The sequence below is a fragment of the Sciurus carolinensis genome, chromosome 15 (assembly GCF_902686445.1).
Source record: "Sciurus carolinensis chromosome 15, mSciCar1.2, whole genome shotgun sequence".
Classification (NCBI taxonomy): Eukaryota; Metazoa; Chordata; class Mammalia; order Rodentia; family Sciuridae; genus Sciurus; species Sciurus carolinensis.
The window spans coordinates 6,577,733-6,721,911 of record NC_062227.1 but is presented as its reverse complement, the minus strand read 5'-3'; the positions used below and the strand labels follow the sequence as shown (position 1 = coordinate 6,721,911).

The following is a 144,179-nucleotide window of genomic DNA, read 5'->3' as shown; positions in this document are numbered from 1 at the left end:
AGTAATATGGATTGGCACGATTAATATCAGCAAAAATGACCAGTTGATGGGATGAATAACATTTGGACCACATTAATAGGAGTTAGTGGACTGGGGAGATAGCTCAGCTGGTAGAGTGCTTGCCTCGAAAGCACAAGGCCCTGAGTTCGATCCCCAGTACCGCAAAAAAAAAAAAAAAAAAAAAAAAAAAAAAACAAATAGGAGTTAGTGTTGACTCCTTGGTTTTTATATCCCCACTCATGGGCAAATTCCTGAAAGAAAACTTCTTCAGAAATAGAGCCAATGGACTCTATGTATTTTATTATTAGTTTACTACTCCATATTTCTATATAGCAAACATTTTTTTGTAAGATACATGGGCATGGAAGGAAACTCCTGGGAATTTATAAACTAAATTTTTAACATTTTATATTTTTCTAAAATTTTTGTTTGATTGCTATTATCTTGATTGTGCACTTTTCTACAGATTTTTTTTATTTGTGTGTGGAAAATAGAGTTAATTTACTTGACAAACATGAACTGTACAAACAGGATATATTTATATGACTTAAGTTTTATAATAGCATTGTTCTTAGTGTGTACATCGTAATTTGACTTTATTTTAAAATAATCTTTTAAAAAGCAGATACTCAGTCTTTATTCTACCAAATTATGTGATTTGAAAGCATTACTCAAGGAAATCATTCAATTTTATTGTTTTTGTTTTCTTTGATAATTTCAATAAGAATTAAAATACTTTTATTAGCCTAATTAATTAATAAAAATGCTTTATGAGATATTACTGAAAGTTCCAAGAAACCCCTGTTTTAAAGGTTAAGACACTTTCAGAGATCAAGGTGGTCCCTATTATGACTACTGTCAGAAACCACAGTGAATCTTTTATGTTATTCTAATTCTTTCATGCCTTGAAATTATAGGCAAAAAGACTGAAAAAAAAAAAAAAAACTACTGCAGGTTCAGAGACTTGGATTTTACAACAAATAACTTGGGTGCTAAAGCAATAAAAATGAAATGTTAGTTCAAATACTTTTGTAAAGAAATTAATGCAAAATGTTTCTCAATTTAAATTTACTTCTCTTGCACCCATAGGATTCTCTGTCATTTAGACAAACTGTTAGATATGAATTTTCAGTAAAGGATTCTTTCTTTATATTAAGGTGAAAATAATGCAAACAGAATAATTTTAATGTAACCTAGTTAAGACTGTTGGGTTTGGTACCTGTACTGACAACAGACATGTCCTGGTATCTGATGACAACATAAATAAGTATATCTAAGCCAGTTTAATATAATTATTTACTTTCAGAATTTTGCTTTGGAGTATCACATTTTATTCACATTTTTAATGTCACTGAACTTTTTTGATCAGATCAGTTTTTAATCAGAATGCTTATTACCACGTCAGCAGGTCACAGTTTCTTGGAGTTGGTACATGGACCTATCTAGCACTAAATAAGAAAAAAGCATTCTACTTTTTATGATATAAAATTCATAACAATCTAAATTTGATAGGTGGCTAAAATGTGAGGAAAAGCATCACAGGAAGACAGCATGTAAATTTTGAAATTAATTTATAGGAAAAATTGCTCACATTTTTGTTCCTTTTGTAACATTTATATTCATTTTTAAAGCTAAACTTTTTCTATATTTTTAATATTCATCTGATTTGAGTAAAGATGCATTTTTAAAATTTTTATCCTACCAATGTTTACTATAGAACATAGTAACTGCTGACTCCATTTCATAAAAATGAAAATGATTTTGAAAGGCCCCAGCTCTTTGTCTTAAACCCATGACCTAGGACACTCTACCAAACCCCCACCCCTGGGAAGGTTGCACGGCCTACCTGGAGGTTGTTAAACTGATAACTAGGTTAAGAAAGAATAGGGCGGTTGGGAAAGCATAGATCATCGGGTCCCAGGGAGTGCCTGAACAATCAGGAACTGATAAGCGGGAACCAGGAACCATAAAAATACCAAGAATACCAAGTGATAATTGTGGATTTTTTGGGATATGATAACCTTACCCTTCAAGTAACCTATGTGCTGTGTACGTGCTGGATTCAAAATAACCAATAGGAAACCTGTTGCTTACCGCGCGCGCGAAACCTGCCCCTTTACCCTATAAAAAACCTGTACCCCAAAGCCCGGTGTGCCACATAACCGAAGCTCCGGCTGAGGTTTTGCTGCGCACCCGCAGGCGCCTGTGTAACCAATAAACTGCCTCTTGCTTTTGCAGCCAGTGATTACGTGAGTTCTTCCTTGGACAGGGGGGCTTAGGGTCTTTCATTTGGAGGTTCCACCGAGATTTCCCCTCGACACCCCGAACCCCTGCCCGAGGAACGGCCAAATACTCTGGGAGGTGAGTTAAGCTGGCCAGCAGGGGGTTATTGTCTGTCTTTGTCTGTCTTGTGTAGCTGCTTTGTCTTGTTAGTTCTGAAGCGCAGCGATTGTACTTTGTAGGGCACGCGTGTTCCATTTGTAGTTTGGGCAGTCTGAGAAGGAGTTGACGAACTCTGACTTCTCTCCTGCTACCCTGGGAGACGTCCTAGGGGTTTTGGTGCCCGATCCGTCGGGACTTGTTTGGTGCCCGATCCGTTGGGACTTGTTTGGTGCCCGATCCGTCGGGACTTGTTTGGTGCCCGATCCGTCGGGACTTGTTTGGTGCTCGATTCGTCGAGACTTGTTTTTGGCCGGAGGGGCTTGCACTCTCCGACCAAGATGCGCAGCGCTTGTAATCTGTTGTCTGGTCTATGTTTTCTTGTGTGCCTGTTTCTTAAATTCCTTTTTTTACCAGCAAGACTGAAATGGGGCAATCCATGGTGACCCCTCTGAGTCTCACCCTCGATCCTACAGACCTAGGTTAATGATTTTTGATCAGTTCTTTTTATCCAACTCGAGTTATTTTTAAACATCTGCTACATTGCAATGGAGATGAATATTACAAGGCCTTTAGTTTTGTGTTAAATATAAGCGCGCATAAAAATTAAATTTTTTAAAATGGATCCAAATACTTTAATTCACGTGATTTAAAGGTTCAATTCAAATTGGGTAAACTAATGAAAGTAAAATGTCTTTGAAAATAACTCACAAGTCTCTAGGTGGTCAAGCAAATAAAATATTGATGTTAATAAAATGTCTAGTATCAATTGTTCCTAGGACTTTTCTTCAACAGGAAAGAGACAGCAAATACTGTTCAGGACACTTGCCTGCTTTCTTGGTTTTTACAGAATAAGTGAATTAGAGTTAACATGTATGGGATTACTCAAATGTGTTTGTTGGTGACATCTGATTAATTTGCAAGATTAAAATGCTCATTGTTAAATAACATCAGGTACTCTTAACTCCTCAAATTCCATGGGGTATCATACTTAAACCTTATTGGTGTTTTCATAGGTTGGTAAATAAAAGGGTTTAAACTTGCTTTGTGTCATCACTAAACTAAAAACAAAGTTACTAAGAGTTATGTCCTAACAAGTGGAATTCTATATACAAAGGGTCCCAAAAGTTTCAACTGTGTTTCAATTAGAGTACTATAAACAACAAACTATTTAATCTTATTAAAATAGAGCAATTTATCTAAATTCAGAAATTTCATAAGAGTTGTTTCAGAATGGGAACAAAAAGGGGTCAACAAATAGGAGAAAGAGAAAAAAGGTTCTGGGTATGGAAATATATTTAGTAAAAGGAAAAAGGAAATGTTTCTGGGTAAGAAAGTGCTTGTATGATGAAATACATGAGGGTCTAAGTAAGTGCTAAGAAAGTCTGTGTATGTAAAGGGCAAGTTTCAACAAGTTTGCGTGTAACTAAGTTGGTTGTATGTATGTGAGACAGCTAAAGCTATTTAAGGTTTTTCCTAAGGTGAAATACTAATGTTCTGATATAAACCAAAGTTTAATCTATATGGTAAAATAACAAGGATTTCTTAGAAACACTAATTTACTCTTAACTTTGTGTCTATTAAGTTTTATTCTTTAGAACAATTAGTCTTAAAAATTGGGGTGTATACAATTATGGTTAAACAACTGTTAAAGTATTGTACTGTGTTACAGAGTCTAAATTTTTCTTAAAAAACTAAATTTGGTAAGAAAAAAAGTGTCAAGGTAATTGTAAAATGGTTTCTAGTTGTATATTAAATGTGTTCATATTTTTCAGGTATACAAGTTTTTAAAGCAGGAAATTTATCGAGCTGCTATTCTCCAGATAAACTTGTCTGTAATGGTAATTTTAAGCTTATAAAGAGTAAATTTTATTGGGGATCAATTTCTATCATTTAATGTTCTATTATAGGACCTGCTATCAATGGGGTACGTGTAAAATTTGTTACTTTTTACACTGAGATAAAGAACTTCAAATTTAAATGTAAATGTATATCTAAGAGTTACTGACAGCCTGATTTGTTTAAAGGTTCATATTATAGAAGGTAAAAGCATTTTGCTACACAAAAGAAAAGTTAAAAGCTCTCTCAGCCTTTCTTTGATTGATTCCTGTTTTGGATATAATGTTAGACTGTGTTAACTAATGTTCATATGGACTCAGAAATCAATATATATAAACTTCTTAAATGACAATTTAAGAAAGAGTATAATGCATTATAGCAAAAATGGGACAACAATGACTGAGATTGGGGTCCCTGACTTCATGACTGTAGCATGCCTGGTGCCTGGAAGTGTTCCTGTGTAGGAGCACAAGATGCCTAACTGCTGTGGCAGTAACCTCCCTGGGGAGGCTCTGTACAGGAGTCCTATCAGCTCTTACATTGATATCAGGCACACAGCTCTTGGGCAGAAGAAATTGTTTTGCTAGATAACCAGTGTTTCATCAGTTCCCTTCTCTAGTTCCTGCCCACCTTACAGTAACTTTGGACAGTGGACTTATTTGAGAGCTACACAGAGTTCCTAACATTGCACTTTGCAGTTGTGGGAAAAAGTTGCATAGATGGTCTAGTCTCTGTAACTCTCCTAAAAACAAAGAATAATGCTTACATAGTCTTTAACTTAATAATAAGACATGTATAAAGATTGCTAACATAACTCTTTAGATCTACATTTCCATCAGAGAATAGAGCTCCATCTGATCTCAGCTTAATCTTCAAAATCTGTGTTTATAAACCTTTATTTTCTAATACTCCTTTGACCCTCACTGAACTTGAAAATTTGGTCATGCTGGTCATGGCAAAAGGGGCAAAAATTAGTTGTAGGATTAGAACACTTAAGGTCTGTAAAGAGCCATGCCTTACCTGAGATAAGGCTCTGCCTCCCACCTTACTGCATGTTAGAGTGACTCCAGCTTATTTATTTGTAAGTCAGACTTCAGCTTATTTAAAGTTATAATCAAAAGATTGGTTTTTTTTGTAAAATTACCATGATCTCAAATAGGAAATATAATGTGGTTCTCAGTCAAAATTCAAGATAGCTATTATACAAGCAGAATATATTTTTACTCTTGCTAATTTCATTTTGTAAAACTGTTACCTATTAATGTTTTGCAGAAGTAGCTGCTTCAAGAACACGCAACCTAGGTAACTTATGATAATAAGCCATCACCTAACAGATAGTGGTAACAGATATCAGAACAGATAGTGGTAACTTCCAGAACTAATGCAGACTCCAGTTAGATAAAGGGTAAATAACTGTAAAGTTATGGACATTAAAGTTAAAGCCCAGTACTCTTACTTTATGACTGGTGAAACTGGCTTGCTGGATGATTAAGATCAAACTTAGAGATTGGAATTAAATACAGAAGGCAAGATAGACCAGTATTTGGATCTTTTGCCCTCAGTCAGCCTGAACCCAGGGAATAAGAGAACTTCTCTAAGGAGCTTTGCAACTCTGGGTCACACAACCTCCTGATCAAGGAGATTGTTGAGACTAGAGGATGAAAAAATCACTCAGTGCATCTGCTGCAGAGGAGGGTCATGGAAAAAGGGAGACATCCCTTAATGCTTCCAAAGGAAGTCACCTCATCAAGGAGACCCTACCTAACCAATGGCACTGGTGGAGCTAAGAAGCTGCCCTTAAGTTCTCTACAAGTGGCCCCTGTGGGAACTCAGCTGACTCTTTAACAAGACAGGAACCAGGTCAATTTGACCAACTTGATGTTAGACACCCAGCAAAACAGTTAAAACCAAAATATAACCATTCTTGGGCATTTAAGAGAAATAACAGTTAAATGTAACTTAAGATGTACACTTGTGTTAGTCCACTAGAATAAAAACTGGAAGCTACAAATGAAAGAAAGATTCTTCAGCAAATGTGCCTGATAACTATCAAGAGAAACTGCCAGAGTCAGAAGTTTTTAGTCAGTTTAAGGCCTGCAGACCTTCCTAAGCTATACAGGTGGACTTGATCTATGTTTGCTTGTATGATTACCTAGCCCTAAGTAACAGAAGTATAGAGCTCTCTACTAAACACAGGTTATACCAATAAAGGGATATTTTACAAAATCAGATGACTTAAGTAGCTTAACTATATTTTTTGGGATATCTATGACATTTAAGAGTTAAATGTTGTGTTTACATTCCTGATAACCTGGACAATGTTAAAGTTCCCAAATAAAGGCCTTGTCCTTTCCAGCCTTTGCTAGGTCTAGTTATGGGAACAATTTCTCAGTTCTTCCACCTCCTGGTGAGAGATTGACTTCTGGCATTTTCATGATACTCAGTGGCATGTTCCAGATGCTGCAACATTTACTTTGTACTAATTGCATTTCAGTACTCATGTCTTTTTGTTCTTCTGTCATAGAAGCACCCACCCCCAGATGACTTTACAACCTGCTCTTCCCCAACCAGACTTCTACCTTGGACCCCTCGATTGACCCGATTTTTAAAAGAAACTCCAAACTGCTTGCCCCTCACTGCCCCCTTTCAGCTTCGAAGCAGCCAGAACGACCGACGCCCCTTTTCCTTAAAGCAGTTGGGAGTTGCTATAGCTAAAGGGGGGAATGAAGCCAGAATTAAGGATAGGTAGTTAGTGTAGAAATAGGGAATCGGGTCAATTCGAGGAAATGGAGGCCATAAAGCCATCTGCCTTTGGAAGTTGGAGACTGCCCCTGGAAGAATGGAATGTCAAGGATCTCCGGAGCCCATTGATGACCAAATTTACCTGCCTTTATCAAGGACTGCAAGCAAGGAGGTGCTAATTAATGCCCCCTGGGCCCTTACCTGCCTGAATCACCTTGGCCCTCCCCCTGCCCTTGGCTTCTCACTTATGTAAAACCGGGCCTAGTCACGAAGGCAGGAAGGAGAGAGAGGTAAGGGGGGAGAGAACTGGAGAACAAAAGAGACTTTAACCTATAAAAGATGTAGGGTGCGCTCACTTCTTGGGACTTTTAGAACATCAGCATAACCGAGGCAGGATGGACAAATGGATATAAGATTCTATCCATGATAAAGAAAAAGGGGGGAAATGAAAGGCCCCAGCTCTTTGTCTTAAACCCATGACCTAGGACACTCTACCAAACCCCCGCCCCTGGGAAGGTTGCACGGCCTACCTGGAGGTCGTTAAACTGATAACTAGGTTAAGAAAGAATAGGGCGGTTGGGAAAGCATAGATCATCGGGTCCCAGGGAGTGCCTGAACAATCAGGAACTGATAAGCGGGAACCAGGAACCATAAAAATACCAAGAATACCAAGTGATAATTGTGGATTTTTTGGGATATGATAACCTTACCCTTCAAGTAACCTATGTGCTGTGTACGTGCTGGATTCAAAATAACCAATAGGAAACCTGTTGCTTACCGCGCGCGCGAAACCTGCCCCTTTACCCTATAAAAAACCTGTACCCCAAAGCCCGGTGTGCCACATAACCGAAGCTCCGGCTGAGGTTTTGCTGCGCACCCGCAGGCGCCTGTGTAACCAATAAACTGCCTCTTGCTTTTGCAGCCAGTGATTACGTGAGTTCTTCCTTGGACAGGGGGTCTGAGGGTCTTTCAATTTGAGATTAAATGTAGCATCAAATGGAATGTTTCATATCGCTACTTCAAAAGTTAGTTTTCTTAAAGATTCTAAAATACTTCAAGAGATGTTTTGTAAATCCAGGTGGATTTTAACAATTACATACCTATTTTGTTATATGCTGCATTTTTATTCTTAATCACCATGAATTATGACATTTTCACTCAATAAAATTAATTTATATTAAAAAAATTGTCCATTAACTACAATGAGATAAAACTCAGACCCAGGAGGAGGATTTTTTTAAAAAGTGTTAGGAGGATATTGAGGAATTCAAACCCTTGGGCACTGTTGGTGGAAATATAAATTGTGCAACTACTGCAGAAGACAAGATGGAAGTTCCTCAAAAAACTAAAAGAGAATTGCCATATGTTGGGTTAAACACAAACCGACCAGCGCCTAGGAAATCTTGTAGTGAGATAAGGACTCTTGTAAGCTCCAGGGCCGGTGGCCCAACAGGAATCGGACAAAAGCAGCCGAAGCAAAGCTTTGTTGGATTTTGACTCTCCGGCGAAATTCCCAGCCCTCCCGGGTACAGGTCAGGGTGGAGAGCCGGAGAAAATCGCATGTGGTCCCCGCTGCCCAGGGTCTTTATAGGCCGGAATAGGCGGGGGTCCTGCTGAGTGACAGGTGGACCTAAGGGTCCGCAGGTTTTTCTGTCCGCGTTTGATTGGCCGCTCTGGCGCGCTGTCGGCTGCCTTGCTCTCCGCGCTTGCAAGCGGGTGGCCAGGTGCCCTGCTTCCTCCCATGCAACCGCTCAAACCCGACCTGACAACTCTGAAGAATATAAAGGAGGACGGGGTTGTGGCTCGGTGGCAGCGCACTTGCCTGGCACATGTGAGGCACTGGGCTCGACTCTCAGCATCGCATATAAATGAATAAAATAAAGGTAATTGACAACTAATATATATATATATATAATGTATATTATATATAATATATATATTATATTATATTATATATATAATTATATATAATGTATATTATATAAATAAAATTTATGTGTATATATATGTATTTATATATGTATATATATATATAATATATATATAAAATAAAGGAAATGTATTAGGAAATTTATAGGGAAGCTGGCCATTTCCCCATTTCCCGTCTTAGTGAATTACAAAGGCAGAGTGGCCTTGGCTGTAAAGGAATGTTCTCATAAAACATCTAAAGGTCTCCACCTGCACAGCGGGCTTGCAGCCCATTGTATACATTTCCCTGCCTGTAGGAACAGGCCTGCATGAGCAATAAAAAGTCCCAAACTACTCCATTGAGTCCTGCAGGTTCTTTCTTTGGAATCAGTAAACAGTAGCTGGGGCATTTGCAGCCCGGGCCTGGACACATATGACCTAAATTCCAGGTGTACACACATGAGAATGTGGAAAGCAGGCTCTTAGAGGTTTGTACCCCATGTTCACTGCAGCATCATTCACGATCAATAGCCAAAAGGTGAAAGCAGCCCAAGTGCCCATCGACAAATGAATGGACCAACATAACGTGGTATATACGGACATTGGAAAGTTATGCAGCTTTTAAAAGAAAGGAATTCTTTTTTTTTTTTTTTTTTTTTTTTTTTTTTAATACTGGGGATTGAAGCCAGGGATGATGAACTATGAGCCACATCCCCAACTTTCTTTTGTATTTTATTTAAAGACAGGGTCTTGCTGAGTTGCTTGGGGTCCCGCCAAGTTGCTGAGACTGGCTTTGAGCCTGGGATCCTCCTGCCTCAGCCTCCCGAGCTGCTGGGATCACAGGTGTGCACCACTATGCCCGGCTAAAAGGAAGGAATTCTGGCAGATGCAAAAACAGGCATGAACCTTGAGGACGTCAGGCCAGATAAAGTAAGCCAGTCGTAGAAAGACATCTGGGTGGAAAAGTAGACGAGAGGCAACTAGGGACTGGACAGAGGCAAGGCAGCTGCTAGGGCAGTGGGCAGGCACTTCGAAGATGGGAACTGCAATGTGAGGTTTGGGAGCCTCTCTGCTGAGCAGGTCTAGAGCAGGTGGAGAGGCAGTGTAGATGTTAGTGAGCCCGCCTACGTGGAGGAGGTCCCCATCCGTGTGGAGGAGGTCGCCGCCTTAGCCAGGTGGGCTCAAAGTCATCACCAGAGTTCATCTGTGGGTTAGAGAAGGAGATATGGTGACAGAAGCAGTGGCCAGGGGGGAGAAAAGACCGATGGCCTTGAAGGTGGAAGCCGGGGTGGCCAGCCAGTGAGGCTCTGGGCCCCTAGGTGCTGAGACAGGCAGGAGCCTCCAGGAGCCAGCCTGCTGGGACTTGACTTCAACCTGACAATCAGAGGGTTTCAGACTTCTGTCCTGCAGAGCTGGGAAAGGACCCATGTGTTGTTTGGAACTGCCGAGTTCCTGGATTAGTCTCAGCAGAAATAAGAAACGAATGCAGGCAGTAACCCAGGCTAGCTGCAGGTCAGCCAGCACCACCTCCAGGCCGCAGCAGCCACTGGGAAGGCTGGTTGGTATAACTCCATGGAAGGGAGCCACGTTGGTCAGCACTGCAGGAGCAGCATGGCCAGGAACAGCCAGCTCAGGGTGACCTTGTCGGGAAGGATCGAAGAAGCCCTTACCCTTTCCTCAGGTCCAGTCTCCTTCTGAGCTCCCCCAGCGCTCAACTCAAGTAAAGCTAGAAGGACAGGAACCTATCTGTGGCCAAATCCCCCAGAACTCAGCAGACGGCAGGGTGGAGGACAGAGTGTGAAGCTGAGGGACACACAGACAGTGCCATAAGCCAAGGGGTCTTCGGGTGTGACAGGCAGAGGCTCCACCAGCTGAGTCGGAGGAAGGTGCACGACTCAGGACTGAGTGCAGAGTTGCCCCCAGTGCGGGGGTTCCCCAGCTTGCTTTGCATCAGAATCCGGAGAGGAACTTGGAAAAAAGACAGACATCCAGGCCCCACCCAAGACCAGGCCTCGGAGCCTCCAGGGAAGGGTCCTAAGGAGGCAGACGGTCACCGCAGCCTCTTTTCCTGGTGGTGTTGTCTCCCTGTCTTGTGCTTTTCCTGTCCTAGCAGCTCCATCTTAAGACTCAATGTGTTACCTCACAAAGGTTTCTGTGAATCTGACTGAACAGACGGATCATTTGTCTACAATTCACAGGAGCTCTGCATTAGGACGCACGTGTGTGCTCAGCAGGGCCTGATTGCTGACATTCTTAGGCCAGAACCGACACAGACCAGAGCTTACCAGACCTGGGAAAGCAGAAGGATTGAGACTATGGCGCAGGCCTACAGTCGGGAGGACCTCCAGTTCAAAGCCAGCCTCAGCAATTTAGCACAGCCCTAAGCAATTTAGTAAGACCCTGTCTCTAAATAAAATATTTTTAAAAGGTTGGTGTTACCATTTGACCCAGCTATCCCACTCCTCAGCATATACCCAAAGGACTTAAAATCAGCATACTACAGAGATACAGTCACATCAATGTTCATAGCTGCTCAATTCACAATAGCCAGATTGTGGAACAAACCTAGATGTCCTTCAATTGATGAATGGATAAAGAAACTGTGGTATATATATATATATATATATATATATATATAATGGAATATTACTCAGCCATAAAGAATAAAAGTATGCAAATGCAGGCAAATAGATGAAACTGGAGAATATCATGCTAAGTGAGATAAGCCAATCTCAAAAAAACCAAAAGACGAATGATCTCGCTGATAAGCGATGATGACACATAATGGGGGGTGGGAGGGGGCCAAGAATGGAGGAAGGAGGGACTGTATAGAGGGAAAAGAGGGGTGGGAGGGGTGGGGGGAAGGAAAAAAATAACAGAATGAATCAAACATCATTACCCTATGTAAATGTATGATTACGCAAATTGTATGCTGTTACTCCATGTACAGAGAATCAACATGTATCCCATTTGTTTACAATAAAAATAAATTAAAAAAAAAAAAAGGTTGGTGTTATGGTTTGGATGCGAGGTGTCCCCCAAAAGCTCACGTGTGAGACAATGCAAGCAGGTTCCAAGGAGAAATGACTGGGTTGTAACAATCTTAACCCAATCAGTGATTTAATCCCTGGATAGGGACAAACTGAGTAGTAACTGAAATGGTAGGGTGTGGCTGGAGGAGGTAGGATGTGACTTTTGGGTATATATTTGTATCTGGTGAGTGAAGTCTCTCTCTCTCTGCTTCTTGATCACCATGATGTGAGCTGCTTTCCTCTTCTACCCTCTCCCATCATGATGTTCAGCCTCTCCAAGACACCAGAGGAATGGAGCCAGTCTCCAGCCTTCTGTGTACTAAGACCTCTGAAACCAGGAGCCTTCAAATAAATCTTTCCTCCTTTACAGTTGTGCTGCTCAGGTCATTTAGTCACAGCAACGAAATAGTTGACTAAAACAGCTGGGGATGTGGCTCAGTGGTTAAGTGCCACTAGGTTCAATCCCTGGTACCAAAAAAAAAAAAAAAAAAAAAAAGACCAAAGCCCTCCAATCATAAATTATGTAAAACCAGTTGCAATTAGGACTTGTCAACCAGGCCCATGGCCTAGAGTCACCCATGGGTTGTTAGCTAGTGTGATCTGTCAGTTCAGAGCCCAGAGGTGATACTTGGGCAGGACGTGCTAACCATCTCCCTCCTACCCCCATAGAAGCTGGGACACAAAGAAGTGTGTTGTCATCTCTGGAAGGACCCACTCTCTCCTGGAGGTGCTTCCCTCTTCTTTCTTCTCTGCTAATAAACGTTGCTATGCTTTTACTGAGTCTGGTGTGTTGCTGACACAGTCTCCCTAAGCTCTTATCTCAGGCGTTATCTTATCTCCGGCTCTTTGGAGAAAGGTAGCTTTGGCTTCAGTCCCCCTCAGGGTAGAGCCTGAAACATCTGCTCCTTCTCTCACTCCACTTCTTCCTGCTTGCTAGGGTGGTGGTGGGACCTCACCTTTTCCTTTTTCTGAGGGGTCACTTTTGCTGGACACTTGGTCCCTGTGCCCTTTGCTGGGCCAGCTGATGCTATGTTCATTAAAGGAGCACACAGGAATCCCAAGGGAACCAAGGGAGTTTTTAGTGGCTGCTTGGTTGCTAAGGGTCTCAGAAATCTGTCACCTCCTCCTCTTTTACAACACCTCCGCCTTTGTTGCACACCTGGACTATTGAAGTCCCTAACTGGCAGGTCAAAGTTATTTGGAGTTTATTTCAAAGGGCGGCTGGCCAGAGCACAAAAAGAAGCGAGGCTCTTGTACTTCCCAGGGGCCAGCTGTTGCTGTGGAAAGGGGCAATTCTGCGCACAGGGTTCCCAGCTCACTAAGGAAAAAGTTAACCTCCTCCCTGCAGGAGCTTGGTATCTGACACAGTGTTCTTGGAGCCCAGTAATGGAAACAGACTTAAGCCCCCTGCCTCTAACCTGATTAAAATACTTAGGCGCCCTTGATGCCTGGTGGTGGGACCCTCTGACCCTAAGCACTGGTTTATCTTTGATCTGTTTGAGAGGTCTTATTTTGGGGGTCCAGCTAGAGTCCTTTCCTGTCCCCTTTTTCAAAACTGTTTTACACCAGTTGTATGGATGAACCCTCTGAGGCAAGCTGGAAATTGGTATGATCATAATCAAAATTTACACTTTCCCACCCAACCTGTGAAGCAGCCATGTAGGTGAAACCGAGACTAATGCTCCTCGAAAAAATGGCCTCTTCCTGGGACCAGGGCAGAGAGGAGGGGAGGCAAAGAGGAAACACTACAGAATGATAATGCCAAATTATATTGTCATCTTGTGTGTGTGTGTGAATATTTAACAACCAATCCCATCATTATGTATAATTATAATGCAGCAATAAAAAAAATAAGGAAAAAAATAAATGAATGGTCTCTTTCCTTTCCTGTCTGATTGTTTGAAGGCACAAGGTGAGATCCAGCATAGAGTTGGCTGCACCAGACCTCAAGGACCTTCTGAGGGACACCTCAGGACCTGGGTGACATAATTTCCATGGAAACAAGGACGCCTCTTCCTGGGTTGTGCTGTCCTCCATGAAACCAGGGACACTTGTATGGACTGGACCAGTATCCTGGACTAGACCAGCCTCCCACAGTTGAGGATCACACAATGCCTTTTGAGAGCCGGGGCACCTGGTCAAATGGTGGGTCATCCTGCTGTCTCTCTTCAGATGGGAAGACAGTCAGTTAGCTACAGCTGTCACCCCTCTGGATGTACCCTGAGAAGCTGAGATAGATTTGACTCTGAGGCCTGAATAAAGAAGAAACTAAAATGTTATTACACTTCTTGCGCTCAGTATGAATTGGGAGGGTGTAAATGCTGGCCTTAATCCTAACACAATTCTCCAATTAGATTTATTTTGTAAATGGCGGGGGGTGGTAGATGGAGGTCCCTTGTGTTCAGAACTTCTTCTCCCTGCAGGTCTGCAAAAGATGTAAATTAGATGGTGCTCTCTTGACTATGTGAGGCAGTTTTCTGGTTTCTCCTCTACTTAAGTTACAGGGTTAACTTCAGAAACCTTTAGCTTTCTACCTTTCTCTCCTCCTCCTCCTCCTCCTCCTCCTCCTCCTCCTCCTCCTCCTCCTCCTCCTCCTCCTCCTCCTCCTCCTCTCTTTCTCCTGCTGCAGATAACAAGTTATTCATTGTTCAGGGTTGCTTATGGGGAAAAAAGGGTGTCTCTCTTAAAATCCAAATCACTGACAGACTGGTGATCTTAATTCATTTCATTATACTACAAAGTATGATTTAGATGCACCCTTGACAAAGATCTAAAAACATTTTCTCCTGCCATATACTCCCTTATACTTGAGAAACCAGTTCTCAGAGTCTAGGGCTCTTCCTCTTAACCCCTCTGACAAAAGGAGTGGACAAAGGGGTGTCCTCGGGTAGACATCTGTGGCACCAATCTCGTAGTAGAAGCTTGGGCTAAAGAGCCTATGTCCTGGGCTGGGGCTGGGGCTCAGTGGCAGAGCACTTGCCTAGTATGTGCGAGGCACTGGGTTCGATCCTCTGCACCCCATAACAATAAATAAATAAAGGTATTGTGCCCATACACAACTAAAAATTTTTTTAATTAACAAAAAAAAAAGAACCCGAGTCCTGTGGCTGGAGGTCTCTCTAATTTGCTCACCCTCCCTCAACCTTGGGGCTCTTGCTCTTGGAGACATCAGGACTGAGTCTAAGCTGATTCAAAAGTGCACCGTGGTCTAATATAAATGTTCTATATGTTCTTTCATTAGAGTAACTATTTCTTCTTCTCCTCCTCTCCCTCCTCCTCTTACTCCTCCTTCTTCCTTCTTCCTTCTTCCTCCTTCCTTCTTCTTCTCCTCCAGGGATTAAACTCAGGGGCCCTCGACCACTGAGCCACACCCCCAGCCCTATTTTGTATTTTATTTAGAGCCAGGGCCTCACTGAGTTGCTTAGCACCTCACTTTTCTGCTGAGGCTGGCTTTGAACTCGAGGTCCTCCTGCCTCAGCCTCCTGAGTCGCTGGGATTACGGTGTGTCAAGAGCAGTGAAGAATCAAGTTTGGTTCCAACAAGTGGATTTTACTCATACAGTGCACACTCAACTTAACATCCCTAATAATAGCAAGTCACAAATACATTGAAGATTCACTCCCTTGTTCACCTAGAGTCTAGTCCCCACGGACTTACTCAATGCAACGTCTCTTAGCCAAGAAGTCAGGCAGCAAGACTGAGGGGATTCTTCTCAGCCGTAGCCTCTCTCAGCTCCTCGGATGTCTTTGTCTGTCCGCTGGAGAGGTGGTCAGTTGTCTGGCTTCGGTGACAATGGTCGATCAGCGATCAGCAATGGAGTAGACCGCAGCTGGGACAGTCAAGAGACAGAGCGACGTGCTGTCCTTTGGTAATGGTGCTGCTGACAGTTTGCTCCAAAGTCCAGGGGTTTAAGTAGTGATTTCCAGCCCAGTCATGCTCGGGTCTTCATTGATAAAGACCAGAACACGACTAGACTAGGAGCTGCCACTCAAATCATAGGTCAAGGTTCATATCGGCATTGTTCAGGAGTGTCGTCCTGCCACACAGCAAGTTTGTCACCAGGCGCCTTTTATGATTTTAGTTTTACAAATCCAGGCAAATACCAAATACAGCTTATTATTACTACATAAAACACAACTATAGCAATTCCTATTATTTCCTTGTCTCATTACCGGGTGTGTGCCACTGTGCTGGACTTGAAGCCCTGGGTTTAATCCCCAGTTGTATAAACAACAAACAAACAAAAAAGGAAACAACCAACAGCAACAATGAAAACCTATGTCCATTGTTTTTTAGGGTTATTTGACAAATAATGATAATAACAGCTCAAATTGTTAACTATGTTTGTCTGATATCTTGGTTTTCATGGGTAATCTCTAAGTAACTGTTAAAATAAATTAGGTAAACACAAATCAAGATAAATGCTTATAAGAATACTCTTCACATAATTTGAAGTCTAAAAGTTATGATAGAGATAAAACATGAGTCATTCGTAAGTAAATTAAAATACTACATCAATTGCTAAATGTAAATTCAAGTTTTCTTGGCTTAAAGTTTACAAAAAGATGGGTCCCATATTTGGGTCTATGAAATGTTTATACAAATTGATGGTGTATAATAAAAGCAGCTGAACATTACTTTCTTTTGGGGTCTTCATTAAAAAGTACTAAATTACTCTTACTACTCATTACTTAGTACTTAGTACTCTTTACTAAGAGTAATTTGTGGAAATTCAGAAATTTCACAAGGATTGTTTTGAAATGTAAAGTCCAGGAAAAATTAAGGCCAAAAGACCGATAAATAGGAATGAGAGAGATATAACAAAATTATGAACATGAGGATTTATTTTTGGATAAGAACATGAGGATTTATTCTTGTATGGTAAAAACAAGATTTTGTCTTAGAATAAAATGGCTAGATTGTCCCAAAATGGGAAAAGAATGATAAGGACAAAATCAGAAGGGTAAAGTAAGTCATAGAGGGTCAGAGGAAGTTTCTGAAGGCTGTGGAGGGTGGAGCTTAGAGAGGATTTTGTGTCCGTTATACCGTTGGTTAGTTACAACTTTTAAATTTACTTAAAGTATTTCTTTCTAAAGTCAAGATCTAAGTACTGATATAAGACCAAAATCTAATTCTCTATGTTTAAAACAACAGGGTTTCTTAAGATACTGATCTGGCCTGGGTAGAGGTTACATAAATTAGCCTAGGAAGCAAAGGTTTTCCTTCTCATTAAGGTAGTTTTGGGGGGTCTTTTACTATCTTTATTATTTTAAAATAAGTCTTTTAAAAACTAATTAAGGTTTATTTAGTCATTAAATGATCACTTCATAATTCTGATCAGATTTGGTCTATAATTCTACTTAAGTAAAGTTATAAACTTTACTGCTAGAGCCAGGTGCAGTGGCCCACGCCTGTAATCCCAGCAGCTTGGGAGGCCGAGGCAGGAGGATCACGAGTTCAAAGCCAGCCTCAGCAACTTAGCGAGGCACTAAGCAACTCAGTGAGCCTCTGTCTGTAAAGAAAATATAAAAAGGACTGAGGATGTGGCTCAGTGGTTAAGTGCCCCTGGGTTCAATCCCTGGTACCAATAAACAAACAAACAACTACTGTTTACAAAGATATATGATATATGGCATTGATATAGTCTAAAGAGTTCGTACGACTTATAAAAGTCTGATGATCCTCATCTAATGTCAGTCATGAGTACCAGCTTAAAATGCTGTCTACAAGAAAAGTAACCAAACTGTCTTGTCAATTGCTCAACACTCATCGAGAGTCTAACCATGGCTGCAAAGTCTCTGGTCATCCACCGTTTGACTCTTCTCTAAAGCATTGGCAAATAGACTCTAACAAGTACTTTTTTTTTTTAAGTATCCAGGGGCAGGAGGTTCTAAAGGAAGGGTTCTTGTGCATGAGTGCTGGTAAAATAGCTACCACGAAAGACTCTGCCAGAATCATAAGTTCATCCTGACTCAGTCTCAGCCTGATCTAACATCCTGGTAAGAAAGTTACCAATCTTTCTGGTAATAATTATTTATGAAAAAAAATATCATACTCTGCTGTGTTACATATTGCTGTACAACTATGACTTTACCTCTCTGTTCATTGTTTCTTTTAATCAGCCTGAGCTGTCAAGACTCAATGGCTGCTTGAAGTCCATTCATCTGCCAGGCATGGTGGTGCCCGCCTGGAATCCCAGCAGCTTCCTAGGCTGAGGCAGGATGATGGGGAACCAAAGCCAGCTTCAGCTGTTTAGAGAGACCCTAAGCGACTCAGCAAGACCCTGTCTTAAAATAAAATATGAAAAAGGCTGGGGATCATTCATCTTCAAACTCTCCCGACTTTTCTCGAGGACCTCGGGATCACCCTGATGCTAAATTCCCTTAATTGTCCATCACCCACTGTAGACAGCAACAACAGAAGACCCTTGTCCCATTGGCCTACGACCCTCACCAACAGGAAGCAGTCAAAGGTACTTTGTGGCTGATGTCCCTAAAAGATTTCAGGGTCTCCAGTCCTTGAGAGTGGAATGCTGGGTAGTAGTTAGACATGAGGGGTGGGCCAGGGACTTAGGAAAATACTTAGGATACAGCAAATCAGAAAATGAACAGCCCTGCCTCAGGGGCACCCCAAGGTTGGTCAAGATAGCTCTTTCAGGCCCCTTGCCCCATCTCAGCCCTATAAACTATCCCTCTTGCAATAGGAGGTAGTAGGTCAATTCGGGAGAGGTCGAGGACACGTTTGCTTAGCCAGGCTAGACCCTACCCAAACCACACAGACCAGAGTTTCCCAAGCCTGAGAAAACAGAATGACCCAGACCGGAGCCCACCAACCATCAATTCTGTAAAACCAGCTTCACTTAGGACCTGACAGTCAGGCCCACGGCCAAGAGTCGCCCTTGGGTTGTTAGCTAGTGTAATCTGTCAGTCCAGAGCCCAGAGGTGATACTTCGAGTTGGGACACAAAGAAGTGAGTTGTCACCTTCCTCTGAGAGGACCCACACTGCCCCTTGAGGGTGCTTCGTCCTTCCTCCTTCTCTGCTAATAAACAAAAGTGGCTATGCTTTTCCTAAGTCTGATGGTAATCCTCACGTGAAGTCACAAGAACCCCTGAGCACAATGCAACCTTACCTTATCTCAGGGATGATCTTATCTCAGGATGATGTCATCTCCATTATCAGTGTCCCCCCGTGTGGTTAAATTTGTCAAACAATGGAGTTTCTCTCCTACTCTGTGCCTGTTTTCAGACTCAGCTTTAACTCCACGTTGTCCATCTTATTTGTGAGCTTGTATGATTTTTTAAAATGTTGGCAGTGATAGAAAAAGTTGGACTTCAGACAGCCATCATTTTGCAGACATAACTTATTGCCTTCAGTGTAGCAATTTAAGAGCGAAAGGGGGACCTGATAGTGATCTTCCAGGCACACACCAAGGGTGAGCCAGCCTGTCCAGGACATACTGGGTCCTGCCTTGACTTTTCTCCTCACTACCCAGAGGCAATAAATCCTAAGCTCCCAGCCCTCCTCCCACGCCAGGCTATCTTTCCCACCAATTTCATGCTGTGCCTCCGACAGAGGCCCCTCCCCTGCGTTCTCACCTGCTCTTACCCCAAACTAGGTGAAGATCCAGGCTGTTCCATGTCTGATGCCAGGTGAGCTTCACCTGGGACAGAGCAAGATCTCAGGCCCCTCCCAAGACCGACTGGATCAGAATCTGCACTGTAGCAAGATCTCCCAGCAATTCCTCAGTGATATAGGTTTGGCAAAGCCTTTTTTATTTTTCAGAAAGAAAAAAAAACAGTGTTTTATTAACTACCACACTGTTATAATACACTTTAAACATACAATAAGGGAGCTTTAAATCTGAGGTGGTCTTAAAGATAACAAAAGAACAGAATCCCAACATTCTGAAGTAGGTGACCTGCTACAGTTATAGGTAAACCTTTAGGAAAATTATACATCTCTACAAGACCAGTCATGTAACTTTATTTTTTACATTTTTAATTGAAACTATAAACAATTATTTAAAAATAAAATACAGCATAATAAAAAAAACTTCACATTTCTAATTAAATGTATTGATACATATAAATTTTAAGGGAAGAAGCAAAAAAGGAAAATGGTTGATATTTAAGTGCAGATCAACCAAAAAAAAAAAAAAAAAAAAAACCTTAAAAATATCAAAAAACCTCTAGCTTCTATAACTAATATCCACATGGTTGGAGTGTCATCCCTATGGAAGAGATGTTGTTATGTTTGCATATGTTATACTGTACTGGTAATTTACATGATGACTTTTAAGACTCTGGCAGAAATATGGTTTTTGGAAACAAGATTGAATAAAAGTCACTGCTAAGATGCAATATGCCTTATTTTTTGGTCCTCCAATATTTAAGAAAAGGGATAAAATGAAGCATTTGAGAGCTGATCACAGAATGGTTAAAGTTTTGTGTGAGTTCTGAGGATATATATATTTTTTTTGGTACTGGGATTGATCCCAGGGGCATTCAATCACTGAGCCACATCCCCAGCCCTTTTTGTGCCAAATAATTTAGGACTTATTTGGATATATACAAATTAAGTGTGCACAATATTCCTCTATTTTTTAAAAAAATTATTCATTTCATAATTGTTGACCATCTTTCTATTTTCCTCAGATGCTGACCAAAGAACAAAAAATATCTTGTGGTTTTGTGTGAGTTTGTCAACAATGGAAAATTTATTTGGACTCCATAAAATTTAGAAATCTTTAAACACTATTTTAAAACAATAAATAAATACTATCTTAAAACCACAAATGTTCAAAAAAAATCATAAAGCAAGACAAACTGCAAAAGGTCATTTCTATTATACTTACGAAAGGCAGGCAGAACTACCAAATGTCATGAGGACTGAATGATGGTGTCCTGCAGGTCACTTTTATCACATAGGTTTTAAAACAAAACAAAAAAAATGCATTGAGGTCCATGTACTTATGTAGATTTTTAATAACAACTTACAGCATTTATCATTTTTAGCCTCCCTTCCCATATCAAACTTGGGTGACAGTTGAAGTCACAATGACCCTTTGCTTAAATTAAAACACTGGCTGGGGGCTGGGTTGTGGCTCAGTGGCAGAGCACTTGCCTGGCATGTGTGAGGCACTGGGTTCGGTTCTCAGCACCACATATAAAGAAATAAAATAAAGGTCCACTGAAAACTAAAAAAATATATTCAAAAACAAACAAAAACTGCAGGCTGGGGGTGTTGCTCAGTGGCAGGATGCTTGTCTGGCATGAGCGAAGCCCAGGAGTGGTTGACCCTAGCATTGGGGACAAAAAATACGCCATCTGATGACATCTAAATAATGTGTTCCTAAGACAATAAACAAATCCATATCCAAAAATTACGATTGCACAATCATAACGAGGTAGAAGACTTCAGTAAGAACCTCCATCAGCTAAAGAGGGAGGCCAAGCTGCAGAGATCCATCAGAAATGCTGCAGAGGCAGAGGGCACAGGCAGCACGTCCACCCTGGCAGCAGAGGCAAATCCTCCGGGATCCCCGAACCCGCCCCACTTGATCCCTTCCTGGGAAGCCTGATGAATATGTGGTTGAAAGCCAGGCTTCCTCCTGCTCCAGGTGAGAGGACCTGAGGCTGTGCGCTTGCCTCTCAGATGAGGCTCTGCCTCCACGTGGCTGCCATTGTCAGGGGCTGAATTTCCTCGGGTGTTGTTCTTGTTTCCCATGGTTTTCCTTGGGGGTGGGGAGTTCCCGGGACTTACTCCTCATGTGACCTCAGGTTTTTCCACTGTGACTCCCGTCACTGTACAGAGCCCTGTTGACCTGTGCGGAGGTGTGAGGTGGGGAGTCCTCCCGATGCCCTGGTTAGGTCTCCATTTGGCTTTCTGTTTCCGTGTGTGACAGCGCCTTGCCACCCAGCCCAGGCTGGCCTTGAACACCGTTCTCAAGCACGCCTCCCACCTCAGCCTCCCGAGTTGCTGGGATGCACAGCAGCACACCTGGCTGAAGTCTCTGGTTTTAGGTGAGCCTGTGCCTCGGGGCCAGCTGGGACTGAAGCAGGGTCTTTCCCCTGGGTTGGCTAGTGTCTTGGTGGGGCTCTGGTGGAGAAGTCCCTGGAGGGTGGCCTTCCTTTCTGTGACGAGAACATTGCAGGTGTATTTCAACATGGCAACCTGCCCGTGCCCTGCTGGGAGCAGGTGGCCTCTTCTTCACTCTGAGGTCCTAGCGGGCTTCCTGGGGGTGAAGTAAATGGGAAGCATGTGGCCCCTTTAAAACTTGGCCCCAGGAGTCTTTGTCTCTCAGGCCAGGACACATCCCGCAGATGGTCAGGTGTCCCTGGGTGACCCCCGCCTGATGCTGGCCACGGTGCTGCTTTCCGCTTGGGGTAAGCCGGGTGCTCTGTGTCCGCCTGTCAGGCTCTCCAGCTTCCCAGGTGGGGTTTCCCTGGGACCTCAATTTTCTGATGCCTCTAAGGGTCATTCTGTCTTGTCCTCGGGAGGTGAGTGTGACGACCTCCAAGCTCTTAGTGTCAGCCTGGCAGCCAGAAGTCCCCCATTGATTGTTTTCCTTCATGAATTCTCCTGGGTCCTTAGGGAGAGGGTCATGGAGAACCCGGCTAAGGGGACCAGCATCAGCCAGGAGGGTGGAGGCCATCCTGTCTCCCTGTGGTCCCTTCCTGGCACCTGCCAGCTTGTGCCTGAGGCTGCAGGACAGCATCCACGTGCCATGTGGCCTGTTTGTATTTGCTGGACACGCTGACTGCCTGGGCAGCCTCTGCCTTGGTTGCTGTGCCTGGGAGGATGTGCAGGTGGCTTCATGCCTCATGACAGAGGCTCCCACATTGGGGTCAGTTAAGGCCAGCCCTGAGGGCTTGGGGCACCCTGAGCCTGCGGAGCCCTCACCCTCTGCGACTCAGGCACACTGAGGCAGCCCGCTGTCCTGCGGAGGCCCGTGTGTGCAGGGGGTAGTGCTCCGGAGGCGGGGACCTCCACAGTCACCCCGGGGCACTGCCACATTCTGGTGCAGTGACACGGGCCTCCTCAGGGTGCTGAGGCCTTTGCTATCTTCTAGATCCTTCCTCACCACAGCAGAGATTCCAGAAAGAACTGTCTAGTGAAAATCCAAGGGCAATGTCATAAAATCGAACACCTTTTCCCACATGTGGGGATGGTATGTCCCCAACAGAGTAGTTGTCACAACCTGGTAGTGACAAACATTATTTTCTAAAAATGTTTCCAGGTATTGAAACATCACATGGCACCCCAAAATATGTGCGATTTTTTATGGCTTTTTTTTTGTGTGTGTGTGTCAATTAAAAAATAATAATAAATTTAAATATAACTCAATAGCAAGGATAACATTATTTTTTAAAAAGACAAAGGACATGAGTAGACATTTCTCAAAAGAAGACATACACATAGCCAACAGGTATGTGAAAAAAATTCTCAGCATCTCCAATAAGCAGGGAAATGCCAATCAAAACCACAAGGAAGCTGGGCGCCATGGAGCACGCCTGTAATCCCAGCAACTGGGGAGGCTGAGGCAGGAGGATCGAGAGTTCAAAGCCAGCCTCAGCAATGGTGAGGCACTAAGCAACTCAGTGAGACCATGTGTCTAAATAAAATACAAAATAGGGCTGAGGATGTGGCTCAGTGGTCAAGGGCCCCTGAGTTCAATCCCCAGTACCCCACCTTCCAAAACACACACACACACACACACACACACACACACACACACGGAGATCTCACTTCAAATGTGTAAGGATGGATTATCAGAAAGCCCAAAGATAATGTGTTGGAGAGGATGTGGAGAAAAGGGGATCCTTGCACACCAGTGGTGGGAATATACATTAGTGTGGTCATTATGGAAAACGGCATGGAGCTTCCTCAAAAAATTACCATTTGGCTCAGCATTCCCACTACTGGGTATACACCCCAAAAATGGAAATCAGTACATGGAGGCAATATTTGCATTCCGTGTTTATTGCAGCACTATCCACAACAGCCAAGATACAGAAACAACAGAGCAGATGAAGGGATCGAAAAATGTAGACTTACAGGGCAGAGTACCATCTGGTCTTAGAAGGAAAGTCTGGCACTTGTAACAACGTCGGAAAGTCTGGAGGACATTACTTTACATGGAATAAGCCAGGACAGAAAGACAAACCCACACGCTCTCACTTACACAGGGAATCTAAAAGGGTCTAACTCACAGGAATAGTCAACAGGAAGGTGCTGCCACAGCCCCGGATGCCAGTCTGCCTGGGGAACTCAGTTTCCAGGTTGACCTTGGCAGCCCCAAGTTCCGGGCAGCTCCCACTACCAGGTGGACCTGGGCTTCACATCATCCTGGTGTCAGGGTGGTTCCCACGTCCTCAGCCTTCAGGTCCACCCCAGCGCCAGCCCACCTCCACGACCCAGGTCATCACGCCACCCCCGCGGACCCAGCCTCCAGGATGGCCTCTGTCGATGTGGGATCCAGACCCCCCCAAGCGAGCCTGTGTGACCCCAGATTTCAGACCAGCCACAAGGGGACCCCAGATGAGACTCTAGGCCGGCTCAAGGCTAGGCTGGTCTTGGTAGCTCTACCGTGTGGACCATGTGCCAGCAGGCCCGTAGGCCCAGGTCTGTCCCAGGAGGCCTCAGCACTAAACCAACCCTCACCGACCCGGCTCAGGACTGGCCCTATTCACCTGGATCCCAGGCCAGGCCTGCAGACTGTCTGCTCGGCCAGCACCAGCAGAGGTAGGCACCAGACCAGTACCTACAATCCTTGACTCCAGGCTCCTCCCTGCGGCCTCAGCCTCCAGAGGACCCAGCATCTAGGCCTGTTCCAGCAGACCCAGAATCTAGGTCCAGCCCAGGGGACCCTGGAGACCAAGCAGCCCCTGTGGACTCAGGTTCACAGCCCACTCCAGTGCCAGGTCTGCCTGCCTCAGTGACCCCAGCAGCAAGCCCACTCTTAGACCACATGAGACGCCAGCCTACCCAGACCCCCTGGATGGGCTGGCTTGTGAGGGTCTTCCCCAGACAAAGCAGTTGGCACAGACTGGACTAAGCCCCTATTTCAAAACCACAGACATCACCAGGCACGGTGCTGCGTGCCTGTAATCCCAGTGGCACTGGAGGCTGAGGCAGGAGGATCATGGGTTCAAAGTTAGCCCCGGAAACTTAGTGAGGCCCTAAGCAACTTAGCAAGACCCTGTCTCTAAATAAAAAATAAAAAGGGCTGGGGATGTGGCTCAGAGGTTAAGCACCCCTGGATTCAATCCCTTGTAACGCGCCCCCCCAAAAAAAATACAGACATCAGCATCAGGCAATGAGAAACAGGAAAGCCAGGAGACTACCACCTCCAGAGGAACACAGTCATCTCCCAGTAGCTGACCCCAGAGGAGTGCAAAAGTATGCACTTCTGGACAAAGTATTTAAAATAATTGTTTTCAGAGAGATCAGCAAACTTCAAGGGAACACAGAGAGAAAGGTCAGTGAGACCGGGTGTTTATACTTTCATGAGGACTTGGCTCGTGCTGCCCATGGCCTCTGCCTTGGGGCTCACAAACCACCTCCTGCTGAGGAAATAGAATGACAGGGAACCACAGCTTTCAGGCGACTCCTGCTCATCAGACCCAGGAGCCAAGGGACCCGGCAGACCAGGTGCACCTCTGGAACCCCTGTCATTTTCTTTTTTTTTCTTTTTTTTTTTTTTTTCCCTGTCATTTTCAAACCCCTTTCCTCCCGGGGTCCCTGGTCCTCTGCTCGTCCTGGTCAAATGCAGCAGCTTCAGGTGTCCGGCCCTTGCTGCTGCCGAGCACCTTGTGTCCTGCTCTGGGGCCAGCTCTTTTGCAACAGTCATCTATGACCGCTCTGCACCATGACCACTGCCATGAGCAAGGCCCCTGCCTGCTGGGCCTGTGCGTCCTGCCCCAGGGTCCAGGCAGGGCCGGGCTAGCACCCAGGAGGGCTGCAGGGAAAGCCAGGGAGGGCCCTGCCCGCCTGGTCTCCCCTAAGCAACTTAGCAAGACCCTGTCTCGTCTCTAAATAAAAAATAAAAAGGGCTGGGGATGTGGCTCAGAGGTTAAGCACCCCTGGATTCAATCCCTTGTACCCCACCCCCCAAAAAAAATAAAGACATCAGCATCAGGCAATGAGAAACAGGAAAGCCAGGAGACTACCACCTCCAGAGGAACACACGGCCCTGGGCGTGTGGGGGGTCTTCCTGGTGTGGGGGCCGGGGGCTGCAGGGAGGCTCCGCGGCAAGCGGAGTAGTCCGGGAACCTACGCACAGTGCTCAGGTCCTCAGTCAGAACACAGCACCTGTGGCCTGCGGAGAGACAGGACATGACTTCTGGCCCCATAAAGTGAGCTCATAGGACTTCTCAACACTTTGAGGTCACCCCTGTGCACATCAAGGAGCAAGTCAGATGTGCAAAGGTAGACAGTTAATGTGATACAAAATGACAGTTTCTAGTCCAGCGCCTGCACCGTTGACCAAATTCTGACAACTTTGATTTTTAAGTTGTGGGTTGCAGAACTCACCTCTGGGGCCTGGGCAGCGTCAAATGCAGTCTTTCCTGTACGAGCGTATACGTCTGTCTGCATTCATAGCCCGTTCGCCCATCACTTGACGGGAGAGAGTACATCCTCTGGTCCCCAGGAACCCAAAAGCCGTTCAGAGAGAAACTTCCACCCCACCCAATGTGGGCAATGACGCCGAGCTCTCCGGAAAAGGCCAAGGGCACACCATTCAAATGCTCTCAAGAGTCACCTGGGCCATAAAGTGAGGTAGGGGACCTACGGGAGGTCACACCCCCTCAGGGCAGCAGAGCCCAACCTGCAACTGCGGCTGGATCAGACCCCGCAGAGGAGGTGACGACATGCCCGCAAACCCTCCGCGAGGTCGGAAGAGAGCAGGAGGTTAGAGCCGCTGGCCCAGGGAGGTCTGGGGTGTGGAAATCTATACGGAGACGGTGCCAAAGGCGTTCTAGGAGGAAGCTGCCTCCCAGCCCTTCTGGGGCGGGAGGCTTGAGGAGACCCTAGGAGGAGCCGTCCCTTGCTCTGCCCGCCCGCTTCCGTCCTATCACTTTTCTTTTTTTTGGTACCAAGAATTAAACCCAAGGGGCTTAACCACTGAGCCACATCCCAGCCATTTTTACATTTAGAAACAGGGTCTCACTGAGTTGCTTAGGGCCTCAAAGCTGAGGCTGGCTTTGAACTCATGATCCTCCTGCCTCGGCTGCTGGGATTACAGGCGTGTTCCACCTTGCCTGGCCTGTGCTTCCTTACTGTGGACGCTCCTTCGCCTCCGGCCTTGTTAAAACAAACAGCTCCAGCGTGTGACGCTACCAGGCAGGAGGCGTGGATGCCGGCTGGCTCTGGTCACAGCCCACAGGCAGATGCCCTGGCCATCGGCTCCACCTTCCTGCAGGAGCTGCTCCTTCCTGCTTCCTCTGCTCCCCGGCAGAAGCACCACCACCCCCTCTCACCCACAGGGCTCTTTTCCTCTCAGGCCGCAGGATTTCCTTCCTGTGCAGAGCCGAGAGGGGGTGCTGCTCCACCCCAGGGTCACTTTGAGCCGGCCCTGGTGTGTGCATGTGTGTTTTTGGGTATGTATAGAAGTGTGAGTGGCCGTGCATCTCTGATCTCTGTCTGGGTGTCCCCGGCTCTCTACTGTGAAGTTAACCTCGTGGAGAGCAGGGACTATCTTTTTCAGCCCCCACTTGACCCCAGGCCTGACCTGGCGCCACTTAGTGGAGAAGCACATGGCCTATGGAATCAGATAAAGCCATGTGAACTTTAGGGCCACGAGTGGACACACAAAACAAGGCGGCCCTTACTGACAAGAGGACATTTGAGCTAAGCACTGGGGTAGGTGAAGACCTGGCCACTGGGGTACCTGGGGAAGATCCACAAGTGCAAAGATCCTGGGGCTGGCACATGACTGGCGTGTGTGAGAAACAGCAAGGAGGCAGGTGTGGGGTGTGGCAGCAGAGTCAATGAATGGCCAGTGTTGGGAAGTGGTGGAGACAGACCCTGTTGATCCTGCAGCTCATGATCAGGACTTAGGCTAGTACTGGAGTGTACTGAGGACCACTGGAGGGTTTTTAAATGGGGCAGTCACACAATCCGACTTTTGTGTAACAGGAATTCCTTTGGTGTGCTGAACACAGACTGAAGAGGCAAAGCAGAGAATCAGGCGACAGGACCATTTTATCCATCATAGTCAAAACCAGAAGCGACCAGGTGCCCTTCAGTGGGTGAAGGGTTACACCAACTGGGCTGTGGAATACTCCCCAGTCATGAAAAAGAAGAGATCCACCAACCTGAAATGACCCTGAAAGAGGTCAGGGCCCAGACAAGGGATGTCGGTGACTTTGCCATTCTGATGAAGAGGCGTGATAGCTCATCATGCTTTAGTTTTATTGTTTTTTTTGGTGGGGGTGGTAGTGGTGGTGCTGGGGATTGAACCCAGGGCCTTAGTGCATACGAGACAAGCACTCTACCAACCGAGTTATATCCCCAGCCCTTAGTTTTTATTTCTGAATGCATAATGACGTTGACTATCTTTTCCTGTGATTATCTGACATAAGCGCTGTTTGGTGAAAGGTCTGTTATTTGCCCGTGTTCTACTTGGTTTGTTAGACCAATGTTGAATTTTGAGAGTTCCTTTGTTAAGCGATTTTACCCCAATCCTATTACACAATAAAACAATTCTATAAGGTAACGAGTCCCATGGCAGTTTCCTGAGGCGGCTGTTTCACTGTTGGAGGGCAGAGAAGCTCCTCAGGAAGAAGCCAAGTCCCTTCACGGTACTTTCTGGAGCTTCCACTCCTCTACCTGATAACCTTCAGGTGGGACCACACTCTGGGGAAGGCCTCTGCTTCTGCCTGGGTGTACTCGGCTCCACCTACTGGTATTTCCCGTGGCTGAGGAAGCTCTTCCACTAAATTCTTACGAATATCCTGTGGAATATCCTCATCTGGAAGAAGAGGCGAGCCTTGCATCCTCGTTCTTCTGTGAAGGTTTTCTGGCAGCCTGCCATCCACAGCTAATTTTCCAGTTGTCACTGGATCCTTCTGATGAGGCTGAGCAGCTGTTCCTTGTCTACATCCACCTGGGTAGCAGGATGGGAGGAGCGCGTTCCCATGTGTTTCCAGAAAATGCAATGCGTCTGTGCCATCACCGTGGTCACTCAGTCGGTGACGCACAGGTTTATGCAGTCTTGAAGTTTGATTGAGGCTATAGCAGCAAGTTTACCAGGGGGTCGCATATTCCCAATCCAAGAGCTACCATATTCAAACAAAAGTGGCCCCTGGCTGGGGAGCCCTAGAGAAGCTAGACAAACGGTCCTTCTATACCCTCAAGCTAAGCCGGGTCCAGAAGTCTTTATAAAATGTTGGTAGTCATCCTTTATCTGACATATACTTTACAAACATTTGCTCCCAATCTCTCTCTCTCTCTCTCTCTCTCTCTCTCTCTCTTTTTTTTCTTTCTTGCTCTTGACAAGGTCTTTTACAGAACAAAAGCTTTTTGGTAATTGCAAGAATGTCCCATTTATTCCTTTTTTGTTTTTGTGGGTGGTTCTTCTGATGCAAAATCTAAAAATCTATTTGCCTAGCCCTAAGTCCAGAAGTGTTGCTAATGTGTTTTTCTAGGATATTCACATTTCAATCTATGATCTACTTTGGCTTGATTCTTAGATAGGGTGTTAGGTTTACAGATCAATTGCGGCTATACACAAACAAATGCCTTCGCCGCATTTGTTGAAAAATTATCCTTCCTCAACTGAATGGATTTTGTACTTCTTTTCAAACCTCTATGGATTGTTTTGGTTTGTTTGTTTGTGGTTTGGTTTTGCTGTGGTACTGGGAACCAAACCCAGGGCTTCTTGCATGCTCGGCAGCCACGCTACTGATACCACCGTTTACCGGTGACGAGTTCTGCTTCTTCTAATGTTGAAGATTAAGCACTAGAGAAGCACGCCAAGGCAAGCATATTAAGCAGGTTTTATTTAAAGGTAATAGTACAGACTTCTCCCGGCAGGGAGAAGGGGGCCATGGCTGATGTTCTAAAGTCCCAAGAAGTGAGCACACCCTGCATCTTTTATAGGTTAAAGTCTCTTTTGTTCTCCAGTTCTTTCCCCCCTTATCTCTCCTTCCTGCCTTCGTGACTAGGCCCGGTTTTGCATAAGTGAGAAGCCAAGGGCAGGGGGAGGGCCAAGGTGATTCAGGCGGGTAAGGGCCAGGGGGCATTAATTAGCAGCTCCTTGTTTGCAGTCCTTGATAAAGGCAGGTAAATTTGGTAATCAATGGGCTCCGGAGATCTTTGACATTCCATTCTTCCAGGGGCAGTCTCCAACTTCCAAAGGCAGATGGCTTCATGGCTTCATTTCCTCGAATTGACCCGATTTCCTATTTCTACACTAACTACCTGTCCTTAATTCTGGCTTCACTACCATGGAGGTAATCCAAGCCCCACTCTTCTCTATTCTGTTGAATTGATTTATATGTCTCTCCCTCCACGAATAACACAGTTATACAATAAGTCTTGAAATGGATAAATTGCTTCTTTCAAGTTTATGTGAAAAGACCCCTGCGCCACCCACTCAGGCCTATTTTAAAAGAGAAAAGAGAAAACTATCAGGGCACGCTAAAGGTGTTTATCTAAAGATTTAGCTAAGAAAGGGCAGGATAATTGGGAAAGTCAGAGCATGTCTGAACTAACAGGAGCTGATAAGCAGGAACTATAAAACTGTCCTGTAAAACTTCTGATACCAGATTCCTGACCAAGGACAGAGTAAATAGGGGACTTCACAGATAAGATGAGAGAAGTCTGAGTTTATACATTCTTTACCATTTTTTACGACCCGTGCTGCGGGCAATTAGGGAAAGCCTGTGTTTATGCAGGTGCGGAAGAGAGGGGCTGCGGGCAATTTGGGGAAGCCTGTGTCTCTGTCTGTGTCTCTATCTATCATCCCCCTCTCCAGTTAAAGTAAATTTATGGCTTCTCCAAGAATGTCTAAATGCTGGATTCAAAATAACCAATAAGAAATCTGTTGCTTACCGTGCGCGCGAAACCTGCCCCTTTACCCTATAAAAAACCTGTACCCCAAAGCCCGGTGTGCCAGTTCACCGAAGCTCCGGCTGAGGTTTCGCTGAGCACCCGCAGGCGCCTGTGTAACATAACAATAAACTGCCTCTTGCTTTTGCAGCCAGTGATTACATGAGTTCTTCCTTGGACAGGGGGTCTTAGGGTCTTTCATATGACTTTTCCCCCTAAATTTGTTTAAAGAAGTAAAACTGATTTTCTCTGTGTTTATGTTATATACCCTATGATCTGCTGAACTCACTCACAAGGCCTAGGAGTTGTTGGTTGGAATGTATCCCTTAGGATCTTCCACATAGCCAATCATGTTTCTGCAGGAGAATGAAAGTTTTACGTCTCCCCTTCTTTTTATTCCCTGTCCCTGCCTCAGTGAACTGGCAGAAGTCCTCCTGATAGCCTGGTCAGTGGCAGCCTGGGCGCAGATCCTCCTGCTGTAGCCCTTTCCTTAGGAATGTCACATTCTGTCACTATTAAGTATAATATGAACTGCAGGTTTTTTCTAGGTTCTCTTCATCAAATCGAGGAAGTTCCTCTTTTCTTTTCTGGGGGTTTATCATGAGTGGGGATTGAATCGTTCCTATTCTTGGTTTTTCCGCATAACTGGACACGATACTGTGATTTTCTCTTCATGCTGTTAGTATGGTGGATCACACTGATTTTCACACATTGAACAATCTTTTCATTCCAGATTTAGTGCCACTGATCACCTTGAATCTTTTTTTTTTTTTTTTACATTTTGCTAAATTCTGTCTTCTAATATTTTGTAAAGGAAACGTGTGTCTGGATTCACAAGGGAGATCGGTCTGTAGTTTTTCTTTTTGCGATGTGTTGTCTGGTTTTGTTATCAAGACAGCACTCGCTTCTGAAGTGCTGAGATGTGCTCACTCTGTTTTGGAAAAGGAAGTGTAGAATTAGTGCTGATCCTTCTGTAGACATGGCAGAATCCGGGGAAGCCATCAGAGCCTGGAGATCTTTTTGTTTTTTTGTTTTTTTTGAAAGCTTAAATATTATGAATTAAATTTCTTTAATAGTTGTGGGGCTATTATATTATTATTATATTATATGTATTTTTTAAAATCAGATAAATTGTTGCAGTTTATCCTCTACAAAGAATTGGTCCATTTCATCTAAGTGACCAGATTCATGTGCTAAAGTTGTTTGCCGTATTCTTGTTGGTTCCCTTGACTTTGGGTGATACCTCCTGGTTCCTTCCTGATGTTTCCAATCTATGTATTCTTTCCTTTTTGGTTTTTCGGTCTTGCTAGATGTTTACAAATTTTGTAGATTTGTCCCAGCCCGCAGGACATCAACGAGGACGGCAAACCTAAGAGAGAAGGAATGAAGGGACAGGAGACGCAGGGAGAGACAGCAAGACAGGAATTCTGATCAAGCTGCAAATTTTTATTGTTCTCACGGGTATTTATGCTGAGGGAATGAGGGGTATGACGAGGTGCAGCCTGGTTGGTTGTGTTCTTCTGCTGGGTTCCTGATAGGGTGCAAATTCGCGCTGGCAGGAAGGTGAAGTTCGCGCCGGCGGGAAAGTGTAGTCCCGGAAGAGAAGCCGTGGGCGCCATAGGCGCCATACTGTCAGAATTATCAGCCGGGGGGGGGGAGGGGCGCTGCTGCTTATTGTAAAGGTCAGAATGTTCTCAGAATGAGAACTTCTTGGTCCCTGACATTTCCCCCTTTCTTATATAAAATTATTGACCATTTTTCGATAGCCATATTTTAAGGGGTGATGGAGGCTATGTGGCGAGGCGGGGGCGCATCTTGCCTGAACAGGTACAGAGCGGGAGTGACAATCCCTCGGGAACTGCGCCTGTCTTAGGTTGTCCGTGGCAGAGCAACATCCTTACCCGTCATTGGATAATGAGGCTCTGGCCCTCATTTCCTGTCTTAGGTTGGCGTGAGCTCTCACGAATCTTACCCGTCATTGGCTGTCCAGTTCAGCTCACAGGGGTGATGGTCTTTTAAGATCACCATCGCGATCCATCATCTCCAGTCGATGGTAATGAACCTGAATAGGTTTCGCCTGTATAGCCTCAATTTGAGCTTTAAGAAAAGCCATGATCTTGTTGAATATCAAAGGACCTATAGATTCAATAAGCAGCAAGCAAAGGAGGGGACCTTAGCAGGGTCCTCAAGTCCTGCATGGCTGTGGGAGAGCAGTGAACAGGCAGCCATTATCCAGAGAAGCAATGTTGTGCAGTCACAGGGTCTGTCATTCAGGGGATTTTTCGCATAGATTGTCGGCTGCATCTATAAGAGAGGAAGATTCATCCTCAGGGGGAAGGTTTCCGTCCCTGGGTTGTGGTAAATCATTGACCTGTTTGACCAGGCGTTCTGGTAACCATCTTGGGGCTGCTTGTTCTTGATCTAAAATACAAGCTGAGCCTCGTCCCCAAATGAGGACGGGATCTGGGCCTTTCCATTTATTTGTTAAAGGATCGCGCCACATAACAGATGGGCGAGCAGAATTAGAAGAGGGATGCCAATGTCTGTCTGCGGTCGAATGTCCTTCATTGTCTAGGGTAAGAAAGTTAAGAGCAAATAATGCATGATTAAGGCAATCCCTGGGAGTGGTAAATGCAAGGGAAGAGGCCTTAAGGCGGGTAAGCCAGGTTTTTAAGGTGAGGTGTGCACGTTCCACAATGCCTTGACCTTGAGGGTTATATGGAATTCCAGTAGTATGAGAGATTTGAAGAGTGGCACAAAACTGTTTGAACTTGGTACTGGTATATGCAGGGCCATTATCTGTCTTAATATGTGCTGGCTTTCCCATTATGGAAAAGGCTGAGACAAGATGAGAAATGACATCCTTGGTAGCTTCTCCGCAATGCGGTGATGCAAAAATAAAGCCACTAAAGGTATCTATGGAAACATGTATGTACTTTGTTTTCCCAAATTCAGGAAAGTGAGTAACATCCATCTGCCAAATCTGATTGGGCAGTAATCCTCGAGGGTTAACACCCAGATGTTGAATAGGAAGGGAGACAACGCAAGCAGGACACGCTTTTACAATTTCCCTTGCTTGTTGCCTGGTAATTTTACAGAGTAACCGAAGGCTCTGAGAATTTAAGTGGTGAAGTTTGTGTAAATCGTGGCCTCTTGGATGGATCCAATAAGAACTGGGAAAAGGGACCGAGTGGCTGCATCAGCCTGAGCATTACCCCGTGATAGGGGACCGGGAAGATCAGAATGTGCTCTAATGTGTCCTAAGAAAAATGGATGTTTTCTAGCCTGAATTAGTTGTTGAAGCTGGTTAAACAAAAAGGCTGCATTGGAGGAAGCCTTAATGGCGGGTGAAATCTCCAATAGGGGCACAGAATGGGCAATGTAAGCACTGTCTGTATAAATATTAATAGGTTTATCAAAAAATGTCATAAAGACTTGTGTTATAGCAAACAATTCTACAAGCTGTGCTGATGGATAAGCAGTGTCAAAGGTGGTAGGCTGATTATCAACAACAAAGGCTGCACGGCCATTGCTGGAGCCATCTGTAAAAACAGTAAGGGCTTGTGGAATAGGAGCCTTCCGAGTAACCCGAGGAAAAATAAATGGATGTAACTGAGCAAAATGCAAAAGGGGGTCATTGGGAAGGTGGTTATCGATTATTCCCAAAAAGCCTGATAGAGCAATACCCCATTCATCCCTCGTCTGTAGCAAAAATTGGGTTTGATCCTTAGTGTATGGAATCAGAATGTTATCAGGGTCTTTGCCAAAATGTTGTCGAGAAAGCAAGCGACCTTTAATAATGATAGAAGCTACCTGAGCAGGATAGACAGCAATAACTTTAGAGGATGTGGCGGGCAAATGAACCCAGAGCAAGGGGCAACCCTTATTTTTAAAATGTGGATCCCGCTGCCAGAATAGTCCCGTGGGTGTATGAGGGGTGTGTAATATAACCAAAACCAAAGGAAGGTTATAAGATATTTGTGTAACAAATTGTTGAGCGATGGCTTCTGTGACTTGAATTAATGCTTGCCGTGCCTCGGGAGTAAGCTCTCGAGGAGAAGAAGGGTCAGAATCTCCCCTTAAAATATCATTAAGAGGCAAAAGCACATAGGTGGGTAGTTTTAAATATGGTCTTAGCCATTGGATATCCCCTAGTAGTTTTTGGAAATCGTTAAGAGTGTGGAGATGGTCCACACGCAATTGTATATTAGGGATTTGAATTTGATTAGTTTGAAGTTTGAGGCCCAAGTAGGTGTAGGGGTCCTGTGTTTGAACCTTATCAGGGGCTATCTGAAGTCCCAAGGCAGTAAGGGCTTTATAGAGATCCAAATAACAATTGTTAAGATCATAGGTATTAGGTGCAGCAATTAACAAATCATCCATATAATGTAATATATAAACTTGTGGCCACCGCTCTCTCACAGGGTCTACTGCTTGAGCAACATATTTTTGGCAAAGACTAGGGCTGTTAGCCATACCCTGGGGAAGGACCTTCCATTGAAATCTTTGCATAGGGCCCTGAAAATTGATGCGGGGGAGGCTGAAAGCAAAATAGGGTCTGTCATCAGGATGTAAAGGAATAGTAAAAAAGCAATCTTTTAAGTCGATGACCATTTTATAATAGTCCCTAGGAATAGCTACCGGTGTAGGGATGCCTGGCTGTAATGCCCCCATCGGGCGCATAACCTTATTGATAGCGCGCAAATCCTGTAAAAGGCGCCATTTGCCTGATTTCTTCTTAATAACAAAAATAGGAGTATTCCAGGGTGAGGTTGAGGGTTCCACATGGCCGGCTGTCAACTGTTCCTGTACTAACATGGAGGCAGCCTCTAATTTTTCTTGGGTAAGGGGCCACTGATCCACCCACACAGGAGTTTGAGTTTCCCAAATAATTTTGTCTGCATGGGGTACAGGAGGGTCAGGGACCGACACTAAAAACCCACATACCCAAGTCCAAATTTGTCTGTTTTTTGTATGGGCTGTACAGGCTCAACCTGTCCTTGTCCTAGCCTCCCAAGGCCTGTACCAGGGATAAAGTCCATACGAAGCATTTGATGAGTGACTAAAGAGTCGGGACTAGCAAGAATAACTTTCATTTGGCTTAGAATGTCTCGTCCCCAAAGGTTGACAGGGAGATCAGGAACAACGAAGGGTGTGGGGGTTCCCGGGACCCCCAGCCTTGAGCATGGTCAAGATGGCGCCTGACGCTGAGCCAAAAGCAGCCAGCTATACAGTAAACAACCAGCGAATTCCAATGATTGGCTAGTTAACGATGTGACTAGAGCATGCCCCCCTCGTGTACCCATCCTATGCCTGCAGCTGTCCGCGTTTATCTCGTGTACTCTCCCCTGATTGGTTGAAGTGTATATAAGCCTGGTGGGTGGGAGAGAGAGGGAGAAGAAGCGGAAGAAGGGAAGAAGCGGAAGAAGCGGCGGCGGCGGCGGCGGCGGCGGCAGAGGCTGGAGCTGAGCTGGAAGCTGGGAGTACGCGGGAGCTGGAAGAAGCTGGGAGAAGGGAAGCTGGGAGTGCGCAGAAGCTAGGGGTAAGAGAAGCATAGGAGAGGAACTGTGCACAATAAACTTCCAAAGCTTCAGACATTTGTCGTGTCTCTCTCTGCGGCCAGAGGGGACGCGATAGAAGGGGGTAACGGTTCCTTTATTCCCTGTGTTATCTTTTGTGTCAGTCCAATTAAGCACCCTGGAGCTAACTAAGGGGTTTCTTGACTGCCCTATTCCTTTAAGGTCAGTTAGTGATGAGGTGAGGGGCCATTCTGATGGCCAATATTTTTGAGAAATAACTGTGGCGTCCGCACCAGTATCTAGGATCCCTTGGAATTTCTTTCCTTCAATAAATAAGGTAAGAGTGGGTCTTTTGTGGGAGATAGGTTGGACCCAATACACATCAGAGGAACCTAAAGAGGCTGTGTTTCCTGGTGAATTTCCTGAATTGAGGGGAAGGAGTATTAATTGTGCAATTTTTGTTCCTGCAGGGATGGCAGCTACTCCGTTAACAGCTGTGGCCAGTATTTTAATTTCTCCAGTGTAATCATCATCAATGATGCCAGGGAAGACCTGAACACCTTGTAAGGTGGTAGGAGCTCTCCCAAGAATAAGAGCACACATATGAGGTGGAGGGGGGCCTACAACCCCAGTGGGTATTATCTGAGGTCCTTGCATAGAGTCTAATATTGTATCGGTGGAGGCACAGAGGTCCAATCCTGCGCTGCCTGGGGTAGCACGTTGGAGGGAGGTGATTGTGGAGAAGGACAGGGAGCCTGGATTGGGTTGGGAGTCTGAGAGGGAACAAACCTTATTGCCCCTGGGTTTGCTCTGGGGGTGGTCGGGGCCAGGGGCTGGCCCCGAGAGGAGTTTCCCGAGAAGTTAGAGGGAATAGGCTGTCCAAGGGCATTGGTCTTGGATCTACACTCCTTGGCCCAGTGGCGACCTTTACCACATTTAGGGCAAAGGGTGAGCGGAGGTGGTTTAGTCCTTGTTTGAGGAGATATGGGTCCTTGACCCAGTTTCCCTGTTGGGCAGTCTCGCGCAAAATGGCCAGGTTGTTTGCAAGTAAAGCAAGTACGTGGGCCAGGGTGGTGAAGGGCCTTGGTGAAGGCGGCACCAATGGCGAGACCCATGGCATGGGCTGTTCCTACCCCGGCACACAGCCTAATGAAGTCAGAAAGGTCCCCTTTATCTTTGTGGGGCTGAAGAACATCTTGACATATTGGGTTAGCATTTTCAAAGGCAAGATATTTTACAAAGGAGCTCTCGTTTTCACTTGGTCCAAGTAAGTGCTCCGCAGTTAGATTAAGCTGGGCAACAAAGTCACTGTAAGGCTTGTCAGGACCCTGACGAATTTTTGCTAGGGAGGTGGTGGCCGAGCCCTTTTGAGGGAGCCGTCTCCAAGCATGCAAACCGGCAGTTTGAACCTGTGCTAGGAGCCCAGTAGGAAAGCGTGCCTGTTTAGGGTTAGTATCAAATGGCGCATTACCCACTAGTTTAACATAGGTCCAGGATTTAGAGGAAGCCTTGGTTGAATTTTTTTGGGCAGTTTCCCGACAGTATTCCCTAAAGTCTGCGTTCCACAACAGGAAGTCACCCGCACTGAGGGTGGCTCGGGCCAAAAATTTCCAATCATTAGGGGTGAGCCATTGTGTACTATGGTTCTCTAGCAAGGCCAGTGTATAAGGTGCAGTGGGGCCATACTGTGTACAAGCCTTTTTAAGTCTTTCAAGAAAGCAGAGGCTCAGCCTTTTATAAGAACCAAGGGCTCCACTCTGTCTAGAGGTGGGCTCCTCCTCATCCCCTGATTCCTGGTCCTCCTCTTGTTCCCTCTCTGGTTCTACCTCTTGTTCCTCCCCTGATTCCTCTCCCTGACTTCCTTTTAAATTCTCTGCTTCAGTTTGTGCGGGCTGATCTGCTTGACTGTGAGTGACTGGAAAGGCAAGAACAGGCTAGCCACGTGGCTTCACTTACGAGTATTGAGGGGTCTTGGGCCAGTTTGTGTTAACTCCGTGCCCAAGGCCAGTGAGCGAAGCTCGGCATCAAGGGCTTTTAGTTCTTTTAAAAGTTGGATTTGTTCCCGCCTATGTTGGAGAGACTCGCGTAAAGGGGTTAGATTAGGCAAGGGAAGTGGGGAAAAATGTCTGGGGGGGCAGTAGGTCCCTGAGGGGCCGGAGCACGAAAGGCAGGGGGTGTATAAGTGGGAAGTGGATTTTTAAGAGGTGGCAGGTCTGGAGAATGGTGTTGAGCCGCTGCCCCCTCCAGGGTAGCCTCACCCTCTGGGGTCAACTCATCATGGGGATTTAAAACCGGATAAATCTTAGGGGGACTTTTAGGGGACTTTTTTGGTAAGGTGGGGTCTGGGAGGTTCCCGGGGTCTGGGAGGGTCCCAGGGTCCTGAGAAGGCTGAGTAGGGGGCATATGAATACTAACCGAAGGGCATGCCGATGGGGGGGCGAGAGGTGGATTGCATTGCCTGCTCCCCAATCTTTACAAGTTTTAAAGTACCACTGTCAAAGGGTGAGCTTTTAAGAATCTCATTAATTAAATTCCAATAAGAAAAGGCAGTGACAGGCACCTTTTGAGGACCAAAAGTCTCATAATAATCTTTGAGGCAGTCTCCTACTCTGAGCCACCTTTTACCATCAATTGACCCCTCGAGGGGAAACCAAGGACACAAATCCTCTATGTATGAAAAGAATGATCTTAAATCCTTTTTCTTAACACACGCTCCCCGAGTCTTGAGGGCCTCCTCGAGACCCATCAGAAACAAATCATGTGACGAAACTCCTTGTCCCATGGTGCGTCACTCACCTTGCGCTGGCCTCACTCTCCTCCTGGATCTGACTCCCGGTCGCGTCCACCGAGGCGATCCCGAATCCCGCTTGGCCAAGTCTTCCCCAGAGGGCAGCGTTCGCTTCTCAAACAAAGGCTCGAGTCAACCACGTTGGGCGCCAACTGTCCCGACCCGCAGGACATCAACGCGGACGGCAAACCTAAGAGAGAAGGAATGAAGGGACAAGAGACGCAGGGAGAGACAGCAAGACAGGAATTCTGATTAAGCTGCAAATTTTATTGTTCTCACGGGTATTTATGCTGAGGGAATGAGGGGTATGACGAGGTGCAGCCTGGTTGGTTGTGTTCTTCTGCTGGGTTCCTGATAGGGTGCAAATTCGCGCTGGCGGGAAGGTGAAGTTCGCGCCGGCGGGAAAGTGTAGTCCCGGAAGAGAAGCCGTGGGCGCCATAGGCGCCATACTGTCAGAATTATCAGCCAGGAGGGGGGGGAGGGGCGCTGCTGCTTATTGTAAAGGTCAGAATGTTCTCAGAATGAGAACTTCTTGGTCCCTGACATAGATTTTCTTTTTTGTACCAAGGATTAAACCCAGGATACTTAACCACTGAGCTACATCCCCAGCCCTTCGGATTTTTTAAAATTTTGAGACAGGGTCTCCTAAACTGCTTAGGGCCTCACTAAGTTGCTAAGGCTGGCTTTGAACTTGTGACCCTCCTGCCTCAGTCTCCAGAGCTGCTGGGATGACAGGTGCACCACTGTGCCAGACATTTTACAAACTTTTTAGACAACCAGGCTTTGTTTCATTTATTTTCTCTCTTGTTTTTGTTTTCAGTTCCACTGATTTCTGCTCTTACGTTCATTATTTACTTACTTTGATTTATTTTGTTTCTGTCTCATTTTTTCTAGATTCCTGAAGTGAGTGAAGAAGTAACTGAGTTGACAATTTTCTTATTTCTAATTTATGTATTTAATGCTACGCGTGTTCCTCTCAGCACTGCTTCCTCTGTGTCCCACACATTTTGATGTATTGCATTTTCATTTTCATTGAGTTCATTCTTTACAATCCTTCTTTAGGACTTCTTTTGACCAATGGATTACTTAGAAATGTTGTTTGATTTCCAAGTCCTTGGAAATCTTGTTATTTTTCTGTACAGATTTCTAGTTTGATTTCATTATCATAAGAGACATCCTGTATGATTTCAGTTCTTTTGAATTTGTTGAGACTTGTTTTATGGCCTGAGATGCTCTGTCTTGGGATATGTATTCTGTGACTGCTTGGGAAGAAAGTATATTCTGATGCTACAGGGTGGAGGGTTGATACATGTTGATTCAGTCCTGTGAGTTGGTTCTTTTGTCCTTTCTTTGCCTCTTTCTTTCTTACTTTCTTTTTTTCTACCCTTCTTTCTTCCTTCTGTCCTTCCTTCCTTCCTTCCTTCCTTCCTCCCTTCCTTCCTTCCTTCCTTCCTTCCTTCCTTCCTTCCTTTCTTCCCCCTTCCTTCCTTCCTTCCTTTCTTTACCAGGGTTTTGAACCCATGGGTACTTAACTACTGAACCACATCCCCAACACCCCCCACCCCCCGCCTTTTTTTTTGAGACAGGACCTGGCCACGTTGCTGAGACTGGCTTTGAACTTGCAATCCTCCTGCCTCAGCCTCCCGAGCAGCTAGGATTATACGAATGTACCACCACAACCAGCTGGAGTTGGTTCTTGGGTTCTGGATCTTTACTGGTTTTCTTCTAGTTGTTATATCATTTGTGAATAACAAGAAGAGGTGGGAGAGGCATTGACATCTCTAACTATAATTCTGGACTTATTTAATGATCCTTTCTGTTCTATAAGTTTTTGATGAACACATTTTACAACTCTGTTGTTTGGTTGATATCATATTTAGTTTTCTATGTCTCATTGGTGGGTTGGCTACTGTGATCATGAGACAATGCATCTCTCCATTTAGTCATTTCCTTTTCTTTGCTCTAAAGTCTCTTTTATATGTTATTAAAATAGTCACTTCTGCTTTCTTTTTAATAGTATGTGCAAAGCATGTCTTTTACTATTCTTTTATGTCAACCTGCTTATATCACCATATTTGAGGTGATTTTCTTATAGACTGCATACAGTTGGGTCATATCTTTAAATCTCTTCTTCCAATATCATTTAATTGATAAATTTAGATCATTTACATTTAATGTAATCATCAATGTGTTAGAGTTAGGCAGGCACAGTGGGCACACTTGTAGTCTCAGATACTAAGCAGGCTGAGGTAGGTCCACCACTTGAGCACAGGAGTCCAAGGCCAATCTGGGCGACGTACTGAGACCCCACCTCAAAAATAATTCTTTTAGGGTTTATGTCACGCATTTTATTTGGTTTTCTGTTTGTTTATTTTGTTGTCTGCATCTCTGTTCTATTTTTCTGCCTTCCTGTAGATTACCTGAACATTTTTTTAGAATTCCATTTTGATTTATCTGTACTGTTTTTGAGTGCACGTGTTTCTCTATCTTCTTTGGTGGTTGTGATAGGTATTATATTATGTAAGCATAATTACTTGTCACAACCTATACTGTTGACATCTTACACTTCATCGAAGTGTGGAACTTTACCTACTTTTGTGTTTCTCTGCCCTCCTCTGTTGCATTTGCCCCCACCCCCTTTTAAAACAATATGACTGATGGCTACAGAGAGTGAGTTCCTTTGGAGGGAGGGCCAGCTGGTATAGAGTCCTTAGCAGAAGGGCTGGGGACCCGGGGGCTTCTCTCTTTGGTGACAGATTATGGATGGCAGGCCCCAAAGTTGAAGGCAACTGATGTGGTTGCCTTCAAGTTTTCTGCCCACTGTGACTTCTAGTGTTGAAACTGGAAAGGGGGAGGCTTAAGGCTGGAGGCCAAGAATCCAAGCAGCACCCTGAAAGCCACCCTCCAGGAGTTTTGGAGGTAGAAGGCAGCACAGTGGTAGCTGGTTTCAATTCCTAAGTGCAGAAGAGTGGGAAGTTTCCCCGTAGCAAGGTGGATGCACTCTGGGATCGCTGGGGACGTTCTTCCTCCTCTTTGAAGAGAAGGTCTTGGGGAAGAGCTGCAGCTTCTTCTGGGTCTTGTGTTTTGCCTAACGTATTTCCCTGAGTGAATTCTGCTTTGAGCTGTGTTACAAGTGAACAGTGAGTCTAACCAACTTGGAGGGACTTGGGCTGGGGGAAGGACAAGGTCAAAATGCAGGTCTGGGGCTTCAGGGTTCACATGGGGAAATAGAAACACTAATGTGTGAAAATCTCATGAGTTTAGGTCTTCCCTCATGAAATTTACTTACGTGTTGGCTTTTGGAAATGCTTAATATTTGTGTTTTCAGGACTCAGAAAAAGACAATTAATAGAATTATTAATAAGAATAATTCATCTGGGTCCAGGAGCACTTGCCTGTAATCCTAGCAATTTGGAAGGAAAAAAAAAAAAAAAAAAAACAATATGACTGTCTTAAATATTTCCTCTGCCTGCCTTTATGAACATCTACCAGTGTTCTTCTCTTTGCTTAAACTGTCAATCATAACTTAGAAAACTTGAGGGGAGAAGCAAAGTCTATGGTATTTACTTCTACTTTTGCTTATTGTGGTCTTTTTTTCTTGATGTTCTGTGTTATTCCTTTCTACCTAGAGAATTTTTTTTGATACTGTTTCATGTTATTTCTACTGATGATAACAAATTCTTTTAATTTTAGCTCCTCCCAAAGAATACTTTCTCCTTGTAGAAGTTTGTAGGTTTGGAGGATTTTTGTTTGTTTTTATCTTTAGCATGTTTTGTCACTTCCTTTTGACCTACAGAGTCTTTGATGAGAAATATACTCTATTTCAAATTGCTTTCCTTTTATACATAAATTGTCATTTCTCTCTGGCTGAACTCATTGGTTTACTTCCATTTCAGTTTAATTTTTTTTTTTTTTTTTTTTTTTTAATATTGGGGATTGAACCCAAGGGTTCTTAACCACTGAGCCACATTCTTGGCCCTTTTTGTATTGTATTTAGAAACAGGGTTTCACTGAGTTGCTTAGGTCCTCACTAAGTTGTTGGTTCTGATCTCGTGATCCTCCTGCCTCATTCTCCCAAGCTGCTGGGATTACAAGTGGTGCACCGCTGCACCCAGCTCAGGGTTTAATTATGATGCATCTTGATAGGGATCTCTTTGGCTTTATCCCGCTGGGGTTTACTTAGTTCCTTGAATCTGTAGGGTTATACCTCTTGCCAAATTTAGGAATTTTCAACCATTATCTCTTCAAGTACTTTTTTTTACTTCTGCCCTTTTTCTTTCTGGGTCAACAATGGTATGAAGAATAGATTTTTTATAAAAGTTCCATAAGTCCCTAAGGCTCTGCTTAATTTTTTTTCAGTCTGCTTTCTCTCTGTTCTCCTCCTCCTCCTCCCTCCAGGGTTCTAGGTGGAAGTCCACTCCTCTTTCTCTTCTGTCTTTTCCATTCTCCCATTGAGTCCATTCATTGAGCTTTTTTTTCATTTCTAAAAACTCTGTTCAGCTCTTCTTTATGTCTTCTATTTCTTTGCCGAAACTTTGTTTTTTATCTGTTGCAAGCACATTTGTTTTGCCTGTAAATGTATTTTTTTTAATCATGATTGCTTTAAAATCCCTATCAGAAAATTCCAACTTCTTTGTCATTTAGGTATTCCTATCTATATATTGTCTTTAAAACAAAACACTTTTAAAAAATATTTGGTTTTAGTTGTAGGTGGGCGTGATAGCTTTGTTCTATTTTTATGTGCTTCTGAGGATCAAACCCAGGGCCTCACACATGCTAGGGGAGCGCTTACCATGGAGCCACAGCCCCAGCCCAAGAAAACACTTTTTTTTAAACCTTTTATTTATTTATTTATTTTCATTAACTTTTTTTATAGTGATAAATATTTTTTTTAATTCTTTTCATACATGTATATGGGGTAATAACATCTGTCTCACAATCTACCGTCCTTCCCCTCCCCACCACTTTACCCCTCCCCTCACTCCCCTCTGCACAATCCAAAGTTCCTTCATTCCTCCCTACCCACCCCCACTGTGGATCAGCATTGGCTTATCAGAGAAAACATTCGGCCTTTGGGTTTTTGGGATTGGCTTATTTTACTTAGCATGATACTCTCTAGTTCCATCCATTTCAACATAACGCTTTTTAATAGGCTTCATCTTTAGGGAGCAGTTTTAGGTTCAAAGCAAATGTGACCATAATGTCCAGAGTTCCCATATGTCCTTCTTCCTTCCCACTTGCACAACGTCCCCTAAGATCAGTACCCCAGCCCAGAGTGACACCTGGTGACGATGTTTACAGTAGGGCTCCTTGGTATTGAACCTGTTCTGAGCTCAACTATATGATGACTCATAACTACCATTGTAACATTATGCAGAATCTTTTCAGGACCTAAAAATCCTCTGTGCTTTGCCTGCTCGTCCCTCAGTCTCCCTTAACTCCTGGCAATCACTGATAAAAAAAAAAAAAAAAAAAAAAAAAACCTCTTTGAGTTTTGCGTTTTTCAGAATATCTTATAGTTGGAATCATGCAGTAGTAGCCTTTTCAAAATCGCTTCTTTTGCTGAGTGATCTGCATATAAGCTTCCCCTGTGTCTCTTCAAGACTCAGTAGCACTTTTTTCTGCTGAACAGTCCACAATTTATCCATTCACTGAGGAAGGGCATCTTGGTTGTCTCCAAGTTTCATCAAGTATGAATAAAGTTATTGCAAATATCTGTTGCAGGTTGTATGGACATAAATTTTCAATTCACTGGGAAGTTATTTTTAAAAGATACAATTCTTTGAATGAAATTGGTCATGATGGTAGCAAAGCAATGTAAATGTACTTAATGTCCCTGAGCTGTTCACTTAAGTATGGTTATGAAGGCAAATTATGTGTTATGTGTATTTTTTTCAAAAATGAGAACACGTTTCTCATAGTTTCTTGCAGCGACCAGCACAACCAAACTCTCAGTTCCAGCCAGGGGCAAAGGGGGATTGGAAAATAAAGATTCATGGAAACAGATCTTGAAGATTAAGCTGGGATCAGGTGGAGCTCTGCTCTCTGATGGAGGCGCAACTCTGAAGAGTTATGCCAGCAACCTTTATTTATATATGTCTCGTTGTCAGGTTAAAGACTAGCAAACATTATTCCTTGTATTCAGGAAAGTTACAGAAACTAGGACATCCTGTGTAGCTTTTCAGCAGTTGCAATCCACAGTTGCAAAGTGCAATGTTAGGAGTTTCGTGTAGCACTCAAGAAAGTTCATTGTTAAAAGTTACTGTAAGGCAGGCAGGAACTGGAGAAGCAGAGCTGGTGAAGCACTGTGATTGTCTAACATAAGAATTCCTTCCTTCCCAGGAGCTATGTGCCTGAGATCAAGGTCAGAGCTGATAGGACTCTTGCACAGAGCCTCCTTATGTAGGGCATTGCCACAGTAGCTAAGCATCCTGTGCCCTTGCACGGAAACATTCCCAGGCACCGGGCATGCCACAGCCATGAGGGCATCAGAGACCCCCAATCTCAGTCACTGCTCTCCCATCCTCTGTCACTGCTCTCCACAGTTTCTCAGTAAAATTCCTGTTGCAAAGTCCCAAGAACATGTTGAATCAAAACCTAAAAAATGAGTTAGGGTTGTGGCTCAGTGGTAGAGTGCTTGTCTAGCATGTGTGAGTCCCTGGGTTTGATCCTCAGCACCACATAAAAATAAATAAGTAAAATAAAGGTATTGTGTTCATCTACAATTTTTTTTTCACCAAAAAATTGGTGGATTGAATCCAGCAAGCACTCTACCAACTGAGATATATCCCCAGCCCATCTACAATTTTTTAAAAAACCTAAAATATAAATATAATATGCTTTTATTCAGTAATTTCATTTCTAGACATATATTCTAAAAAGTTAGGCAAGGGAATGATATTGTAAGTATAGACACATTTGCCCCTAAGTTTTTTATACAATAAAAGCTGGAAAACCACTTATATTTCCCAAAAGAGAGGATTCATGAAATATTACCCTGTATCCCTCCATAAAATGTATCTATTTCAAAATTAAGATCTAGAAGTGTCATTTTGACATGAAATTTTCTTCCCAAAATTTTGCAATGTTGAAAAAACGCAGCTTGCAGGTCAGCGTACCGAGCGTGCGTGAGCGCGGGCGTGGGTGCATGTGGTTTTCAGGTGAAGGATCTGGACAACCGACCGACAAGCATCTGGAGAGCACCTCGAAGCTGCCCGGGGAGCTAGGGAGCCTGCCCACGCCCGCGTTCACACCGAGGGGCACGCGGACCTCCTGAGTGCGCCCGCTGGCTCACTGGACCCTCCGACGGTCCTTCGGGCGGGCGCGTCCTTCACCCTGTTTCGTAGGTAGGGACTCAAGGAGATGGAGTGCCAGCCAGGCTCACGGCGGGTCAACAGCAGGTGCCGAGACGGGAGCCCTGGCTGTCTAACTCTCCGCCATCCGGCTGCTGCACCGGGGCACCCTCTCTACACCCAGGCCCGGGTCTGGACTGTTCGTTCGAGGAATTCCAGGGCTGGTAAAGAAGGAAGGTACGGCCACAAGGTGGCAGTAGAAGCCGCAAACTTTATTTGGGGGTGATTTAAGAGGTTTGCAAGTAGAGGGAGTCCCTTAAGGCGTGAGGCTGGGGAGACTTTCTGTGGAGGTAAGCAAGTGACCTCCTGGAGAGAGGAGCATTGGACAGGGGATTCATGGGTCCAGGCGATGTTATTTGCAGTCTCCCGGGAGTCTCTGAGTTACAGAGACTAAGATCAGCAGCAGTTTGGAGTCCTCATCGTCTCGGGGTAATCTTACCTGTAGCTAGGAGATGCTGGGCTAGTCTTGCAAGGTTTGCAAAGCAGGCAAGCTCTCAAAAATTAATATGCTTGTTTGGGCTATGTTTAATTCTAATGACTATGTAGAATTTTATGTTTCTATGTATCTGTGAAAATTAATTTAAATGAAATATTTTAACTAGAAATAAATATAAAAATGTATGCATGTATATCTGATGAATGCATATATACCAGTAACTGTTCGTTTTAATTACTAGTTACTCAAGAGTAGACTGGATGGGAGATAGAATCAAGCATTTTAAAAATGTTTCTATTTTGCTTTAAACAAGGAAAATATATTCATTTCCTAATTGCTATATAAAATTGTTTAATTATACAATGTATGCATATGATGAAATATCACATGGTATAACATGAAATTTACCATTTTAATTTCCCCATAGGGGCAGGCAACAGATCTTACTAAGTTTCCCAGGCTGGCCTCAAACCAGGTATACAAGCACACAATTCAATGATATTAGTTACATTAACAGTGTTGTACATTTTCAGAACCTTGAATCATTTCAAACCCAAATATTGAACCTCCCCTCCTTTCCCCAGCTCCTCTTCCTTCTATTTTTTTCTCTCTTCGAATTTGACATTTCTAGGTTCTTCACAGAATAGAATCATTAGCAGAGGGGTAGCCTGAGAAAGCAGAATGCAGACTGTCTCCCAGCCAGCACCCTGAGCCCCAAGATAAAGCAGTTTCTTAAAAGTGATGTTCCAGCTACACCAAAGAGCAAGCAGCAGTGACCCAAAGGCAAACTTTACTTCACTATACAATTGCAATCTCTACCCTGGAAAGAGCTGAAGCCTCATTTCCATAGCATGGGAAGTATGGAGGAGCCTGTTGTCAGCCTGAGCCTGCAGCAGGATTGTGTGCCCCTGTCCCACCCAGAGTCCCCCGTGCTGTGATGACTTCACACCTCCTGAATAGGCATTCCTTGACCAGATGAATTGCCCAAGCTTTAGGGGAGTCACAGCTTTGGAAGAAATTCCCTGTGGTCTCCCTGTTGATTGCAAATAAATTTCATGCCGTGTGACACCTGTTCTTAGTGTTCTATTCTGGTTCAGTTCCCACCAAGAGATAGACTCACTGAGTCCAGTGACAGAACCATACACAACGTCCTTTGGTGTCGGGCTTATTTCACTTAGTATCATGTTTTCAAGTTTCATTCATGTTGTACCAGGTGTCAGAATTCCACTCCTTGGAGAAGACTAACATTACATTTTATGTATATGCCACATGTTTATCCATTCATCTGTCAATGGGCATTCAGATTGCTTTCACCGTACAGCGATTGTGAATAACGCTGTAATGAATGCTGGTATTTGCTGCTTTTTTTTTTTTTTTTTCTTTTTTGGATTACTGATCATAAAATTTTGTGTGTGGTGTGTGTGTGTGTGTGTGTGTGTGTGTGTGTGTGTGTGTTTCTGTTGAGGATTAAACCCATGTCGCACAGGATGGGAAAGAGCTGCATCTCCAGCCTCTGTGCTCACCCCTTTGAGGACCCTCCAGTGTTTCCCACGACAGCTGTACCATTTTGCATTCCCACCTATAATGCAAAATGCCAGTTTCTCCACGAACTGGCATCTCATCGTGGTTTTTATTTACATTTCTCTAATGACTAGCACCTTTGAATACACTCACTAGTTATTTGTATATCTTCTTTGGGAAAAATATCTACTCAAATCTTTTGTGCACTTTTGAATTTTTTAAAATCGTTGTTCAGTTGTAGGAGTCATTTATATCTGGATATTCATCCCTTATCTGGGTCATGACTTGAAAGTCTTCTCCCCCATTTCAAAAGTTACTTTTCTACTCTCTTGATTTTGTTCTTTGATGTACAATAATTTTTAATCTTAATGAAGTCCAAATTACCTAATTTTCTTGTGTTGCTTCTGCTTTTAGTGTCACAGCCAAGAAATCATTGACAAGCCTTATAAAGCTTTTGTGCTGCTTTCTTCTAAGAGTTTTATAGTTTTAGCTGGCATGTTTAGGTTTTTATGTATTTTGAGTTAATTTTTGTGGTATTAGGTAAGACTCCACCTTTTTTACTTTTGCATGTGAACATCCAGTTTTCCCATCACCATTTGTTGAAAAGATTGTTCCTTCCCCATTAAATGTCTTGAAACCCTTATCAGAAATCAATTAATATGTTTCTTAGTCCATCTGTGCTGCTTTAACAGAATACCTGAGACTGGGGAATTTATAAAGATCAAGGCACCCAGTTTTGGTTGTCAGGTGAGGATGCTCTCTGCTTCGATGGCACCCAATCTGTTGTTTCCTTTACTCCAATGGGACAATTTCTTCTCAATATGTCTTCAGGTTCTCTGATCTTCCCTCTGTTGTTTCCATTAAGTCCATCCATTGAAATTTTATTTTTATTACTTTTTCACTTCTGAGTTGTGCTTAGTTTTTCCTTGTATCTTCCATTTCTTTGCCATGGCTTCATTTTTCATTGTTCCAGAAGCGTTTGTGATTGCTTGCTGGAGCACTGCTTGAAAAATCTTTGTCAGCTGGGCCCTGTGGTGCACGCCTGTAATCCTGGCTGCTGCGGCTGGAGAATCGCCAAGTTGGAGGCCAGCCTGGGTAACTTAGTGAAACCCTGTCGCAAAAGAAGAAATGAAAAAGTGTTGGGAATATAACTCTGTGGTAGACCACCCTGGGTCCAGTCCCCAGTACCAAATGATGTTGATGATGATGATGATGATGATGATGATGATGATGTTGATAATCCTTGTCAGACAATAGCAACATCTGTATCATCACAGCATTAGTGTCTGAAGATTATACTTTCTTATGCAAGTTAGTAGTTTCACTTTTCCTAGAGTGAAGAATTTTGCACTACCTCCTGGAGGTTTAAGTATTTTATCACGAGGCGGGGTGCTGTTTAAACCTTTTATTTTAGCAGGGAGTCAACCTGCTTAGATTCATAATACAGGTCTGACTCATGTCTGAAAGCTGTTGTTCCATTGTTCAATAATTTTTGAAGGCTTTGCAGTATCTTGTACCAGATGAGTGTACAATTTTGTTTTTGGTTTTGGTTTTGCTGTTTTGTTTTTGTTTTTGTTTTGAGGGCTCTTTTTTGTACCAGGGATTGACCCATGAGGTACTTAATCACTGAGACACATCCCCAACCCTTTTTACTTTGTATTTTGAGACAGGGTCATCCTTGCCAGTATTATTATTTGTATTCTTGATGATCGCCATTTTAACTAGAGTGAGATATACTTTCGATTTCCATTTCTTTTTTTTTTTTTTTTTTTTTTTTTTTTTGGTGCTGGAGATCGAACCCAGGGCCTTGTGCTTACAAGGCAAGCACTCTACCAGCTGAGCTATCTCCCCAGCCCCTCGATCTCCATTTCTGACTGCCAAGGATGTTGAATACTTTTTCATTTATCTGTTGCCCATTTACATTTCCTCTTTTGAGAAATGTCTATTTAGGTCCATTGCCCATTGATTGATTGGATTATTTGGAGTTTTTGGTATTAAGTTTTTTGCGTTCTTTATATAATCTGTACATTATTCCCTCGTCAGAGGAGTAGTTAGCAAAGACTTTTTCCCATTCTGTAGTCTCTCTCTCTTCTCACTTTTAATCATTTCCTTTGCAGTGCAGAAGTTTTTTAATTTGACGGCATCCCACTCATTAATTTTTGCTTTTATTTCTTGAGCTGCAGGGATCTTGTTAAGGAAGTTGGTGACTGCATTGGTATGTTGAAGTGTTGACCCTAATTTTTTCTTCTAGCAGTTGCGAAGTTTCTGGTCTAATTCCTAAATCTTTGATCCAGTATGATTTGACTTTTGTGGAGGGTGAGAGAGAAGGATTTAGTTTCATTCTTCTACAAATGGATTTCTAGTTTTCCCAGCACCATTTGTTTAAAAGTCTATCTTTTCTTCAACATATATTTTTGGAATTTTTGTTAAGTATCAGATGATTGTAACTCTGTGGGTTTGTCTCTGTGCCTTCCATTGTATTACATTGGTCTTCATGTTATTTTGATGCCTATACCATGCCATTTCTGTATATAATTTGCCATTTCAGTAGTATAATTTGAGATCAGGTACCGTGGTACCTCCAGTATCACTCTTCTTGCTCAGGATTGTTTTGGTTGTTCTGGATCTTTTATTCTCCAAAATGAATTTAAGGACTGTTTTTTTTTTTTCTAGTTCTATGAAGAATGCCATGGGTATCTTGATGGGTATTGCATTGAACCTCTATAACACTGTAACATGGCCATTTTGACAATATTAATTCTGCCTCTCCAAGAACATGCAAGCTCTTCCTATCTTCTAATGTCTTCAATTTCTTTCTTCAGTGTTCTATAGAAACTATAGTTTCATTGAAGAGATAACTTCGCTTCCCAGGTTAGATTTATTCCCAAGTATTGTTCAAGGTTATTATTGATTTCTTTCTCAGAAGACTCATTATTGACGTATAGGAAAGGATCTTGTATCATGCTACTTTGTTGACTTTATTTATCAACTCTAGAAGTCTTCTGGTGGAGTTTTTTGGGTCTTTTAGGTCTAGGATAATGTCAGCAAACAGAGTTAACTTGACTTCTTCTTTTTCTCTGTGTCCCTTTAATTTCCTTTTCTTGCCTAATCGCTCTGGTTAGAGTTTCAAGAACTATATTAAATAGAAGTGGTGAGAATGGACATCCTTGTCTTGTTCCTGATTTTACAGGAGATTTTTTTTCAGTTTTTCTCCATTCATATGAACTTGGAATACTTTGAAATGTTACCCCATGACTGCCAGAGATCATCTAGAATGTGTAGGTGTGCTGGGTGCCTTCTAGTCTATGATCCACACAAACTCACTCTGAATTCCAACTCCTCTATAACTCCTCCTGTAGACTACATGCCAAATCAATATTTCCTATAGCCTTCATGCGATGCCTGGAGAGAAAAAAAACCCTTGCTTATCATCCAGTTTGGCCCATCCAGTTTGGTGTCTGATTCAAACAACTGTCTAATCAGCCACAGGCTCAACTAACTCCACCCAAGATTCCCTGGGTACCTTACCTTACTCATCTTGCTCTTCTCCCTGCAAGAACTGCACTATTACCAGCTTTCCCCTGGCGTCTCCCCTCATCTTATCAAAATACCTTTTTCTGCTCTCTCTCCAGCTTCCTAGTCACTCAGTCAACAAGCATTTCCTGAACATTCTTTTTTTTTTTTTTTTTCAGGGCTGGGGATTGAACCCAGGGCCTTGTGCTTGAGAGGCAAGCATTTTGCCAACTGAGCTATATCCCCAGCCCTTTCTGAACATTTTTGAGTGTGCCAGAATTTAACATTAACTGAAAACATCTAGCATTGCAGCTCCCAGGTGGCCTACATTCTTAAGGGGGACATATACATTAGACCATTTGCCACACTGGGGATATAGCATTACCCTCTGAGATAGTGATGTAACTTAGGGACTCCATTCAAATGGAACACTCTACTTGATGATTACAGAATAAACAGTCTTTTCCATAGCACACGGAATATTCTCCAGGGTAGAAGAGGTACCTGGCCAAAAACACATCTTGATTAATTTAAAAGGAATGAAATCATACAAAATATGCTCTCTGGCCACAACAGAATGAAAGAGACATCAAGAACAGACAACTCAATCACAGTTGTTGGAGATTTCCATTCCCTATTGTCAATAATTGATACAAGGAAAAAAAGTCAGCAAGGTTATAGAAGTCTTGAACATCACTGTCAATCAAATCATGAAGTCCATTGGGGTGAAGTAGATGAGCACCTTGCTAAGGTACTTAAATTTTTTTAATTAAAAATATTTGTGGTACTGGGGATTGAACCCAGAGGTGCTCTACCACTGTGCTCCATCCCCAGCCCTTCTTATTTTTTAAATTTTGAGAGGGAGCTCCTTAAGTGGCCCAGGCTAGCTTTGAACTTGCCATTCTCCTACCTCAGCCTCCCAGGTAGCTGGGATTACAGTCATGTGTCACCATGTTCAGCAAAGAACTTTTTGAGATAGGCCGTGTGTGTGGGGGCGGGCGGTCTCAAGGGTAGAAAAGTAACTCAAATACATAGCAGAGACTTGGGTCTTCTTTCCCAGTTTATATATCTTAGTTTACAGATAGGAGGCGTCGACTAAAGTAACTAATAAAATCCCTGATGATTTAGTCACAGTACACATCGTCGATCATTTTTCAAGCATTTCCAAGGGAAATCTATGCCCGTTTACCAAAGGAATCTCCTGCAAACTGTGTCTACAGTGTGAAGTGGCATCATTAGAAGCGATGGCTGCTGCAATTAAGGTCCTCACAGAGGCTGTTCTGGAATGCGTGGTGAAGGAAATCTTCCCCGGGTGCAGAGTAAACATATAAATTCAATCCCAAATACGTCGGTAGTCACGCCCCCACTGTCCAACCTAACTCCATTTTTTTTCACACTTCACAGGATTAGCATCAATTTTCCTTATATTCTCAGCACTCGGTGCAGTTTCCAAAAGTCCTATGGGGAAATGCTGTTACTTCAATCGGGATCCAACCAAGGGGTCCTTCTGCATTTAGTGGTGGCGCTTAAACTGAACCCCCAACCCTCTCAAGCTCCTAGAGACCCCAGCCGGGACTTGGAGAACCGCAGCCTCCAGGTCTCCAAACCCGCGAGGACTCCCCGCTGCGCAGACGCGGGCGCAGAGCCTCACGGGACATGTAGTCTCACGGGCGCAGAGCCTCACGGGACACGTAGTCTCGACTCCTGTCTCGCCGCGCGGCGCTCCAGTCGGGCTCGGGGGTGATGCGCATGCGCGGCGTCGGCCCCGCCCCCTCGCTGGGCGGCTCGGGCTCCGCGGAGGCGGCCCGGCATCCTAAGGGTGGGCTCGGAAGGCGGAGGCTGCACCCCTCTGTGGGAGCTGGGGGCCGTCAGGACTGGCGCGGCGGTGCGGGCGTGAGACTGAGGGTCCTGGGACCTCCTGCGGCCCCCGCGGCCCCGAATACTACGGGCGGCCCCGGAGGGCCGAGACCCGCGGGGGACTCACCCCGTGCTCCCGGACGCAGGTGGGGCTGAGCCCTCGGAGCAGGTGTGCGATGCGGGGCGCGTGCGGGCCCGTGAGCCGGGTCCAGCCAGCGGCAGCGGGGAAAGCCCGCTCGTGACGTTCACGACGACTGTGCCACAACGCGCGTGCTGTGCGTCTGCGGCGAGACCCCGAGCTCTGGAGCCAGAAAGGCCCCATCAGTTCCCGCTCTGCCCACCTGTTAGCAGGGCGGCCTGGGTAAGAGTCCGGTTTCCCCTCTGGGGATGAGGATATTAGCGATGACCTCATAACTTTGTTTTGAAACTTGTAAGTCATCACCTGTAGCGCCAGGTGCAGGTTACTAATCCCTGAGTAAATGGCCACTACTGTTATATTTAGAAGACATTTGTTCTTTTCGGTGGATGACTACCTAAACCACATCACTGTGAGATCAGCATAACCACCTGCTTTAAAATAACCGAACATAAGGTTGGTGGAGCCCTGCGTTTAGGTCATGTGCTACCAGCGATTGAGGGAGCTCAGAGTCAAGGGCAAGTGTGATTTGCTTCTGGTTTCAGGCGCTAATATCACACCTGCCTGTTACAGGTATTGTGGCCCTCACAGCTCTGAGCAGTGACCTGTCTCCAATTATTCAGCGATGTGATAGGAAATGAATGCAGATGGAATCTTACCATGTGTTAAATGTATTCTGGAATTACTGGTGTGTCTTCAGATCCCTTGGATCAGACAGGTTCCTGGCCCCTTCTACACCGACAAGTTGTGTGTCTTAATATCTTCTGATATCATCATTAATTCCAACGTTCAAGTTTTTGCTTCTAAAGTGAAATTTGGTTTTCAGGTCCAGGTTTCAGCTTCTTGCAACAAAGTAGCCCTTGTGAAGTAGGAGGTAGGGGCCCTTTGTGCCCAAGAGTTTTACCTGGAAGAGAAACCTCTCTGACTTAAACTTTCTCCAGAGCTTCAGAGCAAGACACAAGATCCCAAGAAGGAGCAGATCCTAGATTTGCATGGTCAGAAGCAGTTCCTGATCTTCCTGCCCAGGGTGAGCCTGACTTGCTGGTAGTGCCACCTCCAGAAGCCCCTGCAGATTGTGACGGTAGAAAGTTTGGGCCAGCTTTGAGAAGAGTAAGGTGAGGCAGGGATGCCCAGAAAAGGTCACTTCATTTCGGGGCTTCTGAGGGGAAGTCTGCAGGTAAGGAATAAGTAGGTCAAAGGTGGGAATTCCATTAAGCTGCTCTTCTACACAGGGTCAGCCCCTTGGTTCTCCCTTCTGCAAGTGCTGTGCTACTGTCACATGTGTCTGTCACCGGGTGTGACTCTAGTGAGTTTATCCTGGTTTCAGAGAATCCCAGAATGATGAAACATATAGGAGTTTTCAAAGTTACTATTTCTGACTTGGAAAATTTTAAAACACTGCATATGAAAGGCTTTCCAAAGGATACCTAGTTGGTGACAGGCAGGAGGAAAAAAGAGTATAGTTCACTCACGAAGAAGTCACCAAAAGCATCATATCAAAAGGGCCCTTAGAGAAATACATCCACTTAAAACAAGCAGTTGAAAATCCTTATTTTTTAAAATTTATTTTTATTGTAAACAAATGGGATACATGTTGTTTCTGTTTGTACATGGAGTAACAGCATACCATTTGCATAATCATACATTTACATAGGGTAATGGTGTTTGATTCATTCTGTTATTTTTTCCTTCCCCCCATCCCTCTTTTCCCTCTATACAGTCCCTCCTTCCTCCATTCTTGCTCCCCTCCCACCCCCCATTATGTGTCATCATCTGCTTATCAGCGAGATCATTCGTCCTTTGGTAAAAATCCTTATTTTTTAACTAGGCTTTCTGTGGAGGGTCTCTATCAGGGGGTAAATAGTGCTACTAAGAAAAAGTAGATAAATGATGCACAGGGAGTATTTTCTGCTAAGTTAATTTTAATGAAAGCATAGTGTTTGATCCTTTGAAATGCTTTAATTCAAAGAATCCTTTGTTTTTATTTCTTTATTGTAGCTAGAAGGACATGTGCTTTATTGTTAAATCAATCTAGAAGATTTAACATTCATTCAGAAAAAACAGCGGGTGTGAGCCTGTGATCCGTTCAGAGTTGCCCGGGACAGGGGTGCCACCTGTCCTGATCCTTTGAATTCAGTTCAAGGCATACATACTCCTTTAGAGCTGCTCCCCAAGGGGTTGGTGAGAGCTGGGGAAGAGAATCTGGGAGCTGTGAAGCAGGCAGTCCTGTGACCTCGTCCTTGTGTTTCTCTCTCAGCTGAGCCTTCAGGGTTCCCACACTGTCCTAGGAACCTCAGAAGATGAGTACATTTCAGGTGAGCTCTTTATTCATTCCCCCACTTTGTAATGTAATTGATTTGTGAGGTTTAGGAGGGTCTATGCGTTAAACGGAAAAAGGAAAACAGAAATAGGTCAACTAAATCTTGATGGAAAATATAGTTTTACCATGAACTCCGAGGTTTGTGCTTAGCTCTTGATAGAGAATCTTTGTTGGGATCTGTGGGTTTCCTCCACTAACCAACTTGCTTAGACTTGATGTAAATCCTGAATGGATGTCAGATTATATTGGAATATCTTTTGTATGTCTGTTGGACAAAAGCTATTGCTTTTTCCTTTATAAATATTACAAATAACATAATGGATTTTCTGATATTACCCTGAATTGCTATATAGACCCTAGTTGCTAATAAGTGTGGTAAATTGGTTCTTATGTAGTTTCTTAGATCCTTTTCTAAGTTATCTAGAACTTCTATTTCTATATTTACAAATTAGATTGAACCATACTTTCTTGTTTCCCTGTCCAGTTATGTTATCATCATTATAATCTTATAAAAGTGGGCAGTTTCCTGCTACTCCTTTTCTAATTTAGAATAATGAGAAAGTATTGTAATACGTAGATTTTGTGAAATTCACCTATAAATTTGGGCTTTATGAGGACTTTTTGTGTGAAGTTTATATTGAACTGACTTATTAGTCTGTTAATTGATTTATTATCTTAAGACTATACTACATGGGTACTTTTATTAATGTAGCTTTTCTTATTTACACTTTTATAGAAAATTTGTTCATTTTATTTATATTTTAGATGTATTTTCATGAAATTTTTATAGTATTCTATAATTTCAGAGATTTTATTCCCTTTGCTATGTCAAATAGCTTTAAACATTATTTTAGCATTAAAGTTGCTGATTAAAAGTGACAAAATATGCTCTAATTGGCCCAGTCTGCACCTAGAATTTTAGGACATGAGGATCATAGCGACTTGTGCTGTCTTTGTGGGTGCTTTGCGTCATGGAAGTAGATAAACACTAACCTTGCCCTGTTTGTGCTCTCTGCCTTTGCACACCCATCTGACAGCGCTCTTTGTTGAAAGCAGTGTATCTTTTCCCTTGAATTGCCTTGGCACCTCTACACATGTATGAGTCTTTTTCTGGACTCTGTTCTCTTCTGATGATCAGTGTTTATCATTTGCTGCCTTGATAAGTGTATCTTTGCAGTAAGTCTTGAAATCCAGTAATGTGAGCCTTCCAACTTACCATGTCACCTCTAAAAAAATGGTGTTGGTGCTGCTGGGATTACAGGTGAGCACCACCACAGCCTGTCCTTATTTCTTCCTTTCTAACCCTTATACCTTTTTTTTCCTTTCCTTTCCTTGTACCAATAGTCAAGATTCCCATTGGAATGTCAGGGGAATGTCTTCCATATTAAGTTATAAAGGGTAGTGTAGAGTAGAGTTTTTTTGAAAGATACCATTTGTCAAATTAAGGGAGATCCTCCCATTCTCAATATGTTAAGAACTCATTAATGGGTATTAAATTTCCTTAAAATTATTTACTACAGGTAATCATATGATCCTAGTTCTCTCTGTGATGAGCTACAGTGTCTTGGATAAAAAATATTTTCCTGTCCGTGATTCTGAACCCTTAGATTGATTAGCTGTGTGCTGTTCCAGGCGTCAGTGTCATTCAAGGATGTGACTGTGGAACTCTCCCAGGAGGAGTGGCAGCAGATGGGCCCTGCTCAGAGGACCCTGTACCGGGAGGTGATGCTGGAAAACTACAGCCACCTGGTCTCCGTGGGTGAGCAGATCTTACTCGCATCTCTCTCTACAGTGCAGTTCTGTTGTCTTTTCTTTCCTTTTAAAATACTAATCACTGTTGATAAGGTGTATTTGACAGAAAATAATATTGAGCACCTTTCAGTGTTCTGGTCATTGAGTTTGGAAAATGCATACAGTTGATTACTACCATCAAAATCAAGATTTCGAAAATTTCTGTTGCCTCCAAGTGAGTCCTTATAGCCCCTTGAATATTAGCAGTTTCTATGTTAAATACTTCTTTGTGTGCATGTATCACAATTAGTTATCCTTTATCAGTTGATAGACACATGGATTTTTTTTTCCAGTTTTGGTCTATTATGAATAAACCCACCATGAACATTCACACACAGATCTTTGCGTCAACATGTGTGCTCATTTTTCTTGTGTACATATCTGGGAGTAGACTTGCTGGGTCTTCTGGTCAGTTTATACGTAACATTACAAGAAACTGCCAAATGTTTTCAAACTGGCTATGCTGCTTTTCATACGTACGTGTATGTATATGTATGTATAAATAATAATGGAATAATAATCGCTGTTATTACTATTTTTTAGTTACTAACATTTGATAAGTCTTATTATTTTTTAACCATTCTGGGTGGTGTCTGGTTGTATTTTGTTTAATTTTAATTTGTATTCACTTACCAACAAGATTGAACCTTTTAAATGTATTTCTTATCCAGAATAAATCTCTAATGAAGGATTTGATCATATCTTCACATCATTTTTTGTTTACTTTAGCTTTTAGTTTTTGAGGATTTTTCTTACTATTTAGTTCAGAACTTTATTAGATAAATGTTTTGCAAACTTTTTCTCTCCATCCTTGGCTTGCTTTTTTAAGAAAACATTTTCAAATTTTTTTACATATAATTTTTTTTAAAAAGCTTTAATAATATTTTGTAATTGATGATAATCTCACAAGGTTTTAGGTACACTGTAATGTTTTAGTATGTACACACACTGTAGTGATCAAATCAAGATAGCATATCTATCATCTCAAATAGTAATCATTTCTTTGCAGTGAAACATTCAGAATCCTCTCTTCTAGCTATTTCAAAGTACATTATTATTAATTATACTCATCTTACTGTGCCATAGTCCAAAGTTTATTCCTCCTATCTAGCTGAAAATTCGTACCCATTGACCACCTTCTCCTCATCTTCCTGCCCACTTTCTCTGACTTTTGGTAACTTATTATACTCCCAACTTCTGTGAGATTGACTTTCTTATATTCCGTATGTAAGTGAGCCCATGTGTGCTTTGTCTTTCTACACCTGACTTAATAATCACTTAGCATGATTTCTTCTAGATCCATCATGTTGCTGCAAATGATAGGATTTCATCTTTTTCCAACTTAATAGTGTTCCACTGTATATATACCACATTTTTTTCATCCACTCATCTCTTGGTGAATGCTGACATTGATTTCATATCTTGGTTATTGTGAATAGTGTTGTAATAAACATGGGAGTATAGATGTCTCTTCAATATATGAATTTCGTTTCCTTTGGATATATTCCCAGGTTTGCTAGATCATGTGTAGTTCTATTTTTAATTTTTTGATGAAACTCATGCTGTTTTACACAGTAGATGTACTAATTTACATTCCCACTAATACTATGCAAGGATTCCCTTTTCTCCACATTCTCACCAACATTTGTTATCGTTTATCTTTTTAATAATAGCCGTCCTAACAGTTGTGAAATAATGAGGTTTTAATTTGCATTTGCCTGCTGATTGAAGATGTCGAGCATTTTTTCATAAACCTGTTATCCTTATATATCTTCTTTTGAGAAATTTTTATTTAGGTTCTTTGCCCATTTTTGTTGTTTTATTTTGTTTTTGTTTTTGTTTTTTACTGCTGAGGATCAAACCCAGGTCCTCTTGGATGCTAGGCAAACATTCTACCACTGAGCTACACCCCTAGCCCTTTGCCCATTTCTAAATTGTTTCCTTGATGAGTTGTTGGAGTTCCTTACGTATTTTATTTATTGACCCTTTATGGGATGTATAGTTTAAAACTATTTCATCACATTCTGTAGTTGTCTCTGTACTCTGTTGTTTTCTTTGCTGTGCAGAAGTTTTTTAGCTTGATATAATCCTATTTGCCTATTTCTGGTTTTTTGCCTTTGCTTTGGGTATTTTAAGCAAAAATCACTGCTCAATTCAATGTCATGAAGCTTTCCTTCTGTTTTCTTTTAGTAGTTCTGAAGTTTCAGGTCTTGTTTTAAGTCCTTTATCCTTTTTGACTTAATTTATATATTATGGTGAGAGATAGAAGTCTGGTTTCATCTTTTGCACTGAGTATTCAGTTTTTCCATCACGTATTGAAGACTTGGCCTGTGCCCGTTTTGTAGTCTTGGCATCTTGGTTGCAAATCAGTTAGCTACAGATGCATGAATCTATTCCTGGGTGCTCTGTATTGTTTTCTTGGTGTACATGTCTGTTTTTATGCCAGATTTATGCTGTTTTGATCATTACTGCTTTGTAGTATGTTTGAGGTCAAATATTCTGATACCTCCAGCTTTGTGGATTTAAAAAAAATGGTTTATTGTAATTATACACAGTAGTGGGATTTATGGTGGTATATTCATAACAATTTGGTTGATTTCTCTTTCATCTCCTTCCTTTACTCTACTGGTCTCCCATCTAGTTTTATGAGATCCTTTTTATTCTTTTTTTCTCTCTAGTTTCAGTATTTAAGAGAAAACGTATGACCTTGACTTTGAGTCTGGCTTATTTCATGTAGCTTGAAGTTCTCCAGTTCCATCCCTTTTCCTCCAGATGACACAATTTAATTCTTTTTTACTGAGCAAAACTCCACTGCATATATAGATACCACATTTTCTTTATCCATTCATCCATTGATAGACACTGAGATTGGTTCCATAACTCAGCTGTTGTGAATTACATTGCTGTAAACATGGGTATACAACTGTTGCTGTAAAGTGCTGACTTTAATCTTTTGGGTAAATACAAGGAGTGGGATAGGTGGGTTATATGGTGCTTTCATTCCTAGTCTTTTGAAGACCCTCCATGTTCCTTTTCCCCCATATCCTTGTCAGCATTTATTACTAATTGTGTTCTTGGTTATTGCAATTCTATCTGAAGTGATGAAATCTCATTGTAGTTCAATTTGCATGTTCCTGGTTGCTGAGGATTTTGAACATGTATTTTTTGACCATTTACAGTTCCTTTGAGAAGTACCTGTTAAGTTTATTTGCCCACTTATTAATTAGGTTATTTGGTTTTCAGGGTGTTAAGTTTTTTGAGTTCTTTCTGTATGTTAATCCTTTGTCAGAAGAGTAGCTGGCAAAGCCTGTCTATAGTCTCTCTATTCAAGGTCTTTTATTGTTCCCTTTGCCATGCAGAAGCTTTTTAATTTCATACCATCCCATTTATTAATTCTCCATATTATTTCTTGAGCTTTAGGAGTCCTATAGAGGAAGTTGTTGCCTGTTCCTTTATGTCGGAATGTTGATCCTGTGTTTTCTTCTAGCAGTTGCACAGTTTGTGGTTGTTATGGTTTGAATATGAGGAATCCCTCTCCCAAAGCTTTATGGGTTGTTCAATGTGGTAATGTTCAGAGGTGAAATGATTAGATTCCAAAAGCTATAACCTCATCAGTGGATTAACCCATTTCATGGATTAATGATTTGAAAGGATTACTTATTTTGGGGTGACCATAAGCAGGTGGGGCATGGCTGGAGGAAGTAAGTTACTGGGGGCTTGCCTTTGGGAATTATATTTTGTTCTTGGCTCCTCTCTGTCTTTCATCTTCCTGGCTGCTATGAGCTGACAGCTTTCCTCCACCAGACCCTTCCACCATGATGTTCTGCCTCGCCACAGAACAAGAGCAGTGAAATTGACCAGCCATGGACTGAACCTTTCAAACTGTGAGCCAAGAATAAACTTTTCTTCCTCTAAGTTGTTCTCGTCAATTATCTTGCTCACAGTGACAAGACTGACTGACACAGTGATCTAGTTCTTAGATCTTTTACGAAGTTGGAATTGACTTTTGTGCAGGGTGAGAGGTAGGTATCTAATTTCATTCTTCTACATGTAAGTATCCAGTTCTTACAGCACCATTTATTAAAAAGTTGTCTTTTTTTCTCAGTATTTGTTTTTATCACCATTGTCTAGGATCAGATGCCTGTATCTTTGAGTTTGTCTGTGTGCCTTTTATTCCATGCCAAGCAATTACTATTACCATATGTTGTGGTTAGATATTAGGTATCCCCCAAGAGCTCATTTGTGAGATAATGAAAGAAAATTTAGAGGTAAAGTGATTGGGTTTAGAGTTTTGACCTAATCAGTGCATTAATTCCCTGGTAAGGATGAACTGGGTGGTAACTGCAGGCAGGTAGGGTGTGGCTGGAGGAGGGGGTCAGTGGGGGCGTTCCTTGGGGGTTTATGTTTTGTCCGTGGTGAGGGGAACTCTAGCTACCTCTTTGCATCCTGTCCTCCACCACACTCTTCTGTCATGATGTCCTGCTTCACCTCAGGCCCTGAGAAATTGAGTCTACCACCTATGGACTGAGGCTCTAAAACTGTGAGCACCAAATAACCTTTTCCTCCTCTAAAATTGTTTTTGTCAGATCTTTTGGTCACTACACTATATAGCTCTATAGTAGTATAATTTGCGATAGGGTATTGTGATGCCTCCAATATTGTTCTTGTTAATCAGAATTGCTTTGGCTATTCTCAGTCTTTTATTCTTCAATATGAATTGAAGGATTGTTTTATCTAGTTTTGTGAAGAATGCCATTGGTATTTTGTTGGTGATTATGTTGAATCTGTAGACCGTGTTTGGTAATATGGCCATTTTAACATTAATTCTGCCTACCCATGAACATGGGAGGTCTTTCCATTTTCTAATGTCTTCTTAGTTTCTTTCCTCCTTGTTTTATAATTTTCATTGTAGGGTCTTATACCTCCTTGGTATAGATTTATTCCTAGGTTTTTTGTTTTTGGGTTTTTGGGTTTTTTTTGGTGTGGTTTTTTTTTTTTTTTTTTTTTTGAGGCTATTGTGAATGGAGAATTGTTTTCCTGATTTTTTTTCCAGCAAATTCTTATTGGAATATAGAAGAGCTGTTGATTTTCGTATGTTGATTTTCTATCCTGTCACTTTGCTGAATTTGTTTATCAGCTCTAGAAATCTTCTTGTGGCATTATGTGGATCTTCTAAGTATAATTTCATATCATCATCAACCAGTGAAAATTTGACTTATCTTTTCCTATTTATATTCCTTTTGTTCCTTTGTCTTGCCTGATTACTCTGGTTAAAATTTCAAGTACTTGATTGGGTAGGAGTTGTAAGTGGATATTCTTGTCTTGTTCCTGATTTTAGAGGAATTTCTTTTTCCTCATACAGGATGATTTTTGCCTTTGAGTTTGTAATAATAGCCTTTATGATGTCAAGGTAAGTTCCTTCTATTCATAGCTTCTGTAATTTTTATCATGATTGGGTGCTGAATTTTGTCAAAGGCTTTTTCTATGTCTATTGAGGTGATCATGTGATTTGCATCCAAATTCTATTACATTGAATTACATTATTGATTTGCATATATTGAACTATTTTTGCATGTCTGGAGTGAAATAAACTTGATCATGATGTAAATTTTTTAATGATATTTTTGAATATGGATTATTAACATTTTATTTGGAATTTTTGCATCAGTGTTCATCTAGATTATTATTCTGTAGTTTTCTTTCCTCTACATGTCCTTATCTAGTTCAGTCTGGTGATACTGGTTTCATGGAATGAATTTGGAGTTGTCCTCACCCCTGACTTTATTTTATGAAATACTTTGAGGAGCAATGGCATTGGTTCTTTGTTAAAGCTCTGGGAGGATTCAGCTAAGAATCCATTTGGGGGCCAGGGTTGTGGCTCAGTGGTAGAGCACTTGCCTAGCAGGTGTGAGTCACTGGGTTTGATCCTCAGTACCACATAGAAAATAAGTAAATAAAATAAAGTTATGTCCATCTATAACTAAAAAAAAATTTTTTTTTAAAAAATAAATAAGAATTCATTTGGTCCTGGACTTTTCTTTGTTGGAAGGCTTCATATTACTGCTTCAATCTCATCACTTATTACTAGTTTGTTTAGGTTTTTAATATCCACTGGTATATTTTTGGTAGGTCATATTTGTCCAGAAATTCATCCATTTCTTGTAGATTTTTCAGTTTACTGCAATGTAAATTTTCCAAATAATTTATAATGGTTATTCTCTCACCAATATTTGCTCTGATCTTAATTATTTCCTTCTTCTGGATTTGGAATTAGTTTGTTTTTGTTTTTTAGAGCCTTCAAGTGTATCTTTAGATTGTGATCTTTCTGACTTTTTTAAAAATATTTTTTAGTTGTAGATGGACACAGTGTTTCATGTTTGACTAGGAATTTCTTAATGTCACCAGTCATTTCTTCTGTGATCTGTCATTTGAAAGTATATTGTTCAGTTTCTGTATCCTTATGTAATTTCTAAGTTTTTTTGGTAAGATGAAGGGATTATATCAATTTTTTTGGTATTTGCCAAGACTTGCATTGGAGTCTAAAATATAGTCTATGAGCAGCTAGAAAGAAAGTGAATTGGCTATTGTTGAAAGAAATATTCTATTGATATCTATTAGTTCATTGTATTTTTTAATATTTTTTATGTCTGAAGATTCTTTACTGAACTTATGTCTGGCTGACCTGTTAGTGAGAGAGGTGTTTTGAAATCACCCAGTGTTGGTAGTGGAGTTTGTCTGAGTCTTTTAAAATGTAATTAGATGTCCCAGTGTTTGGGTTCATAAAAATTCACTATTATTATATCTAGTTGAATCGTTTCCTTTACCAGTATGAAGTGACCTTCTTTATTCTGGTTAATTTTGGCCTGAGATATGCTTGTTATATATGAGAGTAACTACTCTTGCTTGCTCTCAGGCTCCATTTGCATGGAATATCATTTTCCATCATATTACACACCTATACCTCTTCTTGGTGTTTATCCTAAAGAATGAAAGTCTTCATACTATAGTGTTACATGCATATCCATGTTTATAGTAGTCAAACTATAGAACCAGCCTAGGTATTCATCAATGGATGAACAAATTCAGAAAATGTGGTATATATACACAGTGGAGTTTTATTCAACCATAAAGAAAAATGATTCATCCATTGTGGGAAACTGATTGTTGTTTTATTTTTCTGACCACCAAATAAAATAGCTTCTTCGCTCGCAAAAAATAAAAAAGAAAGAAAAATGAAATTATGTCATTTACAGGAAAATGGATAAGACCAGAGAGCTTTATGAAGCCAAACTCAAACAGTCAAGGGTTGTATTTTTTTTCTCTTGTGGGGAAACTAGAGAGGAAGAAGGAAAAGAAAGGTATGAGGGTAGGCAGGGATCTCATAAAAGTCAAAGGGAGTTGAGTAGAGAAAAGGGACCAGAGGTTGGGAGGTTGGGGTTGGGGGAGTGCTGCAGATGATACTGGCAAAATTATATTATTATATTGCGTGCATGTACGTTTTGTAACAACAAATGTCATTCATCATCATGTACAACTATAATTTACCAATAAAAATATAGAAGAAAAAGAAAAAAAAAAGTTAACTACTCACTAAAGGACCCCCCCAAAAAAGAGGAATACATCTCAACAGATGTGCAAAAATAAGACCTAAGAAAACATGAGGAAGCAGTCTAACAAGAGCCCTTTCAAAATTTACAATCCCTGCCAATACAGATACTGATATGGAGGAAGTTCCAGACAATGAATATGAAAAGTTGATTGTGAAAGTAATCAGTGCAGACCTAAGGAATAATCAAGAGAGAAAATACAGAATTTGAAAGGGCCTTTCAATGAAGAGACAGAGATTCAGGAAAAAAGAAAAAATGAACAAAACTTCTGGAAGTAAAAGACACAATGAATTAAATGAAATTCAGTGGAAAGTCAAACCAATAGATTAGACCACATGGAAGACAGAATTTCAGGACTTGAAGACAAGGTACATGAACTTGACCACTCAGCAATAAAGAAAAATAAAATGATCAAAATATAAGAACTCTAGGACAACATTAAAAGACCAAACATAAGAATCTTTGAAAGTGAAAAGATAAAGGCTAATGACATTAAAAGCTTTTCAGTGAAATAACAAACTTTTCCTTCTCTAGCCTAATTACTCTAACTAGAATTTCTAGCACTATATTAAATAGGAGTGGTAAGAGTAGATATCCTTGTGTTTTCCAGATTTTAATGGAAATGCTTTCAGTTTTTCCTCATTTACTATGAGGTTAGGTTTGGGATTTTCATGTGTAACCTTTATAATGTTGAGATAGGTTCCTTCTATCTCTAGTTTTTTCAGTGTTTTTATAATGGATGGGTGCTGCGTTTTGTCAAAGGCCTTCTCTGCATCTATTGAGATTACTAAAGGGATTTTTTTGTGCTTAATTCTATTTATGTGATAAATTACATTTATTGATTTGTATGTGTTAAACCATTCTTGCATCTCTGGAATAAAACCAACATGGTTTTGTTGTACAATCTTCTTAATATGTAGTTGAACATGGTTCGCTAGTATTTTATTAAGTATTTTTGCATGTAAGTTCATTTTTATGCATCCTTATCTGGTTTTGGTATGAATATGATTATGGCTTTATAGAATGAATTTGGAAGTATTCCTTTCTTTTCATGGAATAATTTGAGGAGTATTGGTACTTGTTCTTTAAAGGTCTGCTAAAATTCAGCTAAGAGTGATTAGTTTTCTCTTTATAGTAAGTAGCCCATGATGGTTTTAAGTAAAAGAGTAACATAATCAAATCTGCCTTTAAGGAATGTAATTTTTGCCACTAAAAAAAATTATATATGCATTACTTTTTTCCCAACTACCTAATCACTAGCGATAATGCACAAACACAAAATGTTATACACATAAGATTTTTCAGTGAGCATTGTTTGTCAGAGTAGTAGGATACCAACAGTCCAAATATTCGACAAACTGAATAAGCAGGAAGACTGTGTAGCCACAATGTCAGCAAGAGCCAGATAGCCTGATTTATTGCTCTTAAATAAAGTGAAAACACTCAGCATGGGCACAGTTTAGCCAAGTTCTTTGCCACTTTATAATAAGGTTGGCCTTTTCTCCCATTTCTAATACTTATTCTTATTTCCATCTTAGACCTCATCAGAATTGCCTTTATCATCCATAATTCTATTAACGTAGTGACTGCGACTACTGAAGTCACCTCTGAGAAGTTTGAGGTTGCTGGGTGTGGTGGCGCATCCTTGGAATTCCTGGGGCTCTGGAGGCTGAGGCAGGAGGATCACAAGTTCATATTCAGCTTCAGCAACCTAGTGAGACCCTGTTGGTAAATAAAAATGTTTTTTTTAAAAAAGGACTGGGGATGTGGCTCAGTGATTGAGTATCCCTGGTACCAAAAAAAAAAAAAAAAAAAAAAAAAAGTTTTAGACTCCCTGTAACTCTCATTTTCTGAGCCCTCGCCAGAATTTCCCTTAATGGTTCATTCATGACAATAAAGGCTTTTCCCAGCATGCACTTCAAAACTGTTCAGCCCCTACCATTACCAATTCCAAAGCCACCTGCAAGTATTTGTTATAGAAACACCCCATTCCTCTGGCACTAGTTTTGCTCCTCTGTTTTGTTCTGCTGTAACAGAATACTGTAGACTGGGTAATTCATGACAAACAGAAATTTATCACTCATAGTTCTGTACTCTTGTAAGTCCAGCATCATGATGCCAGCGTCTAGCAAGGGTTTCCTAACTGCATCATCACACGGCATGAAGTGGAAGCACAGAGAGGGCACAAGGGAGAAGGAAGCTGAACTCACTCTTTTATTATGGTAGGTCTCACAATTAAATATGTTATAGTTGGAATTAAATTTCAACAAGAATTTTGAAGGGGACCAGTATTCAAACCATAGCATTCTCACATGTCAGTGGAGATCAGATAGAGAACCTGGATTCCAAACCTCCCCAGGAAATAAGAGGCAGTATTTTCTCTCCAGCTACCATTGTATGAAAAATAAGCCAGACTCTTCCTAAAGCAAAAGATAAACAAAATCCAGAGCTTTCTAACATAATACCTAAAATTCCAGGATACAAATAAAAATAAGAATAGCAGTTACAATGTATTGGATGATTGATTATAGTAGACAGATAAGTGAATGGCAGCAGTTCCACAGGATAGAAAGAGCTACAGGTCATAAAGGTGCTTACATTATATGTGGCTCAGTATAGTTCTGTTGTTATTCCAAGGGGGTCATAGATTAAGCATCTACAGCAAACACCAGATTTTCAAGAAGTTTAGTGATGCAGCATGAGAGGAGATCAAATGGGTTTGTGTAAAATGCCATTTAAAAGAAGAGAAAGCGGGAACCACCATATGGTCCAGCGGTCCCTCTTCTTGGCATTTATCCAGAAGAAGTAAAATTGGCATATTAAAGTGATACATACAGCCAGGCACAGGTGTGCATGCCTGTAATCCCAGTGGCTTGGGAGGCTGAAGCAGGAGGATTACAAGTTCAAAGCCAGACTCAGCAACTTAGTGAGGACCTAAGCAACTCAGCAAGACCCTAAAATGTAGGAAAGGGCAGAGGATGTGGCTGAGCAGCTAAGTGACCCTGGGTTCAATCCCCAGTACCAAAAAAATAATAATAAAAAAAACAAAGTGATACATACATAGGAATGTTTATAGCAGCTCACCTCACCATAACCAAGTTAGGGAGCCAGCCAAGGTGTCTGTCAGCAGATGAATGGGTAAAGGAAATGTGGTATATATACATAATTGAGTTTCACTCAGCCATAAAGAGTGAAGTTATAGTATTTGCTGATAAGTGGATGGAGCTGGAGAATATCATGGTAAGTGAAATAAGCCAGACTCAGAAAGTCAAGAGTCAGATGTTTTCTCTCATAGGTAGAAGCTAAAGAGAGGGGAAAGAAAAGGAACAAAAAGGGAATGTCAGAAAAATAGAAAGGAGACCCATAGAAGAAGGGGTTTGAGAGGGAAGAAGTAGGAAAGAGCAATGGGAAGTACTGGGGAATAAAATCTACCAAATTATGTTAAGTCCATGTGTGAATATACCACAATGAATCCTGCCTTTATGTATATAATTATAATATACCAAATGAAAAATAATAGTCAAAGGGAGATCAGGAGAGTAGAGCAAGTAGATTGGGGGAGGAAGGAGGAGAAGTAGAAGTTATGGAGAAATGAGATTGATGAAATTATGTGCATGTACAAATACGCCATAGTAAATCCCACAGTGATGTATAATCATGATTACTAATAAAAAAGAGACGTCAAAAAAGAGTGAAGCAGGAAAAACAACAACAACAACAAAGAATAAAGCAGCAAATAGAAGAATGAAAAATAAAATCCAAATGCCGCAAGAAGCACTTCAACTGTGAGTGGTCAAAAAACACCAAATATAATTCAGAGAACATTAGATTGATAATGAATGTATATGTTATGTAATCTCTTATGATAGCCTCAAAGAAAATATCTATGGAATATACCCAAAGAGAAATGAGAAAGGAATCAAAACGTGTTATTACAAAAAAATCACCTAAACACAAGCAAGCAGTAATAAAGGAAATGAGGACAAAGATGCTGTGAGACATACAGAAAGCCAGGAGCAAAATGACTGAAGACATTATAAGTTTTTATTTTAAATATAGATGGATTATATTCCCTAACCAAAAGGCAGAGAGAGAATAAATTTTTAAAAACTTAAAACCAACTCTGTCTACCTACAGCATCTTAATTATATTTAAAAACAGAAATAAATTGAATGTGAAGTGGTACAAAAATTATTCTCAGCACCACATAAAAACAGAAAATAAAGGCCCATTGCCCCAACTTGGCTCTTGGTTTCGGTACATGGGCAGCTGGCTTCAGGACTGTGGGCGTGGGGTGAGGCATACACCATGGTGGAGAGGGCCTGGTGGAGTGGTACAAATATTCCATGCAAAAAATAACCAAAAGAAAGCAGAGGTAGCTATCATATATTAGAGGAGATAGAATTAAGTCAAAATTCTTTCAAAAGATCAAAAAGGACATTGTATATTGGTTAAAGGGCTAATTCACTGAGAAGACATAACAGTTCTGTTATACTCTGGGTCTGGAATATCCCCCAAGACTCACGGGTTGAAGGCTTGGTCCCCAGGGCAGCAGTATTCAGAGGCACAGCTTTTGGGAAGTAATCATGTCATGAGGGCTCTGCCTCATCAATGGATTATTCCACTGATGGATTCATAGTTGGATAGATGATTGGGAGGTGGAGGAAACGGTAGGAGGTGGGGCCTTGTTGGAGGACGAGTCACTGAGGGCATACCTAGAAGGCATGTCTTGTCCCTGGTCCCTTCCTCCTCTGCACGTTCTGCTTCCTGATTGCCACAAGGTGAGATGCTCTGCTCCACCAGGCTGTCCACCATGGTGTATGCCTCAAGCCAGCTGCCCATGTACCGAAACCATGAGCCAAGTTGTGGCAATGGGCCTTTATTTTCTTTGTTTTTATGTGGTTCTGAGAATTGAACCCAGTGCCTTTCAAGTGCTAGGCAAGCACTCTGCCACTGAGCCACAACCCCAGCCGGAGCCAAAAAGTCTTAACTAATTTTTTAAAAAGTTTCGGGTGCCATTTATACAACACAGTTAATTTAAACATTTTCGCTTTGGCTGGATGTGAAATTAGTGGCAGTAAAAAATAGTTGAGGGTTTTCAAATTGTAGAGTAGGCAGTTTTGCCATTCACAAAAAGCAATATTAAATACTAGTTTTCAAAAAAATCCACATTTAAATATTTAGTTCAAGTCACAGAATTTTTCTCCAGAGAGACCCAATGCAATGCACATTTAGCTGCCTGAGATGACCTGAGATGATGCTGTCAAAGGACAGCATCCCTTCAGAGTACAACTTTACTGATTTGGGCCCAGAAAAGAAGTTCTGAGGAAAAGAATATTATTTTAAAAGAAGGACGGAAAAACCTACGAAAGAAATCTACCAGAACTTTGATGGTGCAGTGAAAGTAACTCCCAGGCTCAGAATTTATAGCCATAAATGCATACATTAAAAAAAGACAATCTTAAGTTAGTAATATACCTTTTATATCTGAAAGTACTAGAAAAAGAAGATCCAACTAAATCTAAACTAGCAGAAGGAAGAAAATAATAGTGATTAGAAAAGAGATAAAGGATAGAAAAACTGTAGAGAAAATTAAGGAAACCAAGTAGTTGGTTCCTCAAGAAAATCCAAAAAATTGACAAATTAGATTGACTAAGAAAGAAAACTCAAATTACTGATATCACAATTGAAAATGTCTCTAAGAGAACACTGTGAACAGTTGTTCACCGACAAATTGGACCACTGGATAAAAGGAACACATTTCTAGAAACGCATAATCTACCAAAACTGAATCATGAAAAAATAGATCATCCAAACAGACCCATCAGTAGTATCTAGTACCATTTGCCAGTAAAAAGAACCAAGATTCCTGGGGAAATGGCTGATTCTGGGACTGAGACAAGGAATGTGCAAGATGAGCATGGAGCATCTTGTAGAGACAGAAAGTAAGGAGTTGCTCAAGAACCAGCACCATGCACATATGACAGAATAGAGGAGGAATTCGGGGCCCAAACTGCAGCAGTATGAACACTAGTAAACTACTGGTTTATAACCCAAAGTGGAAAATAGCATAGTGAACACTAAGTTAAGTCACAGAATATACATAAATAATTGGGAAAAGTAGGAAAATCTCCTGTACAGAGTTATCCTAGTAATTTTTGTGTTTACTGCCCCTTCCAGGAAATAGAGCATACCCCTGCTCTTCTTTAGGGGGCTGTGTGTGGTGACTTCCTTCTACAGGTACAGTCTGCACAGGGGAGGAGGAGTAATTTCCAGTGGCGACCCTGGCGTTCCTCAGCCAGGTGAACAAGCATAATAACCTCATCAGCTGGAAGTGTTGATCTGTAGCATATCAATAATTAAATAATAAAAATGATATAATTAGCGATTGAATTATTTTTTTAAATGACTCAACTGTATGCTGTCTACAAGAAAAAATCACTTCAAAAACAAGTAGATTGAAAGTGAAAGTGTAGAAGAAGTTACACCATACAATATTAATCATAAGAAAGTAGTATTGGCTCCGTGAATATCAGCTAAGGTAGGCTTTGAAGCAATGAAAATGGCCAGTGAGAAGAGTTATGTGATGGTTTGGATACGAGGTGTCCCCCCAAAGGCTGCTGCTGTGTTAATGTGGGAGTGTTCAGAGGTGAAGTGATCGGATTGTGAGAGCTGGAAACTAATCAGCCCTGTCATCCTCGACTGATTGACTGGGTGGTACCTGTGGTCAAGTGGGGTGTGGCTGGAGGAGGTCAGGGGGACGTGCCCTCACAGGGTGCATCTTCCCTGGGACACACCCACCCTCCCTGACCCTACCACGGGCTGAGCAGCTTTCCCCCACCATGTGGTGCCTCACTTTGAGCCCACACAGTGGAGTCAGCCATCTGGGGACTGACACCTCTGAAACCGTGAGCCCAAAATAAATTTTCCCTCCTAAGTTGTCCTCGTTGGGCGTTTTGGTACGGTGGTAAAAAAAAGCTGACTAAAATAATTATTTTATATAATGACAAAAGGATCCGTCTGCCAAGAAAACAACAATTCTAAATCCAAAATTCCGTGGCATTCCAGTGGTTATATATTACATCACTGTAGACCACGGTCAATACCAGGTGCTTGACGGTGGACAGGTGTGTGTAGTTCTAAGTCGTTTATGGCATATGTAGGTGTGTGTGACCATCACCACTGTCAAGATGACAGCAGTGTTTGATAACAAATAGACCTTTGTCCTCCCCCTTTCTCGTGACCCGCCCCAGCCCCTCACCATCCTCTTACTGCTGGCAACCACTGATTTGTTAAGCTATTGTTTCTTTTACTGCTTTTCAGCCTCTCTTCTCATTCTGAAACCCCAGTAACACCAGGGTTAGATAGTATGCTACACTGTCATCGATTCCTGTGGCTTTCATTCCATTTTCTCCCTGGGTTAACGTCTACTGTTGTGCCTTCAAGTTCATGAATTCGTTCCTCCGACCTCTCCTCTGAGCTACATCCCTGGCCCTTCTTGGGTCATTCTGCAAAATATCTTACTGTTGATTTCATCCTTTTAAAGTTTGTTTATAATTATTTCAGGGCCCAGCCTAGGTAACTCTTTCACATGTATTTGAAAATACTTTGTTTTCATTTTTGGATCAATGTTCTATAGATGAGAATTTGGTGAGTTTGGCTGACCATATTGTTCAAGTCTTCTGTCTCCTTTCTTATACTGTTTTATCCACTTGTTCTACCAATTATTAGGAAGTAGTGTTACTGTCCAGTTGTAATTGTGACTTTGGTTATTCTTTCATCAGGATTTTGAATTTTTAGTTACTTTTCAATTCTAAAATATTTTCCTATCTTCTATTGTTTATTTATTTATTCATATTCTACTATTCATATCTTTGCAGAGATTTTCTAATTTTTGCTTCAAGCACATTCACTGTTGCTTGTTTAACACGTTTGTATAATAGTTGATTTAAAAACCCCTCTCAGATAATTTTACAGTCTGAGTGTTAGCATCCGTTGATTGTCTTTGCTTGCTTAAGTTGAAATGGTCTTGGATCTTGGCCTGACAATTAACTTATAACCGAACCCGTATATTCAGATATTCTAAGATCCGTGTCTTATTTATATCTGATGTAGCAGGTAGAACCATTGTGGCCGGGGAAGAGAGGGGCCGTCTCATTTCCAGAAGGTGGGCTCCGAGTCCAGGTTCCCCACCCAGCCTCTGTCCACAGCAGCAGAGGGGCCTGTCACTATCCTGCATGGTCTCAGCAGTTCACGCTCTCAATAAGTGTCATTACTGCTCCCCATGGCAATGTGGGGCAGGGGACCTTGTCACTTCCTGGCAGAGGGAGAGTCCTGTCCCCCACTCAGCCTTCTCTGACACTGCTCTGTTGGAGGCTGGAAGTTTGGGTTCCACTCTTAGGGGGGAAGGAGGTGGGGATGCATTTCTTTAATGTGGGGATTGGGTAGAATGAGAGCAGTTATTGTCTGAAAGTATTCGGTCTTGCTAGGCCACCTCTTTCCTGAAACTTTAAACAAGCAAGCTTTGGGGAATTTTTTCCCTTTATTCTTTCTGTGTTACTCATTGCCAGCTTTTCCACCTTCTAGCATGGGATATATAAGGTCAAAGAGAAGATGTAGGAACTCATCAGCAAAACTTTGGATTTTATTGTTATGGTGCCAAGGACTGAACCCAAATGCTAGGTGAGGACTCTGCCACTGAGCTACATCCCTGGCCCTTCTTGGGTCATTCTGCAAAATATCTTACTGTTGATTTCATCCTTTTAAAGTTTGTTTATAATTATTTCAGGGCCCAACCTAGGTAACTCTTTCACATGTATTTGAAAATACTTTGTTTTCATTTTTGGATCAATGTTCTATAGATGAGAATTTGGTGACTTTGGCTGACCATATTGTTCAAGTCTTCTGTCTCCTTTCTTATACTGTTTTATCCACTTGTTCTACTAATTATTAGGAAGTAGTGTTACTGTCCAGCTGTAATTGTGACTTTGGTTATTCTTTCATCAGGATTTGCCTCGTGTTTTGATGGAGAAACATTCAGGATTGTTATGTCTTTTTGATGAATTATTCCCATTATCACTATGCAGTATTTATCTTTATCTCAGACAATATTCCATTTTTTAATTTTACTTTAATATAGTCACTTGGACTTCTTTATGCTTGCATGGTATTTTTCTCATACCTTTTACTTACAACTCTTCTGTGTCCTTATAAATTTCTTTTAGGTATCTATATATCTTGTAGGTATCTATAGTTGATACTATAGTCTGAATGGTTGTGTCTGCCCAAAATTTGTATGTTGAAATCCTAACCTGCAAGTTAATGGTATTAGGAGGTGGACCTTTGGGAGATGATAAGATCCTGAAGGCAGAGCCCTTATTTATGGAATTCGTGCCCATATTAAAGAGGTCTGGGAGAGATTCTGCTCTTTCACCATGTGACTACAGAAGTCAGAAGTCTACAGCCTGGAAGCTGGGCAAGGTGGTGCACGCTTGTAATCCCAGTGACGCAGGAGGCTGAGGCAGGAGGATCATGAGTTCAAACCCAGCCTCAGCAATTTAGTGAGGCCCTAAGCAACTCAGTGAGACAGGGTCTAATAAAATATAAAAAAGGGCTGTGGATGTGGCTTAGTGGTTAAGAACCCCTGGGTTTGATCCCTGGTACCAAAAAACATAAACAAATAAAAATAATAAAAATATATAAAATAAAATTTAAAAGTCAGCAGCCTGGAAGGGGACACTTTCCACAATCTGACCATGCTGGCACTATGGCCTTAGAATTTCCAGCCTCCAGAAAGAGGAAAAAATAAATTATTTTTATAAATCATAAGACTTATGGGGTTGGGGAGATAGCTCAATCGGTAGAGTGCTTGCCTTGTAAGCACAAGTCACTGGGTTCGATCCCCAGCACCCAAAAAAAAAAAAAGAATTATAATAAGTAATTTGTGTGAAAAATAAATTCCTGTTATTTATAAACCACCTAGTTTATGGATGAATTATTGTTCTAACAGCCCAAATAGACCAAGAGAAAGGGATTAAGACAGATCTTGCTTTTATGTCCAGTCTGTCATTCTGTCTTTTAATTGCAGTAATTATTCCATTTGTATTTACTGTTTTTATTGATAGGGTTAAGTTTAAACGTACTGCATAGCAAGTCACTAATAATTTTTCTCGATTATTTTTTTGCTTTTCCTACCTACTTTGGATTACATGTTTTTAATGATTCCATTTTATTTACATTATGGCTTATGAGCTGTTTCTCTTTTGTGGGTTATGTAGTTGCTGTAGAATTAACATACAGCCATTAACTTGTCATAGACTACCTTCAAATAATAATTTATTAGTTCATGTGCACTATAGAAATCTTAGGATAATTTTCAACATTTCATCTTCCATCTTCTGTGGTTGTCACGTATCTTACATATTTAAAAACCCTGTATTACATTGTTGTTCTAAAAGGTAGCATGTCATTTAAATAAGGCTCCTAAAACCGGGAGAAGTGTATTTCTTACCCTCTTTTGTAGTTTATGCTGTTCTTTATAAATTTATTTGTATGCATCCGAATTTCTATTAGTATCAGTTTTCTTCTCTTTGAAAAGTTCCTTTAAGTTTTCATATCATGCATGTCAGTTGGTGATAAATTCTTTTACCTGTTTTTTTCTGAAATATATTTGCTAAGTGTGTAATTCTGGGTTGATTTTTCTTTTAGTATTTTATAGGAGTTACTTCATTGCTTTATGGCTTGCATCATTTCTGATGAGAAGTCAATTTTTAATTTGTGATCTGTACAGATTAGGTCTCTTATTTTTTTATCAGTACCTTGGATAGTTTGCTTCATGTTTCTTCTCTGTGGCATTTGTGTGTTGTCTCGAATCTTCAAGTTTATATAATCTATCAAACCTGGAATATTTTGGCCATTATCTCTTCAAATTTCCCCCCATCTTTTTTCTCCTCTGGAAGCTGATTATACCTGTTAGACCACCTGTCACAGATTGCTGTTTGCTTTTTTCCATTTGATTCCATGGGTTTCTTCTTTGATAGTTTTCATTGCTGTGCCCTAAAGTCACTATTCTATGTCTTTTGTGGTGGGGGGTAATCAGGGATTGAACACAGGGGCACTTGACCACTGTTTTTTTTTGTTTTGTTTTGTTTTTTCCTTTTTTTGAGAGGGGGGGTACCCGGAATTGAACTCAGTGGCCCTCGACCACTGAGCCACATCCGCAGCCCCATTTTGTATTTTATTTAGAGACAGGGTTTCATTGAGTTGCTTGGTGCCTCACTTTTGCTGAGTCTGGCTTTGAACTCGCAACCCTCCTACCTCAAGTCATTGGCATTACAGGCATGCACCACTGTGCTCAGCCTCTTTTTTTTCTTTTTCTTTTTTTTTTTTTAATATTTTTTTAGTTGTAGATGGACATGATACCTTTGTTTCATTTATTTATTTTTATATGGTGCTGAGGAGGAACCCAGTGCATCACACACATAAGACAAGCGCTCTTCCACTGAACCACAACCCCAGCCCCTCTTATTTGTTTTCAACAGGTTTATTTTCCATTTCAGCTGTTGTTTTTCATATCTAGAATTTGAATTTGGAACTTTTTTTGATAACTTTTTCTAGTCATGATTTTATGTTTTCTCTTCTTGGACACATGAAGTATAACTGCTCTTCTAATGGCCTTGACTGTTAAATCGTGTCATTTCATGTTCTGTTTCTGCACATGGGTTTTTTCCTTCTTTTTTTTTTTTGTGAATTTGTTTTTCATTGGGGTTTGGGAGCTGGAGTGGGAAGTCACCTTGGGGTGTGCCCCTGCCCCCCAAGGAATGTCCGTTCTCATCTTCCTGTGATGCTTTTTGCAGTATTCTCTTTTTCTCGGTGCTCCCTTTGCTGCCAGCAGCCTCTTCAGGTCCACTGCTGTCTGGTTCTTCCTTGGAAGAAAATCTCCTCCTCTTTTTCTTGGGGACACTCCTGCTGCCTGTCTCTTCACCGCTAGCTGTTTCTTCCTTGGGTGAAGACTTCTTCCTCCTAGGAAGACTTGTACTGCCACCAGCTGTCTCTTCAAGATCACTACTAACCAATTCCTCCTTGGAAAAAGATCTCTTTTTCTTGGGTTTGGTGAAAGAGACAGATGGCTCTTCCATTCCATTCTCCTGAGGCGCCTCCTGGGGCTTTTGTTTTTTCTTCTTCTTGGGTTTTTCATTCGTCTCCTCACACTCCTCTGGAGTGCTACTGCTATTTCCTGAAGATGCCAGGGCAAGTGCAGCCAGTCGCTTTTTTTCCTTCTTTAAGCGCTTCTTCTCCTGTTTCTCCAATTTCCTGGTAATCTCAGCAGCCGCTTCCTCTGCCTGAACCATTGCTTCCTTCATGACATCCAGATTCTTCCGTGGAATCTCTCCAGTCTCATAGAAGGACAGTCGCTCCTCGACTTGTTCTCCAAGCTTCTCCCCAAATACACTTGTGGGAATCTCAGAGAAGCAATCGATTCGTGAGGCAATACTGCATTTGTTTGCAGGTATCGGGAGATGCGGCCTTTGTTCTTGGCTGCTGCTCGGCCAATGAAGGTAGAGTGGAAAATGAGTCCATATTTTGGTGTGTTACCCCTTGTCTTCAGGGCTTTGGAAACTTGGTCCCTTGCTGGGCCCTGGGAATCACTCAGACACCAGGACTGGCTTTTCCTTCTTGATCGGAGTCATGTGTCCCTGATTCTGTTCATACCTACTGATTTTTATTTTTAACTAGGTGCCAGATAGTGTGAATGTCATGTTGTTGGGTGCTAGATTTTGTTGTCTTTTAAATATTTCAGAACCTTTTCTGGAATATCGTTAAGTTACTTGGAATTAGTACAGTCCTCCCAATGTTTACTTTACACTTTGTTGTGTTGGATTCAGAGCTCATTGTAGCGTAGAACTAATTTTGCTCCTGTAGTAAGTCTATACCCTTCTGGTTGTTCTACCCTATTTGTCATGAGTTAGGAGGTTTTCTACCCTGGCTGGTGGTAACATAAAGTTCCTACCTCTGAGAACACTTTGGTGATTTTTCAGCCTGTTCTTTTTCACTGGTCTTTCCGACGTGCTTACACAGGTAAGAGCCCCTTCTGCAGACCTACACAACTCGGCATCAGTACAGCCATTTCTTCTCTGATATTTCACTCTACAGATTTAGCTGCCCTGGCTTCCTTAAACATCTAATCCTGTCTTGTCAACTCACTGAATCTGCCAGTCTGTTTAATGGTTTCTTTTCATGCTATGGTTTGGAAATTCTCTCAGCAACAACCTGTGATTATGATAGGGCTCACCCCATTTGTTTGTCTCCTGCCTTTCGTCTAGCCTACAGCCTTCATATATCTGACATGGTTAATTTTAGATATCTGGTGTGGAGAGGCAAATGAGTTTCTTTTACTCAACTATAGACAGAAATGGAAGTCTTCATGAAATCTCTTGTGTCAAATCCAACACGTTGACCATTTTAGCATATAATGTTATCTAGGATTGCAGATCAGAGATTCACAGAAATTATTTATGAGTGTAAGAAAATATTTTTTTTTTATTGTCACTCTCCCTCCAAAAGGTATAGCAAACACCTTTAATGTGCCATTTGTGAAGCTGTACTTTCCTTCACATTCAGGAACAGTGGAATCTATGTAGCTAACTCAGGTTCTAAATTGTTTCCTACTTGCAGGGTTCTGCTTTACAAAACCAGAACTGATCTTTACATTGGAACAAGGAGAAGATCCATGGTCATTAGATAAAGAGAAAGCATGTCCAAACAGGAGTTCCTCAGGTGAGTTATTTGTGTACCGGCAGAAAGCTCACTGATTAACTAGGAAGACATATACTACTCAGTATACAGTCATATTTGTGGCTAAAAATCAACAGAAAGGACACAGAACAAAATCAATGAAAAAAGGGCAGGAGGCACAATATCAGGGAACAGGCACAAGCACAGAAACACTGGGTTCCCCAGCAGTGAGTTGTAACAGGTTGTCTACTCAGGAGTTCATGGGCCTAGGAGCCCAGGATTTTTATCATGGGCTGCTCACATAGGTACCTTTTATATAGCATGTTCAGAAGTCCAGGCATTCAGATGGAAAGCACAGGTTCAGCAAATCATAGTTGATCAGATGATCTGTAAGTCTGGTAGATGGTTTATAGGCACCCTTTATCATGTATCAAAAGCCTAGACGTTCACACAGAAAGCACATGCTCAGCATAGATACGGTTTTGGTATAGTGAACCCTTCTGAGCAGTGCTGGGAATCTTGGGAATCCTCTTGAAATCTAAGGTTAGCAGAGGGCTAACCCTGAAGCAGTCCTTCCTCAGGCCTGCTGTCTCAAACCCACAGCATAATACAGAGTAAGACAAATGTATTTGCCTCATGAACTAATATAAATGGATTAAATTGACGTTTTAAAAGGCAATGGTACCATGTTGTCTTAAAGAGATAGTTCAAACTATAGTTATGAATTGTTAAAACAATAAGCATAATTCAGTGTTTATCTCACTCATACTAAGTGTTCAGATCAAAAAACAGATAAGGAAAAGGACATTTTAATAATGCCAGAGACAATTTTAAAAGAATATATGTTTTAAATATCCACCAAATAAATTATCTCAATTTTTACTTTTACAAAGAAAACTACAAGAATTGTAAGAAGAAATATGAACATATTAGATACAGTAGACCTTAATATTCCTATCTGATTTCAATAACAGAGCCAGTGATACCAGATGAGACTCTAGAATACTGCTCAGCACACTACACCCCTCAGATCAGATCCTGCCTGCTGCCCTTTTGGTAAAGAAAGATTTATTGGAACGCAGCCCTGTCTGCTTATGGGTTCCTTCTGCAAAGCAGAGTGAAGTCATTGTAACAGAGGCCATGCAGTAGGCACAGCCAGAGACTTCACCCTCTTCCTTTACTGAAAAAGTTTAATGACCCCCGCTCTAGAATTTATAAGTCAGCATGTTTTATTAAAATGAAGCTAACCTGTTTTTCAAATCTGTATTCTGAAAACAAAGAATAAACCCTCTTAAAGTGACCTTGGAACACTGATAAAATGTAAATGTATTTTAGGGAAATGTCAGTAAGTTCCAGAGTACAGAGATTATTTTCAATGAAACTCTTATTTGAATACAATATGATTAAAAAAAAGTCTGTCTTGAAATTTAAAATGAACATGTAACTTTAAAAGCATATTTAAGAGTAATTCAAAAGTGTTCAATATTTAAAAGATTTAAAAAAATGAAAAACATGCACATTGGAACCCTTGGACAACAGGTAAAATAGTGCTTAGAAACTTGCAGTCTTATGTTGAAATTTTAGTCTTATTTTAAAAATCAAGAGTTGTTGTGCTGGGATTGTGGCTCAGTGGCAGAGCACTTGCCTAGCATGTGTGAGGCACTGGGTTTGATTCTTAGTGCCACATATAAAAAAAAAATAAAGGTCCATCAACAACTAAAATATATATTTAAAAAAAAAACAAGAATGTTTTCAAAGAAAAGTAAGTAAAGCAAAAGACATGATAAAGATAAAACTATAATGATGCAAATAGTCAAGCCAAAAATGGTTCTCATAATTAAAATAACTATATCCAGAAAAGGGGAATAAAGCATTATTACTCATTTTAAGTTTTGGCTCAGATTCCTACTATAATCTTTTTTTCTTTTTCTTTCTTTCTCCTTTTTTTTTTTTTTTTTTTTTTTTTTGTTAGTTTAGTTGTAGATGGACACAATACCTTTATTTATTTATTTTTATGCGATGCTGAGGATTGAACCCAGTGTCTCACATGTGCTAGGCAAGCCCTGTGCCACTGAGCTACAGCCCTAGCCCCCTACTCTAAATTTGAAATACTGTTATTTCTTTGTAAATTCTTACCTCACTTCATGAATGTATCAAAAGAAGTGAAACTCTGCCAGAGAACACAGTCATTTTATGAGCTCCTTTACTCGCCTAGATTATAACCTAGGTGGATAAAACAGGATGTTTCACTCTTCCATGCTCTAGTGTGCCTCATGTGTTTTTTAGTAACATTGTAAACTCTAGAGCCCCTTAGAAGAGAAATTTCATATTGCTTCATTCAGACAACACTCTCTCTTTCTAAATGAAATTACATGCGTATAAGACAGGAATGCGAGTTGATTTGGAGAAAGAGTGGGAGTAAAAGGAAATTGGTGGAAATGAACCAAGTAGATCATTTAGAGATTTGTAGGTCAGGGTGAGAGCAAAGATCCAGGGACTAGTAAAGTGGTAACTGGAATACATAATGGGCAGGCAGTTAGTGTAAAACTTTGTTTCCTGAATCACATCTCTTAGATCTTTTATCTCTTAGTACCTAGGAAAATTAATTCAGTGTTTGAACGTTTTTAGCACAGGCCTGACATTTTTGTATAGAATATGTGAAGAAGCAGGGCAGTTGCATCAAATATGATGCAAGAAATCCATGATGAGGAAATGTAAAGTACCTAGGGCCAGGTTGAAACAAGCCCTTAAGATTCTGAGTCAATAGAATATGTTTAAAAAGTAGAATTAAGGATTGGAGAGGGAGAAGACTGGTGTTGGGGAAATGAATGAGCAAATTGAAAGAAAATTAACACTTGATGATTTAGAAAGAGTCACTGCTAAACATCTCTAATATAATGAACCAAGGTGCCAGAGGCAGAGTGGAACAGTGGATCCAGTCTAGGCAGAAAATGACGAACTCTCATCAATTCACACTTCAGTTTCCCATTTGTGTTCCCATGATGCTGCTGTGCAGAGAATAAAGCATGGCCTGTGGGACTACTTCTTCCCACATGAGAAAATTGATGCCATTATAAATAATTTTGGTATTGATACACAGAATGGAAACAACAGCAACAGCCAGAATGATAGGCTAATGATCATCTTACCTTTGTAATCTGCGTTTGACGGAGTAAGAATCTAGATCCGGTGTTACTCCCTGATGCAAACCCTGCTCAGCCCCGCTGTGGAGAGTGCTGACAGAGAATGGGTGCTCCAGCCTGTACCAGTTCATCTTTCAGCAGTTCTGTGATCAATATCGTGTTGAACACCAAACTGGCATTCCTGATAATCCTCAAGGCCAGGCCATTGTAGAGTGAGCTCACTTATCTATAAGTTACGAATATAAAAATAAAAAGCAGGAGATTATGGAACCCCACAAAATTGTTTAAATCATGTTCTATTTGCATTAATTTTTTTGAACTGTGATGCTGAGGGTCGTAACGCAACTGAGCGACATGTGGCTCACACAGTAGTAGGCATGACAGGTCTGGTCTAGTGGAAAGACTTACAGACAGGACAATGGAGCGGACCAGATCAGTGATGCTTGTATCTTTTCAGAAAGCACAGCTTGTCCTTTCTGGGTACCCGAACGTGCTGTTCACCATCACTATGACATCATCAGAGACCCCCAGTCTCAGCACTGCACCCTACACCTCTGCATTGATTTTGTTGTTGTTATTGTTGTCTTCTACTTAGTGCTGATAATCTCTGTCAAATTCATCACATTCCCTGATTTTTTCTCCTCCAAGGATCTCAACTGTTTTAAATAAACTTCATTCCCAGTTGTTCCTTTCTTTCATATCCTTTTCTCTACTCACTTTTGAAAATTATATTTTAAGATGCCAAGTGCATGTGTATGTTCTTTTTTGTTTTCCTCTCATTCTACTTTAAAAAGTTTTTTTTAGGGGAAAAACAAAAGGTACATAAAGAGTATATATCTGGAATTGTTGGGAAGCTAAGCCAGAAACCACAGAATCAAATACGTAATAGAACTTATGTATATACGTCCCGTTCATAACAACTGTGTTAAGTACAATAAAGTATTTTTATTTTTCTCATTTTTAGAAGACTCCCAACCTGAAAAAGTCTCAGAGAAGAACCCAGAAAACCAAGGCAAACATTTGTGGCAAGTTTTGTTCACCAACAAATCATTGAGTACAGAGCAAGAAATTTCCAAAAAACCATGTAATATGGAAATAAGTATTTTCCCTGCAAGAATGATTCCTTGTAAATGTACTATTTCAGGTCCTACTTATCCAAGTCTCAGCCCATTGGCCTCATGCTGTCAATATTCAAGAGGAAAAACTTGTGAGCTTGACTTCTATGAGAGATGGCTCCTCAATATTAAGGAGTACAGAACTAATCCTAGAGAGAAATCTTCTGTTTACAGTAAGAATGCAAAAGCCCTCAGTCATGAGGAAGAAGTTATTCAGCATCAGACAATTCAGAATTTGGGGAAAGCTTTTCAATATAAGGAAAGTGGTAAAACTTTACTTGAAAAGGCTGCCCTCATTACTTCTCCTAGTATCCACCAAAAAGTGAAATCTTATAAATTCAGTGCATTTGGAGATAACCAAGGTGACAGATCCACCCTTTTCATCTCCCAGAGCATTCATTCAAAGGACAAGAGTCACTATGAGCTTAATGAAAACAGGAATAGTTTCAGTAGGACCACCCAAAACACTGACACAGGAGGGAAATTCTTTGGCCACAAATCACACATTAGAGGACAACAGAGAATCCATATTGAGGTAAAGCACTTTGAATATGAAAAAAAGTTCAGCTATGATTCACCCCTCCTGGTACATCAGAGAACTCACACAACAGATAAGCCCTTAGACTTCAACACATGTTCAGGGACATTCAATTGCCAGTCGACTCTTAGTGAGCATCCTAGAACTCACATGAGGGTGAGAGCCTGTGAGTGTGAGGAACGTGGAAAATCCTACTCTGTGAATTCACACCTGATTCGGCCTCAGAAAAGTCATACTGGGGAAAAACCTTATGAATGTCATGAATGTGGGAAAGCTTTCAGTGAGAAGGCACGCCTCAGGAAACATCAGAGAACTCACACAGGAGAAAAACCGTATAAATGTGATGGATGTGAGAAATCCTTCAGTGCAAAGTCAGGCTTAAGAATCCATCAAAGAACTCACACGGGGGAGAAACCCTTTGAATGTAATGAATGTGGAAAATCTTTCAACTATAAGTCGATCCTCATAGTACATCAGAGAACTCACACAGGAGAGAAACCCTTTGAATGCAGTGAATGTGGAAAATCTTTCAGCCACATGTCAGGCCTCAGGAATCACCGGAGAACTCATACAGGAGAGAGGCCATATAAATGTGACGAATGTGGGAAAGCTTTCAAACTGAAATCGGGCCTACGAAAGCACCACAGAACACACACAGGGGAGAAGCCCTACAAATGTAACCAGTGTGGAAAAGCTTTTGGACAGAAGTCCCAACTTAGGGGGCACAACAGAATTCACACAGGGGAGAAACCCTATAAATGTAATCATTGTGGGGAAGCATTCAGTCAGAAGTCAAATCTCAGAGTGCATCACAGAACTCACACGGGGGAGAAACCCTATAAATGTGATGAATGTGGGAAAACGTTCAGGCAGAAATCAAATCTCAGAGGACACCAGAGAACTCACACAGGGGAGAAGCCCTATGACTGTAATGAATGTGGAAAAGCTTTTAGTGAGAAGTCAGTCCTGAGAAAGCACCAGCGAACTCACACCGGGGAGAAACCCTACAACTGTCATCAGTGTGGGGAAGCTTTCAGTCAGAAATCAAACCTCAGAGTGCATCAGAGAACTCACACAGGAGAGAAACCTTACAAATGTGATAAATGTGGGAAAACTTTCAGCCAGAAATCAAGCCTTCGAGAACATCAGAAAGCTCATGCAGGATTAAATATATGATGTAAAGAACACGGGAAACATGGAGAGCCTTTCAACTGGAGTGCAAATCTCACTGGATATCACAGAACCTACCCAGCAAAGAAGTACTAGAAATATAATGAATATAGGAAATATTCTGTGAATTCAATCCTCAGTTCATGTTGTAGAAAAAGCTTTGAGAAACTAATAAAAATGTGAAATTTTTATGCAAGCAATCAAAACTAATGAAACATCAGAGAAATCACAGTGAGAAAACCTAGAAAGTAATGAAAGGATGATAACCTTTAGCCAAAGGTTAGCTTTCTCAGTATAGTCTAAAATAGAGGGTAGGGACCTAACCACATAATCAAAACAGACAAGGAATGCAGGTAATGGGTGTGGGAAATCCTACAAAGATTAACTGTGAATGTGTTGACCAGTAACCATTTCCTTTTGTGTCCCTTGCTACACCTAGACATTTCTCAACCACTCCCGCCAAAGGAGGTTGTATGGTTAGCTCCTAGCTAATAGAATGAAGGGGTCAGGTACAGACAAGTCTCATTAAATACATCTCAAATTTTCGGTATTTTCTTCTGTTCCTCATCAGAATGGAGTGGAGATTACTTCTAGGGAAATGTTGGAATCCACACATTAAGAATAAAAGAGTTCCTGATGGCAGGAACTGTGGTTAAAGAAGGACTCTGCGAAAGGGGTTTCCCTCCACATACTCAATTGGGATTTTTATAGTAAGAAAATAAACTTGTTCTCTGCTGAACTTCTGCAAGGTTGGGGATACTTGATATTGACCTAAACTCATCAACCCTTACTTAATAAAACTAAGGATGTGATTTCTGTGGGCATAGGAACTCCTTGTGTATCAGAAAAGTCCATAGGAAAATCTGACAATATCCTGGGTGGCCGTAGCTTCTGTCCACAACTGTCCACAACTCTACTTTATCAGTCAGGTAAATATTGGGAGTAGAAATCCAATATTTTAACACACAGGAAGTCTATGAAGAAAGTAATATCTCATTAAATTTGTGATAATTGAGTTTTGAATATATGAAAGTTTCAACAAGTCATCAAACTTTATTATCTCTCAAAGATACAAGGGGAATCAATTTTGAGACAGGTAAGTAATAGCAGTTATTTAGAAATTTTATATCAAAATTTGTTTCATATGTAATATGAAAACATTAATAAAATAGACAATATTCAGACATTCACTCATACAAAAAAACTTGAACAAAAAAATAAATTGCATAAACAACAAAAGCATTGCATGTACATGAATATTTTCTGCGTTGTCATTTATGTATGAACATGTGCCCGGCACTTGCCAGGTATTTGTGTATTGAAACCCAACATAATTGTTATAGAATCACAATTATTATTACCCCCTGCTTAATAACTGTTCTGATATCAGCCACAATTTCCCACATGTATATTAATAATAAACCTTGTACAGGAAATATCTGAAAATTGAGTATGCCATACCACATTCCCTTTATCCTGCTGCCTTCTGATGTACATAAGGAAGAGCCCTTGTTCCTAAATGTTTTCTGTATGTTCTTACCTCAGGGTCATGAATACACGTAAAACACGTATGCACAAATACGTGTGTCTTCAGCATCACCGTTTCCTCAGCAGCGTTGAGTGTATCAGTGGGCCCTTGGAAGGCATTCCTCTTTTGTTTATTGCAATTTTTTATTTTTAGGATTTTAATTTTATTATAGTTTCCATCTCTGCTGAAAGTACCCATCTGATCTTGCATGTTGTCTGTCTTTTCCATTACAGTCATTTTATGTGGTGGTTGGCATTCTCTGAGGTAAGCAACTGTTTGGGTCCTTGTTTTTCTTTGAGGACACTGAGCTGTCCAGATTTTGGGTTAGTTTTTTGCCCTCAGACCTCACTTATCTGATGCATTCAAGAAAAGTAGTGATCTTTCCAGCTGTTTTCTTGCTTCACAAATAGGAACAATGCTCTGTCCTGCTCACTGCTTCCCTGAGGCATAACTGAAAGTCTCAGTTGATTTTTAAGAAATGTTTCTGGGTAGTTTGATGGAAGAAGGATGATTTTATTTTTCTTCCCCAAATGGTGCTAAAATAACTGTATGTTCATTTATATTAAATGCACCCTGGTCTTTTACACTATAATTTTAAATGTATTCAAAATCATATATACAAACATTATAGCTAAAAGTATAAAATTTCTGTTAGAATACTGAAGAAATTAATTGTATTTTGAGGTATGAAGAGATTTTTAAGATAGAACTTAAAAAAGCATGAAACAAAAATAATTTGGGATGTATTAAAATTTAAAGTTTTGCTTTTTACATTTTAACATGAAAATGAATAAGGGAACCACAGACTGGGAGAAACTATCTCTAATAGGTATATCTGACAAAGTACTTGCATCTGTATTAAAGAATGTTTATAATAGAGATTGTGGTGTGTACACTTAATTCAGTTCCTCACCGGGTCCTCTCAAGACTTTCAGGATCAAGAGATTCTGACCAAGAGACAAAAGCAAAATCATTCCATTCCCCAGTGGATTCAATTGAGTACAGGCAATAAAATCAGGTGCAACTCCAAGAGGAGACCTTGGAGGAGAACCAGGCTGGGCCTGTAAGGAATAACACATGAAATGGCACCTGTATTTATGCTGTGTCAAGGTTATAATTATCAATCTGAGAAGGTCCCCACTATTAGGACTTTTGAGAATATTTAACTGGGATTGCAATCTTTGGTTAGCTGTGAAGGTGCTGTAGTACTTGTTTTGGTTGGTTTGGTAATAAATATGTGAAATTTTGAAAAAAAAGTTTATGATTTAATAACATAAACCTAGATAGCAACTAAAGGAAAATGTCAAAACAGGCATTTCATTAAAGTTATATAGGAGGTCCACAAGTACTAGGAAAGATATGCAAAGTAAGCAAGGAAGTGCAAATGACATTTACAGTGTGATTCTATGACACATCCATTTGGTAGCTCCTTGTAAAGGTAATGATACCTACAACCAGCAATTCCTATTCTAGAAACAGAATGTGCAAAAACATCTATGTAGTATGTACTCAGAGTGACCCCAAATTGGAAGGAATCGCAGGGTCTGTCGATAGAAAAATACATACACAGCAATGTTACCTTCCAATAGAATACCACTCATCAAAAAGAAGGATCTACTAATGCAGGTAACAACATCAATAGATCTCAACGAGATAATGCTGAGCCAGGCATAAGTGGGTAGAGTCATGTTATGCTATTTATATGAAATCTGGGAAAGACATATCTAATTTAGAGGAACAGAAAGGTTGTTTGCCTTGGTGAGGGTTTGCTGAGTCCAGTTACAACATATGTTTTAGTCTAATGGGATGTTCTGTATCCAGATTGCGATAGTGTTTACAAAGCTGTACAAATTTTCCTAGCTCCTCAAAATATACTGAAAATGTGTATGCTTTACATTATCTAAATTAGACCTTGATACAGTTGATTTTCAAAATCACAGAAGTGCCCCATAATGTCCTCTAACACAGGAACTGCATCCTGATTTCTTTTAGGCAGTAGAATCACATCATAAGTGACCCCCAAGAGAAAAGAGGACTCAGGTCAGCAGTTGATCTGGCTTTTACCATGGGCAAAAGATGAAGCTTCACTCTCTCTGCCATAGGTGTGTCATGACCTGAAAAAAATGCCATTATTTCGAATCGTAAAGGATCCCCTTCTGAGTGCAGAGCATCATGGGGTAGTGATATAGCTCATAATTTCAAAATGTCCCGTAGGTCAGTGGGGAATTTTAATAAGGACTGGGATAAGGGACTGAGCTTCATGCTCGGAGCCCTTGCGTATTCCTGAGGAAAACTCCTCAGCAGTGTGGGCATGACTGTGCTTACAAGTGCTTCAGCAGAAGGTGGGTGAACTTGAACCAAGTGGCGAGGCAAAGGTAGTCTTGTATTTGATGGTATGATTTATTTTCATATGGAAATTACCAGAACAGGACAGAAGCCAATAGTCACAACACAAGAAAACAAGTATTGAAGAGGTCTACTGTTATAGAAAGGTGCAGTAGAAACCATGAAGTTGCCATCCATTTAAATTGCTGTGCTGGGATGTAACAATTTCTAAAGCATAAAAAAATAATATATGGTAAAATAGAAAATAAATAAATGTCTTGCTGGGGGTGTGACTCAGTGGTAGAGTAGTTGCCTATTATGTTGGAGGCTCTGGGTTCTATACGCAGCATCCAAAAAATAATAATAAATTGCAGAGCCTTATTTTTTCATTAATGCTTTAATATCGACCTAGTCTTAAAATGGTGGAGGTGAAGCTTTCATTCCTGCTTTCCCATTCCCAGTAGATGCTTAGGTGACATCTTTGGAAAAACAGAATCCAAAGGTGAAACTCCTGCTCTGGGTTAACAGGCCAAGTGCCTGTCTCCCAGAAGAGCCATACCATCTGCAAGTCCTGGGCAGAATGGCCACCTGGCATGGATAACAGGCTGGTGTTTTCAAACAGGCTTGTCAGGCAGGACGTTCGGGCCTCCTGCACAACCTGGCGGCCAGGCTCTGGAGGCACAGGGTTTGAGCAGCTTCTGGGACCAGGCCCCAGAAAGGGCTATCAATCAAAAGCTCCTGGGATTTCTGATATCTGCTGATTTCATGGAGAGGAGTTAGGAGGTGGGAAACCACTATCTAGGTGCCCCCCAACAGGGGTTGCAGCCTTGTGGGTGACCCTGATAGGTGGACGTTCCATGGCCTGCAATCGTGGGGAAGCTTTTGCCTCTGAGTGGCGCTTCCCATGTACCTGCCTTCTCTCCCAGGTGGTCTTCCAGGTCAAGAGTGGCCTCAGCCCCTGCAGGAGGACAAAGGCTACAGCTGTGGACACCAAGTATGGCTTAGCTCTGCACCACATCAAGTCCTGGCTGTGTATTAGATGGGGTGTGGGACACTCGCTCCGTAGGTTTGCAGAGTTCTAAATGACATTTCCAGCAACACTGGTAGTTTGTTTCACGTTATTAATTTTTTTTAGGGGGGGGGGGGCAGTGAATGAACACAAATTCTAAAAGTAATATTTTCCTATTTTTTTCATATTATTTAGCTGTGAGTTCCTCCCTTGTTGCTGCTTTTGCTGTTGTCCCATGAGCCTTGGTATTTTGTATTTTCCTTTGCATTTGTCTCTAAGAACTTGGTAATTTTCCTTGTGATTTCATCTTTCATTCTTTGATTAAGAGCACAATGTGCAGAAATTTGTTAATGTTCCAGTCTTCCTACTGTTGCTGATTCTTACTTCATCCCACTGTGTGTAGAGGTCACTCTGTATAGTATCCGTCTCTGAAGCGCTACCCAGGACTGCCTTTGTGGACTGACATCGTCTCCTGAGAATGCCCACGTGGACGTGAGAGGATGGTATTCTGCTGTTGGGTCTGTTAGGGCAGTTGTTTTCCTGCGCTGTTCAAGTTCTGCTTGTCTTCTGTCTGGCTGTACAGTCCAACAATTAGAATTGAAGTTTCCACGTGTTATCAAGGAACTGTACTTCTCCCTTCCTTGTGTTATCAAAGAACTGTACTTCTCCCTTCGATGCTGTCCATTTTTGCTTCATGGATTTTGATGACCTATGTTACTAGCTCTGTAAATGTTATAAATGTTCTTTCTTCTTGCTTTGTTAAATATTTTACCAACCTGTTTTATTTAAATTCTGCTTTGTCTGATAGAATAACAACTTCTGCTCTCTCTTGGTTACTGTTTGCATGGAATATCTTCCGTTGTTTTTCTGTACCGATTTCTGTGTTTGGTTCTGAAGTGAGTCTATTATCGACACCCTTGTGACTGTGTGGTGGGCCAACAGCTGCAGTTTGGTGCTCCTGTCTAGCGTTGCAGAAATTATCATATTCCATCTCCCTGACCAGGGAGAAGGTCAGAAGTCCAAATTTGATGTATAAATTCTACTGAATGTGTTTTGTTTGGGCAGTGTCACTTTGGGGGGGACCACCTGTACTTACAGTTCAGCTACTACTATAGTCAAGCAAATGAACATACTTTTCCACGTATATGCTAATAGCCGCCGAAATCTACTCTGCATAAGTCACATACAGCCTTACTTTGTCCTCCTGTTCTATGTTAGACTCCTAGGCCTTTCATCCAATGTATATCCAACTTTTATCCTTTGATACCTCTCCCCAGTTCCACCCCACCCTGGAAGCCACTATTTTATTTTCTATTTGTACGTATTTGACTTTTTATTCCACACCGTAACTGAAATCTGGTAATATTTTTTCTTCGTGTACCTAGCGTAGTTCACTCAGCATCATGTCCTCCAGGTTCATCTGTGTTATGGCAAATGTCAGGATCCCTTTTATCAAGCCTGAACAATACTCTGTACACACACACACACACACACACACACACACACACAATTTCTTTGTCTATTTATCCACCTTAGGTTGTTTTGTATTGTGGCTGCTGTGCTGCGGAGACCATGGGAATGCAGATCATCTCTGTGAAGTGCTGGTGTTGTTGGCTTTGGATCTAAAACCAGCAAAGGGTTTGTAGGTTTATATGGGCCGTACTGTTTTTTGATTTTTTTTTAATGCAAACTCTATTGTTTTCCGTATTGGCTGCACCAATTTCCATTCCCATAATAGTGTAGAAGGGCTCCTTCTTCTCCACACTCTTACTAGTACCTACTTTTTAAATAATAATCATCCTAATAGGTGTGTGGTGATATTATGGTTTTGATTTGCTTTTCCCTGACGAATTGTGATGTTGAGCACGCTTTTTTACATCTATTAATCATTTTTATGTCTTCATTTGAGAAATGTCTATTCAAGTCCTTAATTCATTTTTAAAATCAGGTTTAGGTTTTTTGCTTGTTTGACTTTGCTTTTGTTTGAGATGTGTGAGTTCTTCATACAGTTTGGATATTAATCTGTTACCAGATACACAGTTTGCAAATATTTTCCCCATCTGTAGGGGACTTTTTCATTTTATTGATTACTTTCTTTGCTGTGCAGAAGCTTATGGGTTTTATATAGTAATATTTATTTTATACTTTGAGGTTTTTGCATGTTATTCAAAAAATAAATATGCAGACTAGTGTCAAGAATATTTCCCTCTTCCACTTTGAATTTTCTTTGTGGAGGTACTGAGGATTGAACTCAGGGGCACTCGACCACTGAGCCACATCCTCAGCCCTATTTTGTATTATATTTGGAGACAAGGTCTCACTGAGTTGCCTAGCGCCTCACTGTTGCTGAGGCTGGCTTTGAATTCATAATCCTCCTGCCTCAGCCTCCTGAGTCACTGGGATTACAGGTATGTGCCACTGTGCCCAGCTGTGCTATGAATTTTAATGTTTCAGTTATTTTTTTATTATTATATCTTTATTTATTTATTTATTTTTATGTGGTGCTGAGGATCGAACCCAGTGCCTCACATGTTTGAGACAAGTGCTCTACCACTGAGCTACAGCCCCAGCTCAATATTTCAGGTCTTCTATTTAGGTCTTTCATCCATTTCGAGTTGACTATTGTGTGTGGTGTGAGATAAGCCTCCAGTTCTTCCGTTGCATGTGGATAGCCAGTCTTCCCCCTGCCATTTATTGAAGAGAATGCCTTTCCCCCATTGTTTGTTGTGGGTGTGCTTGCCAAAATTAGTTGACTATGTATGTTTCAATTTATTTCTGGGCTTGCCATTCTGCTCTGTTAGTCTACATGTCTGTTATTAAGCTGGTACCATATTAGTTTTATTATGATAACTTTGTGGTGTAATTTGAAATCAGGTTATGTGATGCCTCTGACCTTCTTTTTCTCTCTTAAAATTGCTTTGACTGTTCCAAGGTCTTCTGTGGTTCCTGACAAATTGTAGAATTCCTGTGAAGAATGCTGTTGGAATTTTGGCAGGAATCTATTGAATCTGTACATTGCTTTCAATAGTATGGACATTTTTTATTCTTCCAACCATGAATGTAGGATATCTTTCCCCTTGATTATTTCTTTTGTTAATATTTTATAATTCTCAGTGCCCAGATCCTTCACTTCCTATGTTAAATTTATTCCTAAGTATTTTATTCTCTTTGATGTTATCATAAATGAGACTTAAAAAAAATTTTTTTCCAGACAATTTGCTATTGGTATACAGAAAAGCAGCTTTTTCTGGGAGACTGAAACAGGAGGATTGCAAGGTTGAGGCCAGCCTTGGCAACTTAGTGAGACATTGTCTCAAAATAAAAAAGGACTGGGCATGTAACTCAGTGGTAAAGTACCTCTGGGTTCAATCCTCACTACCAAGGGGAAAAATCTGCAAAGAGGAATAATTATTTCTTCCTTTATAATTTGGAGGCCTTTTAGGTCTTTTTCTTGTCTGATTGCTCTTGCTAGTACTTCCAGTGCTATGTTGAATAGAAGTGATGAGAGTGGGCATCCCCTGCCACATACCAAATCTGAGAGGAAAAGGTTTCAGATGTTCCCATTGATTATGCTAGCTCTGGCCTTTTCATGAATGGCCTTTATTATGTTGTAGAAATTTCCTTCTATACCTAATTTTTTTTAGAGTTTTTAATCAAGAAAGGATGTTGAATTGTGCTGAGTGCTACCATGTCAGTTGAGATAATCATGTGGTTCTTACTCTTTCATTCTGTTAGTGAGATGCATTGCATTGGTTTGCATATGTTAAACTAGACTTGCATATTAGGAGTAAATCCCAGTTGGTCCTGATGCACAATCTTGTTGATGTATTATTGAATTTGATTTGCTAGTATTTCATTAAGAATTTTCACATCAATATTTATCAGAGATATTGGCATATGGTTTGTTTATGTTATCTTTGCCTTATTTCAAGGTGATGCTGGCCTCATCAAATGTGTTTGCAAGTATGCTCTCTTGCTCTATTTTTGGAGGAGTTTAAGAAGTATTTATGTTAGGGCCCAACATCCAGTCTTCAACCTTAGCCTACACAGTTTCTGGCATGCTGAGCAGGCTGCTCTCCACTACCTGGTGGTGGCCACAGCAACCCTGGCCAACCCCTAAGGCTTCATACAACCTACTCCCCCAGCCCCAAAGCCACTATCCATTTCAGCTGGCCAATGTTCCTATGGACCACAAGAGATAGGAGGAGTTTGATGCTTACTGGATGATGTGCTTCAACAAGCAGACAGAGATGCCAGACACTAATGCCTGGGAATTGTGTGGAAAAGGTTGAACTCACTTGTTGGCTATGATCTGGTTCCAGAACCCAAAATCATTGATGCTTCTTTGTGGGCATGTAGTTGGTTAAATGATTTTCCTGATACTGTTTGTATCTTAGAGATCGTTAAGGACAAAACAGGATGTCATAAGGAAATCTACTCCTGCCTCAACCAGGAACTTGGACCAACTGTAAATGAACTGTTAATCTCCCCTCTAGAGGAACTGTGTTTATTGGTATTACTACTTGATTGTAAGACACCACCTCCAAATGTTGGTGATAACATACTACCTTATTTGAACAAGTTTTCTTCATTCATTATTAAATCATGTAATGGTAACTTGGACTTTAATTAAAAGGAAATGAGTTTGAACTGGAATAAAAAGGGGAGGGAGGGAGGTGAAGGTGTAGTTCAGTGGTAGAGTGCTTGGCTAGTATGTTCCACCCCCAGCACTAAAGGAAAATAGGAAAGTGTTCATATTCTTTGAATATTTGGTTCAATGTAGCCATAAAACCACCTGGTCCTGAGCTTTTTCCCATATTTTTTATTGGTGCACTATAATTATACATAATGGTGATATTCATTGTTATGTATTCATACATGCACACAATATAACATAATTTAAAAATCATTTTTTTACGTGTAGATGAACCCAATACCTTTATTTTACTTATTTTTATGTAGTGCTGAGGATTGAACCCAGTGCCTCCCACACGCTCGCAAGTGCTCTACCACTGAGCCACATCCACAGCCCCAAGATAACATAATTTGTCCAGTCTCATTTCCCAGTATTTCCCCTTTCCCTCTTCTCCTCCCTGCTCTGTGCCTTTCCTCTACTCTATTCTCCCTTCAGTTCTCATGAGATCCTCACTGCGCCCTGCCTCTTTTCCTCTTTCCTTTCTAGCATCCACATGAGAGAAAACATACAACCCTTGACTTTGATGTTAGCTTATTTTCCCTTAATATAATGTTCTCAAGTTATTAGGAAGTCGTTAATTATCACTTCAGTCTCTTTATTGCTTCCATGTCTTCCTCATTAAATCTTGGCAGGTTCTATTTTTCCAGGAATTTATTTCTTCTAGGTTATCCGATTTAATGATCACATAATTGTTAATACTAGCCCGTTATGGCCCTTTTTATTTCTGAGGCATCTGTTTCAATATCTCCACTTTCATTTCTGATTATTTTTTAGTCTTCTCTGTATTTTTCTAGTTTTCCTAAGTGTTCTGTCAGTTTTGTTTATTCTTTTCAAAAAAGCCATCTCTTAGCCTCTTTTTTCTTCTATATTTTTTCTAGTCTCAGTTTCACTTATCTCCATTCTGATCTTTATAATCTTCCTCTGCTAACTTCAAATTTAGTTTGTTCTTCTTCTGGTTCTTTGAAGTATAATGTTAGGCTATTTATTTGAGATGTTGCTTTTTTTGATGTAGATATTTATTTATATCTCCATTACAGTTGCTTTCATTGTATCTCATAGGTTTTGAGATGTTGATTCCATTTTAGTTTGCCTCAAGATGTTTTTTAATTTCCCTTTTGATTTATTTTTTCATCTTTCGCTTGTTCAGGCATATGTAGTTAATTTCCACATATTCGAACTTTCCAGAATTCCTATTGTTAACTTGTCTTTTTATACCATTATGGTCAGAAATGATATGTGATATGATTTAGATCTTTTAAAATTTGTTGAAACACGTTTTAAGACCTAGCGTGGGGCTGGGGGGATAGCTCAGCTGGTAGAGTGCTTGCCTTACAATCACAAGGCCCTAAGTTCGATCCCCAGTACCGCAAAAAAAAAAAAAAAAAAAAAAAAAAAAAAGACCTAGTGTGATCTCTCCTGGAGAATGTCCCACGTGCCCTCGAGGGTAATATGTATTCTTCTGCAGTTGTTGGGATGATCTGTATATGTATCATAGGTCCACTTTAAAATGTAGTTCAAATCCAGTGTTTCCTTATTTTCTGTCTAATTGAAAGAGGGAACCATGTGCCCATGGTTGAAAGTAACGTGTTGAGCTGGGCGCAGTGGCGCATGCTAGTAGCCCGAGAGGCTGAGGCAGGAGGATCACAAGTTCAAAAGTGAGGTGCTAAGGAACTCAGTGAGACCCTGTTTCTAAACAAAATACAAAATAGGGCTGGAGATGTGGCTCAGTGGTCAAGTGCCCCTGAGTTCAATCCCCAGTACCCCCCAAAAGTAATGTGTTTAAGATTCCTTACTACTATCATATTGCCATTTCTCCATATTCATAAATATTTACTTTATATATTTAGGTGCACCAATGTTGAGTTCACATATATTTACAATTGTTAGGTGGTCTTACTCAGTTGACCCCCTCGTCATTTTATAATGACTTCTTTAACCCTTGTGAAACTCTTCTGCTTAAAGTCTGCTTCATCTGATGTAAGTACAGCCGCCCCTGCACTCTGTATTGTTTGCATAGGACATCTTTTTCTGTCCTTCACTTGCAGACTATGTGTATCCTCATAGTGAATGGCTAATTGACACCGTCCAGTGGAGTCAATTTGGCGCGGGAGACAAACGAGTAACGAGACTCTTGAATTCAAAATGGTTTATTGATGATTCAGAAACCCAGGAACCCCGGCCCTGGAGGAGAGCCAGCTTATATCCCCTCCAGGAGGCGAAGGGTAGGGCCAACGCTACTTAAGCAAAGATCAGGCGAGGAGCTAGCTTTCCAATCACGGTAAAGGTCAAAACGAGCAGGAGCACTCGGGAACACATGTGCACACATTGTGTGCGTGGACTTAATTGAATACGGCCAATGATAAAACACCTGGGTGTGCTTATGTTAACCGACTTCCTCACCTCCAGTATGATCAAAACAACTTCTGGCTGGCTGCCAGGCGCCATCTTGGCGTAGTCCGTATGGCATAGCCCCCAACAGCTAATAATTTTTATTTCCTTGGCATCTGTTCTGAATCCAACTTGGACTTTCTCCTACTTAGTCACTCTTGACAGTTTTCAGTTCCTCACCCTCTCAGTTCCTCAATGTGGATGATCCAGATACCTGCCTTGTACAACTGCCCCTTGGTGACCACCTTCCTATGGTATGCCAAGAAACAACCTGCTTGACTCATCCCACTGACCCTGACACCCTGCACGGACTGCATACAAATGTGACCGTGACCATGCATGACCAACCCCACAGAACTCATGCCTGCTTGCTATTTAACACACCAACTAGAACTCGCATGGGAAATCTGCTCGGGTGATGTCCTGGGCCCCAGTAAAGGCCTACTGGACGCACAGGTCTGCCCTCCCATTCAGTCTCAGTCTCATTCATTCATTCCCCTCCCCCTCTGTCATTGCTTCCAGACTAAGGTCTGAGACTCTGGGTTGCACCCCAGGAGGTTAGGTTTGAGGAGAAGTGTATTTGCTGTGACATTGACTCAGAAGGACAGGGCACAGAAGCAGCATGACTCTGGGTTTGAAAGAGGTACTCTGGAGGCTTGCAGAGCAGGGCATAATAGCAACTCGGGTCTCATGGATATGAGGGCTGTTTAGAAACTCAGGCCCAGGGCTCAGCAGTGACTCCAGACTCTGGGATGGCAGATGCTGCAGAAGCCCAGGCTCCCAGAGGTGTGGTACACTGTCACCAGAACCTACATAGGTAGAAGTGTGAAAACAGAACTAGCATGAATGTTCTTCCTTCTTTGCAATTTCATGGATGGAATATTTGTTCTTAACATAGATATTAACACCCTCAGCATGAAATTGTTTTCCTTACTGAGAATTTCCACCTTTTTACCTGTGGCTTCCCTTTGATGTATCAGAATCTCAGAATAAGGCAACTACTAAGGTTTGAATGATTCTCCCCTCTGAAACTCATGAGTGAGATTGGTGCCCATTAATAGTGAGTTCAGGCATCTCCCTTTGTTTTCTGCCCTGTGAAGAACTCATGTCCCACTGCCTCCCCTGCATTCGAGGATGCAGTATTCAAAGCACCACCCTTACTACACATCATACCTGCTGGTACCTTCATCTGGAACTTCTCAGGCTCCAGAACTGTGGGGAATAAGTTTCCGTTCTTTATAAATTACCCAGTCTCAGCTATTCTGTTACAGCATCACAACACAGACTAAGATAGCAATGATGTCCATACTCATATTCAGCCTTGTCAGGGACCAAGAAGTTCTCATTCTGAAGACGTTCTGACCTTCACGATAAGCAGCAGCCCAGGGAGCATTTTGCGGTTGCCTCCCCTGCACAAACACCCTGTAGCTGACTCAGGACCCTGCAGCTGAAGGCTGACGGATTCCCGGAGCGCGCCCCCTCCCCACTTCCAGCTGTTAGTTCTGCCTAGGGCCCGCCTGCGTGAACTTGCACCTTATCAGGAGCCCAAAAGAAAAACACTGCCAACCAGCCTGTGTCTCATCATACCCCTCATTCCCTCAGCATAAATACCCTTGAGAACAATAAAAATTTGCAACTTGATCAGAATTCCTGTCTTGCTGTCACTCCCTGTGTCTCTTGTCCCTTCATTTCTTTTTTTTAGGTTTGCCGTCCTGCGTTGATGTCCCGCGGGTCGGGACACAGCCTAATCCTGCAAATCTTAGCCACTGGAGTAAGGCAACAGAAAGACATAACATTCCTACAGTCATACAGGAATAAACAAAATGGTCTCTGTTTTCAAGGGAAAAATAATTTGTAGAAGATGTCCAACCTAGAAGGAAAAAAAGAAAAAACTGTAGTTAGTATAAAATAGCAGCATATGGCCAATATACAAAGGCAATTCTATTCCTATACACCACAGATGAACAACTGGAATTTGACAGTTTTTTTAAAAATCTATAATTACAAAAAAAAAAAAAGCAAGGGAGGAGAAGAAAGGAAAAAGAAAAGACATGTACAAATCTATCAAAATAAGTGGTAAATGTGTGCTGAAAATTATAAAGCTCAGATGAAATAAAGATGTACGTGAGATACACCATTTTCATGAACTGAAATACTAAATATTAAGATGCCAGTTCTTCCAAATTTCAGCAATTGTCCTTACAAATATCAGTATGTCTTCAATGACAAAGTAACTAGAAATGAGAATTCTAAAGAAAGAGAAACAAAATTGGAGGATTTATGCTACCAGATTTTACATCTTTCTATAAAATTAGACTAATTCGAACAGTATAACTGCAAAAGAATAGGCATAGAAGGCAATTCAAAGACTTGATTTTTCAGTGAATTGAAAATTTTTAAAAATGTATGTGAATGCTACATTACACTGGCTTTTTATAATTGTCAAAAATTGTGAACTACCAGCTATCCTGGATGCATGAATAAAACCAGGAAGTCAGTGAGAGACACTTTACAAAAAACACGATGGTTCATAGCCTCCAAGTGTCTCACTGCAAACATCTGTTGGTTACCTTGGTACTGCATTTACTCTGGCAGCTCCCAACTGGGAGAAGCTGGAGCAGAGCTTTGCAGGCATTGGCGAAGTCAGTGGCATCAGGAGCAATTGCCTGGAAAGGAGATGAGGAGTTTTATTACTTAGAAACCCTATTTGTTTACCCTACAATCTTAAGAACTTTGGACATTTAACTTGGGCACAGTGGTGCATGCCTTATAATCTTAGCTACTCTGGAGGTTAAGGCAGAGGATCACTTTTTTTTTGGGTGCTGGGAATCGAACCCAGGGCCTATGTGCTTACAAGGCAAGCACTCTACCAACTGAGCTATCTCCTCAGCCCCAAGGCAATTATTTTTAAGCTAGTGTAATTTATGTGAATCAAGGTATACAATTTTAGTGTTGATACTAAATTTTAGTGATAATAAAATTTTGAGACACACTATCACCAAGTTGCCCTGAGGCCAGCCAGGGCAACTTGGTGATAGTGTGTCTCAAAATTTTTAAAAGGGCCAGTGGTATAGTTCGGAAGGAGAAAATTCCTGGATTCAATCCCCAGTACGCACACATACACAGAAATTGCTTTTAATTGGTCATAGCTTTAATCCTTGTGAAACTAATTTATTGTAATGTTAGTGCCGTGGACATGCCCTTCCTTTCTTCCAGTGCCCATCTGTTTTAAGGAGGATAGAGCCATCTCTGATACATGCACTGATACATTCTTCCTTTCTCTTCCTGTACTTCAGTTTCATTGCAACAGATCAACTTTAAAATACTTAACAATGGCCAACAAGTTAAATATAGAGACTTTTTAATATTTTTCTGATCATTTTAAGTTTTTTTATTCAAATGGAACTTGGAATAGTTCATTAGGTTAAACAAAAGATGTCAAAAAAGAAAAACTATGGGGGCTGGGGAGATAGCTCAGTTGGTAGAGTGCTTGCCTTGTAAGCACAAGGCCCTGGGTTCGATCCCCAGCACCCCAAAAAAAAAATAAGTTACACATACAAGTCTTAGAATGCTGACTAGAATTTTGTTCAATGATAGTATTTTTCATCAAACATTATTTTATTAGTATCAACACTAAAATTGTATACCTTGATTCACATAAATTACACTAGCTTAAAAATAATTGCCTTTTTTTTGCTAATCAAAACTCATTCATGTTTATCACTGCCAAATAAAATCATCTGTCAAAGTATCAGTGGTGAAAACTGTGCACATACAGATATGTATATTAGTAAAAAGAATGTCATAAAATATGTCCAGAGGTTTCTAACATTGTTTCTAATTTGAGAAGTGTGTACATATAAGACTTAGGCAAGTTTCTCTCCAGGATATGCATAATTTACATAATTATTTTTTGAAGGATTTTATGTACTTTCAGATATGTAATATCAGTGTAATATCAGTGGAGTTACTTGAGGATCATAGATATTGTGTAAAAATAATAAAAATTCTAGAAAATTCATTTTCTAGAATTTGTTACATTTTACAGCTTTATTAACAAAAACTATATTTGTTTTCTTTTGGCAGCTCTAAGTTCAAAGGCATACTGATTTAGTGGTTCATGTTTTTCCCTTTATAATAAAAATTTTTCAAACAAAAAATTAAAAATAGCAAAATGAGAATACCCAATTCTATAGGTGTAATTTTTCTTCTTCTTCTTCTTTGGAAGTGTCTGAGATTAAACCCAGGATCTTAGACTTGCTAAACACATACATTACCACTGAGTTACATTCCCAGGCCTAAAGGTAGAAAGTCTTTTAATATTTTGACCTTTTTGCCTTTTCCAGTTATTTTATTAAAGGAAATCACAAATGTGTAATAGAACACAAAACACTTAAAACATGCAGTTCGTTAATGTGTTAAATTACCTACGTGATCCCAATGAACAAAAGTCATGGCAACGTTCCTCAATATTTTTAATATCCAGTGCATACACCAATTCCCCCCATCATTTCCAAATAGATTCTCTAGCTCCTGTTTTCTACAGCTAAGATCAGATCAAGGACTACATGCTATATGTGCCATTAGAACAAAAATTCTGTATAACCTCTGGGCCTCCGGGCAGAACCTGGATTTCTGGTTTCAGGACACACTGTCTATAACAGGCTATTCCCACCTAAACCTTCCAAAAGGGAAATAAAGACACGAAGCATGGAGCCTGACCTGAGGCCTTATGGGAAGTGTAGTCCGAGTGGGGGCGCCGCGCAGCACGCTGGGGGCGGACGCGCGGCTCCTTCTGCGCGTGCGCAGACAGCACGGGCTGCCCCACTTCCGCAGTTTCTGCGCGGCGAAGCGTCGGAAGCCAGGGCCTCAGCGAGGTTTCTGGAGTCGCGTGGGGCCACGTGCTTGTGTGCAGGGGCGGAGCCCCGAGCGGTGCAAGCCTGGCCCGTCCTTCCTCCTCTCACCTGAGGGCCGCGGCGGGATGTCTCCGCATCCAGAAGCCATCCCGGACTGCGGGCCGGCAGACGCCGCAGCCCGCGGCGTGGGAGGTGAGCGCGGCGAGGGCCACTGTACAAGCGACCCCCGCGGGTTCCGAGACCCTCGCCCCGTCCACCCCAGTAGCCCTAGACCTAGGCGTCCCCCGGCTCCCACGAGCTGAGCCAGAAACGGGTGCTGCCTCTGGCTCTGAGGCCTTGCAGAGCGTCCGCCCGAGGTGCTGACCCGCGCGGGCACCTAGGACAGAGCCGGGAGCGGCACAGCGCGGTCCGCTCCAGAGTCGCCGCCACAGGGCGCTTCTCAGAAGCACTTTGGAAAAACTGCACTAAATTGGAACAAAAAATTTCAACCATTCTCCCTTTAAGCCTCTGTTTTTCCCTGTTTTCTATTGTCCTTCCATTGGCACAAGTGACGTCAGCACGATAGCACTGTGGGTTTTGCTTTGATTCTCAGCCCTTGCTAAAAGAAGACGCATTCTGAATAAATTAACAGGGAGAATAATTGACAGTCACCCAGTGAAAGTGAGGGTGCGTCCCCGCCATCGCATTAGCCTGGCGCAGCAGGGGTTGTCCGTGCGGGGCTTCCTACCCATTCTCAAGGTTCCGGGGAACTTTTGCCCCCCGCTAGTGTAAGGAGACTTAGGCGGGTGCTTATGAGCCTGACCAGACCTCTCATGACTGTCTCCTTACCCCCAGCGTTTCCTTCTCAGTTCTCAACTCTCTTCCAAGAGCAACACAAAACGAACATATCTCAGGTGAGTTTTTAATCAGTCTTTTTCTTCTGAATTTCTAGTATTTAAGGATCTGTCAATTAATATAGAAAAGTGGGCTGGGGTTGTGGCTCAGTGGTAGATCGCTTGCTTAGCATGTGTGGGGCACTGGGTTCAGATCTCAGCACTACATATAAATAAGTGAATAAAATAAAGGTCCATCAAAAAATAAATGTAAAGAAATTGATATGGAAAAGTAGAAGTAAGAATGGATCAGAATCTTTCAGATACAATGTAGAAGTCAGTGAAAACACAGCAGAGTTTGCATGTAAAGATGCAGATCCTCTAATACAGATTTTCCAAAGTGCAGCTGGCGGTTTCGGATACCCATGGCACAGAATTGGGCTGACAATATTTGTTTAAAGATTTCTCTTTAGGAGAGACTTAAGCCACACTGAATCCTTGTGGAATCTAAACAGTGAAATGGAGAAAAGTGTCTTTGTTGGTCTTCATGTAAGTGACTAAAAAATCTTCCCAATAACAGCCCTGAGGTAATGCAGTATGTTGCTTCTCCTTTTCCTGTACTGTTAGGAGAGTGAGTATGTTGGACCAAATTGGGGATTTTGTTAACACACACAGTTTTTCAGATAACTAAAACAAGTTGAGATTGACAGTTTGTCAGAGAAAGAACAGATACATGGTGTAGGCTCAGTCAAAGGGGGAGAGGTGAAAAGAATGGTGTCAGCCCTAACGAATGGGTGGGACTTTGGCTATTACAGAGCATGGAGTTTCTTAACCTTTTAAGAGCAGTCTATGAAATGCCCTTGTTTGTTGTTTTTGTTGCTGTAACAAAATACCTGACACTGGGTAATTTATAGAGAGGTGTGTTTGGGCTCCCAGTTCTACAAGCCCAAGATCATGGATACTGCATCTGTGTGACTCTCTTCAGGGTCTCTTGGTGGAAGGGAAGTGGGCATGTACAGAAGACAGGTTTGTGTGTGACAGAGAGAGGGTGTCAGGCTCCTTCTATGATAACACCCTTTTCCAGGAACTATATTAATTCTTTATGAGACTCTTTTTCCCTTTTAAAATGATCAATATCTGAGTTTATTTCTTGGTTCTCCGTTCTACGGAATGGAGCCATGTGGCTGTGTTTATGCCAGTATCACGCTGTCTTAATTACTAAGAAAATACAAATCCTCCAGCTTTTTTTTTTTTTTTCCTCAAGATTGTTTTGACTATTTAGGGTTCCTCGAAAATTATGTGAATTTGAGGATTGGCATTTCTGCAAAATGGCCTTTGGGATATTGATACAGATTTCATTGAATCTGTAAATCTCTCATAGGAAAATTGCCATCTTAATATAAATCTTCCAATCATGCACATAGACTGCCCTTTCATTTATTAGGTCTTTAATTCCTTTCAAAAAGGTTTTCTAGTGTTCATGCATAAGTCATGTATCTTTTTTTTTTTTTTTAGCTAAGTTATCCATAGACACTCATTTACATCGAATGAAGTTTCTTTCCTGACCAATCTCCAAATCTGAGGTTTGTCAAAAAAGCCTCTCATGATCAGCCCTTTTGAAATTATACCACCTACCATTCAACCTCATTTACCTAGTATCCTATCTGATATCTTAAAACCCTTTCTAACTCACTTTAGGGCTGCTTTCTGGAAATATGCTCACACACATCTTCCCCAGCCACAATATTTAGAGGTTCCTCTGTCTATTTCTGTGGGGGATTTAGTCTACCTTTCCTCTCCATAACTCATAGCTTCCCGTAAGGAAAGTGGAAAGGGCTATCTAATGTCATTCTAACTACCCCCACTACAGCCAAGTTAGAAGGGCACCCTTCCTGGGTTCAGTTTGGCAATTTAAAATGCCCCAATAATGCCTTTATCGGTCTGTTCTTACAGGGCCCACCTGACTCTGCATTAGTCTCCTGATGCCCCTTTCTCAGACTTCTGTTTGCTTTTTCTTAACATTACTCAGAGATAAATCAAATTTATATTATTTACTCGTCCTACAACTTTCTCCTTCTCTGCACCAGACCTTATTTGAGATATGTGGTTCCTGTCAGCTTTCACTGTCTGACTCCCACCCCAATCTCTGCCTTCTGTTTTCTGTATCTTGTTTTTGGCTCCTTAAACAGACATCCTGAACCTGAGACAGTAGAGACAAGAAGTAGCTGGTTAATTCATGGAGAGTCCCATCCCTGCAGAAAACAATGTACATTATTCAAGCCTTGAAGATACACTCCCTGTTGTGGGGACAAATGGATAAATTAACACAAATAACTGGGGTATATTTAAGAAAAACAGATCACTGTACTGTTCCTCCTAACAGGTTCACCATGCTTGTTCTTATAACACATACAATTACTATCTTTGAAAATATTGTTAATTATGTCTCTGGACTTATTTATGTAATTTGTGGAGCAGGGTGGAGATAACTAAACCAAGAGAAAATTATGGTTCCAAGATAAATCATGCTTGCTTTGCTCAAAAGGAACAAAGCTCATAAATTCATGGGAAGAACATCCCAAATCTGATTGGGTTTCAACTAAAATTATCAAAGCCCTCAATTATTTTTTTTAATTAAAATATTTTTTATTTTTACAGATTGCATTTTAATTCATTGTACACAAATGGGGCACTACTTTTCATTTCTATGGTTGTACACAATGTAGATTGACACCATTCATGTAATCTTACATATATATAGGGTAATACTGTTCCATTCTACTCACTTTCTGTCCTCCACCCCCTCCCACCCCATTTTCCTCTACACCATCCAAAGTTCCTTCATTCTTCTCTTCCCCCTACCACGCCCCCTCATTATATATTGTCATGCACTTATCAGAGAAAACATTCAGCCTTTGGTTTTTTGGGCTTGGCCTATTTCACTTAGCATGATATTTTCCAACTTCATCCATTTACCAGCAAATGCCATAACTTTATTCTTCTTTATGGCTGAGTAATATTCCATTGTATATATATATATATATATATATATATATATATATATATACACACCACGGTTTCTTTATCCATTCGTCAGTTGAAAGGTATCTAGGTTGGTTCCACAATCTAGCTATTGTGAATTGAGCTGCTATGAACATTGATGTGACTGCATCACTGAAGTATGCTGATCTTAAGTCCTTTGGGTATAAATCAAGGAGTGGGATAGCTGGGTCAAATGTTGGGTCCATTCCAAGCTTTCTGAGACTCTCCATACTGCTTTCCAGAGTGGCTGTACCAAATTGCAACTCCACCAGCAATGTATGAGTGTGCCTTTTTCCCAACATCCACGCCAACACTTATTATTGCTTGTGTTCTTGATAATAGCCATTCTAATTGGAGTTAGATGAAATCTTAGGGTGGTTTTAATTTGCATTTCTCTAATTACTAGGGATGATGAGCACTTTTTCATTTATTTGTTGATCACCTGTATATCTTCTTCTGTGAAGTGTCTGCCCTTATCCCATATTTATTGGGTTCTTTGTATTTTGAATGGAAAGTTTTTGAAGTTCTTTATAAACTTTGGAGATGAGTGCTCTGTCTGAAGTGTGTGTGGAAAAGATTTTCTCCCACTCCGTAGGCTGTCTTTTCACATTATTGTTTCCTGTGCTGAGAAAAAAACTTTTTAGTTTGAATCTATACCATTTATTGATTCTTGCTTTTATTTCTTGCACTGTGGGGTTTGTGTTAAGGAAGTCTGGTCCTAAGCCAATGTGATGGAGATTCAGGCCTACTTTTTCTTCTGTTTGGTGAAGGGTCTCAGGTCTAATTCCTAGATCCTTGACCCATGTCAAGTTGAGTTTTGTACAGGGTGAGAGATAGGGGTTTAATTTCATTTTACTGCATTTGGAATTCAGTTTTGCCAGCACCATTTGTTGAAGAGGCTATCTTTTCTCCTTTGTTAAGTTTTTGGCACTTTTGTCTAGTATGAGATAACTGTACTTATGTGGGTATGTCTCTGTGTCTTCTATCCTGTACCATTGATCTATCTGTCCATTTTGGTGCTAATACCATGCCGTTTTTGTTACTGTTGCTCTGTAGTAGAGTTTAAGGTCTGGTATTGTGATACCTCCTGCATCACTCTTCCTGCCCAGGATTGCTTTGGCAATTCTGGGTCTTTTGTTCTTCCAGATGAATTTCATGATGGCTTTTTCTGTTTCTATGAGAAATGTCATTGAGATTTTAATTGGAATTGCATTGAATCTGTATAGCACCTTTGGAAGTATGGCCATTTTTACAATATTAATTCTGCCTATCCAAGAACATGGGAGATCTTTCCATCTTCTAAGGTCTTCCTCAGTTTCTTTCTTCAGTGTTTTGTAGTTTTAATTGTAGAGCTCCTTCACCTCTTTGGTTAGATTGATTCCCAAAGTATTTTAATTTTTTTGAGGCTATTGCGAATGGAGTTGTTTTCTTCATTTCCCTTTCAGATGTTTTCATCACTTATGTATAAAAATGCTTTAGATTTATGTGTGTTGATTTTATATCCTGCTATTTTGCTGAATTCATTTATGAGGTCTAGAAGTTTTCTGGTGGAGTTTTTTGGATCCTCTAAATAGAGATCATGTCATCAGCAAATAGTGACAGCTTGAGTTCTTCTTTTCCTATTCGTATCACTTTAATTTGTTTAGTCTGACTAATTGCTCTGGCTAGTATTTCAAGTACGATGTTGAATAGAAGTGGTAAAAGAGGACATCCCTGTCTTGTTCCCATTTTTAAAGGGAATGGTTTCAGTTTTTCTCCATTAAGAATGATGTTGGCCCTGGGCTTAGCATAAATAGCCTTTACAATGTTCAGGTATGTTCCTACTATCCCTGTTATTTCTAGTGTTTTGAGCATGAAGGAGTACTGTATTTTGTCGAACGCTTTTTCTGTGTCAGTTGAAATAACCATATGATTCTTATCCTTAAGTCTATTGACATGATGGTAATTATTACATTTATTGATTTACAGATGTTGAACCAACCTTCATTCCCAGGGTGAACTCCACTTGATCGTGGTGCACTATAGTCTTAGTATGTTTCTGGATGCAGTTTGTCAGGATTTTGATAAGGATTTTTGTGTCTCTATTTATCAAGGATATTGGTCTAAAATTTTCTTTCCTTGATGTGTCTTTGTCTGGTTTGGGTATGAGGGTGATATTAGCTTCATAGAATGAGTTTGGTAGGGTACCCTCCTTTTCTATTTGCTGGAATACTTTGAGAAGTATTGGAATGAGTTCTTCTTTGAAGGTCTTGTAGAACTCAGCTGAGAATCTGTCTGGTCCTGGGCTTTTCTTGGTTGGTAGGCTTTTGATGACTTCTTCTATTTCATTGCTTGATATTGATCTGTTTAAATTGTGTATGTCCTCCTGGTTCAGTTTGGGAGGAGCATATGTCTGTAGAAATTTGTTGATGTCTTCGGTAGTTTCTGTTTTGTACGAATATAGATTTTCAAAGTAGTTTCTCATTATGTTCTGTATTTCAGTGGTGTCTGTCATGATATTTCCTTTTTCATTATGAACTTTAGTAATTTGAGTTTTCTCTCTCTTTGTTAGTGTGGCTAAGGGTTTGTCTGTTTACTTTTTCAAAGAACCAACTTTTTGTTTTGTCAATGTTTTGAATTGTTTCTTTTGTTTCAGTTTCATTGATTTCAGCTCTGATTTTAATGATTTCCTGTCTTCTACTACTTTTGGTGGTGTTCTGTTCTTTTTCTAGGGCTTTGAGCTGTAATGTTAAGGTCATTTAGTTGTTGACTTTTTATTCTTTTCTTGAATGCGCTCCACGCAATGAATTCTCTTAGTACTGCTTTCATAGTGTCCCAGAGATTTTGATATGTTGTATCGTCATTCTCATTTACCGCTAAGAATTTTTTTATCTCCTCCCTGATGTTTTCTGTTATCCATGCTTCATTCAGTAGCATATTATTTAGTCCCCAGGTGTTGGAGTAATTTCTGTTTTTTCATTTTGTCATTGATTTCTAATTTCATTCCATTATGATCTGATAGAACACAAGGCAGTATCTCTTTTTTTGCATTGCTAAGGGCTACATTGTGGCATAACATATGGTCTGTTTTCCAGAAGGTTCCATGTGCTGCTGAGAAGAAAGCATATACACTCATTGATGGATGGAATATTCTATATATGTCTGTTCAGTCTAAGTTACTCGTTGTGTTATTGAGTTTTATGGGTTTTTTTTTTTTTTTTTTTTTTTTTTTTTTTTGTTTAGAAGCTCTATCCAGTGGTGACAGTGATGTATTAAAGTCACCCAGAATTAATTGTGTTGTGGTCTATTTGATTCCTGGAATTGAGATGGATTTGTTTGATGTACACGGATGCACCATTGTTTGGGGCATAAATATTTACTATCGTTATGTCTTCCTGATTTATGGTTCCCTTAAGCAGTATGAACTGTCCTTCTTTATCCCTTCAGTCTAACTTTGGCTTGAAGTCCACTTTATCTGAAATAAGGATGAAACCCCCGCTTTTTTACTGAGTCCATGTGTGTGGTAGGTTTTTACCCATCCTTTCACCTTTAGTCTGTGGATGTCTTTTTCTATGAGCTGAGTCTCAAGGCAGCATATTGTTGGGTCTTTTCTTTTTAATTCATTCTGCCAGTCTATGTCTTTTGATTGATGAGTTTAGACTATTAACATTCAGGGTTATTAGTTTTGAACTTGGCTTGGTTTCTCCTTTGAATGGATTTTCCTTTAAGGTAGTTCCTCCCTTTGCTGATCTACATTGTTGTTTTTCATTTCCTCCTCATGGAATATTTTGTTGAGAATATTCTGTAATGCAGGCTTTCTATTTGTACATTCTTTTAACTTTTGTTTATCATGGAAGGATTTTATTTTGTCTTCAAATCTGAAGGTTAGTTTTGCTGGGTATACTATTCTTGGTTGGCAACCATGTTCTTTCAGAGCTTGAAATATGTTGTTCTAGGCCCTTCTAGCTTTTAGAGTCTGGACTGAGAAATGTGGTGATATATGTATTGGTTTCCGCCTATATGTAATCTGATGCTTTTCTCTCTCAGTCTTCAAAATCCTATCTTTATTTTGGATGTTAGGCATTTTCATTATAATGTGCCTTGGTGTGAATCTGTTGTGATTTTGTGCATTTGGTGTTCTGTAAGCCTCTTGTGTTTGATTTTTCCATTTCATTCTTCAGGGTTGGGAAATTTTCTGATATTATTCATTGAATCGGTTGTTTATTCCTTTGGTTTGTATCTCTGTGCCTTCCTCAATCCTGATACTTAAATTTTGGTCTTTTCATGATGTCCCATAGTTCTTGGAGATTCTGTTCATGATTTCTTACCATCTTCTCTATTTGGGCAACTTTATTTTCATTATTAAATATTTTGTCTTCATTGTCTGTCTTCCATGTGGTCTAGTCTGTTGGTGATGCTTTCCATTGAGTGTTTTATTTGGTTTATTGTTTGCTTCATTTCAAGGATTTCCTTTTTTTTTTTTTTTTTTTTTTTTTGAGAATCTCTCTTTGTTGAAATGATCTTTTGCTTCCTGCAGTTGCTCTTTCAAGTGCTTATTGGTATGATCATTCATTGCCTGCATTTGCTCTCTCATCTATCCTTTGCTTCATGAATCATTTTAGGCATGTATAATCCGAAGTCCTTTTCTAACATTTCTTCTATCATACTGTCACTGGATTCTATTAATATAGAATCTAGATTTGTTTGTTTTTCTTCTCTTGTTTTTTCATGTTGTTCATGTATCTTCCCTTCTAGTAGTGCAGATCTGGGATATTGCAGTTTCCTCCCTATAGGTTTCCAAAACCTTTTCTTTAAGGGGGAGATCAATATTAGCAGTGCCCAGTTCAGACAGTATGCAGCCCGAACCAAATAGCCCCTATGAGGACATTAACAATATTGTCATAATGAACAGAATGAGTTCAGTTATTATCTTCAGTATAGCAGAAAAATTTGCAATAAGGTCTACAGTTTCTAATGGAGGATCAAGAGGATGGGGAGGGGTGTAGGATGTAGCTGTTAATGGGATGAGAAAAGAATATGTAGAATTTCTAGATCATAGAAAGTGTGAGAGTGTAATCAAAAGAAGTGGATTGTTAGCTTGGGAAAAGGGAGAAAGAGACTCTGAGGGAACAGGTAAACAAAAGGAAAAGAGAGCGAGAAAAGTAAAGAAATGAAAACTTAAAATTGTTCAATAAGGAGAAAAAAGAAAACCTACACTATAATAGTCATATAGTATTCAAACCTCCCAGTCTTCTGTAGCCTGATGTCAGAGGTACCTGACAATGAGTTTCAAGTCTCCAGCAGATGTCTCAGGATGGAATTTGCCCCACCTAAAGATGGGAGTTACAGCTTCCAGGATTATCCAAGATGGCCACTCTAGCTTCCAAATGTGTTGGCAAATGGGGAGCTGCAGCTCAGAGTGTGGGCGTGGTTGGCTGGAGGTCCTGGAGGCGGGGTGCAGTCAGTTGGGCCAGGGTCCTGGAGGTGGGGTATTGTCGGTCTCATTGGGATCCTGGAGGCAGGGTGCAATCAGTTGGACTGGGGGTCCTGGTGGTAGGGCACAGGCAGTTGGTCTGGGGGTCCTGGTACCTGGGAACAGTCAGTTGATGTGAGGGCCCTGGAGTCAGGGAGTGATTGGTCGGGCTGAGGGATCCTGGAGATGGGGCTCAGTCAGTTCAACCAGGAGTCGTAACTACAAGTCCCGGCTGCTATTTCAAAATGGCAGCAGCCACGTGTAACCAAAGCTGCAGGTACTGTGACAGTGAACTTCCAGGCAACAGCAGGCAGCTGGTGCTCCACTGGTAGCCTGTGGTCAGTCTGCTGACTGCTGTCGGACGATCAGGAGGTAAACCTCGGGTGGTGGTGATGGGTAGGTGAAAGGCAGGCGATGGACAGGCAAGCAGCAGGCCAATGGCGGATGGTAGGCACCAGACAGTGAGCAATCAAGAAACAGATATCCTCTGCTTGAAACCTGAGTTATGGAGCAACAAGAAACTCACCCTCCCTCTAGTCTGCCATCTTGGATCTCCCATGTATCTTCTTGATTAAATTTATTTCCTAGTATTTTACCATATTGTAAATAGAATTGTTTTCTTAATATTTTCAATTGTTTATTGCCAGTATAGAGATGCAAATGATTTTTATGTGTTCATTTTGTATCCTACAACTTTACTGACTTCACTATATTTGTGGATTCTCTAATGTTATCTATATTAAATCATGTGATGTGTGAATAGAGAGATTTAATTTTTTTCTAATATGGATGGCTCTTTTCTTCCTTTCTTACTTATTTAACATGGTTAGATCTTCTAGTACACTGAATAGAAATGATTAAAGCAGCCTTCCTGTCTTGTTCCTGATCTTTAGAGGAAACCTTCCTGTCTTTTATCTTCATGTTTGGTGTTAGTATCGCTTTTTTAAAAATGCTTTTTATTATGTTGAGGAAGTTCCCTTCTGTTCCTACTGTGTTGTTTGCTTTATATCATGAAAGTGTGTTGAATTTTGTCAAATGCTAGTTTATCATCTGGTATATTTCCTTTATTCTCTCAGTGTGACATATTGCATTGATTTTCTTATGGCAAGTCACATTGCAATTATGCAGTAAATTGTACTTACAGAGTATAGTGATGTTCCTGCACTTACCATGGGTTATATCCCAATAACCCTGTCATAAATTGAAAATATCATAAGTCCAAATTGCACTAAATACACTAACCTAAGCTTACCCTAACCTACTTTAATCATGCTGAGGACTTTCACACCTTGGGCAAAATCATCTAACATAAAGTCTGTTTTATGCTAAAATACAATTTCTTCTGCATATACATCACTTCCCCATCATGAAGTTACCACACACACACAAGTTAAGCCATCATACATAGGGGAACATTTGTCATCCTTTTTATTATGCTGGTATTATATTGCAGGTCATTTGCACCTATATTCAAAAGGGATATTGATCTATAGATTTCTTTGTCCAACTTTGGTTGAAGATAACTGAATGGATTGAATTAGGATGTGTTTCCTTTTCTTCTATTTATGGAAGAATTAGAGAAGGTTATAATCCATTCTTTAAATATTTGGTAGGTTTACCAGTGAAACCATTTGGTTTGAGGCTTTCTTTTTGGGAGAATTTTAATTACTGAAAGGTCTATCCAGATTTATTTATTTTTATTTATTTATTTGGTTTTGTGTGTAATACTGGAGATGAAACCCAGGCTTTGCATGTACTAGGTAAGTTCTCTTCCACTGGTCTACATCCTCAGACCTTATTCAGATGTTCTTTCTGGGTCAATTTTTGTACTTTGCGTGTTTCTAAGGAATATGTACATCTCATTGGGATTATCAAATGTGTTGATATTTGTATTCTCTCATTGTCCTTTTTATTTCTGGTACGTTAGTAGTACTGTTCTTCCATTAGTTCAAAACATTTATAGTATTGATTTGAGATCTTCTTTTAAGTAGGTGTTTAGCTGCATCCCATAAGTTTTGGTGAATTTTTATTTGATTGCATTTTCACTGTTTTCAATGTATTTTTTAATTTCCTGTTTGATTTTTCCTTTGAAACAGCAAGTTGGAAATCCTCCAATCTGTGTGGCTCCTATAGATTTCACACATTTGAGTTTTATCTTCCTGTTGTCTTATGTGGAGTCTAATGTTATCTGTATCAGAAAGCACACAAGCAGGTCCTGATTCTCCCCATAGGTTCCCATTGATTGTCAATTTTCCCAGCTTTATTCTTGTAAAAATGTTAGTTTTCATATTGCTACATCTCTAAGGTTCAAAGCCAAAGCCTGTTGGTGGCAGGGTTTTTTTTTTTTTTTTTTTTTTTTTTTTTTCTTTTTTTCCTATTTCATTGAGACATATTTTCCATTTTTTTTGAATAAGCAAAATATGTGAATATGTCTGTGTTCCAATAAAATTTTATTTACAAAAACAAGTGGTGATGGTGGTGTTTTTCTTGTTTTACAAAAAGAAACAGATAGTGGGCTAGATTTGGCTTTTGGACTATAGTTTGCTGACTCCAATACCCCTGTTTTTTCGATCTGCTTTTCTGTGAGTTACTCGAAGAGTTATATTAAAATCACTAATGGTCTTTTTATCATTTTTATCAACTTTTGTTTATATACAAGCAACTCCCCATTATCCTCAGTAGCAATGTTCTATAAAGTCACTGTGAATACTGAATTAGTAAATACTGAACCATGACTCAGAGAGGAAATACAGGGTTTGGTTCCTGCAAATCTCTGGTCTTATTTTCATAAACCAGTCAATATGTAATCTTATCATGTGTCTGTTTAAAGATATTTTACTTAATAATATTGTTGATTCATAAACGTTGGGCTAACAGCCAACAGAACACCATAGCTAATGCCTGAACAAAGCTTATCTAGCTTAAATGTTTTCTCCACCTTGCATGTCCTAACCTTCCATACACTTAAGAACACTAGACAGTATTTCACTATTACACAAGTAGGCTGTATTAGGCAGCTTTGTGTTGCTGTGACCAAAATATCCAATAAGAACCTCTCAGAGGAGAAAAAGTTTGACTCACAGTTCCAGAGATTTAGTCCATGGCCAGCCAACCCCTTTGCTCTGGGCCCAAAGTGAGGCTGAACATCATGGTAGAAGGATGTGGTGGAGGAGCACTTCCATTCATGGCAGCCAGGAAGCAGAGAAGTTGAAGTATGGTCCACAGGGAAGATGTCCCCATTCCCCTATTGACCCATTTCCTCCAGTCATGACCCCCTTGCCTACCTTGACCACCTAGTCAGTCCATTCAAACTAGGGTGGACTGATTAGGTTTACAGCTTTCGTAATCACATCATTTCACCTAAATATTATTGCATTACCAGGAGCTTTTTGGGGGATACTTTATCTCCAAACCATAGCAGAGGCCATTTTTAAAAAGTGAATTCATTGAGGAAAAGCACAAAAATACAAAAAAGGTGGAACTAAATAAACTGAGAATAGCTTACTTGTTTATAGTATCAGAACTAAAACAAAAAGAACATCATTTTATTCAACCTCAGCTGTGCAACTCAAATTTTGTATCATTCTACAGATGACCAAGAGTGACTCACAAGATAACTATGAATATTCATTTTGAGGTTACAATAAACCTAAGTGAAGGGTCGAGTTCACAGTTACATACTTTGTGAATGAGAAATGTTTGCATTTGAAATTTCTGTTTTCCAGTACATACTTTATATTTGTTATATATTTTCCTGAGAGGATCATTTTATCATTCTAGGTTGTTACTCATCAGCTTTTATCATACTTTCTTACCTTAAAAATCTACTTTTCTTGATACTAATATAACCATGTCAACTTTCTTTTGACTAACAGTTACATGGTAGTTTTTTTTTAAATATCCTTTTAATTTCAATCTACATATTTCTTTTTATTTAATATGTTTTCTTTGTTATTTTTGTGTTAGCAATTTTTCCTTAAGTCAGATTTTTTGGTGCAGAGGTTAGCAGATTGTTCCTGTAAAGTGTCAGATAATAATTTTTCCCTGTTGACAATTGCAAGGTCTCTGATGGTATTTCTCAGCAATGCTGTTTCAACACAAGGAGCCATGGGCAATGAAAGATGCATAGGTTTGGCTGAGTTCTAATTAAGGTTTATTTTAAATCAGTGAGCCAGATTTGACTCACAGGCCATAATATATGGATTATGTCCATAGTAGCCTACAGGAGTTGTAATAAAAATGGTAGGAGGTTTTTTTTTTTTTTTTTTACATTTTCTGGCTATAAAAAATACAAAAGTATTGCTAACATCTATTGGTAGTTCTTGTTTATAATTCAAAAATATATACATATGAATTGTTATGTTTTTGCTAATTGAGTAACTTCAAAGAATAAGATGATATCAGATCCATAATAGATTTTGTTTATAATCATTTTAACCTCTTTATAATAAACATAATAGGAGTCATTTCCATGAGTATTTTTTTGTCTGTTTCTAATTCTGGACCTTACTGATTAAACAAAATGTACTGTTCCAGGCGTCACTATCATTCAGGGACGTGACTGTGGAACTCAGCCAGGAGGAGTGGCAGCACATGGGCCCTGCTCAGAGGACCCTGTACAGAGACGTGATGCTGGAGAACTACAGCCACCTTGTCTCCATGGGTGAGCATATATGCCTGACTTGCCCTTGCCACTCCATGGAGAAGGCACTTCCTTTTTACTTGCCAGCATGTGTGAACACCTGTAAAGTTCCATATTATTTAGGATTTTCATTCAACAGTCCAAAGTAACTAAACTGTTAAAGGTACCACAGAGATTGTGTTGTCAGCTCCCAATGATGAATTCACATGAGCACCTTCAGGATGCTGTTCCTGAAGCTGTACCTTCTTCCACTTTTGGAAGCCAGAATGGTCATATATCTGGCCTAAGCCCTCAATTATTCCCTATTCATAGGGTACTGCATTTTCAAGCCAGAGGTGATCCTCAAGTTAGAGCAAGGAGAAGCACCTTGGTTCTCAGAGGAGGAGATTTCAAACCAGAATGACCCAGGTGAGTTGCTGATCACTTATCAGACAGAACTGTGTGTGGTAGTTAGACTCCAGATGGTCAGTGTACACCTTTGTATCACAAAACTTTGCGGAAAAGATCAAAGTTGTAAAAACAACCAGTCAAAGGGAAATGATTAATAAATCTGACTCCATTAAAATTTAAAACCTTGTTCATAGAAGATACCCTTTAAGAGGGTAAAAGACCACATAATAGCAGAATTGGAATATAGTGAAAGTAACCTAGACAGAGTAAGCTTCCTGAAAATGTGAAGAACTTCCATAAGTCAATGTGGGAAAAGGTAGACAACACCATTGAAAAATGGGCAAAAGACTCTGAACAGGCACTTTTTAAAGGGCCAGTAAATCTGAAAATTTCTCACATTAGTTTTTATATTATGCAAAGTGAAATAAGAGATATGTGGTAAGATTAACCAGTCTGGCAATACCAAGTTCTGGTGGGGATATGAATTATGAGAGATAAGTATTCATGAACTGGAAGTATAACCTTGTAAAACTATTGTGAAATCAGTTATATACCACCCCGTCTAGTAATGTTTTGCATACATTATAAGCAAGCAAGCCCTTTGTTCTCTCTACACCCTATAAAAGTTATAATTGTTTTCTCTAGTACATATAACAATATTAATGGGAATATTGTTTATATTTGATAAAATTTGACTCACCAGCCATATATTGGAAAAATAGCTGAATTCTTTAAGGAAGGATTATGTAGCCACGTGAAATTTTGTGCAATGATTATAAAGATTAAGCCAAAAAAATCCAAAAATTATCAATATGTATATATCACTGCTTTATGTTACACATGAAATCTTCATGTACTTATATATTATTCCATGTCCTGTTAGTCTTGTGTTGCTGAAACCCAAATACCTGACATGAACCACTTAAAGACAGATTTATTTTGGCTCAGTTTCAAAGGTTTCGGTCCATTGTTGACAGACTACATTGCTGTGGACCTGAGGTGAGGCAGAACATCATGGTGAAAGAGTCTGGCAGAAGCAGAGCTGTCACCTGATGGCATCTGAGAAGGAGATCAGAGAGTGGAATGGGCTGGGGATGAGAACTACCCTTCTAGGGCATATCCCAGTGACCTACTTTCTACAGCCATACCCTACTGCCTACAGTTTCCACCACCTCCCAGTAGGCCATTCAACTCTCAGTAGGTTAATCCCCTGATGAGGTCAGAGCATTTATGATCTAATCACTTCCCAAAAGCCCCTCCTCTGAACATTGCTCCATTGGGAAGTAAGCCTTCAACACATGAACCTTAGGGGGAAATTCCAGTCTCAACTATAACACTTAGTTGGGGGGGGGTGAAGGGGTGAAACAGAAGTGACAGGTTACATATTTTGCAATATAAATTATCAAGTACAGTCATCTAGAATACATTAAAAAATTTGGACCTTTCTTAAATGTCATGTTTACAATAAGGCCTTCCTTGATTCCTCATTTAAAATTGAACCCCTGTGTCACATTGAAGTGTGGAAACTCAGGATGGTAATCAAGTTCACTTATGGTTGCATTCTGATAAAATTAATAAAAGATGACAACCAGATGGAACTGTGAACCTAATTAAGTTACAAGAATGAATTTTCTTTTAATCAGTTTATACAATATTTGCTTGTATTTCTGTGAATCATAACACTAAGATAGGTTAGAACTTTATGATCATGTGGAAATTGGTGCTGTTATACATTTAGTATTGAAAAGTTGATGAAAATGAGTGATATCTAATTGGAAGACTATAAACAATGTAGTCCAGTATAATATAGATAATATCTGGACCTAGCCTTCCCAAACTAAGCTTTTTCCATATTGAGTATTTCATGTATATTATGTCCATTTGTTACTCTACTGAAGTTCATAGTCTGTTGTATTCATCCTGTTCTCCACTAACATAACCACCCCTGTAAAACTAATTTCTATTTCCTTTTCTTTAGTGAATACTCATTTACTACATGTCAAATAGTATTCATTGTCAGTTTCCTCTCCCATTTGCTCCATATTCATGTTATTTTTAAAAGGAATAGTTGGGCCAGGCGTGGTGGCACATGCCTGTAATCCCAGCAGCTCAGTAGACTGAGGCAGGAGGATCTCAAGTTCAAAGCCAGCCTCAGCAACAGTGAGGCGCTAAGCAACTCAGTGAGACCCCATCTCTAAATAAAATACAAGATATAGCTGGGGATGTGGCTCAGTGGCTGAGTGCCCCTGAGTTCAATCTCTGGTATCCCCCCCCCCCAAAAAAAAAGAGAGTTGGATGCACATATTTCATTTCGATGTAATGAAACAGACCTTGTGCATAAACCCTACTCCTAAGAAGTGTACAGTTCATAAGATGTTTTCAATTTTTCTCATTTTAGAAAATTACAAAGTCAATGACTTGATCAAGAGGAACAAGAAAATCAAAGACAAATACTTGCAACCGATAATATTCACAAAAAATAAAACATTGACTAGAGAGAAAGGGAAATTTGGGGGAAAACCATTTAATCTGCACACAGCTCCAGTTTGTTCAACAGAACTGTCCTGCCGATGTGAATCATGGGGAGTGAATTTTCAAAATATTTCTAAATTTATCCAAAATAATAGAAACTGTTCAACAAAGAAAGCAGATTGCTATAATGTACGTGAGAATTTGCCTTTCAAAATTAAGTTTGGCAGAAATCATACTGGAAAGAACTTTCATGAATACAGTAAAAACACGCAAGCCCTTAATTATAAGGAAACTCTTGAGCATAAGGAGTTTCAAACATTGGAGCAAGATTTTGAAGGTAATAAAATTGGAAAAATCTGTAATAAGACTGACTTTGTTACATGTAAGAGTTCTCGCGCAGAAGAAAAATCCTGTAAAGGTGATGAAAGAAGGAAAAACCTTCATGAGATAACTCCTTTTGACCACAGAAGAATTAACACAGTGGAGAAACGCTCTTATCTTCACCAGTGTGGAAAATCTTCCTTTGGGAAGTCAGCCCTGGGGGAATACAGTAAATTTAACATGACTGTGACATATCATGAACCTAACACACATGGAAGTGATTTCAGCAAGCAGTCATGCCTCACTCAGTCTCGGAGAACTGTCACAAAAGAGAATCCGTTGATATCTAATGGCAGAACACAAACTGGGGATAAATCCTTTGAATATGAAAATAAGAGGTCCTGTCAGACATTAACCTGCAAAATACGGCAGAGAACTCACTCTGACATAAAACCCTACAGATGTAATGAATGTGGGAAATCCTTTTGTCAGAAAGGACATCTCGTTCAGCATCAGAGAACTCACACAGGAGAGAAACCATTTGAATGTAATGAATGTGGAAAAACTTTCTCCCAGAAGTCCCACCTCAGTACACATCAAAGAATTCACACAGCAGAGAAACCCTATAAGTGTAATGAATGTGGGAAAACGTTTGTCCAAAAGTCAACCCTCCGGGGACATCAGAGAATCCACACAGGAGAGAAACCCTATGAATGTAGTGAGTGTGGGAAAACCTTTGTTCAGAAGTCAACCCTCAGAGATCATCACAGAATTCACACAGGGGAGAAATCCTTTCAGTGTAATGAATGTGGAAAAACTTTTGGCCAGAAATCTAACCTCAGAATACATCAAAGAACTCATAGTGGGGAGAAAACATATCAGTGTGATGAATGTGAAAAATCCTTCTGGCGCAAAGACCATCTCATTCAACACCAGAAAACTCACACAGGAGAGAAACCATTCAAATGTAATGAGTGTGGGAAAACTTTTGCCCGGACATCAACCCTCCGAGTGCATCAGAGAATTCACACTGGGGAGAAACCTTTTAAATGTAATGAGTGTGGGAAAAAGTTTGTACGGAAGGCAATCCTTAGTGATCATCAGAGAATTCATACAGGGGAGAAACCCTTTCAGTGTAATAAATGTGGGAAAACATTCGGCCAGAAATCAAACCTCAGAATACATCAGAGAATTCACAGTGGGGAGAAATCTTATGAATGGAATGAATATGGAAAAGTGTATAAGTCAACTCTGTATCAGAGGATTCAGGGAGGAAGGAAACTCTATTGATAACTGTAGAAAATATTTCTGACAAAAAGACTGATTTGACAACAGGGTATTCAGGAAGTTCAATTGGAAATACACTCGCACATGTACACTAATAGCAACATAAGTGAACCTTTATAACAGTTCACACAAAAAAGAAACCATATGAATATCAATGTAGGAAGACTTATCTAAAAGGCAACCCTTAGATATATCTAAGAATTCACCCAGACTTCTGTTTTTTCAGAGGACGATAGGAAGTCCTTTTGAATGAAGTCATACCCTTTTAGATAGTTCATGCCTCACACAGTCTGTTAATCTGTTCACCAGTAACAGTTTCATTTTTTCTTTAAGGTGCATAACTAGTCTAAATTCCCTTTCACCTAAGAGGGATTTGTGACAGGCTGCTGGAGTGTGGATGGATGCCTGTGGTATATGCCACACCCAGATTTGCAAATCAAAGACTTTCCTGAGCAGCCTCCAAGGCCCTGTAAAAATAAAATGAGTGTGATTTCTGGGTCAGCCTGTGGTGCCATGCCTTCATGTGGCACAGCCCGAGGTAAGAAAGGCCAGCACGCTCGAACACATTGGTGGGTGTAAGTTCTCTTCCACACCTTTACTGATGAAAAGTATTTTGAACAGATATTAAGCTTTTATTCTATTGAACTCTTGCATGTTTTGATACACTTGTTTCGATATCTAGTTTAGCTGTCACTGCTAGGAAGGCAGAATATAGGTGTGTAAACCAAGTGTAAGTCAACCAGAGGACACCAGCCTCTTCAGAAGACAACTGGGTGAGTCAAAGAGGACAAGAGAATTCATACAAAAGTCATCCTTTCCAGATAATGAAATAAGTGGCATCACCTGATAACAGTGTTTTAGATGAACTGGAAGTGTTGGAAGAGGCTTTTTTGTTGTTAGTGGTGGTTGGTTGATATTGGTTGAATGGTGAGCAGCCACCACACAGCTCAAAGGAACTATTTCTTGCTGAATGACATAAGCCACTGCCCTCACAGCTCTATATACCACAAGCACAACTTCTTTAAGGAGTAAGGTTTCCTTGTCTCCAAGGGGGGTCTGGAAGCCATTAGCAATCACCTGAGTATTTGGGGGGAACATCTGGGGAGGGAAAAGACTCAAATGTTTATGGCTATATTGAATACAAGTGCCCAAGTCAACATCTGGCCAGTTCTGATGGAGGTAGGGGCCCCTTGATTTAGCTAATGAGGTTTGAAAGGGTTCACAGTAGGGAAGGGAGAAAGGTAACTTGGTGGATGGGATTCTGTAGGTCAGTGCAATAGACTGGTTACTTCTATGTTTCAAAGTGTACTGAAGTGCTGGGGACGTAGCATGGTGATAGTGTGCTTGCCTAGCATGTGTGAGGCCCTGGGTTTGATCCCCCTTACCAAAAAAAAAAAAAAAAAAAAGGTATAGTAAGAATTGATATGGTATATGCTCTGTTCCCCACAAGTCATACAAGGAATTCTCCCAATCAGGAAGAGTGGCATGTGAAGAAAAACAACTATTAGCTAAACTAGTCTCTTTTCCACATTGGAAACCATTGTCTTCAATAGAAGCCTCTGCCTGAAATTCCAGTTTTAGGGTATATCATCGTGGACTCAACAACTAACAAAATGAGAACAACCCAGCAAGCCTCAACTTGTGGAATGAAAACTATTTTAAGAATGCAGCTGTTGTAGGCCCATAGTAGTATCTCAGCTGAACATGAACCGGCAGAATGTTTTCTTTATAGGAAATTTAGGGGCTGGGGAGATAGCTCAGCTGGTAGAGTGCTTGCCTTGCAAGCACAAGGCCCTGGGTTCAATCTCCAGCACCCCCCCAAAAAAAAAGAAGAAAGAAAGAAAGAAGTTTATTTCCCACTTCGTTACCTGAAACAGAACTTCTGACTTAGTAGGGCCCTCAGTTTGTGCAGATTAATCTAATTGGGCCTTGTTTGCTAACTTGAAAGCACTACAATGCTATATCTACTTAAAATTTGTCTTTATATACCCCAAAATGAAAGTGCTCTCTCCTCAGTGAACAGATCACAAGGATTCCTCAGTGCTGCCCAGTACTTCACTGGATAAAACTTGTATTCCTATTAAAACTTGGGCTCTTGCTGTGACCTAGTTATTGTAAATTCCAATTAGGACATGAGATTAAAGGCACCCCCTTTGTTGTTCTGAATTGTGAGAGAAAATCACAGCTGCTGGCACCCCCATGGTGTGCTCCATTAGATGTCCACGATGAAACCATTCTCTAATGAGACTAAAGTGGAAGCAAGCTGCTGATTCAGCTTTCTCTGTTCAGATCGCCAACACTGCCACTATATCCATCACTGTACTGGTGTATGAAAACATTCTCTCTATTACACTGGGCACAAAGATCTGTATATACCCCATATCTCTATTGGTGTCATTTGATGTAAGAATCTACAAATTTTTTCCTTTTGAATGAATAGGCAATATTCTGTGTACCATTTCATTAGATCACCTCTTTCCTACTGATTTTTAATGTCTTCACATACTAAATTGTCAGTTGTAAAGATATTGCATGTTTATCACCCTTCCTTTCTGTTTCATTCCTTCTATTCTGTTACTTCAGTAAGATATCCTCCTCTTATGAACCAGACTGGCACATACCTCATGACCCAGAATACCTGATCTTTCTACTCTGATACTGAAGGATGTTTGAATCAATATTCTTTCACAGAAGGATGTTCAAGTTTGGAAAACGAGAATCCTAGAACTTTAGAAGTGGAACATCATTGACCAGTGACACTAACTGAGTGGCCAGCAGCCTTGCTAGGGAAATGCATTTGCAATATAAGGTTACACATGAAGAGAAGCAAACAGAACAGGGAGATTGGTGGTTAGTGCTACAGTCCGTGAGAAGCAAAATATCATGTTTGTTCCCTATAACCCTTGGTAGTATAAAGAAGGTCTTTCATTGTTTAAACTCTTGGGTTTTACTTATATACTTTCTTAAGACATTTAAAATTGTCTCCCTCTCTGTTCCCTTTTAAGTAGAATATTTTAGGATCATGATTGGGTTTGGTGTTAAGTTCAGGATTAGGTCCCACACCCCCCCAGATGGAACTAAAGTCATCCAGGTGACTAGGTAATGAAAGCCCCACGACTGGGCACTTAGGCCTTGCCTTCTGTCCCTTTTACATATAACACATCACAGTTAGAGGTCATGGTCTGTGTTCTCATCATGAATCTTCCCTTCTGCCTGCCTGGCTGATCTTACCAAGTTGTGGTCTTCTTCCAATAGATAGGTGCCTCACCTAGTAAACCTAGAGATGTTAATTTTTTTGCCCACCTTAAAAAAAAACTCATGAGGGCAGGAATTTTTGTGGGTTTTTTTTTTTTATGATGTCTCAAACACAAAACAATCCTTGATTAATTATTAAACACTTAGAGGGCTGGGGAGATAGCTCAGTCGGTAGAGTGCTTGCCTTGCAAAAACACAAAGCCCTGGGTTCGTATGCCTAGCACCGCAAAACAAAAAACAAACAAACAAACAAAAACACTTAGAAATCTTTGTTGAAGTTAGTTATCAAAGGGAAATATGAACCTCTTTGATGCTGTAAGTTCTTTTTAGATGATTCATTAAGTATAAAAGTATTACTATAAGCTCCCCATTCACCAATATCTGTTTCCAAATTTACTAAATTAACTTGTTCTTAGTATTCAGAACTAAGAATACTTTTCTGATCTTTGTTGACCAAAATTTATTTTCAGTGAACTTAGAATTCCTAATTCAGTTTTTCTTCATATCCAGTCTCTCTTTTTATTCACAGTTTAGTCTTTTTTATTTACTTCTCTTTCACATGAATATTTTAGAGAAGTATTCAGTCAATTTTGCCAAACAATTATAAAGGCAAAATCATACTTCTAAGATCAACAAAAGGGATTAGTATACAAAAAAAAACAAAAACAAAAAAACCCTGGGAATTATCTGTTTAGTTCATTCTAACAGTAGTTCCCTCATTTTTACTTCCCAAATCATTGGCCTGACAGGTGAGAAAAAAAGTTTTTATTTTTTTAATTTCGTCAAGTTGGAGAAAGCTCCTCAGAGAGATGTCTGGCCTGAAGGAGGGGCCTAACGTTTGACCTGCTTCCCTGTTTGTCTCCCGATGTGTTTTCCCTCATATTGAATGCTTCCTTGGACCCGAAGAAATTTTATTCTCTCCTCCCACCAGGGCAGCTTTAGACAGTTAAGGAAGAGAAACAAACGTGTTTCTTGTCAGGTCACACAATCTGTAAGTGCCCTAAGCGTGTGTGGCCGACCAGCCTCTAAGAGACCTGGTATTCTCAGGAACACTGCAGAGTTGGTTTGACCAACAGCTGAGAAACTAATTCGGCCGACCTGGCAAAATAGACATAAAAACAACAGTCCTGCTATTCAGTAACTCGACCAAAGAGAGCTGCTGTGGCCAGAGGATGGTTCAGGACGGGGAATGTCAGCACTCTGCTCTTCCCATCATTTGATTCCTTGTTCACCAAATGTCTTAAATTCACAGATTCTTAATAACTTAGATGACAATAGGAAAGAGGCAACACATTAAAAAAAGACATATTTCTAATGCTTCCATTAAGAGTAGCAGTCCTGAGCTGAAGAAATAACTCGTTTTGGAGAGTACTCACATCTCCGTCTTGTTCAGCTCTGTCAACAAAGGCTTCTAAGTGCCTTCTCTGAATGTTGTGGGCTTTAAGGAAAGTTCTGTTCATGACTTGTATTAGAATAAAGAAGCAGGGCAGGATTACAACAATCACATTTGAAAGGACAAAAATAGCAGTAATAAGCTACACTGATTGTTTAATGGAAACTTCAATACAATTATAAATTTTATAATAATTAGGAGACAAAAAAGAAACAGAATATTTGAACTGCACTATTAAACAGTTAAACCTAACATCTATACAGAAATACCCAGCAACACTAGTGTAGACATTTTTCTCAAGTGCACCTGAAACATGTTAGACCACACAAAAAAGTCTAAGTAAATAAAGGTCAAAGTCATACAAAGTATCTTCTATAACTAGAAGTCATTAAGAAGATAAACTAGAAAATAAGTTTGTGAAAATGAAATAGGATGTTCGTTTAAAACAAAGGTCAAAGAAAATCATAAGGAAAATTAGAAAATACTTTGAGGTGAATAAAAATGTAAACAACATCCCAAAATGAATGTAGCTAAAGTAGTACTTGGAAGGAAATTTTTAAATGAAAACATTTTTTTTTAAAAAAGAAGATAAACTAGAAAATAAGTTGGTGAAAATGGAATAATATATTCATTTAAGACAAAGGTCAGAGAAAATCATAAGAAAAATTAGAAAATGCTTTGAGGTGAAAAAAATGTAAACAACATCCCAAAATGAAGATAGCTTAAAGCAGTGCTTGGAAGGAAATTTTTAGATGAAAAGTTTTTTTAAATGTAGCTCAGATCAATAACCTAGCTCTACACACCTAAGGAACTAGAAAAATGAGCATGAATTAAAACCAAAACTAGTAGAAAGATGGGAATAATAAAATTGGAATAGAAATAAGTAAAATGAGGAATAGAATCAACAAAACAAAGTTGGCTTTTGAAAATATCAACAAAACTGACAAACCATTAGGTAGCCTGATCAAGAAAAAAAGGTTATTAAAATCAGAAATGAAAGTGGGAACATTATTGTCAGTCTTGTAAAAATGAAAGGGTTAAAAGTAAAAAGATAACTTCCCAATTTCAAGACTTCTAAAGCTACAGTAATCAGAACTGTGTTCTGGCCTAAGAATATCCATGATACAGAATGGAGAATCTAGAAATTACACACCTGTGTTTTGATTTATGACAAAAATACCAAGCCATCTAATGGGAGTGCTGGGGACGTGGCCCAGTGGTAGAGCTTCAATCCCCAGAACCACAAAAACAAAAACCATCCAATGGGAAAGGAAGAATCTCTAACAAATGGTGCTAGGACAATTGGATATCCCCATGCACAAGAGGAAGTCAGATCCCTGCTTCACACCGTTTACAAATTTTACTTCAAAATGGAGCAATGAATGTAAGACCTAAAATTATAAAATTCTTAGAGGGAAACAGGTAAATGTTGGACCTTCAGTTTGGCAGTCATTTCTTGGATATGGTACCGAGGGCATGATGATGCATATGTGCAATCTCTGCGACTGGGAAGGCTGAGACCGGTGGACCCCAAGTTTGAGACCAGCTTCAGCAGCTTAGTGAGCCCCTGTCTTCATCTATGTGGAGCTGCAAGGGCCATTTGAATGTGTGGTGCAGACAAGGCACTGGCTCCAGTCCTGAGTTTTGACTCCGACCAAGAACCTCTCTACATTCCTGCATAAATCCTCCCCTCCTCCATCCAAGGAGGAAAAGCAAGTATTTATTTCAGCCCAGACCAGTGTGGTTAAACTTTGGCTTCTCACTGTCATTCTGTTTGTCCCCTCCCTGTCCCCTTATTCTCCTTTTTCTTTCATTAAGAGCAACAAAACCAGCTCATTGGCAAAAGCATGTATGTACGTTTTATCTCCTTTTGCTCAAAGAAGTGAGTAAAGATAATAGGCTACCACCTCAGAGCAGTGAGCCACGTAGCCAAGCCGAATTCTTACAGGGTAAGGAGGCCACAGGAAACCCCTCAGTTCTGTACCCTCAGTCTTTCTGGTTTGAAGTAGCAGTTACATTCTCTGGTTCCCTCCTTCAAAAGATGAGGACAAAGTGTACTGCAGGCAGAAGTGGGACGTAGTAGTGGTCTAGGCGTGCAGGTGAACTTAGGACTTGCACAGAGGCAGCCACAGTGCCACTGCCTAGTTCCAGCAGGCAGGGGTGGATGCTGTTGGCCATCAAAAAGGTGGCAATGCATGCCACCTGGTGTCCCCGATTTCCATCCACTAGATGGTGCTGCCTCAGCATGACTCAGGATACGGTGGACATTGTATCCTATGAGTCTTTCCTCTCAGTCATCTCCCTTGGCAGGAATGATTTTGAGGTTTTTAACTGTTGTCATAAGAATTTGGACATTTTGCTGAACTAAGATATTTTGAGGAGAAAACTGGAGAACTGTAAACTGAAACCAGTCATAAGGTCCCAGGGGACCACAGGGCTCACATCCCCCATGGATATAGAGAACTGAGACTCCCATCATGCTTGTGTTGTGGTGGGAGGAGGTGGTCAAAGGCCCTCAAAGTTGGTTCTTCCTCTGCTTTTTCATTAGAGTTTATAGAAATATCAAATTAAAGAAAAATTCAAAGTAGGAGAGTTCATATACACCCATTCACTCCCCCTTGCAGTGTCCTCTATGATGAGCATCCTGGATTAAAGTGGTACATCTCTGGGCTGGGGAGATAGCTCGGTTGATAGAGTGCTTGCCGTGTAAGCACAAGGCCCTGGGTTCGATCCCCAGCACCGGGGGAAAAAAAAAAAAAAAAAGTAGTACATCTCTCATAATTGAAGAACCAATAATGATACATTATCATCAACAAAAATCCATAATTTGCATCAGGGTTCACTCCTTGCGAGTGCAGTGAGTATAATATTATGCATGCACCATTATGGTGTACAGAACCATTCCACTGCCCTACCAAGTCCCCATCCCCATTCATTCCTGCCTCCCATTCCTTTGGCATCTGATACCTTTCCATGCTCTAGTCTGCTCCAATATCAATATAGGTATTATAACTTTCTTTTGATAAATGTTAGAATGGTAATATCTTTCTCCATCCAATTACTTTTAATCTGCATTTTTATACTTAAAGTGGGTTTCTTATAGACAGTACATAGTTGGGACTTGTTTTTTGACCCACTTGAACAATCTGCTTTTAATGTGTACATTTAGATTGTAATATTTAAATTGATTAGTGATAAATCTAAATATCTAACATATTTGTTACTATTTTCCATTAGTTACCTTTGTCTTTTTTTCTTCATTGTCTCCCACCCTTATTTCCGCTTCCTCTAGTCTGCTTTTAGATGAGTATTTTATATTATTCCATTTTGTCTTCTCTCTTACCATACCAGTTATACTGCTTTTCAAAAAGATTCTGGGCACAGACTGCTCACAACTCTCTTGGGACCAACACTGGGGCCCTGAGCCTCAGTCTGCCACAGAGATACAGGAGTGAGAGGCAGTACAAGGCGGTAAATTAAGACTGTACAAGACCCTGCCACCCTCACAGATGCCAGCTTCTGAAAATGAACTTCCAAGGGTCACAAGAGGATGGCAGGACCACATGAGATAAGGAACCAGGTTAGTCACCCTGGAAGAGACTTGGTTCACCCACGGCACTTGGATTGAACTGAAGTACACTGGATTCACAGAAAGCCCATAAAACTAAGTCTCTGCTGCTTCAAGTTGGTTTTTCTTAAATTCTTAGGATCAAAATCCAGGTTTCTTAGTCACTTTGGGGAATTCTTTCAGTCCTGGGGCCCTGTTTACTGGCATTGACCAAACACAGAAGAGAGAGAGACTTGGAAGGAGGAACCCGGGGACATAGGAAGGCAGTACCAGGCTTCCCACACCTGAAGGAAACTGGAAATCAGGAGAATGGCCTTCATGAGGGATGGGTCCACCACTATGCTCTGACAGAACACTGTGGAGAGGGCATGTGGCACAGCTCTGCACTGAGCTCTAGGTTGGTTGTAAGGCCAGGTGGAGTAAGAAGTGACCCAACTCCAGGTAGCACTCACCCAATGCACGCACAACTAATATGTTCTAGAGCATAGTAAGAGGGCAGTATTTTCTAAAACCTTGTTGGCCTCCCATCCTCCACCCCAACTAATGGCCTTCCCTGGCTACCAGGCACTTGTTGGCACTGGAGATGGAACATTCTCAGGGTTCTGTGGGTCAGCTGAGCTACAGTCACTGGCTTCTGAGCTACAGTCATTGGCTTCTGTGGGTCAGCTGAGCTACAGTCACTGGCTTCTGTGGGTCAGCTGAGCTACAGTCACTGGTACCCAGAAGCAGAGTGCAGAGCCCTCCACAGCCTTGGAGGTGCCCTCCCTCCTGCCCCTGGGTTGCTGTGCAGTGCTGTGCTGGTGACATTATGAAAGGCTGAAACAAGGGCCAGGTGCCTTGGCTTTCCCTGGGAGAGCCTGTGTGTACTGCTGTGATGGTCCTTGGAGCGAACGGAGACTCACATCAAGAAGGAGGAAACAGCCAGCCAGATGGTGTTCAGCCAGGGGACTGGTCCCTACAGAAGCCAGAGCCAAGGCTGGAGCACACAGGCCCATGGAGTCCTGGTCATCTGTGGTGGCCAGTCTTCCCAGCTGCAAGCCTGGTCCTCAGGGGCTCTAAACAGAGCCCTGAGCAGATGTCCCATTAGGACAGAGGTGAGTTCCTTGGAAGCACAGAAAAGCGGTTCCCTTGACAGTGTCCACACGACAGCTGCAAAACGCCTCTTACAAGCGTCCAGAACAGGGGGCGAAGCTCAGGAGAAAGCAAAGCAAGGCTTGAGTGACACACTGCCTGAACCAGGTGCAGAGCTGCAGGACCTGGACACGGCCAGGCGGAATCCAAGTGTGCAGCAAGGAGGAAGAGGCTGGAATCCCCAGCACACATGCGGCCAGCCCAGACCAGAAAGTGAGCCGCGACCAGGCCTGGCCACCGCGCACCGAGCCCCCTTTTCTGCCCTCCTGGGGACAAGAACCTGGACGCAGAAATCGCAGTCACCCAGCGTAACAACCAGAGCTGGACCTGAAGGGGCCACTGACGACGGGAATGTCACTGTGTCCCTTGAAAGTCCCGAGAGGGAGAATGGAGAACTAGCCAGAAAATGGTGGAAAGAAGCTCAAGGTACGCAGAGCTCTTGGCACAAATGAAGTCTCCAGGCGAGCAAGGGTGTGAAGGTCCCGGCCTGTGAGTGAGGCTCGGCTTCCTCAGCTGCAGCTCCAGTGCGGCCTGGGCTCCCTCGAGAGCAGGACACTGGCTGGAGAGGGAATCAGGGGCGGAACGACAGCCTCAGAGACCAGAAGCGACCTCCCCATGGAGACAGAGACTGAACCCACGCCCAGATCCGCAGGCCCCAGCATGGCGCAGACTCGCGAGAACTCAGCAGCGCTTCCTTCCACCTGAACGAGACCCTGTCCTACGAGGAGCGAGCTCGAGAAAGCCGGGTGGCAGCTCGGTCCCCTGAGGAGCAGCTCCAGGTGGAGAGGAGAGAAGAGGCACGGGGATCCTGGCTAACAGGAGGCCAGGCTGCAGCCCGCCCAGCGGCCCCTTCGCTCCTGCTGCCCCCACACGGAAGAGCATCATGCTGGGAGGGCTCGGGGATCAAGAGTCATGGGTGCCTTGACTGCTCTCAGAGCAGCAGGATTTACAGACCTACCAGGAAGCCACACATCTGCCCCTGGGCTCTGACTTTGAAAGCACTTGTGATTGATCTCTCTATAATTTAATTAGTATGCTTTAATTGATGGTCTTTATAGTGTCATTGAAGTTTGATATAACATAGTTGTGAGGCAGTACTTTTCAAGTATAGGTTATATGTGAAAGTATATATATATATTTTTTAAATTTTTTTTATTTTTATTTTTTTATTTTTTTTATTTTTTTTGGTACTGGGTATTGATCTCAGGGGCACTAGACCACTGTGCCACATCCCCAGTCCTATTTTGCATTTTATTTAGAGACAAGGTCTCACAGAGTTGCTTAGCTGAGGCTGGCTTTGACCTTGGTGATTCTCCTGTCTGAGCCTCCTGAGCCGCTGGGATTACAACATGTGCAACTGCGCCTGACTACATTAATATAACTTTATGAATACATTACTTACATATCTTTGAACCCCCTAGACTGTAATTATTGTTTTGGTTTAAATAAAAGGCCCCTGCTATTTAAACCATAATCAAAGTTTGATATAAATAGAGATGTTTAAAGTGATAGACTATTTTTGTATGCTCTGAGCTGTTATTGGAAATCTCTAAAAGTACATTTGCCAGAGTAAATACTAATTAGTTTTAAAGACAATGGAAAAAAAGGAAATCTGACCACCACTGTACTATGTCAATCAGCTTTCTGTTGCTGTGGAATAAAACAAAACTAAAAACCTTAAAGGAATGAAGACTTACTTTGGCTCATGGTTTCAGAGGTTTCAGTCCATAGTCCCTTGACTGAGAGAGAGAGAGAGAGAGAGAGAGAGGGAGAATGTGAATATGAGGGTCCAGGGACAAGACACAGCCTTCAAGGGAATGCCCCCAAGGACACCCTTCATCTAAGTAGCCCCCGCCTCCCAAATTATGAATCCATCAATTGATTCATCCATTGATGAGGTCAGAGCCCTCATTATGCAATCACCTTCCAAAGACCTCAGCTCTGGACACTGCTGGGGTCAAGCTTTCAGTGCATGGGCTTGGGGGACATTTCATATCCAACCCATAACACACACCATCAAAACTTTATCATTTTTACTTTCTTATCCCGTGGATTAATTTAGAGTTGACCTTTCACAACCATGGTTTACTGATTTACAAATTGTTAAAATATGTATTGCTGTATTTAAGTCAAGACCCAGTCAAGCCTCTTTCAGCATTGTTTGCTGTTTAAATATTTCTAAATTTTGTGCAATGTAAAACTTTTCTCTTGATTGTGAACACACAGATTTAAATTTTATAATAATGTTTAAAAACATAAAAGAAGGAAAATATCATGTGCACTTTCTTTGTATATACCCCAGAGAGTCCTAAATTATTTACCACAAAGAGTTGCCCAAGTCTGAGACAGGATTCCAATATAAAACCACAAAATCACCATCAGCCAGTCAGAGAGCCCAGGCTGTGAGGATCAGTGGAGTCAGCCTCCTGGGAACAGAAAAGGACAGAAAGGGGCACAGAACCCATTTGAAAAATGACCAGCACGCTTGACTCACATCAAAAGTTCTATGGTGGGCTGGGGATGTGGCTCAGTTGGTAGAGTGCCTGCCTTGCAAGCACAAGGCCCTGGGTTCAATCCCCAGCACCCCAAAAAAAAAAAAAAAAAAAAAGTTCTATGGCATTCATTCCCCTCCAGTCAGTTAATGCGTATCTACTGATCTGCTCCAACATTGCCAGCGCTGTTCCAGGTGCTCGCAGGCAGTGATGGGGAACTTGATGAGGCCTGAGGACCACCGGGCTCACACTACAGGTCGCAGCCAGTCAGACGTCAGCACCCACTAAACAGAATGAGAGGATTCTTAGCTCGCAACCCAACTGGATAGAAAGACTGAGAAAACTGATAAAGCACACTTCTGGGTATGTCTGTGAGGGTGCTTGCAAAGACGGTCAGTACGTGGGTGGGCAAAAGGAGCCGGGAAGACCTGTCCTGAATATGGGCAGCAGGGGTTACGAGATGGGGGTTTCCAGATGAAACACAGAAAGAGGAAGCCTGTCTGCAGGTGGAGCTCAGCTCTTCCCCAGGGCGAGCGTCTCCTGCTGCTGCCCCTGCCCTGGCCCTGGACCTCGCACTTCAGCCTCTTCAGTCTTTTCAATGTGGATTCACGCCTTCAGCTCTCCCTGGAGCTTCCAGGCCGTCAGCCTTAACCTGGGGCTGCACTGTTGGTCCCTCTTGTGCTGAGGCTTCCTACTTGGACTGAGCAGCTACTGATTCCCCCAGCTCTCCAGACCGCAGATGGCCATGGTGGGACTGACCAGGCTCTAATCATTTAAGCCAATCTGGTAAATCCACATTTTCATATTCCATTGGTCCCCTTCCTCTAGAGAACCCTAATATGCAAGAGAGTGACAGATGTTGGGCAGACAGTTACAGCAGGGTAAAAGGATAACTCTGGGGAGGTGCCATGTAAACTGACTGCCAAAGATATGACGGAGGTAGCCTGGGAATACCAGGGGAGAGTATTCTAGGCATTAAGAGCAGGTAGTTTGGGGGAGGAAAAAAACGGGCAGTTAAAGGGCCCTGAGGATTGGGCTTCTGGAACCAGGGGGAATGGAGCAAAGACACAGGGTGGACGGTGATCAGGACCAGCGCCCAGATGTTATTTGTAGTGCAGTATAGAAACATCAAGGAGAATTTTTTTTTTTTTAATGTCTGTGGGGTGGGTTGACAGGTAAGTCTGCATAGACTCACTGACTTGGATAGAATAAAATCCGATAGGGTCAGGATCTCAGTGGGGGGCCCTATATGGATCTGAAAGAGAGCCCTGAGGGCTGGCCCTGGGGTGGTCCTCAAGGAGATGGAGAAGGGTGGACACATTGGGGCTGTGTTATGAGATTGCAGGAGGCAGAGAAGAGGAGTGAGTGACTCTTACACACATTCCAATAATACTCCATTGGAAAATCTCTGCAGGAATCTGTGGGAAAAGACAGCTAAGCACAGATGTGTCAGACAGAGTCAGGTCTACTCAGTTTGGGATGAAAGTTTCTGAAGATGGACAGTGTAGTTACATTTTACAGTGTGAATATAGTTATTAAAACTTAACATTTTAGAATGGTTAATGGGCTTGGGAGTGTAATACAGTGGCAGAGCACCTGCCTACTTGTTCAAGGACCTGGATCCTCCTGTAAGAAAAAAAAAATATGTGGTTAAAATAGTAAGTTTATATTTTATATATTTAACCACCATCACAACAAAAAAAAATTAAAATCAGTGAATGTATTAATTCCCAATATTAACAAACTAAATATAAACCATATGATCAAATCAATAGATTCATGGCAGAGACTTGATACAATTCAATATATATTCATTATAAAAAGTTAGCAAACTTAGAAGTTCTCATGTACATGTTTACAAAAACCTGTAGCTAACATTACATTCAATGGGTGAGAGACCTAATACTTTCTAAAAACAGGGAGAAGGCAATTGTTAATGTTTGAATGCTTGTCCCCTCCAAAATTCATGTTGAAATTTAATTACCACCATAACAATATTCAGAGGCAGGCAGGACCTTTAAAAGGTGATTAGGCCTGAGGGACCCACTCTCATGGGTGGAACAGGTGCCCTTATAAAAAGCAAGCTCAGCTCTCTCTATCCTTTCTCATCCCTTCTACTTTTTGGCCCTGTGAGAATCTGAATGTCTCCCCCACCTCCTTCAGGCCTGAGGACGCAGTATACAAGATTCATCCAGGAAGTAAAGATGCCACACTTCATCCAGTCACCAATACCTTGATCTTGGACTTTCCAGGCTCAGGAACTGTAAGAAATAAATTTCAGTTCTTTATAAATCACCCACTTTCAGTTATTCTTTTATAGCAGCATGAAATGTACTAAGTCAGCAATGATCCTGCACTCCTCTTCAGTGTCTTCCTGCAGGTCACAGCCAGTGAAGTGAGACACCAGGAAGAACACAAGCAGTCTGGAGAGAAGAAAGAAAAGGTCTCTATTTGCAGACATGATTATTGTGTATGTAGAAAATGCCAACTGATCTATCCCCCAAAACCCCATTCTTTTTTGAGGGGGGCAGTGCTAGGGATTGAACCCAGGGCCTTGTGCCTGTGAGGCAAGCACTCTACCAACTGAGCTATATCCCCAGCCCTCAAAAACCCCATTCTTTAAATAATAAGTTTAACAAGTTTGCCAGATAAAAAGTCAATATACAGTAGTCAGTCTTGTTGTTTTATACCAATAATGAACACCTAGAATCACACTTTTTTTAAAATTATTTACAATAACAAGAAGGAAAAGAAGGAAGGGAGGAAAACTTATATGCAAATCTATTAAATATGTACAGAATCTATATAGGGAGAACTAAGATGCACAGACTAAAGAAATCCAAAGTCCACATGAGATATACCATTTTCATTGACAGAAACACTCAAATTTCATTAAGATGCACATTCTCCCAAATTCCAGCAATTCCTTTTTTATAGATATTGATGTGCTAGGTCTACAACTTACATGGGCAAGCAAAGGACACAGAATAGTGAAAATTCTGAGAAAAAGGAAAAAAAAAAAAGGAACAAAATTGGAGGATATGTACCACCAGATTTCAAGACTCTCTATAAAACTATATTTAAAAAAAAAATAGACATATGATGACATGATTACATATTTAGAGGAACCTGGAAATTCCACCAGAAAACTTTTAGAACTCATAAGTGAATTCAGTAAAGTAGCAGGTTACAAGATCAATGCTCATAAATCCAATGCATTTTTATACATAAGTGATGAATCTGCAGAAAGAAAAATTAGGAAAACTACCCCATTCACAATAGCATCGAAAAAAATAAAATACTTGGGAATCAATCTCACAAAAGAGGTGAAAGACCTCTACAGTGAGAACTACAGAACACTAAAGAAAGAAATTCAAGAAAACCTTAGAAGATGGAAAGATCTCCCATGTTCCTGGATAGGCAGAATTAATATTGTCAAAATGGCTATACTACCAAAAGTGCTATACAGATTCAATGCAATTCCAATTAAAATCCCAATGATGTACCTTGCAGAAATAGAGCAAGCAATTATGAAATTCATCTGGAAGAATAAAAAACCTAGAATAGCTAAAGCAATCCTCAGTAGCAAGAGCGAAGCAGGGGGTATTACAATCCCAGATCTTCAATTCTACTACAAAGCAATAGTACAAAAACAGCATGGTATTGGTACCAAAATAGACAGGTAGATCAATGGTACAGAATAGAGGACATGGACACAAACCCAAATAAATACAATTTTCTCATACTAGACAAAGGGTCCAAAAATATGCAATGGAGAAAAGATAGCCTCTTCAACAAATGGTGCTGGGAAAACTGGAAAACCATATGCAACAGAATGAAATTAAACCCCTATCTCTCACCCTACACAAAACTCAACTCAAAATGGATCAAGGACCTCGGAATCAGACCATAGACCCTGCATCTTATAGAAGAAAAAGTAGGTCCAAATCTTCAACTTGTTGGCTTAGGATCAGACTTCTTAACAGGACTCCCATAGCACAAGAAATAAAAGCAAGAATCAACAACTGGGATAGATTCAAACTAAAAAGCTTTCTCTCAGCAAAGGAAACTATCAGCAATGTGAAGAGAGAGCCTACAGAGTGGAAGAATATCTTTGCCAACCATACTTCAGATAGAGCGCTAATTTCCAGAATCTATAAAGAACTCAAAAAACTCTACACCAAGAATACAAATAATCCAATCAACAAATGGGCTAAGGAAATGAACAGACACTTCACAGAAGAAGATCTACAAGCAATCAACAGACATATGAAAAAATGTTCAACATCCCTAGTAATAAGGGAAATGCAAATCAAAACTACCCTAAGATTTCATCTCACCCCAATTAGAATGGCGATTATCAAGAACACAAGCAACAATAGGTGTTGGCGAGGATGTGGTGAAAAAGGAACACTCATACATTGCTGGTGGGGTTGCAAATTAGTGCAGCCACTCTGGAAAGCAGTGTGGAGATTCCTCAGAAAGCTTGGAATGAAAACACCATTTGACCCAGCTATCCCACTCCTTGGCCTATACCCAATGGACTTAAAATCAGCATACTACAGAGATACAGCCACATCAATGTTCATTGCTGCTCAATTCACCATAGCCAGATTGTGGAACCAACCTAGATGCCCTTCAGTTGATGAATGGACAGAGAAACTGTGGCATATATACAATGGAATATTACTCCGTAATGAAGAATGATAAAATTATGGCATTTGCAGGCAAATGGATGAAATTGGAGAATATCATGCTAAGTGAGATAAGCCAATCTCAAAAAACTAAAGAACGAATGATCTCGCTGATAAGCAGATGAGGACATATAATGGGGGGTGGGAGGGGTTAGCATTAGGTTTAGGGTTAGGTTTAGGGTTAGGGATAAGGAGAGCGGTAAGAATGAAGGAAAGAAGGACTGTATAGAGGGAAAAGAGGGATGGGTGGGGGGAAAGGGAAAAAAAAATAATCAAACCCATTGCCCTATGTAAACGTATGATTACACAAATGGTATGCCTTGACTCTATGTACAAATAGAGAAACAACATGTATCCCATTTGTATACAATAATAAAAAAAAATAGACATATAAGGCAACCCAAAGAATAATGTGTATATTAATTATATAATATGCATATATGTATATACACATATTTATTTATTTATTTATTTATCTATTTTGGGGGGCATGGTACCAAGGATTGAACTCAGGGGCACTTAACCACTGAGTCATACCCCCAATCCTTTTCAGTTTTATTTTGAGACAGGGTCTTGCTAAGTTGCTGAAGCTAAGTTTGAACTTGCAATTCTCCTGCCTCAGCCTCCCAGGCTACTGAGATTACAAGCATACACCCCCATGCCCAGCAAGAATAATATATTTTTAAGTTGACATTTTATTTTGAAAATCCCACATTAATGTTACATTACATTACTCATGATTGTCAAAATATTGGAAACCACCAACTCTCCCTCAACTGGTGGATGAATAAACCCTGATAACTGAGTGGGTTATATTTAAAGAGATAAAATATATCTTATAGCCTCATATATCTCTCTGCAAAACTTTATTGGTTACCATGCTGTTACCATGTCCACCTGGCATCCCAGAAGCCTGAAGTGGTAGGGCACGGGACTTTGAACCCTAGATCCTGGGCATTGGATAGGAGCACAAAACCAGTGTTTGCTTGAGTTGGAGCTGAAAGTTTTTATCTTTTAGAAACACTTTTCCTTAAGTATGTAACAAGTTTGGAAATACAGATTTTTAAATTACAAATTGTCTTGTAATTGTTTATAGCTTAAATTCCTGTGAAAATTATTTATGGTAATGAATATACCCTTACTTTCTTCAGCATCCATTTGGGTGTTCTAAAAAACTATGAAGGATTTCTTTCCATCACTTTAAAAGCTATCTATGTTACATACTACCTTCTTACTTTCTCCTCTTCCTGGAGTTGAACTTCCATTGTACCAGGATCAATTTTCAAATATTTAACAATAGCACACATATTAAATATAGAGGCATTACTATGTATTTTCAATTCTTTTATAATCATCACTATAAGTTTTTATTCAATTGACAGTTGGGATAGTTCCCTTAGAAGATTATATATATGTATATTTCCATAGAAATCTTAGAATGCTGACTGGAATTTTTTTTAAAATGTTTTTTAGTTGTTGATGGATTTTTTTTTTTGTTTGTTTGTTTATTTGTATGTGATACTGAGAATCAAACCCAGTGCCTCACACATGCTAGTCAAGCAATCTGCCACGGAGCTACAACCCCAGCCCCCCACTGGAATTTTGTTGAATGTATTTTAGCTTATTCGTGTGTTATTCACTCAAGTTTTTTCACATAAATTGGAATAAGGTACTGGTAACTTTAATTCTCTTTTTTATTTGCTAATCAATATTTATTCTCTTTATTATTGCCATATAAAATTACCTGTTACAAACTATTAACCAAGGACTGTATGTGAATGCATGTGTGTGTATGTGTATATAATAATAACATGTAGCATAAAACATTGTGTTCAGAGGTTCCTAATTCTGAATTTCAAAAGTTTGCACATATAAGTCTTAAGCAAGTCATCTGTGAAGATGAATGATTTGCATAATAATCTCTTTATGGGGGAGGCTGCATATACTCTCATGTATTACATAAAACTGAACAGCTTATGTGGTTTTTCTTTTTCCCTCCAGAGACAAGCTCTAGAGATAATAGATATTATTCCTTTTATGTTAATAATTGACTGCAATGTAATATTTAGTATATTTTATAATTTATTAATGAGGTACGTACATATTTCTTTACTTCTCTTGGTACCTCTGACTTCAAAAGCACAACTGTGAAAGTGAATGAGGATAAAATAATAGATAGTAAAATGACCAGGGAGTCAGGACAGTGGGCCCACTTGGACCACACAAGGAGGCTAACCTGTAGACATATTCATAAGCACCATCAAGGGCTAGTTCAAATGTTAAAGATCTTGAGGCTCACCTTTGGGAACACCTCTAGCCAACTCCTTTGTCCCAGAGGTGGAAAACAGAAGGTAGGGATGAGCCCAGATGGAAGTCACAGTAAGGAGGATGGAAGTGAACCCAGATAGTAGCTAGGATGCCTTTTTCAATACCTATTTTACATGGATTTTGCTCCACGCTCTGCCCAAAACCATATATAAACTCCTAAGCTGGTATACCAAAATGGGTTTTTCTGCTATCAGAACCCTTCCTGCATAGTGGGAGTTCTATGCAGAACTTAAATAAATCCTGCTCCATTTACTCTTCCCTTCTGTGATTGTCCGTGGATTTTCTTCTTTAAAATTTGCGAGACAGGAACCCAGAGGAAATTGGTGAAGTGGGGAATCTAGTCACATCTCAAAAATCTGGTTCCGAAAGGATAGTTCACATTTCTCCCTTTATAAACTTTATATTACAACGTTCTCAAACACATATAAAGTAGGAAATATAATCTTAATGCCCATATTTTACAAAAATTTCTTGACATTTTGCCATATTCGCTTTCTCTAAATTTTATGTTTAAAAACATAATACATATAATACAATCCAAAACACTTTCATATACATCTTTAAGAAAACGAAGTTAAATCACATACACGAACCCAATATAATTCCAATGAACAGATGTCATGGCAACATTCCTCAATATCTCTAATATCCAGTCCATATGCCAATTTCCCCAATGGTTCCGCAATAGATTCTCTGGCTCCTGTTTTCTACAACTGAGATGGGGCAAAAGGACAGTGTGGACAGTGAACGATTGGGTCGGGAAGATGGGGCTGGTTCAAAAGGAAATGGATGATGATGAAATAAAATCCTTCCATGATAAACAAAAGCTAAAAGAATTTACAAAAAGAAAGCCAGCATTACAGAACATTCTCAGCAAAATATTTCATGAGGAAGAGATAAAAAACCAAGAAGCAAATCAGCAAAGGGAGGAATTATCCTAAAGGAACTGTCAAATAAAGGAGGAACCAAGTTGTGTCAAAAAAAAATAAATAAATAAAATTTTAAAAATGAACCAAATGACCAGGAATACAAATCATATCTCAATAATAATCCTGAATGTTAATGGCCTGAATTCATCAATCAAAAGACATAGACTGGCAGATTGGGTTAAAAAGAAAGATCCAACAATATGTTGCCTGCAAGAGACTCACCTCATAGAAAGAGATACCCATAGACTAAAGGTGAAAGGATGGGGAAAAACATACCATGCACATGGACTCAGCAAAAAAGCTGGAGTATCCATCCTCATTTCAGATAATGTGGACTTCAAGCCAAAGTTAGTCAGAAGGGATAAAGAAGGACATTTCATACTGCTTAAGGGAAGCATAAATCAGCAAGATATAAAAATCATAAACATCTATGCCCCAAATAGTGGCTCATCCATGTATGTCAAACAAATCCTTCTCAATTTTAGAAACCAAATAGACCATAACACAATAATACTAGGTGATTTTAACATGCCTCTCTCACCACTGGACAGATCTTCCAAACAAAAATTGAACAAAGAAACCATAGATCTCAATAACACAATCAATGATTTAGACTTAATAGACATTTATAGAATATACCATCCAACCAAGAGCGAATACACTTTCTTCTCAGCAGCACATGGATCCTTCTCTAAAATAGACCATATATTATGCCACAAAGCTAATGTCAGCAAATACAAGAAGATAGAGACACTACCTTGTATTCTATCAGATCATAATGGATTGAAGTTAGAAATAAATGAAAGAGTAAAAAACAGAAACTACTCCAACACCTGGAGATTAAACAATATGCTATTATATGATGAATGGATAACAGAAGATATTAGGAAGGAAATTAAAAAATTCTTAGAGGTAAATGAGAAAAAAGAAACATCATATCAAAATCTCTGGGACACTATGAAAGCAGTACTTAGAGGAAAATTTATTTCATGGAGCGCATTTAATAAAAGAAGTAAAACTCAACAAATAAACGACCTAACACTACAGCTCGAAGCCCTAGAAAAAGAACAGACCAACACCAAAAGTAGTAGAAGACAGGAAATAGTTAAACTCAGAGCTGAAATCAATGAAATTGAAACAAAAGAAACAATACAAAAAATTGACAAAATAAATAGTTGGTTCTTTGAAAAAATAAACAAAATTGATAAACCTTTAGCCACACTAACAAAGAGAAGATGAGAGAAAACCCAAATCACTAAAATTCGGAATGAACAAGGAAATATCACAACAGACACAACTGAAATACAAAACATAATTAGAAGCTATTTTGAAAATCTATACTCCAACAAAATAGAAAATTTTGAAGACATCAACAGGTTTCTAGAGACATATGAATGTCTAAACTGAACAAGGAGGACATACACACTTTAAATAGACCAATTTCAAGTAATGAAATAGATGAAGTCATCAAAAGCCTACCAACAAAGAAAAGTCCAGGACCAGATGGGTTTTCAGCCGAGTTCTACAAAACCTTTAAAGAAGAGCTCATTCCAATACTTCTCAAAGTATTCCATAAAATAGAAGAGGAGGGAACTCTCCCAAACTCATTCTATGAAGCCAATATCACCCTGATACCTAAACCAGACAGAGACACATCGAGGAAAGAAAATTTCAGACCAATATCCTTAATGAACATCGACGCAAAAATTCTAAACAAAATTTTAGCAAATCGCATACAAAAACATATTAAAAAGATAGTGCACCACGATCAAGTGGGTTTCATCCCAGAGATTCAAGGTTGGTTCAACATCAGGAAATCAATAAATGTAATTCACCATATCAATAGACTTAAAGTCAAGAATCACATGATTATTTCAATAGATGCAGAAAAAGCATTTGATAAAATACAGCACCCCTTCATGCTCAAAAGACTAGAAAAAATAGGGATAGTGGGAAGATTCCTTAACATTGTAAAGGCCATCTATGCTAAGCCCATGGCTAATATCATTCTAAATGGTGAAAAACTGAAAGCATTCCCCTTTAAAACTGGAACAAGGCAGGGATGCCCTCTTTCACCACTTCTTTTCAATATCATCCTTGAAACTCTAGCCAGAGCAATTAGACAGACCAAAGAAATTAAAGGGATATGAATAGGAAAAAAAGAACTCAAACTATCCCTATTTGCTGATGATATGATTATATACTTAGAGGAACCAGGAAATTCCACCAGAAAACTTTTAGATCTCATAAGTGAATTCAGTAAAGTAGCAGGATATAAGATCAATGCACATAAATCTAAGGCCTTTTTATACATAAGTGATGAATCTTCAGAAAGAGAAATTAGGAAAACTACCCCATTCACAATAGCATCGAAAAAAATAAAATACTTGGGAATCAATCTCAAAAGAGGTGAAAGACCTCTACAGTGAGAACTACAGAACACTAAAGAAAGAAATTAAAGAAAACCTTAGAAGATGGAAAGATCTCCCATGTTCCTGGATAGGAAGAATTAATATTGTCAAAATGGCCATACTACCAAAAGTGCTATACAGATTCAATGCAATTCCAATTAAAATCCCAATGATGTACCTTACAGAAATAGAGCAAGAAATTATGAAATTCATCTGGAAGAATAAAAAACCCAGAATAGCTAAAGCAATCCTCAGTAGAAAGAGTGAAGCAGGGGGTATCACAATACCAGATCTTCAACTCTACTACAAAGCAATAGTAACAAAAACGGCATGGTATTGGCACCAAAATAGAAAGGTGGATCAATGGTACAGAATAGAGGACATGGACACAAACCCAAATAAATACAATTTTCTCATACTTGACAAAGGGGCCAAAAATATGCAATGGAGAAAAGATAGCCTCTTCAACAAATGGTGCTGGGAGAATTGGAAATCCATATGCAACAGAATGAAACTTAACCCATATCTCTCACCATGCACGAAACTAAACTCAAAATGGATTAAGGGCCTCAGAATCAGACCAGAGACCTTGCATCTTACAGAAGAAAAAGTAGGTCCAGAGCTTCAACATGTCGGCTTAGGACCAGACTTCCTCAACAGGACTCCCATAGCACAGAAATAAAAGCAAGAATCAATAACTGGGATAGATTCAAACTAAAAAGCTATCTCTCAGCAAAGGAAACTATCAGCAATGCGAAGAAAGAGCCTACAGAGTGGGAGAAAATCTTTGCCAATCATACTTCAGATAGAGCACTAATCTCCAGAATCTATAAAGAACTCAAAAAACTCTACACCAAGAATACAAATAATCCAATCGACAAATGGGCTAAGGAAATGAATAGACACTTCACAGAAGAAGATCTACAAGCAATCAACAAACATATGGAAAAATGGTAAACATCTCTAGTAATAAGAGAAATGCAAATCAAAACCACCCTAAGATTCCATCTCACCCCAATTAGAATGGCGATTATCAAGAATACAAGCAACAACAGGTGTTGGTGAGGATGTGGGGAGAAAGGTACACTCATACATTGCTGGTGGGGCTGCAAATTAGTGCAGCCACTCTGGAAAGCAGTGTGGAGACTCCTTAGAAAACTTGGAAGGGAACCACCATTTGACCCAGCTATCCCACTCCTCGGCCTATACCCAAAGGACTTAAAATCAGCATATTACAGAGATACAGCCACATCAATGTTCA

The 144,179-nt window shown here is 40.8% G+C and overlaps 2 protein-coding genes, 1 non-coding gene and 2 pseudogenes across 9 annotated transcripts; 4 read left to right on the top strand and 1 right to left on the bottom strand.

Annotated features, from left to right (window-relative positions):
• Nucleotides 1–24, top strand: part of LOC124965847 (ADP-ribosylation factor-like protein 13B) — a 1,051-nt pseudogene extending 1,027 nt beyond the window's left edge.
• A 28,706-nt stretch (nucleotides 25–28,730) lies between these two features.
• Nucleotides 28,731–53,898, bottom strand: LOC124965752 (39S ribosomal protein L13, mitochondrial-like; annotated as a pseudogene).
• Nucleotides 53,853–86,354, top strand: Znf782 (zinc finger protein 782). 6 transcript variants are annotated; one of them, XM_047526760.1, is made up of 6 exons: nucleotides 53,853–54,304; nucleotides 55,021–55,106; nucleotides 56,337–56,394; nucleotides 58,032–58,158; nucleotides 79,472–79,573; nucleotides 83,642–86,354. In XM_047526760.1, the coding sequence occupies exons 3-6, from the start codon at nucleotides 56,380–56,382 to the stop codon at nucleotides 85,501–85,503; spliced, it is 2,106 nt and encodes a 701-aa protein (XP_047382716.1). In that variant the 5' UTR covers nucleotides 53,853–54,304; nucleotides 55,021–55,106; nucleotides 56,337–56,379; the 3' UTR covers nucleotides 85,504–86,354. The 6 variants fall into 6 exon arrangements, with proteins under 6 accessions (XP_047382716.1, XP_047382713.1, XP_047382714.1 ...); XM_047526757.1 differs by having other exon boundaries at nucleotides 83,639–86,354; XM_047526758.1 differs by having other exon boundaries at nucleotides 54,906–55,106; nucleotides 83,639–86,354.
• A 15,948-nt stretch (nucleotides 86,355–102,302) lies between these two features.
• On the top strand, nucleotides 102,303–124,021 carry Znf510 (zinc finger protein 510). 2 transcript variants are annotated; one of them, XM_047526515.1, is made up of 5 exons: nucleotides 102,303–102,491; nucleotides 103,134–103,192; nucleotides 116,142–116,268; nucleotides 116,560–116,655; nucleotides 119,036–124,021. In XM_047526515.1, the coding sequence occupies exons 1-5, from the start codon at nucleotides 102,425–102,427 to the stop codon at nucleotides 120,718–120,720; spliced, it is 2,034 nt and encodes a 677-aa protein (XP_047382471.1). In that variant the 5' UTR covers nucleotides 102,303–102,424; the 3' UTR covers nucleotides 120,721–124,021. The 2 variants fall into 2 exon arrangements, with proteins under 2 accessions (XP_047382471.1, XP_047382472.1); XM_047526516.1 differs by lacking the exon at nucleotides 116,560–116,655.
• An 8,558-nt stretch (nucleotides 124,022–132,579) lies between these two features.
• On the top strand, nucleotides 132,580–132,653 carry Trnaa-ugc (transfer RNA alanine (anticodon UGC)). Its single transcript has one exon. It is a non-coding gene; the product is annotated as a tRNA-Ala (tRNA).
• Nucleotides 132,654–144,179: the final 11,526 nt, after the last annotated feature.

Bases quoted from the DNA above. Each gene is read 5' to 3' on its own strand.
- Znf510 (XM_047526515.1), top strand. From the start codon at position 102,425: ATGTCTCCGCATCCAGAAGCCATCCCGGACTGCGGGCCGGCAGACGCC. The intron at 116,269-116,559 runs GTGAGCATATAT...CCCTATTCATAG, and splicing joins CAGCCACCTTGTCTCCATGG to GGTACTGCATTTTCAAGCCA. The intron at 116,656-119,035 runs GTGAGTTGCTGA...TTCTCATTTTAG, and splicing joins TTCAAACCAGAATGACCCAG to AAAATTACAAAGTCAATGAC.
- Znf782 (XM_047526759.1), top strand. The intron at 58,159-79,471 runs GTGAGCAGATCT...TCCTACTTGCAG, and splicing joins CAGCCACCTGGTCTCCGTGG to GGTTCTGCTTTACAAAACCA. The intron at 79,574-83,638 runs GTGAGTTATTTG...TCTCATTTTTAG, and splicing joins TCCAAACAGGAGTTCCTCAG to AAGACTCCCAACCTGAAAAA.